The sequence below is a fragment of the Pipra filicauda genome, unplaced genomic scaffold (assembly GCF_003945595.2).
Source record: "Pipra filicauda isolate LSUMZ 115617 unplaced genomic scaffold, ASM394559v2 scaffold542_size332237_pilon, whole genome shotgun sequence".
Classification (NCBI taxonomy): domain Eukaryota; kingdom Metazoa; phylum Chordata; class Aves; order Passeriformes; family Pipridae; genus Pipra; species Pipra filicauda.
In genome coordinates, this window is record NW_024104690.1 from 1,283 (window position 1) to 145,461 (window position 144,179).

The following is a 144,179-nucleotide window of genomic DNA, read 5'->3' on the forward strand; positions in this document are numbered from 1 at the left end:
GACTGAAGATATTGTTCAGTGTTAGAAATACAGAAATCTCAATCTCTTCATGACATAGTTCTTGTTTTCTTCTCCCTTTATCTCTACTCATTATTGTGTTCTTTGTCCTAGTGCATTCTGACTGACAGTAAGTAAAATTCAACACAAGAGCAGCTTGGATAACTGGTTTGCTTGGTGTTTGATAGATCTACCCTTACAAGTGGATAGAACATCATAAGCTTGAGGGAGGAAGAATAGAGAAGGACTTGCCTCTAAGCTGTCTTGAGATCTGAAAACAGAATCTCACAACTTCAGACACAGAAGAACAAGGTGATTGCAGAGAAATAGAACAATAAGCACTGTCTTGGAATTTCTTGCCATGCTTCGTGGCAATGGTACCTTCAGAAAGCAGACTGTCAAGGAAGCTGGTGTTAACCACTGCAGCTTGGACATAGGAAAGGGAGAGAGGCTAAAATTCATGGATGCCTTCATAAAGCGTTGGGCACTGATTCAAGATGAGAGGTGTTTTGGAGAAACTGAAGAGAGGAGGAGTAAGGCAGGGTTGGAGGATTTTACTGCAGAGCTGGTAAATTTTACTGGATCTTGCAGTTGAGAAGTAGTGGCGTTTTTGACTGAGCTGAAACCGGTCTGTGCTGGGTAAACAACATAAAATATATGACAGTTGTGAATACTCAGAGTTCTGTCTTGGAGCCATCAGAACTTCTAGTTGCATTCTGATTCAATGTAATTCGTACAGCCTGCAAAACTTCCTCAGGACTCATGATCCTTGATTCCCCAATGCTTGTCCTGCTCAGAGCAGTTGTTTGCTGGGCAGATCTCCTGCCAGTTTTTTGCATTCTGCTGAGCTCCCATGGTTCTCTTAAAGCTACAGCTGATTTGCAGCCGTGCTCCTCATCTTGCAGTGTTCTTAAGTACGTGATAAAGAAGCCTTTTGCTGCATCTGTTGCAGGGGCCTCCCTGATTTTTCCCTTACGACATTCAATACCTCCCTACACTGTTGGAAATATGATATATTCACATAACTGCCCTAATGCATTTTTAGTTACATTTTTAAGAAAAATAGTTCTTAAGTTATGCTTGTTTCACTACAAATCAGTGGTGAAAAGATCTTCATACTGTGTGTCCTGAATAGAAAAACAAATAAATAAACAAGAAGCTGTGATGCTAAAACCCAGAGATGTAGAGAGAGGTGGTTTTGTAAGTCGTGCACAGGACAGAGTTGAAATGCACGTGCACTTAAATTCATATGACTAAAACATAAATCTGGAGCTGTTGGCATAGCAATGGGTCTGCAGAATGGAATTGGTCTCTCCTGTCACCAGTCTGTCAGAGATGCCTCATCCAGCAGCTGTATATTCCACGCTGCTGTGACAACAGGAGGAGAATTCAGTCCCACTGATGGCAGTCTGGAACTTGAAAATGCTGTTAGCTTTCTGGTGGCGTGGATCATAGGGATCACAACGTTTTAAGGAGCCCAAACTTTGAAATGTCTGAACCTTAAGCTGTCTTCTGCTGTAACAATCATTCTGCAACACGTAGGGCAGAGTCTCAGATGCAAAGCTGAACTTAGCTGAGAAGCTAATGTGTAGGAAACTGCTTTCCTGGGGGTAATGAAACAAACTGTGAATGAAGTGAGAGTCAATGTTTTGCTTTCTAGTTGAAACTAATGGTGGAGGATTTTGTCGAGGTGTAAATAATCCTATAGAGAAAGTACAAAGGAGAGTGAGAATGAATATCCTTTTGCTTATCACCAGGATCTTGAATATCCTTGAAGGTAAGGAGGTAGCAGCTTTTCAGTTAATTCAGATTATACTTCAGAGAGGGTCTGTGAGTTTTAATTCCTTTTCCCTGGATCATTATGTAAGGCTAGGCTCCTTATAATTAGCTTAATTCCTGATTAGGCTTGTGTGCACCAGATCATATATTTCCCAAGGCAAAGAATATAAAACTTGTTTGCCCAAATGTCTGTTTTAAAAAATCCATAGATTGCTTAAGTCTAAAAATACTTTGAATTTCTTTATAATACAGCAGACTACAATTTAAAAACCTGAATTTTGTGGGATGCAGAAATCATTCTATAACTTGCAGGTACTGTGGTGCTTGATAAGGGAGTTTCCTTGTTAGGATACTGTAATCCTTAGCAGTAAATATTTGTCAAGATTAAGGATATTTTAGAGAATTTAGTTTCCCATTTTCTGGGAAAAACCTGCCAAACGTGATGCTGTTTAGTTTTGGTGTTTATTGATGGCATTATATTTCAACAAAACAAATGTAACCCAAATTTGAAAAAGTGGCACAGTAGTTACAGTTAAATAGCTAATAAGATACAGACAGTATTGTTTGTCTTTTAATTTAATTATCTGAAGTGTTTTAAGCAGTCAGTAGAGTTTTCTTGAAGGTAATGTGCTGTCTTTGCCTAATCAAGGATAAATGAGTAAGCACCCTTCCTAGAGAACTGAAAAGTCTCCTTTTCAAGTTTAATGTGCAGCACTTGGTGGAGGATTAAAGTAATCTAATTAAATGGCCTCATTTAAATTTTGCAGTCACCTAAGAGATGGTAGACAGATGTGAAAAGGGAATTATCCATAAAGCATGAAAGTTAAATTAGCAGCTTTCTAATTTAACTTTTTTAATTTGGAAGATTTCTTTACAAGACTTGCCTTTTCTTTAGAGTTGGGTTATCTTCTGAGGGATCTGAGGATTCTGATGCTTGCTGGGAGTCAATTCATCCGGATGCTAAAGGCCATTTTTTTTGTTCATGGAGTTATTTTAAAAAAAAAGGTGTACTTTATTGCCTTTACTGTATATTGTTGACATAAAGTAAATATCTTTGACATTTGCTCTTAAAGCATAATGATATTTTCCTTTGCAAAGTGTGCGGGTACAATGCAGGCAAAAATCTAACATTAGACACCTAAATCCACATAGAGGCAGGTGTCATACATGATAAATTAAATATTCTGCTGTTTCTGGGGAGGAAACACTTATATACTTCTTCGTAAACCTGGGTGAGGGTTCTGTCTCCGAAGTGCAAGAATTCCCTGAGTATTTGAAAGCTCGGGATTTGTGTATTTCAGAATGGAAAAGCCCTGCCAGTTGTAGGATGTGGATTCTGATGTCTTCACAAGTTAGGAGCCCCTAAAAGCCATGTCTCCAGTACATTTCTCTTTCTATCTTTGTAATGGAAATCTCCTTCCAGAAGTGATACTCCGGGGCATCGTATTCACTGATAAAATCCTAAAGGCACTTCAGTTTGCATGAATTTAACGCCACTTTGATTTTATCTAAAGTGTTTCTTAGTGAGGTCTTGCAGCTTGGGGAATGACTCACTTTAAGGTGATGCTTGCTGTGGTTACACACACAATAATTTCTGTAGTTTGAATAAGTATAATGTTACTTGCTATGTGTTGGTTCTCATTGTGATTGCCATGGTTTAAAGATTTTCATTTTTTTTGCAGTCTGCTAGATGTGTATAGGTCTGGAAAAAGAAAAATATGGGTAATGGTTTAAGGGAATGACATAAGAATGACTGAAATTCTGTCTTTACACCATTGTAAGACCAATGGGTGGAACTGATAAAAACAAAATTCAGGCTAGCAAAGACAAGATATCCTTTTACAACTGTCCTGAAAAAAACCCCAGAAACCTGGTCTTGCAAATACAGAATTTAACACAAGGCTAAAACGTGTCTTAAGATGCAACATTGAAACTTGGAGACTTCTCAAGGTGGTGGTGTCGGAATTACAAGTCTTTAATAATAGCATTTAGACAAGATTGTATTGTCTAGCCAGGCACACCAGCAGACTGGTGCTGTACGAAAGGGTGATGGAGGCATAGTTAGTTATCCAAACCATGGGGCTGGAAATGGTCATGAGTGGGAAAGAAACAGAAAGTACATCAAAGCAAGGAATCACAATTCTCAAGGCAAAAGTTTTTGAGGCAAAGATATGTGTGTAAAGCAGAAATGGTTTTATAAAATAAGTTTGATATAAAATAGACCAAAATGATGTGACTGTAAGTTGAGATATAACAAATCTTCAATTAAAGAGTGTGGTCGAGTCCCTGTATTCCAAATCAGGTGGATGGAAGCAAAATTCAAGATACGAGGGAATGCATGAATTCTACAAAGGTCTTTTTATCTCACACTTTGTTAGCTGGGATTTTGTGTCAGTGCATTGCTGCACGGAAGTAAAACTCTAGAATACACTCACTAACACTGACCTTATGCAACTGTTGCCCTGTACTTCAAGTCTTGTACATGAATAAGTAGATTTCCAAAACAGTTTCCATACAAAGAGGGGAAAAAAAATGGCTAGGAATGGTAATCTTGTTTTGGGGATATCAGTAAGGTCTGGGAAAAAAGTTTTGTGGTGAGAGTATATGATAAGTAATTATTTCCTATGTTATAGCATAGACATTGGGGAAACAGAAAATAATCTCAAAAAATTAGCTTTCAGTCCAATTTTATTTTTGCAGGTTTACATTGCTGACCACGGGTTGGTGCTATGTATATTTGTGGCTTTTTTAAAAAAAATACTAAATATCAAAGTTTGTAATTTAATAATTGTAACACAGTTGAAAAGTGCAGTTTGCTGGTCAGAATGGGTAAATGGAAAAAAAAAAAAACAAACCAAAAAACCCAGGCCAACCCCTTTTTAAGTTTATTTTATAGATTTCAAAAGGAGGGAAAAGAAAAGGCAGTTTATGTAGAGAAGGAAAGCTGGGGGAGGGAGCTGTGACCTGAAGAACATATTACTGCCAAATATGTTCTGGTGGCAGATATTTCTCTGAAGTTCATAAAATGTGTACAGGTTACTTTTTATCCCCAGGGTACAGTTAGGCACAGGAATGTAGGAAGCACACAGATGCAAATGTATATAAAACTATGTTGTTTCATGTGTGGGTACTCCAGGTTTAATGTTTGTTTGGTTTTTTTTTTTTTTATTTCTTAGATTCAAGCACCCTTTAAGGACCAATGTACCCAAATAGCTCATGGAAGAAAAAAATCAAACCAGAACATCCTTGGTTTCCAGGCTACCGAAATATGGAACGAAAACTTTAGGGAGTGTCTTACAACCTGTGCCCAACGGGACGGCCCTTAACTTAGCAGGGAGTCATGGGGGCAAAAATTTCGCCAAGCACAATGGCACTGGCCATGTGTCTTCCTTCTCTTTCAACTGGAAAAAATCTAACAGATATCAGCTTAACGATCAAAATGAGAGAGAGGCCAACTCTAAACGCAACTGCAATGAAAAATTAATCGATTCTGAGAAGTATCCTCAATCTCAAGGAGCATTGGGCAACGATGAGCTCAGGGTGGGTTTGAACAGTCCCGCTTCGGTTGCGTCGAAAGCAGCAAAGCAAACCAATATGTTTGTATCTTCTACCGAGGACTTAAACCCAAAGTCTTTACCTGGACTCTCTGGTTCAGCTAAATTCACCAAAGGTACCCTGCCAGGAAGGACCTCATATTCTGGACTCAATGCTCCAAGATCAAATTTAAATGGATTTTATGGAAATAGGCCAGTGGTAGGTTTGCAGAGACCTAGAGCTAATTCCAGTGCCACAAGGACAAGTTCAGGAGAAAGCCTAGCACAATCTACAGACAATAGCAAGGCTTTTTCCTGTGAAAAAATGGTAAGATCACAAAGTTTTTCACATTCCATTCAGAATTCTTTCCTTCCCACTGCATCTCTAACCAGGTCACATTCCTTTAATAAAGCTGTGGATCTTACAAGGCCTTATCATAGTCAAAATCTGGCTGCCAGGACGTCTCAGAGGTCTACTTTGCTGTCAAGAAACGCGTGTCAGTTGGATGTACCCAATGGAAATGAACCGATGAAGTATGGGTTTACCAGACCGTACTCTGGTGTGGCAGCTCCTTGTTCCAAGAAACCCCCACTGTCAAATGGATCTGGGTCAGCACCTTCCTTTGGATACAGATTAAGTCGTCCTTCTCTGCTCAAGCCTACCAGGCAGCGCTTTGCTGGGAATACTGCTGTGGATGGCAGCAAAAGTACCTCTCCTGACACACATGCCGTGGAGAGCTCTGAAATTTCAACAAATATTAACAGAGCAGTTGAGAAAAACAGTATTATAGAGAGCAGTGCTCAAAGAACAGGATCTGATGAGGGCCTGCATGAAAGTCTGGGAAAACATGGGTCAAAAGTCATGTGTATGAGTGATGATGGAGATGAAATATCTATATCTTCTTTGTCGTCCTCTGAGAAGAATGATTTGAGTGAAGATTTCAGTGATGACTTCATAGATATAGAAGATGCAAACAGAACTATACAAATACAGCAGAAGGAGAGCTGCCTGCAGGAATTAGAGCACGGGAGCATCACGTCCATTGAGCCGTTCACGTCCCTCAAGGAAAGTGGAGGATCTCGCTGTAATGCTGATGAGTGGCTTGATATAAATGTGTCTGGTAAATACTTGTTTTTTATGTTCTGTTTGAAATTTTAGGTACTAAATCAAAATTCTCTGACAGTAGTTATTTAATGTAATTGCCCATTGCTTGTGAATTGTTTCAGAATACAACTTGGCTCTCTGCTGGCATATTTGTTTTCTTATGCCTTTTCTGCATAATAGTTCTTTCCCAATCATTAGAGCTCTTTGTGATAAGAATGAAGGTTACCTCCTTTAAACACATTTGTGATATGGTTGTATCCTTGCTTTGCCATTCATTTTTCTGGGATGGTGATATTTTGAGAAAATTCCAACTCCTCCTCCTTCCACCTCTGTAGGCAGAGAACAGCTGTAACTGCTTCTAAGTGGTGTAAATAAGTGTAGGATGTCTAATTAAATAAGTTAAATTATAAATAGGAATGTTGCTGGTTTTTTGTTTTTCCTGATATTAATTCTTCAAACATCAGCTGAAGACACCAGAATATGCCTTTGAAAGCTACATTTTCAAGTCTTTGATGGGCTGCTCATGATAAAAGCTTGTTTTGAAAGATATTGCAATTGAAAGACTAGATCCAAAGCATATATTTTTGAACCCACCTTCTAATATGTTAAAGAGATACAGAATTCTAGAAAGTAGCTTTCACTGTGGGTGAATTGGGGCAGCATAAAAGGTTAGCAAAGATATAGGTTGGAAGAATACTTAGTTGTAGCTACCAAACCAGCTTGAGCATTTTTCCTCTCTGGGATAAGGGAACAATACTGTAGAATGCTTTCAGATATTCTGTTACAGTATAGTTTCAGAAAAGTTAACACCCCAGTAATACACATCGTAACATTTATTTTTTGAATATTGGATTGTTTTTGGAACCTTAACTGTTCCTGTTCTCTTGAAGCAGTGGATGACAACAGCGAAAGCACAAAACATACTACCGAGAATGTCATTTCTTCAGAGATGAACTATAGAGCTGGGTCCTCTTTTGAGCTTTCTCCATCTGACAGTTCTGATGGCACATATATGTGGGATGAAGAAGGGTTGGAACCTATAGGAAGCGTCCATCCATGTGGAAGTTACGACTCTTCGGAGATGAACAGCATAGTATGTATTTATACACAGAACTTGAATGATTATATTGGGTTAAATTTATTGCTTATTAAGTGTATTTTTAAAATATCGATGCATTTTTTTATTTGATAATTGTTTCCTCTTTTTTCTGTAGTTGATAGCTTTTTGAAATTTTTTGTTTAGAAACTCCTGTTTCTGGACCGGAGTTAACATACATTTTTTTTTTTTCTCTAAAGTAAGGACAAAGCAGGTCACTCCTTATGCAATCTCATAGTAGTGCTCACAAATAAAAGAATTTAATTTCTGCAAATGATAGGTTAAATAATCTCTAAACATAGGAGTGAAAAGGCAAGAAAGTAGCTATTGCCTCTCTAACTTCTTACATATGTTGTTTCTTTACTACGTGCCTAGAGGGTCCCTGTGAACTGAAGATGACTTTTGATTTCTCAGTTTGTTCAGGCATAGAATCTTTCAGGTAGATACCTGGCTGTGGCAGGACTATGTGCATCTCAGCTGTGATGCATAAGGTGCATCACAACCTTTTTCTTGTTGCTAAACTTGAAGCTGAACTGCAGGAAGCATCATTCAGTCTGAGGGATGGAGGGAGAGTTGCTGTGCTGTGATCCTCCAGCTGAGGTCGGGGAGCCAACCTTGGGATTTTGGTGGGCCTGAGGAAAATACTGTCTGTCCTGTTCATATTCCCTTATCTTTGAATTAAGACTTTTGAATTAAGCAACTTGGATTTTATTAACATGATAAAACATTATTAACAATCTGAACATCGAACAAAACCTATTTGGTATAGTCAGTGTGTGTTACAGATACTGTGTCACCACTGCCAATTTAGTAATGTAGATACCCCTTTCAGACTTGGACAGAGTTTGTGGCATCTACTTAGGCTTTGATTTGTAATTTTAGTAAGGTTCTTTGCTGCAGCCCAAGAGCAGAACAGCAGAGATTGCTCCTGAAAATTGGAAATAGATATGTAATTATCTTTTTTATGTATAACTACATACGAATTCCTGATATATTTTTAGCTGCTTGTGGTATTGTTTGCTCAGTCTTAAATTATGATGTTGGGATGTAAGGCTTGAAAGAATTTAGCAATGGTTATTAACTTTTTGTGGCAATTGTGGCCAACTTGGAAAAGCAGTTTGAGACTTTTGTACTATCAGTTTTGTAGCTTTATTGGTGTTTATAGGGAAAAAACCAAGTTTAATATAGGCCACTGCAAAAACAAGCACCCTTATCCACAGATACATCTGCATATGTCAGGAAAAGAGAGAAGTTTTTAAACTTTGTTCCTTGGTAAGTTATAAATATAGATATTTTGATACATACTGTGTAATTTAACAAACAAGTGGAAGATGCTTCTTTTACCATGCTTTTGGACTATATGTCTGTTTTTTGACACATGTGACCTCCATGCATTAATTTGTGCATGTGTATGAATTGATAGTGGATCAATGTTCTGATTGACAGAAGCTGTTGTAAGCCATGTGGAGCAGAGGTACGTTAGAAGCCTTTGTTTGCTATTTTGGTTTCTTTCTTTCTTTATTGAAATTAAATGTTTTTTAGAGAGGGCTTAAAAATGGAAGAATGTATTTAGTAGGTTTTGAGGAGGTGGAGAAAGGAAGAAGTTGTAAGGCTTGATGTTGAATCTAGAAAGTCATGTGTTGTTTCCACCCATTTTGATTTTGATCCTGTTAGTGCTTCAGAATTTCAGTGCTTACTGTGCTGTGAATTTTTATCTGAGAAAAACATCAATAATACTTGTTTTATTTTTACAAGGCAGACATGTATTTTCAGTCAGCTTGGATTTTGAGGGGGGAAAATGTAACTCTGAAGTGTTGTGTTGCCTTTTAGTGGTGTTTTATGGTGTTTTTTTTTTTCCTATGCTTTTTGATTTTGGCAGAAATCATGATATATTCAATTTATTTAGCCTAAAGATTAAACAATTGTCGTTTGTAATCTGAAGATGCAGATGAATTTCTGATGTGATTATTCATTATTTCTGAAGAATTAGGTTCTTGGATAGGTTACTGTAAGCTTTTGTTCCATCTTTTTCCTTTTCTCTGCAAGCAAGGAGTATAAGGACAGGTTAGAAAAAAAAAAAGAATAATTATTGTGATTAGTCAACACATCTCACGTTGTGTTTGCTGGGAGATACGTGATCAAATTATGCAGTTTCTCCTGTGGTGAGGTAAAAGCAGTTCATATCTGTGTGTCAAAATCCAGTTGATGAGAGTCAGATTTAAGAGTTTGGAGTGCTGGAGCTAATGCCAGCCGGACTGCCCCTTGGATTTAGTGTTTCCAGGGCAATCACCAGAGCAGACCGTTGGTTCTGGAGTTTCCGTGGCACAGGCTGGGGTGAGTAGAAGCAATGAGGCTGAGTAGCAATTCAGGGAACTAGATGGGGACTAGTTGGTCGTGTAATTTGCCTTTTTTTTTTTTTTCATTTCCATCCTGCTGTTGTATCATTTGTCCTTTAAACTGTATCCTCCTTGGTATCAACAAAGTGCTAAATGCTTTTCCTAAACTTTTCCATAGATGGCAGTGCAACTCCTATTGGGTGATCTTAGATTCGGAGTGTTTGGACTATCTTTGAAAAAAAGGCAGCTCTTGCACAGGGGGTTTTAACTGGGCTTCTGGAATGACAACCAGCATAGGAAGGCAGTGGAAGGAGCTTACTTGCCCCTCAAGCTTATTGCTCCATTTTTGCAGGAAGAAAAGCAGATAACTTTGCTCTTCCCAGTACATCTTGGTTTTAAGGACACAGTGGGGAAAGAAGAAAATAAATTTGGTCTCTTTTAGGGCAGTCCTTCTGTTCTTCACTGAGTGAACAGCTATGAAGAAAACGTGCAATCCAGTGTTAGAGGTTTAAAAGTTATACAAATCTAAATAATATCATAAGGTGATGCTGTGGGGACTTACAGCTTGGAGGGAAATGTGTGGATATTTTGTGAGGATGAAAACATTTTTATTATTTCTAATTATGTAACAGAAAATAACTTATTCCACTATCCCTGCTTTTGTTCCATTTTCAGTTTTGAGGGCAACAAGTGGATTGGTTAACTTTCTAACTGCTGGACTCCTTTCAGGTTTCTAAGCATTGATTTCGTTGGTATTCTTTATACTGTTTTCATCAGCTGGTCTTTGCTGCTGAGCACCAAATCACTGATGCTATTCCTGCTCAGTTCTGTGTGAGAGGACTGATGATTAGCAGAGCAGTTGATGACTCTGTAAATTAGCAACATAAACAATATTTGTCTGTATGTACTCTCACTCGTGTTTAGCTGTGCTGTTTGCTCCTGTCCTGTGTTTCAGCCACTGCTTGTAACACCCAGCTGCTTCACTGTTGTGTGGCAGAAAGCTGCTTAGCAATGTGAGCTTCATTTCACAGCCACTGAATGGGTAGTCAGAAGTGAAGCTTACATCATAATTAAAAGCAAAAAAGCCTTGAAACAAAATAAGGAGTTACATGGCAGAAAGGAAGGGGAAAAAACCAACGAAGCAACCAACCTTAATGGAGATTTACACATTTGCTGTGTCTCTAAGTTTGGATTTTGCTCATGATTGTAATGATTGCAAACAACAAAACTTTGCAGTTTACAGAGCCAAACTGAAAACAGTGATTGAGATCTGTAGTTCCTATAGATGAGTTCTCTTTCACTGAAGGAGGGGACTGTTAGTATTTTGCTTGCCAGTGCCTATTCAGCAGCTGAGAGGGCTGGCAGTCCCTCAGTAAATGTCTGGTAGTTACACATCTGCAGGACTGTGTCTGATTTCTACTGTGATCTTGGAAATAGCTGCTTAGGATTGAAGTCATTTTACTTTGGAGTGCAGGAAACATAAACGTGTTTTTTCCTGTTTCTTGGAATGGGGACTTGGGCTGTAGTCTAATATATCAACCTTGCTGGACTGTTGTTTTCCTTAGTTTCTGGAAATACAGTTTACCATACATGTGAGCAATGTAGCCCAAAACATGCATCCTGGCTGGAGTCTTGTGGCTCCTTTGCTTAACCAGAATGAAATGCTCTCTTGTTGTAGTGAGGTTTGAGCTGTTGTGTTTGCTCCTGTCCATTGCATTAAGTAGACACATGAGAAACATAAGCTTTAATAAGTGTTTGCTCAGTGTAAGGCTTTGAATATTTTTGGAAAGTGCAAGTCCTTATTTACATTTAGAGTAGGATAGATAATAGAGCTGTTATTCTTCTGAAGTATGTGCTTGTTTTTAAACTATTCTAGTGCTTAATAGTCTGCAGGAAGTAAAAATTTAAACTGAAAATATTTCACTAGTACTTTCTTTAATATTCTCTAAAGAACAAGTTGTTCTGATGTGATTTGGTTTTTCTTCTTTTCTCTTAAAGCAATTTCATTTGGGCAAATAGGTTTAGATGGGAAGCTTTTACGAGTGTTCCTTGTATTATCAGATCATATTAAGACCCTGTCTTACAAAAAGACAAAAGAGATGGAGTCCTCTGACCCCTTTTTACTGTAGGCTCCAGGAAAGTCTGAATTTTTGTGCTGTGTGAGTTCTTACTGAAATAAAAAAGCCAGTATTTTGCGTATATGCAGAGTGAGCATCAATGTAATTATAAGGACATAGGATTACTGAATAATAATTGAAATCTGGCTTGAAGAGACAGATGGGTTTTAACTGCTTTGCTGAGAATTTAATTGCTCTTGGGATGAAATGTGGATCTCGGAATGAATCTGTTTTGACACGTGGCCAGACTTTTAGCTGGAGTATGAAATAGTTACATTTTTCTCTTCTTCTGGGCCATGTTTGAAATCTTGTAAGTTTTGTTTTGTTATATTTTTCCATTTTGTGATTAGAACTTGGGAAAGGGCAGTTCTTTTTAGATGGGTCAAAGTGCTTTCTGGTTCCTGAAGCACTGGTACTCACAGTGAAATGTGCTCTACTTCCTAGAGAAAGAGAAAATGAATTGCTAAGATAGAATTGTTTAGTTCAGTCACTATTTCTTTCTGTAATTAAGTTATTTACAAGTAATTTAGTGTTAATTACCTTAATTTTCTTTAATAATTCACTTCTCAAAATGGCTTTATAGTAAGCTTTAAATTGCTGGTTTGATTTCTCAAATGAGTAATTTATTACCTGAATTCAGACTTGTAGCATTTGTAGTTCTAGTACATTTATTTTCTTAGAGTGAAGTGTTCTAGGTATTGTCTTCTACCCATCTTCCTTCCTTTAGTTGAACTTTCTCTTCAGGAGGTTAGTGCCAAAGCCTTAGTTCTTGTTCTGTGAGAAGCCAGGCTTTTAAAATTATGGGCTGTTGGATTGCAGCTGTAATAAACATAAAAGTGCAAGTAAGCTTAACATAATGTAAAAGTGTGGAATAAAGCAGCTATCCAGATCCATGAGGACTGTTTTTAAACTATTATTTGGGAGGTTTTTATCAGTTGTGATCCCTTAGAGATTACCACCTGAGATAAGATATCCCTTGCCCCGTGATTTTTTTCATGGAACTGTGTAATAATATGATAGAAGTGCTGAAGTTAATTTGGAAATGGTACAATTCCAGTTGCAAATAGGGTAAACACTGAGTCTCCATTCTGTGCTAGCAGCACTATATAACAGCCATTAGAAGCATTTTCAGCACAATTGTTTTCTGAATTAGAAGTAATGTTTACAGAGTTGAACACAATCTAAGTGGTATACTGAAAATGAGTTGCACTGTTAGGAAATTTTTCAGAAGAAGCAGTGGCTGATTTATTGGGGCATTCAGTAGAGTATTCAGAAGATCTTGTGCTTCATTTTCATTCATTAACAGGGTGTAGTGAAACTATGTATCTCTTCTCTACACAGACTTTTCTTTTTTTGCTATAACTTTCTGAAAGAGCAGTTGTGAAATGAATCCTTTGGGTGCAAACTAGTTACAAGAAGCACACATAAAAAGCAGTTTTCATCAATGAGGTAGTTAAAATTTGACTCTTTTTTCTGCTTTTCATCTTGCAAGGAGCAATAAAGATCTTTCTCAAAGCTGAGAACAGCAAAAAATGTCTTTTTATAATGACAGTCTGCTGAGATGCACAGTGTTAACTAATTGCATTTCCTCCTTTCTTAGAATACATGTTTTTGGCTGGCAAAAGGTTAATGCAGAGAATTAATTGCAAGTTGTGCTCCCGTGATGCTTCCTAAAAGTAATTTGTACACTGCAATTGGGCACTTCCTTAAGAAGGGTCTGAATTTGTTCTGTGACTGAAAGCAAAGGATAGTTTCACCTCAGTCAGTGCCATTTTGACTAAAATTCATTATGACACTAATAAATACACAGTTCTAATTTTGTTTGTTGTTAGTTTATTTTTTTTTTTTTTGATAGTGATTTTGGTACAGTGACAACTGATGACATGCTCAGCATGTTAGTGAGGGTGTGAGGTTGAAAGGAAGGATAAGGCATTGTTCTTGTGGTATAACTATTTAGTTAAGTATACTTGTTCTAGTTTTGGGGAATCTTGTACCTGTATTGGGGTAATTTGGATTTTGCAGTACCTGTTGCCTTTTTGGCACCTGAAGATGCTGCCTAACAAGTTTGTAAGACCTCAGAGGTTTTAGTCTTTATTGCTGCTGCTAAGTTTATCTGGTCACTGTTGTAACAGAACTGGTCCACAGAGGAGGAAACTGGGCAATCTCTCCCTGTAGGTGAGTGAATGGATAACAGGATTCATTAGTGTGTCAGATAATGGGACCGACTGTGAGAATGTAGTGCCAGTACAGGGGGAGGTAATTTTATCTGCCTGTTACTCAGAAAGCATTCAAGCAAACCAATGGTAAAGGCACTTCAGAAATCAGGAGGTGTGTATGGGCAGTAAGGGAAAGTCTCGATGGCAGGAATGTCTGATGGGGTGTGGAGACACTGCAGTGTACAAAGTATCTGTGGACCTGCCAGGCAGTGACTAAGAGCAAACCCAGAGGGTGTCAGATACTTTGCATTTGTGTTGTACCTCCTTCAGCATTTCCCTCTGTGCCCAACAAACTGGAGAACATGTTTTCTGATAGAGCTGTATAGCACACAGCATCAGTAATGTGGAAGGGCAGTGTGGAGGTGGTTCTGTCCTGTAGGACAGATTGAATAATTCACTGGTCCTTCACACTCCTTTACCCGAAAGCCTGGCTTTTGGGTTAGGCCAATATTTTTCTTGGCAAGAGATAGCACAGCAAGTCTTCAGTGAGATTTTAGCTTTTACTGATGCATTCTAGAAAATGGCAAGCGCCATGTCTGAATTTTTACTTCTGATACAGAAGGATTCCTTGGAAATACATAATCTGGTAAGCTGCCGTTTCTGTTTAGGTTATCCACGTGAAAATGCTTTCTCTTACTCAGTTTTCCAAAATTTATAAAGTGGTCAAACTCCCTGCTCAGATATATAGTGATTCTGGGATTGGAATCTAATACAGGTGTCAGCCTTAAAGGTGTTTTTCATTCCCATGCAGCTTACCAGCAGCTGCTCTTGTTGGTAACCTCTGTTTAAGCTCATAACTTCATGTCCAAGTTCCACAACTCTTTGTCTCAACAGCTCAATGCCATGTTCCCAAATCTGACGAAAATGATTCTTACTTAAATTGTATTGTTCGGACCTCATAGTTTTCATTAGGTCAGTGTAATTGTTTTCATTTTTCCAGTATTACAAGTATAGAAATCTGTGGCATTTTTTTTTTCATATTCTCGCTTTCTGAGAATCTTTGGCATGCCTAAAAATTTGTATTTGGAAGACCACTGGACTGCTCCTTTCTGACTTCAAAGCCTCAAAAATCAATATCAACTTTTTGCATTTAGTCTTCATTATGAACAGATAATATTTGTGAGCTTACTGAATTAATGGGAGAGCATCTTTTGATTAACATGTCCACAGTTAAGCTTTTAGTAGAAAACAGCAACTGCTACGGAAAACTCAGTCTGTATTGTTTGTCAGTACAGAGCTGAGAGTATGAACTGGTTTCAGATGTGTTAGCAGGGCTCCTGAGCCATCCCTTTAGCTCAGTTTGCTGGCAGGCACTTTTCTGCTCATGGCAGAGAAAGGAAATGTCATGAAAACAGAGACTATGATTTCAGAGGCACTGCCTTCAGAGTGAAAACAGCCACCATCTACCCTCCCACCTCTGCTCTGGTCTTCAATTTCAGAGTTTAACAGCAAGGGGAGGTAGTGAGACACCAAACTGCTTAATGAGATGGCTCTTCTGTCTGTGTCTTGTGTGCTGTAGGTGTCCCTGCTGTCAAACATGATTAGGAGGTTGTATGAGTGAATTATAGTGTGCAAACCTCTTGTGATGTTGGTTTGAGATGTCAGATTTCAGATGTTTGTGAACAACCTTTTATGGCAAATGACCTTTTTCCCTTAGGGCTGAGGAGGCCTTGGAGAGCTGCTTGATTCAGAACTGACATAGTTCTGAATGTTCTTTGGACTGGTAAAACCAAATAAGGCAGCTTCACTTATACTCCTGTGTTTTGTTTGTGGTAGCTGTTAATGACACTTTTGGATTTGTATGCTGGAGAGAGGGAGAAAGCAACAGCTGATGTGAAATATCAGAATAAGAACTGGTAGAAGTTAGCACTGGTTTTACTTCATAAGCTTGTAAGGAACATTTCCTGTACGAGTTGGTAACTGCATATCCACTGTTGTGTTTTAATGTGAGTTTGTGCTATTCTTTCCAATTTTTTTATTTATTCCACCAAGTAGCATAATTTTACAATGGCAGAAAGACTTCAGGTTTATTCTACTGTACTTCATCAAACTGTATTGCTGATTTTTTTTGAAGTCTCACATGTTGTTTTCCTTACTCCTAGGAACTCTTCAAAACAGTGAGCAGGTGCTCAAATTACAGTATTCTTCAAGTTGGAGTGTTTTTCAAAGTTATCTATCTAGTACAAACAAGAAAGCATTTTTTTAAAAGATATGTAAAACAAACTGAGACATATATCTAACCCATTTAAATGGTTTTCTGAACATTTTAGAGATAACTTGATTAAAAACACCTGGGCTGACACACAGTTTCCTTTTATTCTTCCTTTTTATCTCCAATGATGTTCTGATAAGTTATTGGAACGTTGCTGTTGAATCTTTCTGTATTATTTTCTCTTGTGAGGCATCAAAAATTTAGGGGAGAGGCATTGTCTTGTACATGTTGGGGTGAATTGTTTTTGCAATGCACACAGCTTTGGTCCCTCTGAATGAAGTGTGTACACCCAATTTCAGTCTTAGTACCCCCCCAGTTCTAAACACAGGGTTTTCTTGTTTTTTGAAGAACACTTGACGTTGCATTCAGGCCATGTTGATACCAACTGAAGTCTGATATCACCTTATAACTCTTATTTGTCATCCTTCTTGAAACTAGAAAGTCAGCAAAGCACCACTTTCCCCCATGTGAGGTGGATCTGAGTAAAGAGCATTTTGGTGTTTTTGTGTCCTTGGCTCACACTGTAGAAATGTATCAGGGTAAGTGTGGTGAGAATACACTTTTGCAGCAGGATGATTCCTGAGTTGTTAACAGTTCATTCAGAGATGGGTCAAAATAGAATGGCTCCAAGGTAGTTAGGAGGTATTTGAGGATTGTTTTGGTTTTAAATAGAAACAAGTATATTAAGCCGACTGTGTAAGAATAGTCCAGAAGTCTCTCAAGGGTGGAGTTAAAGCTTACTGCACAAGGAAACTTAACTGAGGTCCTGGTAGCAGCTTGTGCCCCAGATCCTCTGAATTTTGAGGTTATTGTTTTGTTCCTTTCTCAGCTGGGAATTATTTGAAGCCTCCCTGTTTTCCTCTAAGCCAAACCTCGCTCTTCTGGTCCAAATGCAAGTCAGTGGAGTGAGAATCATTGACAATTAACTCTGCCAGTTAAGAGTAGCTATAGCAATTACATACTGCTTTATAGTGTAAAAAAACCTCCATTGTTGGTTGGGTAAACTGTAAAAGCAATGCTGAACTTCTGGTATTGTTAGTTTTTGTGCAAACAGACTGAAAGCAGTGAGTAGGAGGGACTGCTTTTCCTCTGCCTCTGCTGTTCCTCACTGCTCGTGGCTTTCTATGATCATGTTTAATAGTGAACAGGAAATTCACTGATTAAAAGCATCTGCCTGTTTAAAAAAAAATTAGAAAATAATCTTAATTTTTACTGTAGTTCTGCAGAAAGATGGTTAAAGTGCTGTCTCCCGTTCAGTTTTCCTTGTGGGCTCATTACTGGAGGCTAGATGGCAGTCAAGGAATGCTGCTTGTGGTGGAGCTTGGGCTGTATGTTTGAAAGTGCTCTTGTTTATGAATTAGTGAAGTCTCAAGAGAATAGTTAATATTTCTGGTTTTCTTCTTTCTCTTCCTTCATCGTGCTTTTGAATTTCAGATTCCTTACACAGTCTGACATCTGATTTTATAATTAAAAAAAATAAAATTATAAGAGCAGCAAGCATAACAGCTTAAGATACAGTGGGTAATACCTTCGACTGATAATTAATTCCTGTATATTTACAGTAAACCTAGGTGGAACATACAATGCCTCTATAAAAATGTTTTCAGGAATAGTAAATATTTATTTAAAACCGTTGAATTTAACAGTTGAACATGAACTTTGTTCTGAGAATCCAAAACATTTTATGTTAGATGGTTACTGTGACAACAAAAGTGTTACAGAGCATGGACAAAATTACAAAATACTTCTTTGGATGTTTTGCTTCACTGTCTTTAATGTGACTTGTAATGTAAAGCATTTAAAATAACTTCTTATCCTAGTTTTGGTATCCTACAGAGTTCTGTCCTGTCTCCTCTGGGTGTTTTTCTCTTTTTTTAAGGACTTTGTTTACAGTGGGTTTTTTTCTTCAGCCCTATAGTACTGTATGTGCTTTCCTCTGTTTATATCTTCTGTCTCTGTTTTCTGCCTTCACTTAACAGTTCTGTTCAGTTCTTATAAAACATTGCCTTTTTCAACACTTGTATTGAATTCCTGTTTCTTTTTTTCTCTTTGTCTCTATCGGGGGTGTTGTCAAATGCTGAAAATAGCATTGAAAAAGACCCTGAAGGTCTCCTTCTTCTGTCAGCCTTGAATTGTGTTTGACTTTGGCAGTTATCCTTTAGCTACCCTGCAGATGACTTATCTACCCGGTCTGTTTAGAGTTTGTTTTTAAAAGCTACTTCTGTTTTTCATTCTTCAAGAACCTGAAATGATGCTTTGTTGGTTTCTGTGCTACTCTCAAATGCTTCACTTCTCTTGAGTTTTTTGGCCAGATTCTTCTGTTATTCTCTCCTTTTACTCATGCTTATCTTCTGCTGTGGACATTTTCATCATCATTGGAAGCAACACCTAAGTCAGTAAATCAGTAACAAAACTAATTGGTTATTTTCCTTTAACTGCTTATTTCTTAAAGGTAGAACAAACAAATGAGGTCTGAGCTCATGAATTGTGGAAACAGGTAAAAATACTGTTCCTAATATTCACCACCAGTTTGTGACTACCTCAAAGCAAATTGCTTTTCAAGCAAAATATCATAACTTGGCATTGGTAGTTGGAGCTCAGGCTCTTCTCAATTCTATGAACACTCTCTGAAATTATTTGAGGGCTGTTTATCTGGAACTGCTTTGTATTTTTGCACTAGCCCAAATTCCTGACTTCTTCCTTTTTCCCCTTAATTCCAGTGTAATATACATTGTGTTGTAAACTTTCACTGTTCCACGTTTTCTATGTTTAATAGGGAGAAAATGTAAATATATCTCTCTCTCTTCTAACTTGGGCATTTTATGCTTTATTTTTGGCTGTGTTATAACCTCACAGTACTTAGCTTGAGAAATAGGAAAGCTGAGAATCAGGCCTCTTGCCTAGGCTGTTAAGCAAAATGGAACTCAAATTGGTGGACTGAAAAACATTGCTCTTCAGTGGAAGAAAAAGCTTATGATGCATGTTGCATGAGGAATTTTTAGAAACTGAGCTTTATGAGAAGAATATTTTGCTATTCCAGTTTATTATGGTTGACATTGTTTTACATTGAATTTAAAGTTGTTCAGCTTCAGCAAAAGTACCTGCTCTACAGTACCCCAGTCTTCAAAACATTGGTCTTAACTTATTATTGATATGTCTCTTGAGGAAGAGGCGCTGAGCTCCACACATCCAACAAATTGGGCTAAAACCCTGAGCAGTTGTTGGGTGCTTGTTGAACCTGTGGTAAGACATAGCACCTGAGGACAATCACTGTGGAAAGAATTTGCAGAACATGGAAGTAAACTTGCTGGATGTGGTGTAATTACACACGTGGTGTGCCTTATTCTCACCTCTTTTAGTCTTTTTCCATCTCTTTATGCAATATGAGGGTTTCCTGCTGTTGGGGTTCTTGGGTTACTCAGTTCTTATACCAGTATTCACAGATCTGTGTTTCACCTAAACCTTTCCCTGTTCTATTACAGGAAGCAAGCAAAGCACTACTGCCTGCGGACAGTGGAAAAGCTTTGTGGAGAGAGAGGTCAAGGGACAGCATTGTAGTTTGATTTGGGATTTTGCAGTCCCAAACTTAATCTCTGACTAGGTTGTACCATCTTGAAAATCTAATGCTAAATCAGCCTTGTGAAAAACACACTCCTTTCAATATGCATCATTCTTTTCAACTATAGAAATAAAATGGAATTCTCCTTTTTCTGTAACTTGTAATAATTGCTGAAACATTCTGTAGGGTTGGAGTTGATGCACTTTTAAAAAAATGTTTTATTTCCTGTTCTGTTTGAGCTCATTGCCCAAAATCACTTGATGATGCCAATTGCTGTGAAGCACATATTATTAACTGTGTTAGTGCCAAGTAGTTAACTGCAGTTCCTTTTGCAGTAGAAAGAATAACAGTGGAAGACTTTAAATATAGGGGGGTTTATGTACTAATGTGCTGATGAAACCTCCTCTTTATCTTATGGCTATTTCAAGATGACATCTACTTGGATATTATGTTTCCCAAGTCACCAGCACTGGGAAATGCTCCAAGTGCTTTCACACATGGTCCAGTGATTACAAAGACTTGGTATTCGCAGTTTGTGTTTTCCAGCATGGAGTTTCCTTTCCCGGAGTTTCCTCGGTGTGGTGAGGAATGTATAATTACAGAAGCATAATGAAATGTGCTGTTGACAGAAAAGTATGCTTGGAATCTCAAGTGCTGTCCTTCTCTGACACCATTACAGTTCCAAAGTTCTGATACGAAGATAGTAAAGTGACTTATCCAGGTTTATTGGTTAACACTCTGACATACTATGTTTTTATACTGTGCATTTTTCAATGCGATGGTAAAAGTTTTCTACTTTTATGTGTTTGTGGCAACGGTTTCCACTTTATTTGTCATGCTCATTGAAATTCCTGCAGTAGAGGAAAATAATGCTTGTTCATACTAATTTTGAAGATCAAAGCATGGCATAGAAACAATTTATCAACTAACAAACCAAAGCTGCCTCTCAAACACACAGAATTGTTTAAAAAATATGGGTTAGTTAAAAATCTGTTAGTTCTGGGAAAAAACATAAATAAATGGAAAAAAAAAAAGAAGTAAATTTCTACAGGCAGTTTGTTCTCTCAAATATTAAATCCATGTTTCTTTTAAATGGATTCCATTTCTTTGTGAAGCTTGTCCATAGTTGGATTTATTATTATTCACAATTCCTTGATATGTAGGTTTCCTGTTTTTTCCAGTAGATACACAGAATACTATGTGTAAACAAAACAATTCCAGTAGGACTTTGAAATATAACAAAAACAGATGGTTCTGTCTCAAGTGTTCCATCTTTCCTTTATATTGCTCATGTTTTCCGAAGTGCATATCAACTATTTTAATCTCCCACTCTCCCTCCTAAGTCAATAAATTACTTGCCCGGCAGAAATGCAAAATGTTTCATGTTCTATATCACAAAAACCCCCAAAATCTTAAAATATACTTAACTCTTGTCACCATTTCTAATAAAATACTGTAGTCCTTTGTGAGCACTGTAGGAAGGCTGCTGAAGAAAAGCTGGAACAGCAGTTCAGACAAATGCCTGTTAATACTGTTCCTTTACATCTTCCATACATCTGTGATACAGTAAACATCATAAATGATAGCCAGCAAAGGGATAACTTTCCAAGGGAATATTGTTTTGTAGTGTGCTCATAGTCTGTGTTCTGTAAAGTATTTAATGATCATGTTTTGATAAATAATTATAAAGCACTTGTTTCACTTGATATTTGGTAAATTTTTCAATATTGGTCCTCTGAATCACCTTTAGGGGTAGCAGATAAACCCAAGAAAAATCTGCATTTCTGTTATTAGAAAAAAGGCAGATGTCAAGTGCCCAAGTCTGACCTTGGGCTTTAAAGCTATGACTTTACTTGTGAGATCAAGAGTTAGAGCTCTATATCCATTAGCAGTTTCCTCAGACCTACTTTGTGTTATAATAATTTGGTATTAGTAAGTTTAGTTTTCTTTGAATAATGAAGTAAAACACTGTCTGGGTTCTCTGGTCAGGTGCTGCACTTCATTTGCTGCTGTGACTTTTCAGCTGTGTGGTGCTGGCAGTGTCTGACTGTGCCATGAGCTGGGGTTCTACAACCTTGATCTTGAGTTTTTCCTGCTCTTGGTGTTCTTAAAGGAAGAGGGGTTAGTCTGTCTTTTTAACACAGACTAGACTTGCCCACACTACAGTCCTTATTCTTTAATATACCTGACTGACTATATTGAATATGTATAATTCCATTTCGTACTAACTCTATATTGCATTTTTTTCGTGCTGTTAGCACACCCATGCAATATGACTGTTAGCCCTTATAGGAACAGCTTTGTATGAGCCACAGTGTTAAAGACAAAAGGAAGCAGAGCTTAATGCTGATAATGGCATATTTGAAGTTTTATTGGCCCAAAAAGTCAAGATAACATAGGTCCCCCCCACTTCCTTTCAATGATGTCATGATAGTATGAGAGCTGAAATAAGGAGATTCAACATCTTCTTTTCACAAAGCTGTTTTTTAATTCTAAGTAAGCAAAGTAATTTAGTTTTAACATGCTTCCAACTGGGGAGAAGGCAGGATATTAATGAATAGAAAAATACCTGGAGTATTCCATTGGTGTCAGGCAGAAAAAAAGTTTTAATCCATCTTTGTTTTGTCTCTCACTGTTATTGTTTCATATCACTGGAGGTGTGATGACTGTTGTTTGTATAGATGGTCTCAGGTAAGATGCCTCTCTGAAGAGGAGGTTGCTGGTAACATCGTGTGTACAATACAAACGTAACAAAACACTGAAATAATCCTTTTATGACAGAATGGTAAATGAAATATCATAGCACAGTTGTATCTCACTTTTTCTTTCCTGCAGGATATCTTGAATAATCTTGATTCATGTGATCTTGAAGATGATGACCTTATGCTTGATGTGGACCTGCCTGAGGACCCACCTCGTGACAAAGGTTGGTAAATCAGCCAAGCCATCTTACACAGTGAAACTGCTTCGTGGTCTTAAGAGGTTTTTGAGTTGCTTTGCTCTGACTCTTGATTTAATAAGTCAATGCACTCTTCACATTGTGTTGTTTGGTTTTTTTAAAGTAACAACTGTTTCTTATCTGAAATATAGGAAGGGTGATATTTCTGTTTCCCCAAATACAACTCATATTTGAAGAATTCTAAAGTTAGAAACTTACTGCCTTTTTAATAAAGGTGCAACCTTGTTTCATACTGGTTTTTTTTCTTAAAATTATTTCAGTAGAATCAGTTACAAAGTTTTAAGTTAGTCTTTCAGTCTCATGCTTCAGATATATTTGAAAATGTTGGGACTTTTTTTTTTTTTTGCTTTGGTGAATGACAGTGTCATTCTTTGAGATAAGTCTTTGTTTTCTTCTACACAATATCATATATATTGTATACAAATTCAGGGTAACAGAAACTTTTAAGGTGTGATTTTTTCAAGTTGTCTTTTATGCACTCTTACTTTCAGTGAGGGTGCTGGCCAGCTTCACCAAGAGAATAGTGGTACCTAGATGCTATTGAAGAAATACAAATCCAGAGCAGAATGAAATTGGTAAAGGAAATTATGGCTACACTTTCTCAAATCCTAGACTGGAAAACTTTGAGGCATTTGCTTTTAGTTATTGCTGACCTACTCATAGGAATTGTTGTTGTCATGTGAATATGGGTATTAGCTTTACCTCCAAGTTCAGTGGAGGTCAATATATTTTCAAATGAACAGAAACACTGAACATGGAACACTGTTAATGCCCTACCCTGTGCAAACAGGCACTGAGAGAAAGAAGGCTTTCCTTATTGTGTGTAATGTTCAGCTGCCTGCTAAAGTTGGAGGAAATTTGGCTTGTTTTGAGAGCACTTCTGAGTTCTTTGAGTGAAGACTCCTGTATGTATGTTAGATATGAAGCCAAAATAACAGTAAATACATACATAGTTTTCCATCTACCACAATGGTGGCACATCATGTTTTAACAGTGTGCACATATGAAATGCAGTATTTAATCTTGTAAGTCTCAGAATGAGTCTTCTAAAGGACTTGTGTGAAAGGCAATTATTGCCAACATTGCCAGTATGAAACTTTTCAGCCCTGACAGGTGTGAAATTTTTATTCTTTACATAACTAATTTTCCAGAATGGGTAACAATCCCAACCTAGGGCATATTCTTTCAATAAGGGTAATTCTACTTCTGTTGGGAAAAACTAAGAAACGATTTTAAAGGGTAGATCAATTTCTCATAAGCTTCCTTGTTTATAAAACATGCACTGCACTTGCATCAGTAATTCCGTTACAAATTATTTAAAAACTGCTAGGAAGGCATGTGTTTTAAAGGTGAATGTTTACCACAAAAACATTAAAAGGTAATTACTGTTAATTTTGGCATGTTTTTAGAGGTTCGGTTTCCTTATAAAATTAATGTGGCATAAACTGGGTATCTCTGCTTCTTCTCTTGAAATCACTCTATTTTTAGCAAAGAGGGTCTGAAAAGCAGAATTCCAAAGCCACTTCCAGGCTTTCCCTTATGTGAACCTGACCACCTGAAAAAGCAAAACTTCTTGGTTAATATCCATGTGTCTTTACTCAGTATCTCAATTTAATTTTCCAGAGGTTACTTATAAACTTAAGGAGGGCTTATTTTGCTGTTAATTTTCATGTGTTGTGACCTGTAGAAGGATATTGCTAAAGGAAAATAAACCTTCTGTTACTTAAGGTGAATAAGTTTATTTTCTTATGTAATTTTTTGGTTATTGAGCTATGTGATAAAAACTGTGTAGCTCTGTGTATTTGTTATAATGATGTGTAAAATCCTTTTTGCCAGCACTTTTTCCACAATTCTGTGTGACCTCACTGACGTCAGCCTGTTAAGGCTTTCCAGGTCCTCAGAAACTTTCCTAGTTTCACTTTGGAGTCTGGGATGCCGCTTGGCCACTATTTATAGAAACAGTTCTAGCTCAACAAGTATGCAGGGAGCGAGGACGGCAGTTTTAAATCACAGGGTAAGGCTGGGCTCCCTTCCCAGCCACACGCAGGCTGGGAGCTGAGCAGGAAGGAAGGCCTGTTTGTGAGCGGCTTGTGCGCAACTTGTCTGAGTAGGCAGCCGAGTAAACAATGTTCTCTTGTGTGGAGTTTCTCCCAGCAAAGGACTGCCAATGTGAGGAAAAACTCCTTGGGTAAGTGAAGGAGAAAGTGTGGTGGCAAAATAGCAATTCCTGAGTGTTTTTGCCCTGTCTGACTGCCTGGTTTTGCTGTTTTGACTTTCTCTCTAGTTGTTTGCAGGCTGTTGCCAAATTTAGCATTTGTTCCCTTAAGAAGTTTGTGGAATCTGTGGGACTTTGTAGAAGTTAGTATTTTGAAGAGATTATGTGGTTTCCTTGTTTTAAATCATACTGGTTGACCAGGTAAATAAAGATTAAGTGCCTCTGAAACTGAAAAACAAGCATGAATAGGGTGAGCTATATCTGTATTCTAAGTAATGAAACTGGTCTCTTTTGGAGTGCAGTACTCTTCTCTTTTTACAGTGTTGTCTTGCTGTGTTTGTGGGTTGTTAGAACTATTTAAAGGCTTGACAATACAGTCCTTAAGAAAGACAGGAAACAGTTACTTCTGGATTTCTTTTCTTCCCAATAGCTCTGCCTCCTCCTCATGATTTTCTACTTGAACTGGAAATACTATTAAGGCTGGATTCTGTAGTTTCTGCTACAGGTTACTCTTATTCTCGGAACAAGTTTATATGTTGGTAAAAATGTGACATCGTTATATGTCTGCTTGACACTTCTAAAATACAGTTTTGTATCAGTTAAACAAACAAACCAACCAGATTTTACACTGCATTTGTTACTAGCACATAGTAAATATTTTATTTGCAAGGTCCTGGGAACAAAGTTTATAATTTTTTTTTTAACTCTATGCTCTCTGTAGAGGAATGTGAAAATATGAGCCGTTATGATAGACAAGACAGAAATGCTAGACAACATCAGGAAGGATTCTGGAAAAGAGCACCACAGCAGCGATGGAATGCACAGGATCACTATCATCTCGGCCATACTGATCATTATATCCATGGTAAAAATGATTTGAACAGGTAAAGGACTTGTCTTTATTCTCCCAAACAATGCAACAAACACTAATGAGAAATTCTTTTTGGCACTGAAGGGTCACTGAAGGGTCTCAAGCGATACTGAGTACCAGGACATTTTCTGAATAGTTGTATGTCTGAGTGGGAGCATCACTGAGGGTTGTAACAATTTCTTTACAAAACTTATGCTTCTGTTTTTATTCCAAATACTTGTTACTTGTGTTGATGTGATACTATAAAAGCTTGATTAAAATACCTTATGTGTTCCATGGAAAACCATTACAATGTCTTACTACTTGCATGTTGTAAGTTTGGACAGTTTGTTACTTTTTAATTTGTTGGTAAATTCAATGTAATCCTATAGTCCTAATAGGATTGAATGACAGTTTGTATAAATCCTGATGACCAAGCTGGTTAGAGGGTACTGTAGTTGTTAGTCTGCAAGAGGCCTCCACAAGTAGGAAGGAAAGCTCTGCGTTTGAGTGAAATGGCATTGACATGTTCTGATGTATTTATTTTCTGCCACAGCATGTAAGTATAGCCCACGTTACATAATGCCCTCCTTTTTTTACTAAATGCTTTCTAACTCTAGTTTGTCACTGCCGTTGTTTTTAAGTTTTGATTTCTCTTTCAGGGGATCAAACTACCGGGAATCTCCTGTTGGTCACTTGGAAAGCTACGGAGCACCCAATTTGTACCAGGCTCCCCGCCAGCTGGGGGGTTTACCGGAGAATACTGTGATGCTGGATGAAATGACCCTGCGGCACATGGTCCAGGACTGCACAGCTGTCAAAACTCAGCTCTTGAAGCTCAAGAGGTTACTGCACCAGGTGAGCTGCTTAAATGGAAGAAAAGCGGTAAAGTACATTGGAGAGTGAGCCTAGGTGGGCTTATGTTTGTTTTTCTTTTTTGGTCTTATTAGGCTATTGGCATTTCGTTTATACATTGAATTACAGTGTTCAAGAAAGTGGACCTTTTTATTGCTATTTCAGATAGTACTTTTTCTGCTTCTTGAGTGCTATACTGACTGCAAAAAGTATTAAATACTGTTATCTTACTTCCCTGAGGAAATGTCAAATTAAAAAAGAATATCCGTGGATGTGAAGACCCGCTTTTATTCAGTAAGATCCAAAAAAACTGGGAGTTAAGAAAAAATTAAAAAATATTAAAATTGATCCCATTGATCAAACTTGCATTTAGCAAGTCAATGCTAAGAGCTTTTTCTTAAGGCTTTGTTTTGCTCATTCTTTTCATCCTTTCTGTGTGTTTTGACAAGAAGCTTAGCAAATCCTACTGGGTCATCTCTATTGGAAGTGTTCAAATTTAACCTTCCTATTTTATGAACTGTCATAAGCTTTTAAGGAGCTTTTTCATTTCGCCTCAAAATGTAGCAAGTTGTGGGAGTAAACTGCTAAATGACTCAGCAGAAGTATGACATTTCAGCTACAAAAATTCCTTTGTTTACATGAAAATAATGAACAGTCCATGAGACCTTCTTTGGAGGCATATACGGATTAGCACTGGGAAGTATTTGTATGATGTTCTCTTTTAAGAGTAGATTTATTGCTCTTCTTTTCTAATAGGATAATGTAATGAAAAGAAGTTCGTACCTTAAAAGTAAGACACTAAAACAAAACATAGCAAAACAAAAAGCAAATCAACCTTGAGGCTAATTCAGGGGTGTGACTGTGCCTTTTAGAAATGGGAGCATTTGCATCCTGTGGTAACTGAGATGTATTTCTATGTATTTCTGCTTCTGTCAGTGGAAAAACAATTGTAACAAAAATAATGTATTGTCAGAGTGGGAAGGTGTGTTCTTAGAACCCAGTGTTGGTGGACTGCATAAACTTTGTCCCCAACAGCCCCAAGCACGCAGTTAATACAGAGATAGCAGGGGAATTTTTATCCAGAGCTTTTAATGCCTTTAACGCAAGGACAATTAGGCAACTTGATAGAAGATCTCTGTGTGTGTGTGTAGTTCATTGTGTAAAGGCATACATATTATAGCCAAAAGTGTGTGGCCCTGCAGAATGTCATATTTAAAATCTTGATCTAGTTTATAATAGCCAGACTTTCCAAAGAGGTTGTAGAACAAAACCTTGCCTTCAAAAGCTCAGATAAAGCTTTTTGAAAGAACTTAAATGCACAAAATGAAACAGTTACTCCTAATAAGTACATTTTTCAAAATTTGCTCCTTCTCGTGTCAAAAGCTTGATCTTCTCCCCCTCTGTCCCTTTAACAGTGAGTTATTAGTAATAACAGGTATCACTCTTCCCTTCAAACTTTGTCACTCATACTTCTATTTTCCTGACCTAACCTAACCCTATTTTGACTCACTGCTTCCAAACCTCATCACTGGACTTCTGAATGTTTATTCTACTCCCCTGTGTATTATCCAGTCTTTTAATCAAACAATATGAATAGTAATGTAAAGGTAAATTAGCCTGCTGCAGAGTGGAAAACTTTAGACCTTTACTACCTTCATTTACTAAACAATTAGGGCAAAACTTGTATGAAATATCTTTTCATTGCATAAAGTGTTAAATTCTTACTGTAAACATCAAACTCCATGCTAACAGGAGTGAGTAAAAATATTGCAACTTTTTTAACTTCTTGTAAAGAATAGAAATACATTTTTGAAAGCAATTAGTTGAACTTCAGCATTCTGAACTCTGAACTAGGACTTGATCTCAGCCTGGGTCATATGACAGATCTCTTCTTGCAAAAAATATAAAAAAGCAAGGTACAAAGTCGACTGCTTTCAAACTCTGGCTCTAATAAGGAAGCAGAAGTTCTTCTGTTAGCTTCACCAGCATTATACATTTAAGTGTATATCTTGCCTTTCTCCAGTTATGACATTCAGCAGTAATATTTAGTTTGAATAGGTAGAAATAGAGCTGTAGTCAGGACTTAGGCATGAGGTCTCACAGGAACAGTTATAGTGAAATAGGAAGAGTTAGTAATTAAATTCAGTTTTATACAATTATCTAATCATCTGTAGTGTGACTTACTGTAGAGCACAGCATGTAATGAATGTGTACCTAGCAGAGTCCTAGGGAGACTTAATGTGCTGTACTGGATTCATTGCTGTGACTGTAGCTCACATAACTGTATATAAATTACCTTGAGTATTACCAGCAGCATGGGCTTGGTGTTGCATTCCCGGTTCTGCTTGGAAAAATAAATAGGTATTTGAGTAATACAGCCTTTTCTGAACTCCATGTGGCCAGGATAACAATGCCAGCAGTACACGTGCTGTCTGCTTACTCCTCAAATCCCTGTATCTTCAAACAGTGAAATCAGGAATAGGACTCTCTCTCATGCAGAGTTTTTAAAAATTTTCACAGTAGTAAAACCTTCTCTGACTTCGCAGTAATGTTATGCTACTTATATGGAGTGAAAAATGTAGATTCTTCTTACACTAAGTGCAGTTGTAATTATTTACAGGGAGATGTACTACAGGTGAATGTTCTCTCTTTAATCCTTAACTGGAGTGCTACCTTTGTGTTGTAAGAAAGAAAATGCTTTGGAAGTCTAATTCTGGTAATAATTGACATGTAAATGTTAATACCTCTTAAACATGGACTAAGGTACTTCATCTGCATGCTTAATAGTAAATAAGTTTTCTTCTGATCTTAAAAGTTTCTTCCTCCTCCTCCTCAATTAATTTCATAAACTTGCTGCTCTGGGTTGAGGCTACAGAGCTAATGTGTAAATACAATTTTAAGTAGGATGTTCTTTTTCTAATGCCCTGGAGCCTTTGATCTAGGCAAGGATTGACCATCCTCTGTAATAACTTCCTTCAAGACTGGCAGCAATGCCTTGCAACCACCCTGTGTTATCTCAGATCAGCCCTGACTGCTGTTTTAGGGAGGACTGAAATGAAGCGGTTCACAGAACTGTGAGATCTGTGAAGCCCTTTTTAATGTGAGAAGCATGTTTTATAAAAAAATGTTTCTTTTCATCTTACCTTTCATGAATGGAAATGACATTCTATTTTTCAACCACAGATCTTCATTGTAACTTATCAGATATGAGCAGCACATTTGTATGAAGAGGTGTGAATGAAAAGGTGAACCATGGAGTGCAAAATTGTTAAATGCATCAGTACATTTAGATTAGTGAGTCACTTGTGTACCTTTGAAATACATATTCATTGTGTTCTTTTCTTTTTGCATCTGGCGAGATCTGTAAGAGAGATTTATCTTTGTTTATAAGAAGCCTGATGATAAGGAAGAAACAGGTTTATGAAATACAAAGACTTTTTGTGTCATGTATTAAGTTGTATAAATTACCCCTACAATTATTATTATTTTTTCTTAGCCACAGAGTAGTTCACCTCAGTGACTTAACTGTGCTTGAAAGAAACAGAACCGAAAGAAATCAACAAACAGTAGCAAAATCAAACTGAAAAACTGTAGGTTTCAGCAGCTGGTTAACTTTTGGACTGTCACAATAACAGCATTCCACAGTGGGCAATGGAAACTACATGGCAGTGGTTGGTAGTGATACCTGAATGGAACTATACTTGAAGGGCCTAGAAGTCAGCAGGTGAATAACACCCTCTGCTTGATGGACACTTAACACATCTTCACTGTTCAAATGAGTAATTCATACTGAAGGAAACTTTGCATTGAGAATTGAAAGCTAGACCTTGATAAAAATTTAATAAACCTCAGTAAACTTCAGCAGCATTTTTCAGCATTTTTCAACTTCCTATTACACTGTAGATAGTGTAATAAGTATATAGATAGTCTAATGTTGAAAGAATTCTTAAGATGAAATTATCTGTATAATCTTAGTAGTGTATTTTAAAATCCTGTGTATTAAAAGGCAACATATGCTGTTAGGGAACCACAAGATAATTGCTGAAAGTGCAAATGGGTTGATTTTTGCAACAGAAGAACTTAAAATATGTTAGTGCAATGAGAGCAACTTTTGTCTTTCAGCTTTAAGCTTTATATCTTCCTCTCAGGCAATATGGGAGATTTCTTCTGAGAGAGGATACCATTTATCTTGTTTCTTTTATTCTTTTAGAAGTTCTGTAGTTTTTCGTTATTTTACATGTGCTTTTAACTAAAGCCTGCAAGTAATATGACCCAAAGAAAGCAAGGGGAAAAGGGAAGCTGGAGAGGACAGGCAGTGAGAACAGCTGTATGCTGTATAGAGGTGCATGTTTATGATATTCAGATATGTTCCCAGGACTATTATGGTGTATTGAGTCACAGAGCTTGATTTTTGGTGTTAATCTTTAATTTTTGAAATAAACAACATAAAATGAGAACATGTAGCTGTTGAGAGGATAGAAGAAAATACAAGCAAATGTGGCATTTTTGAGCTGCTGAACTGCTCAGAAAAACTGCAGTGCTCAAAGCCCCACAATCCATAGGAGGTAAACTGCTGGTGGGAATAATCAGCACAGTAGGTTGGAAAGGTAGTGAGGATTTTTTAGTCTGTTCTTTACTAAATACTTGTATCTGATACTCTTCTTCATAAATAGTAATCTGTCACTAAGGAAAAATCAACGTTTAATGTTCAGTTTACAAAAAAGCTATAAGTGAGTTCTTTGGAAATTTGTAAGGTGAAGCAAGCACAGGTGTGTCATTGATACTGAAGATTTCACACTTGTAAAATATTGACATGAGAGCATGGTAAGTACAGCCACTCACAGGTACAGGTTCAATTTGTGACTGTCTTTGGATGAGTTGCAGTGTCCCTGTGACAGCCATGGTGAAGAGTTATTCCAATGAATATTAGCTCATGTTTCTTGAGATGGATTAAAAATGACAGATGAAGACTTGAGACTGTAATCAAGAGCTTCAGTTAGACTGTAACATTTGGGAGCAGGTTTGTAAAAATGTTTGACGTGTAGAAAATTATTTGTCCAGAGAAATACAGTGCTTGACAGTGGGGAAGAAATAATTGTTACATAATTTGCCTATGTGTACACTTAAATTGTATCTGTAACTCTCACTGAGTTTGTCTTAAAACAGTAAGATCAATTGCTTTGTAGAAAATTGAGATGGTAATTATTTTCTCAGCAGATAACTTTTGCAAAGGAGTATGAAGCTTAAGTAATATTCAGCATTAAACGAAATTACTCTGATAGCCACGACTGAAAAACTTTAGACATTTCTCTGGATTTGTTGTGTAGGCACTATGCTGATAAATACTAAAATGTTGTTGTTGGGGGGGAAATTACATCATTTCATACTTGTCTTCAAAAGTTAGCATAAAGGTTTTCTCAGAGCAAGCTTTTAGTCTTGGAGTATTCCAAAAGTGAAGAGAATGTGTGTGTGTGTGGATTTTTCTGCACCACAACCACCTGCTCCCTTTATGCAGGTATTAGTAAATTTAGGATGGTTTTTTAAGTCTTGCTTGAGTATTTTCTAATGGTTTCTGACTTCAGGTTTGCTGTAATTTTATAAGCCTCTTGAAGACATGTCTTGAGGTGTGTGGTTACCTCAGGGTAACCACATCGGGACCCCCCAAAACTAGCCAAAAGCTGAAATGTGTTCTGTTGACTTGAGTCCAGCAAAAACTTTCCAGTGAATGTGATGGAGTTGAAAATCACTCTAGAAGGTAGTGGTTGAAATAAATTTCTGTAACGAGCAACAATTTCTGTGAAACGATCAGTCACTACTCAATTACTTGATTGTTTCTTAAAGGAGTATGTTATATTCTTGGATTAAACATTGCATGTGAATATATATATATACACACACACACGTACATATATATATGTATATAAATTTATATCAAATTAAAATAATCTCTAACTGAAGACTATCCCTACATAGCTCATTAAGTGTGGAAGTCTACAATGTTAATCCTCCATCAGTTTACATATTTCAGGCTATGTACCTCAAGCCAAGTTTCATAGATTAATCCTAGCATGTGTTCAAATGGGAGGCTTGAGTTTCCATTGACAGTGTTAGAGCTGGTTTTTTTTTCTGTTGCCCTGTGTTCTTTACATGTGTATTGAGATAATTAAGGCAGCAGTAAGGGAATTGATGCAAATGAACTTAGCTCCTGCTTTGTCAGTGAATGAGTCAGGTATAGTATAGGGCTGATTTAAATCACCAGAGACTATGTGACATACTAACCTTCTTTGTAATTAGGCCTTAATCTGCTGTTGTGGAATGTTTTATTGCTCCACTTACATGCTTTTTAATGGCAATAAAAAGTATACCAGAGGTATAGAGCTTTTAAAAGCCATGCAAGGTACTTTTGCATGACATGGTTGGTCTTGTTTTGTGGGTTTTTTCCATTCCCATGATTACTTCTTCCCAATTGTAGTAATTGTGACCATCTGTGGCTTTACTTCGAGTGTGTGACAGAGCTGCAGCTATTCCTGCAGATCTGTGAGGAGAGGAAGACTGTTCATGGCCCTTATTTGGGCACTGTACATATGCACAAGGAAGGCTTTCCTATCAGGGAAGAAAAGGGGAAATTAGGGGTAAGGGAGGTCAGGCATTGTTAACAGGTTTTGCAGAGAGCTGATGTGTCTCCGTCCTTGAAAGCAAGTTTGCAATGGAGCTGTTTCAGCAAGTAATTCAAGCTTGTGTTCTTGTTTTGTTCTCTGGTAGAATGATGACAATGTGTCGCTCCAGGACGTCAACCTCTCAGTTCCATCAAGTCCAGAACCACAAGAACCTGAGTCCACTTTTAAGGTAATTGACACTGACTGACTCCACAGAATTGGAAATACAAACTTGTTTGTATTTAAAAAACACACCAAAAGTGTGTGTCACTCTGAAGTACTGCTTGTTGCTTCTTTCTTCTGTTTAAATGCAAACCTAATGAATGTTTATACACTTCCTTTTTTCAGTTTTGTTAAAATAGAAGGGTTTATTTGACCTTTGAAAATACATACTTACAAATGGTAGCACAGATTAAATAATTAAAATAACTTGTTACAGTCGTGTGGGAATTAAGAGCTGTAGAGTAACTTTTTCCAAAAAACTTTTACCTGCTTGCTAAGTACTAGAATTTGAACAGACAATTTTTGCTTTGAAGTGTAATCATACCATACTTATTCAATTACTTGCTCTGTTTCACTACTTTTTACTGTTGGCTTTAGTTTAAAATATCTTTCATGTAAGTTAAGTTTTCCCCAAGATGATGCAGGTATGACAGATGTAACAAAAAACAATGTGAACCCCACAAAGGGAGTTGCGAGGTTATTGTTTTACAATGGATATTAAAGGTGGAAGAAATCACAATGGATATTCCAAACAGGATCATCTTTTATGGTCACAGACTTGTAACGTTGTGCTTTCTGTGGTGGTAAGGTTTTATAGCATGGCCTTTTATTGTAAAATTAGTAGAGAAAGATACTAATTCTCTACTTATGGGAGGGGAATAGTATTTACTGAAGGTATAATGAAGTTATAAATACTTCTTGAAGAGGAAGAACACTTAAAATCTAATTCCTGTTTAGGACTCATCTGTCCAAATCCTGGTTTCAGGGCATTAGAGGTTTGTTAAAGCTGTGGATCCGTATGCATCATCCTTTAGCAACCCTGGTTTCTACTTTGATAGCATTTAGTTGTTGTATGATATGTAGTTGTTGTGCTTGTCCTTCCACAGTCACCTCCCTCAAAATCTTAGAATTTTAGTCTTGGAGAAAAAAACACTGCTTTTTAACTTAACAAAAACCTGTGAGATTTAACTGACATTTTGAATTGTCACTTTTTAATTGATACTAGCATATGGTTTGAAAAATTGCACAACAAATCAGGTGTCATCCTGAAGCAATAACTATTAACATCTTTAGTGAAACTGAATAGTAAATGCATGCTGCTAAATGGAAGTATTCCCCTTAATTTATGGCCTAGCTGTAATGGGCTGGTTATAAAATATATGCAAACTATCATGTGATGAAAAATGAGTTTTTAAAAAATTCATTCTTGCATATTTACCATTTTTTTAGTCTCTGAACTTTGCATAATTATAATGTCTTCATTATAATGGCCTCTTAAAGAGACTTCCAGTCAAGCCTCTTCACTCTGTAGTCTGTCTGCCTACAGCCCATCTCTCCATGGGAATGGGAGGAGGAAAGCATGTGCTGTTACTGCCAGTCCTCCATGCACATCTGATGTAGTATGTCCTGTAGGGGTGTGGATTTAGACTATGTAGTCCTTATAGAAAACCTCATAGTGCTCACTGTTCTGTTGCAGATGGATGATCTGCTGAATGAGATCAGGCAGCTCAAAGATGAACTGAAGAAAAAGGATGAAACAATCAGCCAATTAGAGCATCAGCTTGTAAGTATAATGCTAAAAGTTTAGCAAAATCCCAAGAGTGCACTGCAGAGTGGAACTAGGCAATTCTGGTGAAGGCTTTAAGGCAGCTAGACAGCTAGGTTTTTTTCCTGCACTTTCATTATAACAAAGGAAGGTTTGGATTCTACTTGAAGCCACCTGGCTCTTGGGTTGAGAACCTCTTGTAGAGGTTCAGTTACAGCAGACTGATTCTACATGTCCCAGCGTGTTTGCAGTTGTGCTCCTGAAATCTTTAATTCTGTAGACTAGTCATGATTTGTATGTGTGGCACTAAGCAAGGATGTTTATACCACTGTTGAAAGTATTTAATTTCCAAAACTGTTTTGAACATAAAGTTCTAGAAGCTGCTAAAAACTATCTATGGGCAAAGATAAGGCTACGTTTAAAGTGTTTTAAAAATTAACAAGTATTGGGCTTACCATTCTTGAAGCTTTTGTTGGTGGTTTTTTTATCCCTCTCCGTTCCTCTGCTGTCTGTTGGTTTAATAGAGAATTACACCATAGAATTTAAAGCTGAGCAAGTTAGTATTCAAACTTGATTCTTTTTTTTTTGAAAAAGCAATAAAAAGCATGTTGAATAGTCAGATTAAATTGGCCAAATAAGGACAAGTTATGGGGGCACTTTTGTAATAAAAGGTTCAGGAAGACACCTCAAGCAAAAGTCACGTGTGCCTTTTACCTCTTTGCTCTTGTTCTGAGTTTGGATTTTGCAATGTGTATCTCTGCTTTTGATTCTGGTAAATTCACCTGCTGTGACGATTCTTGTAAAATAGCCCCATGTATTCAAGCCATTTCAAACCGCAGCAAGATCTTACAGATAGGGTAGATGAGATGCCAACAGGTTCACACCATATTTATCATAGTTGGAGGCAGTGTTGTGTGTGATAAATAATGAAATGTCTAGCATGTGCTTTTGTACATACGTGCAGTGGAGCTGACCTGTGCTCTTCTTCTCCCTGTCTCGTTTTCATCATTCCCCCTGAAACAAAAATGAAAGGTTAAGATTGAGCTTTCTTCTCTGCTGTTTAAACAACAGAATTCCAGATCACTTTTTCCAAAAGTCAACATTTGTTCTGGTTTACTTGTAAATACACTTTGGGAAAAGCAGCAGTTGTGCAGCACTTTAAAGAGTATTTCTACAGTTTAATCATATTGTGCTCTACAGTCACTTAATGCATGATGTTTGAATGCTGGGCCTTGACTGTACTTTTCAAGAGGCTCAGTTGGTTAACCTCTAACCGATTCCTGTTTCTTTTTTCTCTCTTTGGGGGTGATGAAGGCCACTAGATGTAACTGCCAGAAAGACAGTCAAAAACCTGCAGGGGCATCGCGCACGCACGCCGATAAATTCACACAAACCTCGTGGAGGAGGAGTTCTGTGAGTACTCTGTGCCCTTCCTTCCCGGTTACCACCACCTGCAGTTCATTCTCCACTTCTAGTACTTTTGCTGCCACACAAATTGGCCTTCTTTAAGAGATTCTGTGCTGTATGTGGGAGTAGTATCCTTCCTGCAGTGCATCACTTGCATTCTTTTGCAGCCCTTTTCTTTGTTGCAAACATTTCTTTTAAATTAAGTAATTAAATTTTAGAAGTTGTCTCTTTAAATAATCACCCTTTGTGCTATTTAAGTTACAGTCAGTCCAAGCTGTGTCATACTTAAAGTCATACTTAAAGTATTTTCTTATATCCTGACTTTAAAGTCATAGGTATATCTTTGGGGTTTTTCCTGATCAGATTTTCATTGTTGACATTCTCATATTTATTGAAGAAAAGCAACTAAGTTTCAGTGCATAGATGTAAAAGCAAAAGTTAATATTATTTAATATTTCTTCTTATTATTTTGATAATTAATTTTAATAATTTGACTCATTAAAAAGATTATTGGGTGAAAATCACTTTGACAAAAGACATCTTCATTCCCATATGTTGTTGCGTGGTTCCCATTTGCTTCCATTATATAAAACTTATATTCTTCATGGAACACTAATAGAACACTTAAGATGGGGAGAGACAACATATTTGATATTATGTAATAATAGGAAATTACCTTTGAATCTTTGTCAGTCACCAGCAAATAGCATTTGGATCTTGAAGCTACTGCTCTAGCTAGAAAACCCAAGAGGTTTTATTAAAAGGCTAAAAATGGGTTTGATTTTTTTGTTTCTTAGTTTTTACCCTATGTTGAATTACCTGATTTAAGATTGTAGTGAAGACAAATCACCTCTGCTATCCTTCTAAAATTACTCTTTTAAATATATAGTGCTAGGGTAGAAATACCACCACACTTTATGTTCAGCATGTGCTGGCAAACAGCTTTATGCAAGCTTTCCAACCTCCTCCTGTCTGATAAGAACTCAATGTAAAAAAATCGTAACCTTAAGTAGCTTTTGGTTTGCTTTGACACCTCTGCTCCAGAATGTACATGTCATGTCTTTGTTTACCCCATTTATTTCTTTTACTTTGGAGCTTTTGAGCTCTTGCATTGTTTCTTTTTCCTATGATTTAATTTCATGTGTGTGATGTTCATGTCATGTTTTTGTGCACTGATACTGTTATAGTGGCTGTTGTTTTCATGTTCCTATTTTTCTATCTCATTTTTCACATGAATTCAGAAACAGATTAGTAATCATAGAAAGTTAGTTGCTGACTACACAAGTTTTAGTTTGAGTATCTTGTGGTATTAATTGATAAGACAAAAATACTGGAGAAGATGTGGAATTTGAGTTGCTGTCTCAAGCAGAAGGAATCCCTCAGCACAAGTGTCTGTTTTGGTCAGGTTGGTCGATATATTTCTTTTGAGCTATTTAGTAGTTTTGTTCAAAAAGACACATTTTTTTGTCAGGAGGAAGTTTGGGTTAAGGGGCAGTATCTTTAAAAAAATAAAAACTACTGTGTTTATGGTTGTGTGTGTGGATATATGTCATGATACACATATGTAGTTGTGGGCCTATGATCATTAGATGCACATTCCAAACATCTCAGTATTTTTATCTACGTGCAGAATTTCTCATGAAGTTGATAAAGAACGTAGGAAAATTCATGAAGTATTGACAAATTTCAAAATACACTGCTTCTCAGGAGCTTTTATTTGTAAGTGCGAAGTTTTGGGCAGAATGTGTTGGGTGTGTTTTGGGGGTTTTTTTCAATGTCTTCACTGGCATGTTTGTAAGTCACAGGGTTTCTATAAGCCAACAGAAACTGGTGGGAGCTCCTTAATGTGGAATTTCTTCAAGGAGGACCATAGCTTGTTGAAGCCAAGTTTTGATGATGACCAGACCTCAACTGTCTGGGTTAATGCTTCCTCTACTAACATGCATTTGGATGTTTCCTTGCATGGCTTAATAGAAGTATAAATGTATGGAACCAGTTTTGATCTAGAACCCAACATCAGAAAATGTCTCTTGTAATGGAAAGGAGACACAATCAACTCTTACTTTCTTGAGGTAAGAGTACAATAAATAGAAACAAGGAGACACCTGAGTAAAATGTATTCTCACTAGTAAAAAAAAACAACCCAAAAACGCTCTTAAAGAAATTGTTTTGCTTTATTAGCATTCCTGTTCAGTTTATTTTAGTGGTCTTGACTTAGGAGTATAAGGTTTATTGGTCCTAAATGTGGTATAAATCATGAAACATTCTTAATGTTTATGAAATTATGAAGTTTTTATAGAGACTACTTTTTTTTTAAACTGAATTGTAATGAAGTCTTGGCAATGAGAAAATAGCTCCTTTGAGGCATATAAGCTTTTTGCTTCTTTAAGTTTAGTAATAGTTTTCAGTGTTGATGAATATTTAACTGTTTTATTTTTTCCTATTAGTACTGACCTGCCAGTCACTTTAAATGATTGTGGATATCAAGGAGTTACTTCAGCTGAGTTATCAAAACTTTCAAGATTAATGTGGCAGTTTATAAATTCCTTGTATTCAATATTTTCTATACAAATCAGAACTGATACAATGTGTTTATTCCTGAAGTGTAAATAGCAGTCTGGGATCACAGTAGTTTAACATTTCAAGGAATACTTTAAATGCTTACTGAATATTGTTTCATAAAGAATAGATGCTAGAATAAACTAGGAAACAGTGAGAGTGGAAATCAGCTGTTATAAGACTTCAGTTAGAAATTTAAGACCATATGAGTTGCAGCAATTTGTTGCTATTCAACTGGCCATTTGAAATAACTAATTTTTCTGCTCACTTCATGGTTCTACCAGTAAACAGTCAAGAGAATATCATTAAACATACTCTTTTTTAAAAGTCATGTTTGTATCTGTTTCTTTGTTACTAGACATTTCTAGAAAATGGCCTGTTCTGATGTGATGCTCAACTTTGTCTCGTGGTTTTGTCTTTAGGGACCAGAGCTTTTTAAAGTACTTTTAGGGGTTTTTTTAGTATTTAAACTTAAATATGTACATAAATGGAAGCTACATAACTTTAGATTAATTTTTGGAACTTAGTGCTCATGTAGTAAAACCTAGTGGCTGAAAAAGAATGTGTTGGAAATTGGGCACCTTACAAATTAATTGGTAACTACCTGTTGCCCAGCTGCTGTGTCTGTGACGTGGCATTTCTTGTAAGCAGTGTCCTGAAAGGATGCTCAAAACTTAGGTAAATTCTAACTATGTATTAGTTTTAACTATGCTCTGGATAAAGTATTCCCTGACAGGAGAGACCATGACATTCCTAAAAGGATTTCTTACAGATCTCTTATACAGAATTCATTGCAATTAGTTTATGTCTATCATTTAATTATCATGAAAGAAAATAACTGAAACCTGGAAGAAGATAAAAAATACCTGAAGAAATTAATGTTCATGGACAGCTTGCAAGGAAGAAAAAGTGAGCATCCATTGCCACAATTGTCTTGCAGGCTTTGCAGCATTGTTTCTGTAGTACTAAATACTGGTATTTACTTTGAGAGTAAAGGGATTAGATGTCAAGTTTTTGTTGATAAGTGATTTCGTTTCTTGAACTGAAAAGGCTGTTTGCAGATGCTGAGAAATAAAAGACAAGCAAGCAAATTACAAAGCCCTGAATCTGGTTGAAGATACCTGCAAAGGATTCTGACCCCTGGGGTCCAGTTCCTTAGCATAACACAACTCCTAGTTCATGTTTACTTTTCCATTCCCTGTACAGTGTGTACAGTAAAAGTATTTCCCCCTGGTATCAGAGCAGCTCACAGTGATGAGAATAACCTTTGCTTCCCAAATGTGGGTACAAGGTCATTCTTGTCTCTGGTGAAATGACAACAGAACCTGTCAGTGTTCATGGGAACATGCATGTTCTTGTTCTTATCTACATCTTTTTTCTCCTTTTACCTTGAGATATTCTCTGCCTTCCATTTGAAATTTGTTACACTTCATAATTCCAAAGCCTTTCCTGTCAATTGTTTTGATGAACCTTTGTAATACCTTGGCTGTCTTTGTGTACTTCTGTCTTTTAGGTCTTATTACCTCCTTCCATCTTAGCCTTAAACCTCCTGTATGTGTCAACTCCCCAACTATGAATTTAAACTTCCAGGTTTTGAAGCCTAGTCCCTGTATATTAGTGTTCATCTTCACATCCAGCCTTGGTTGCTGTTTGCTTGATGGTCCATTCTTACACACCTTCTTGGTGAGCTGGAGCCATAGCTCAACCAGGTGGTCATGTTGTGCACCTGTGTCTTGTGCTGTGACTGTGCATGACAGGTAGGCACATCCACAGAAGAGAGGTCCCTTGAACCCTTCGCAAGCAGTTCTTGTTGGTTGAGTGTAAACCAGCACATAAGACTGGGTTGTTTTTTTTTTTTTATCTGAATACATTAAAAAAGACTACTGAATGTCAGAACTGCTAATTTATAATCTTTCTGGGTGCTAGGCTAGCAAGAGGAGTCTGCTGCAAAACCATTTTGTCTGCACTGACACTGAAGTGTGTCACTCTAGGTTTGTTCATGATGTGGAACTCTGAGTTTGTGTGAGACAGCTGGCAGTGCTAGGTGAGACACAACCAGAATCATCTCTTCTTCAGAGTTCTCAAAGGCTCCAGTTGTATGGACAAAAACGGATCTTTGTGTTTCTGCAGCAAAAAAATGTTGGGGTATCCCTGGGAAAAGAGCTGGAATATTTGTCTGTTGGACTAAAATTACTGTGCAGCACTAGCTTAGAAATATTTCTCTTTTCCTTTTCTGCTAGGAACAATTGCTTTTGTTCATGTGATTGCTTGTTCTAAGGTTGAGGTTTGTTCATAGCAATGGAAAACTCTGGCCTTAAAGTCTTCCTAGTAGCATTTAAAAAAACAAACGACAGCCAACAGGTTTTCCCAGTGCAGTTGGAGTCAGAACTTCCTAAAGCATTTGGCAGCAATAGTACATTTCATCCGGATCTCTGAAGAACGTTCATCATTTTTGCTGGTTTGGAGGCTGCTTTATTTCAGCTGCTCTTATTTTTCAACTCCTGAGTCTCCTGGGTTTTTTTAAATTGTGATTCGCTTCCCTTTGGGGATACTTTTGCTGTTTCACAATTCCAGTATCTGGGAAATGAGAGGAATGGGATTTAAGTTAAGTAGCTGGATGCACATAGCAGCTGAGGGGAGGAACTGTTCTGACTACTGTCTAACATTAAAGTGTAAGTGGAAGGAGTTTCTTCAGAACCCAGAGGAATCCCATCACATGTGGTTTTTTTTTTTTTTTTTAATAGAAGCTGAGGTAAGTTCAAAATTCAAAAATTCAAAATTTTGAAGACGCACCATTGTCTGAGGATATGTGTTTATTAGTCTGTTTCTTTTTTCCTCTTCTTTGGATTTCTTGGGAACCTCAGTAAACATTTGACTAATATAAGGAGATGAATGTGAATTGTTGTTTAAAGGAGAAACCTTGATACATTTGCTGGAGTTTTGTGCAATAAATACTATTAAAGGAAAAGTAGTCTTTTCATAAACCAGGCTTATTTGCAGATAGTACTCTTAGTGTGCTGTATCAATGGGATCAGTACATCCATTATAATTTGTAAAATCAATGTAGGCCATAACACTCAGTAAATTCTCAGTGCTGTATTTCCTGGTTCTTACTTCGTTCAATTGATGTTGATTTTAATTACCTTATTTGATGTACAACTGAACAGTCCTTGTTTGGTTGTTTTTTGGGTTTTTTTTGGTGGTTTTTTTTGCTGAGTTTTTGTTTCACAAAAAAACCCCCTGGCATTTATTTGACATCTGCCTATATGGAGCAGTGTAAACTGTAGTATTTGGAAGAAGGGAATTGCACCATGCCTGGAGAGCAGTTCAGCTTAGCAGGCAAAAGACTCAAGGAGGTTACTTGTGCTTTCTTCATTTACTTCTTCAGTCAGAGTGATGATAAAATACCATGAAGAATTATTGAGAAGACTGTACTTAGTGCTGTGCTTTGAAGTGCTAATATGGATGTTTAAAAATTTCCTGAATGTATCAAGACATGTAAATATTTCATTGCTTTTACAACAGTATCATAACTGTTATGTAGCTCAACTGGCTTGTGCTTATCTTAATCTCTCTTTTCAGAGAGTGGAAGGGAAAGGATATAAAATTTTCACCTCCCTTCTTAATGTGTTAAAAATTTCAAAGAAATCTGAAAAAAGCCCATTGCCAACTCAGATAAGTCTGTGCAAAACCAGACTTGTTCTTGATGATAATGTGGAGATTCAGTTATCTTTTGAGAATGGAAAGAATTTTTTGTTCTACCGTCCTGACACAATTTAGGATGAAATGTGAACAAGCCTGCAAAATATAGTGTTCTTTGGTACGGTGCTGTGCAAATTCAAAGCTTTTGATCATTTTCTCATCAATCACTGATTGATTAATCTTGTTCCCGGGAATATTTCTATATTTAATACCTATTCAGCTGATGCAACACATTATAATATTTTGTCATATTGCTTGACTGAAACTAGTACTGTTTTAGCAGTCTAAATACTGTGATGTTAAAAACTGTGTTGTCCTCCACTGATGGAGGACTGGAAGAAGACATTAGGTAATCAATATTTCCATCTAGAGATAATCAAATTGAAGAACTTGTTTCAGTTTTTTTCCCTTAGATTTTGCTCCAATAACTGGTTTTTCTCAGGTTCTGAAGAAGAATAAAGCAATCTTGTCAGTTTTTTTCCTTTATTTCCTGTTTTAGATTAAGTATTCTGGCTAGCTGATTCTAAAACTTGACTAAATGAATGTGTGAAGTTACATTTTAGCAGTGCTGAAGCTTGGAATAGTGGTGGATTATACCTAACTAGATTAGGAGAACTGGAAGATCAGGGACATGTTTAAAGTTCGCTAAGATAAATAAAAGCAGAATATTTATTTATAGAAGTAATGTGATCTTTAACATTATTTTAAAAGAAGCATGGAGAGAAAATACTTTATTGTTTTTGCAGCCCTGGCAGTATGATCTGCAGCTGATATGCAGCAGAGAAACTGGAGAGAAGGGGCAAAGTGGCTTCCTGTTTCCTTTTATACAGGTGTTCATTCGAGTATCTTAAGCCACCTGGCTGAAACAGTAGCCACAACTGGTTGCTGTTGGCCAGGAGACAATGGCAGTTGTCACTGTCAGTACCAGTATTCCAGAACTTATAAAAGCAGTTTTCAGCTGCTTAAACAGTAAAGGAGTTGTAAAGTCTGTCCTGCTGAAATGGGAAATCAAGATGGTTATTTAAGAGTGAAGTTGCAGCTTTGGTAGATTTTTCAAAGGTAAGGGTAGGGAGAAAAGGATACACTGCATAAAGTGACTTTTTCTTGTTTTGAGAGTGCAGCAACCACAGTGTGTCACACTTGTGGTGATCCGAGACATCTGACAGGCAAGCCCTGCATGCCACAGATGTGCACAGTTCTCTGATCCTGTAATGGAAGACTAACGCTCCAAGAGCAAAGTGCAAGGAGAACAGTTTTATGTCACCTCTCCTCTTCCACGTTCAATAATAATGTCAAAATAGGGGTGGACTCTAAAGCACCACGACTTGCTAGAAAATTTGTTTCTATGTATTAGAATTTTTTTGTTGTAAACTAAAGCGGATTGGTTTTCCAGTAGATTAGAACTAAGCAAGGTACTGCTTGGTGAGGCATTTCTAAAATATTTTTGAAAGCTGTATAAATACATTTTTATCATGTATTTTTAACATGAAAAACTCAGCTTCTATACTCTTCCCATAAAACCATCTTTGACAGAAATGTGTGCCTATGTATTGAATAAAAATGGAGGGGTTCTTGTAAGATTTATGACTAGTTTAAGACATCATGATGTCATTTTTCCTCTGGGCTTCAGTAACATGCAGCATTTGCATTTACAAAGCTGAACAACTGGGAAATATAATGATACCTTTCTGTGGGGAAAAATAAAAAAATGGTGTGGCTTTTTGGTGTCTTGTTTTTTTTCCCTGTTCTCTTTTTTATTATACTTCTCCCCCTCTCTCTTTCTGCACAGGGTGGGTATTCTGCTCCCTCCTTCTCTCCCTGGCAGGGCTCATTCCAGGGCATCCCTCGGACTGTTCCACCGCACCGCAGACAGAGTGAGTCTGTACCTCTCACTCATCTCCCTCACCGTGTTCCAGTAGAAGCTTCCCCTTTGCACGCACTGTTCATCTCGTAGTATCCTCCTCTCTCAGGCAGATTTCCAGGCACACACGATAGTCTGTGGCTAACCAACATGCTTCAATCCTTCAGCCAGCGTAAAGCAGCTCCAACTTATAGCTTTATAACAGTTATTAAATGCTGATAGACCTCAGCAGTTTTTCAGGCAAACCCGAGTAGGCCCTTGTTTCCGGTCTTGTCTTAACATAAAAATCTTGCTTGCTGCATTTTCCCTGTTTTCCATGGCTGTAATACACTCTCCTGTTTGTGTGTGTTCTGTTTGCTCATCCGTCTGCACGCCTGCATTTGTGGATGTATTTACGTAAATACCTTGTGGCTGTATGTAAAAATATCGGTGAGAAAGTGTCATTGTCTCTCACAAGAAGTTTTCTTAACTTTTCAGAATGGCTTCACTCAAACTAATTTTTTTTTTTTATTCCTCTCTTGGTATTTGTTGTAAAAAGGCTTTTAATACATTGAAGTGGCTGTTGCACAACTTGCATGATTTATTAACATTCCTTATGTGCTAGCTACAATGTGGGCTGATGTAAAGATGCATTTGTTCTCTTGGCTTGGATCTGCAAAACAAAAGACAATTGCTGATTTTAAAACTATATGCTTACGTAGACATAGAGAAATGGTAAGTCTTATTTTGTGCTTTGGTATTGCATTATAAACAGATAAGTGTCTGAAGAAATATAACTACTTCATAATGCTAAAGTTATATTTTTTGAATGTACTGTAATTTGAGAATTACAGTGTTTGCCTAGCAAAGCCCAAGAGTGTATTTGGACAAGAAATAAAGGAAAAAGTAAAATTATGAAAACAAGGTAAGATTTCCAGGGCCAGTGGAGATCTGAAGAGTAAACTGCACCTTGGAAAACAAAGCTTACACGTATTTCAGATTGCAATAATCCTTAGTTAATTCGATTACAAGAAAAAAAAATCTTACGTTTTGTAAATCGTGTTTCAAATACTCTCTTGGCATTTCTGTGACAATGTCATTTAAACAACTCATCAGGAATGCACAGTCTATTTCATGGGCTTTTCTCTGTGCAATAAGGGGTGTGCTTCATTTTCCTGTGGTGTCTGATGTGAGACTCTGTGTGTGTAAAGAATGTAAAACCCCTAAAACTGATGATCCTCTCACCTGTTGCTGAGTGGAGGGCCAGCAGTAGCACAGCCTGGCTGATTTGCTGTCCTATCAGCAGAGACTGAGTTTAAAGAGGTAGTTTTAGACCTGAAGAGCATATACATGTTATGGTTTTGGGGCTTAGTGGTTGGAGAGTCAGACCAGAGGATGGTGTCTGAGCTGCCCGGTGGGAGCCTCTGGTGTCACATCGTTCACAGGGGCTTCACTGAAGGAGAAAACTTTTTGCTGATCTCTTACCCTGAGCCCCAGCCTCATTCCTCAACCAACGACAGTGGCTTCTTATTCAGTATTCCACAGCAAATTTTTATTACTAAAGCAGGTTGGATTTTTTTTAGTATACATCTTATATATTCAATTCTATGAATTACTAGTAAAGAAAATAAAGTAGGTGAAAGTGAGCCCTTGATTAATTAATCCAAACTGTAATTAACATATTGTTTAGGAAAATAAGTTTCCTTTAGTAGAATGTTCATAGCTTTTTTTTCATTAAGTCTTAGGTTTAATCAAAAGATAAGTACTGGGAATAAAAATACAGTGTAAATTATGAGGTTTCTTGGACATTTTTAACAACATTCTTGTGAAATCAATGATTTATCACTGTGTGAAGAGTTCTATATAGTAGAACATTACTGGGATTCTCACTAGTATCCTTCTTTCCCACTTGTTTCAGTGGTTTTAGGTGGCAGGTTTTCGAGCTGGTAAGAAATGCCAACTGTGGGGTTTCGAGGCGAGTGGTGAGCTGGGTATCACAGCCTTAAACACTGACACTGTCAGTGTTCTTTTGCAGTAATATAGAGAAGGCGAGGGGAACGTGAAGTAGTCTCAGCTTATGTCCAGTTGTGTTTTCTGTCTGGAGAACTTGGAATTCAAGCACTTCCTTTATAATTTCTGGATCCCGAACATAAATATCATCTGTGTCTGTGAATACTGCAGGTTTCTGATAGCTGATGAACACATAGATCACTTACAAGCACTGTAGATTATAGGGGTATAAATGGGTAAACTGTTCATATTACAGTACATAACTAAATATAATTTCACTCCTGCCGTACAGGACAGGTCATATATCCCTGCTAGGTAATATTATAATAATACTGTAGGCTTATGGTTCTTGTCTATTAGCACCATTTACAATGTCAGCATATACCTGCTGCTGAACTGCCCTAGGGACTTACCATGTCACTGCATTTCAACACACTTCAGAATTGGATGTATTTTTTTCAATTTTAGTGACAATTAATTTTTAATACTTTCACATTTATTAACTTCATGTTGTTTCACTAGCCTTGGAAGCAATTCAGCACTTTTCATTTCATAACACTTTGATAATAGTACATGATTTTTGTCATTTCAGGAATAAAAACCATATAATTTTGGTCCTGTAATTCCCATGTGTCTTGAACTAAACTCCTGGGTAATGGTCCTTTATTTGTCTCTTGGTTATAGGATATATCAAACTTTGTTCAATATAATTAAAAACTTTTCCATTTGTATTCTGGAGCTTTAATGATGCAGCTCTAGAAACACAACACTTAGAGTACACATTGGTAAGGAACCAGTCATGAGCTCATGTTGTAATGCAAGAATATTGTACCAATTTCTCCAGGCCCCTTGTCCCAAGTGCTTCTCCACACAGAAACGCTGATGAAAACGGTTCTGTTACTCAAGCACTGCAGTTGTTCACATCTCTGCTTACTGTGCACTTCATGAAAAAAGCATTTAGACTTTTTGTGTGTAAGCATTACAAATAAAGGTAATCTAAGCAATTCTAGCAGGTGACACATAGCTTGTTGTCACCAGAAAGAAAGCTACTGTATGCATGGTGACTAGAAATCAGGTCCAGGCTGTGCTTTTTCATGCATTTTCTTTTAAAAAAGGTTTCCCAACACTGAAATGTTTCCAAACCTTTATTAACCAATTCAGGTTCTTTGTAGGGTGTACGAAGTGTTTGTGTTAGCAGAACAAAGCTGCTTCAGAGCATTAGCAAGGAAGTTACATGACTCATGTTAAGAAAGTGACATATTATTAAAATGTCCTGAAATCATTACATTACTGTCTTTTGTATGTAATTACTTTTGCTCCAAGAGTTAAGTGTTCACCTTTATGAAGAAATGTCTTTTAGGTAAAACTCCCTTCTACCAAATTAGGTATTTGTAGATTCAACTGCAAGAGAAATGTCTCTTGTACCTAATGAAGTATGTTTGCAAACAAAACTTAATTTTGCATATGGTCGTATTTGTCTGCCTGTTGCAAATGTGTCTGTAATTATGGATGAAATACTTGCCTTGATGGAGTTATATATTACTTGGAGTAATTTTTCTTTGTGAAAGTCTTTCTAAGTTGGGATTTCTATACAGACTACGCAGAAAAAAAATATGCTTTGACATAATACTGATTATTTTACTAATCTCATGCTGTGATGAGTGGTGATTTAAAAAAAAAATTAGGGTTGTTTTGTATCATTCTTTGAAGCTGTACTCCTTACTGCAGAATCCTATTTTACAGTGTTGAACTACACATATAATGTAGCTACATAAAAGAGAGAGGAAAAACAAAATTGAAAATTAAGGTATTGGCAAATGCTACAGATTTAAGGTGTGAAATCTTGACGTTTTCCAAAGGTAGAAAATGAGAGCTTTCCAATGCAGCCCTACAGTAGGGCTGTGTCTGCACAGGCCTTTGAAATGACAGCTTATCCTGTGCCAAAACAGTGAGATGAGGGATGTCAGAACTGATGAGGAAATGAAAAAATTATGTAGCTCTGTTTGTGTCCCTTTTGCCCTGCCCCTCTCCAAAAAGAAACCATGGGAACTGGGAGTCTCTTCCAACTTGTGAGTTGGTAGAAAGAGGAGTTATTGACAGTATGGGCAACATGATCCAAGGATGTAATGCAGTGTTTTTATGACATTGTTGTTCATTGTTAGGTATCTAACATGTATGTGCATGGATGCAAATATTTCTGATGTGTACAGTTGTAAGGATACACACAAGTTCTAGTTACAGTATTTGGAGTGTAAGAGATTAACTGTGTTAAAGAACTTGAAGTTATAAGAGCAAAGATATTCCATGCAGGTCTTGCTATAAGTATTATTTGTACTGCATTACTTAAACACTATTGCTACCTTTGTTTCTTGAAGGAGGATTAAAAACCGAGGGGGGACCTGGTAATTGCAATTGAAATGGTGAAAAGTTGCAGTTCTGTCATGGCAATTGCTCATTGTTTTGTCTTGGTCCTCTGACATCATTGTCCTTGTCTTTTTCTTGTCTCTGCTTTCCCATTATGCCATTGGCAAGGAGTTGAGAAGTTAGTCCATTACTTCTGTGATAAAGCGTGGTACAGTACAACTTTAGATTTATTCCCATCTCCTCCCCATGCGTTTTCACTGTTGGGTTTTTCCTTTGCCCTGTGCATGATGCATGTCTGTGAGAGATGTGCATGCAGTTCTCAGATTTTTCATTGCATCACTTCCCTTGTTCCTCATGATACTGCAAGGAGAAAATGCCTTTATTTCATTCTACAGAGGTATTGCACAGGGAACTGAGTTGCAGATCGAGAGAAGCAAAGCAAAACTGAAGGGAATTTTCAAGTATTGATATTAAATGAATACCACTGTCATGACCACGTTGATTTAACTTCTTTATCAGTACAATACCTGTTTCAGTTTTCCAACACAAAGCTAATACAGTCTCAGTAGTTTGATAACTGAGCAGTAATGGTAATCTTCATCATGGATGTCATTGTTCTCTGGATGGTGTAACAGCCAGTTTTACTTGATAGAAATAATAGAAAAATCTCTTAAGCTACTGAGGTAGGGACTGTAATTGAGTAATTTTGATTAGTGTGTCAATATTTGCAAGGCTTTGAAGCTCTTGCCAGTACAGAAAAATCTGTTTCTTTGTGCAGAAAGGAGTATGTGCAAAAAGCATTTTGTCTAATCCTAGAATATGCTGACTTGGAAAGGACCCACGAGGATCAACCCTTAGCCCTGCACAGGACCATCCTCAAGAGTCACACCCTGTGCCTGAGAGTGCCATCCAAATGCTTCTTGAACTCTGTCAGCCTTGGGGCTGTGACCACTGCCCTGGGGAGCCTGTTCCAGTAATGTTCTTTCAGGCTGGGGAAAACTCCTTTTCTTCAGTTCAATTGTACTTGAAATGTTTAAGTCCAAATTTGCATAGTAGGAGCATCCCAGAGGAATGCAGGTGTTTGTCCACCTGCACGTTTTCTTTGTGGGACACAAAAAGAAGTCAGGTTAGCACGGCAGTTGTGGGGTCTGTCCCAACCCAAAAATATTGCCAGAAGTGCACTCAAAGCAATGCAGATGGCAACCTTTTTTTAAGACTTCCATGAAATAAAATACGATACCTGGAAGGTAGAATGCTTCTTTATCTTTTCTCCTCCTTCTTGTGATGGAATTCATCAAGTACTAATCCTTCAACTGACTTGGTTTGTTTGTTGTTTTTGGTTTTTTTACTAGAAACATAATTTCTAAGACTTCCTTAATAAAAGGAAAACTTGTGTATAAGACAAAGCTGTGAGCTGTGGGTGACAGTAGTGCAGTTGTCAGTGTGAGATACCTCATGAACTGTTACTTGCATATTGTGCAAGTGGCATGTTGCTGCTTTCAGTGTCATCTTGAATGTTAATGTATGTAGCAATTTGAAAAGATTAAAATCTCTAATGATAATTGGACAGAGCTAGAGTAGAAATACAAAATTAAAAAACAGTGTTTCTAAAACAACTTCACAAAGGTGATAGCAGAGCTTTAGTGTCATAATTCAGAGCATGTAGCTGTTTTCTACCTTTGGATTGCTAACTTTCTGCATATTAAGCTGCTTAGACTTTTTTAGGTTATGAAGGATAACGAGTAAAACATGTATTTGGCTGTTTTTATATGTAAAATGCAAAGTTACCCAGAGGGAAAAGCTCAAATACTACTTAGTCTTGTCAAAAGAACTCGAAATAGCATTACTGAAAGCTTGCTGCTTTGTTCTATTTCAGATGTGTTTGTGTTTAACTCAACTTTCCATACAAGTTTAGTTTCTTCTGTAACTTACACATTCTTTCATTTTGTTGATCAGTATAACTAGGATTATTTGATATAAAATTAGGATTCGTAATGCTCAGATTAGATATTTGTCTGTGTTTTTGAAGACTGGCATTTAGAAACCCTTTCTAGGTGAGGGGAAAAGGGTTTCTGACAATTATATTTCCATATTTGGCACTTATGTGTTTGTTATAAGTATCTTAATTTTTTACTTCAAGTAGGATTAGAAAATTTGATTTATTTGTTGAAGTATTTGTATGGGAATCAGGTATATATTCCTTTGGTTTCTGCGCTCATTATTAGCAGTTTGGTTTTTACAGATGAGATCTCAAATCAGTAAATAATTTTGGCTAACATCTGCCTGTTAGCTCCTAGGCTGGAAGCATAATAACTCCTGTAACCCATTACATAAACACTGGAAAATGACAAAAATATCTGGAGGATTAATTTTATTTAAGCTGTAACTCAATATATTGAATATTCCTTGTGCTTAGTACTTCCTTCATTTAGGATCACGTATGGTTAAGAAGGATTCATAAAGCTAAGCTAGTTTTGGGTCATGTAAGGAATGATGTTTTGATACTCATCTGGCACCATTTTGGAGGCTGCTTTGCTTTATTTTTTTTTTTAAATCTTCTTCATGTTTCCAAAACAATTGTGTTCAGACAGTCCAGGATGTTTGCACTTATGTGCCTGTCACTGGTTCAGCTTAGATTTTGCCTTTGCTTACAGGTAGAACCAGTATATTCTAAAGGGAAAAACTTTGACTAAATAAAAAGTAGATTGAGAAACCTTGATTTTTCTCACATTACTGTTAAACTTTTTGATGAGGAATTTTGAGGATTCAGTTGTCAGTAATCCTACCACGGAAAAGATGAAAAGTTTAAAGAACCCTGAGACATATTATGACCCTAGAAATGTAACAGGAGTCTGGCATGCACAGCTATCTTTGCATTCCTCCTGCTGATTCTAAGAAGAGCTGAAAGGACCAGACAAATAATTGGTTTTCTCATTTGGAAATTGTGAACAATTCAGGAAAGTGACTGAAGTGACGCTGTTAGTCAAATCTCTCAGACGCAAACATTGCTTCTTTTTTGTTGGCTGTATTTCTCTAGTAAACAATCAGAATAAGCCTGTTTGCTGTGTACATGCAATCTGTCAATTGCTAAGAATTCAAGTAGTTGAGTGATAACAATTTGTAGTAATTCTGTTCCTCTCCTTTTAAAGAAAATGAGAAAATCATCCAAATCTGCTTAAACTGTAGTTTAAGTTTTAATAGGTGTTGGGTTTTGCCATGAATTGCAGAAGTTTTAATAATGCTTCCAAGATCTGTATCCAAGTTTGAGGTCTAGGATGTGGCTGTGAAGTTAGTGCACACATTAATCTTTTAAGTCTTTTTACAGGGAAGAGCAAAGAGAATAGAAATGACCCAGAAGAGGTACCGGCAGTTCTCTTGTCTGATGCGTGTCTGATCAGATTGTATCTTCTGATCAAATGTAAAAACTTTTCATTCAGTTATCTTTATCCCTTGGTTATCAGTGTAGTAGTATGTGATCTCTAGTTTCACATGTACTCTGTTCCTTTATCAGCCCATTTTAAATCAATTCAAGATAAAACAGTTCCCTAAGCCTAGTCAGTAGCCTGATTACCACACAGTTGCATCAAATTTTCTGGCCTCACTAAGGCAAGAAAAGTGCCCTATAAATTCATGTGGTCCATTAAACACCTTTCCTGCCTGTGCAGTAAAAGGGTTGGGATAGTTAACTTCAGTGTGCCCCGAATAAAAATTAAAAGATGGATACAGCCTGATAGCTGTAGTGTTGGTTTGAGCACTCCAGTGAGAATTGATCTGCACCAGCGGTCTGTCCTGCAGACTTAGGTGAAACCATCAACCATGCCTTTTCATGTTTCCTTTTTAAGGTTATTGGTTTCTTTTTTGTCTTTTATGTTGTTGTTTATTTCAGTGCTGATATATTTTTTTTCCCCTTAAGTTACAAGTCCCATTTGTATGCGTCCCATGAACCATCCTGTTTTGCCGAAGTCAAAGTTTTGATTTAAAAAGACCAGATGTACAGCCCTTATCAAACATCCAGCCAGCACACGTTGGATTCAGAATGTTATCTGGTGTCTTCTTGGTCTAATATATTCTTGTATTATTTTCTCTTTAACAGCCTCAAGTACTACAGCCTTCCAGCAGCCTTCCCAGTTCCACAGACCTCGCCCAGGGAAAACTAGTAAAAATGCCACATATCGAGGCCCACAGTGAATATCCTACACATGATCTGCATGAAAGTAGCAATCATCCGAATCCAAATGCTGCAAATGTCTCTCTCCCAGATAGCCTGAATGATGTAAACTCTTTAACAAGCCTACAGTTAAACATAAAAGATGAAAATGCATCATATTTGGACAATTTGAAAAACAAAAACACTGAAAACCCTGGAGAGGTGATGAGTAATAAAGAAGGTACATTGCCATCTCGTTCCCGTTTTCAGACCTCTACACGAGCTGATGCCAGAGAGGTGCAGACTGAACTACCTGTGAAAGGTCAGCCCTCGTTCACAAACCAGGCTTCTCGGCCAAAGACTTTAAGAATCGCAAAGCCCCCAAATGCTTTAGTGCCTCCTACAATGGCCGTTCTCATACGATCTGCAAATCATTCCGCTGCTTCCAAGGAACGTGAGCTTCTACCACTAAGTAGTTCAACTCAGCTACAGCCAACATCTGGTCAGGATAACCTAAAGGGTAAACAGAGTCAGAAAGTGTCTAAACTTCGCCCACCAACTATGTCCTTTGTTAGAGCTAAGCAAGTGAGCGGTCAGAAATCCACACCACTATCTCCAGAGCCTCAGAACACCTCTTTGAAGTCTAACATCCCAAAGCCACTGGTACAGAGAAAGGAAAATGTGCAAACGCACCCCACCAGTTTGCATTCTGGGGACAGTGTGCCCTCCAGCCGGCATTCCCGCCTCCCTAAACCAAAGACACACTGAGGACGTACCTACATCTCACCCAACGATGCCACACAACAAACCACTTCCTGTGTCGCGACTGCCTTCGAGCCTGCCAGACCCACAGCCTGCAAATCCCGAGTCCACATTCAAAACAGCAACTTCTTTTGAGGATTTGCACACTCCACCCTGCGACGTTCTGAGGCTGATGTTGTGAGCTGTGCAGTTTCTCTTGAGAGTGTTCTATCTTCTCGTAAGTCTGTAATAAAGATTGTACTGCGGTCTTAGTAATTAAGCAAATGCTGAAGTCTGTGGTGACCACAAATGCCAGAATGCTGCACTACCTATTTCAGGATGGCAGAAGTTATTTCTTACCTCTGTTTCTTTGAGTTATTAGACAATGAAATTGCTGTTCTGTTTAACTTCTTGGTTCTGAGTACTCGTTAGGTCAGAGTGGTGGAAAGTTAGACTTACTAGCAGATGTTTTATTGGCCATAATTCTGACTCTGTATTCCAGAGGCCTATGCAAAAATCCTTGTATTTATCATTATCTCAAGACTGACATATTTAATGTTATTTAATCTGATGGGTTGGGTGGGTTGTGTTGTTTTCGTTTTGCTGTAATCTGAAGTTGCTCTGTTCTTTATTTATCCCATTTTCACTGTTCACTGACATTAAGCAGATTTCACAGGGTGAAACAAGTCTTCTCGCTTAAACATCATCATTTGTTAAAAGATTGTGGTATGTTTTTATTGTGTTGAATGGACACATTACCGGGTAGATTCTTAAAACGCAGTGCAAAGGATACTTGTGCAAAACCTTCCAATGCAGGCTCTTATGAATTGATAAGTAGGGAGCCTCTGGGAATATGGGGTCCATAACACCTATGTTGAGGTTGCACAACATGCATTTTAATTAATATTTTAAACTTTTATTGTATTACTTGTATTTATTGAGTTCTGTTTAATATCGAAAGGCTCTGAAGTACCTGACTTGAAATTTTGCACAAACTTTGCCATATGTGTAAGAATTTGAAACTATTTTACAGAATAAAACTTGTATTAAAAATGCAACTATTTTTAAGAAAGGAAAAAAAAAATTAATTAACCCCACTTATTTGCTTTGAGCAATCCTATTATGTCCTAATCCAGAGCTGGTACTCTTAAGAGTTTTTCAGAGATGTGTATTTTGGTTTTGGGTTTTTGTAATTTTTTTTTTTTTTTTTTTTGTAATTTCTGAAGAAGTGCATGATAACTGGGAAGGAGCTTTTTGGGGAAATAAAGCAAAAAAAAAAAAAATAATTTTGTGCTCTTTAGGAGAAGTATTTTTTCTGAAAGTAGTGTGGAAGTATATGCCCATCATGGTGCACTATGGGACCATGACATGTCATGGGAGTTAAACATATACATATCCAGTGAAGCTTTCCAGAAATTTGATGTTATGTCCCATCTACAATTCTTCCCTTCTTTCCTATGACTCTCTTTGATGTTACTGGTTGGGTGGGGGGGTTTTTTTCCTGTCCTTTAACCAGGGGTATCCTGATGGAAACCTCAGTTTGGTGAAGGAAAAAAAACACTCATCTGAGCTTTCAATGCATAGCTAATATTCAAGAAAGTTTTTGAATTTGTCACACTAATTTTTTTTTTAACTGACAATGAAGTGGAAAAATTAAAAGGCTGGGGGGAAAATGGGGTAGGGGGGAAGTTCCATTTCAGAACTACTTATATCAATCTGAAATAAGGGACCTGCAGGACCTTCTGGGAACTGTGACGAAGACAATGTAATCAAGACGTAAGGAGCGTAATGTTAATTGTTACGGTTGGTATAGGATCAAAATAACTACAGTTTGAGATTGCAGTAACAATTATTCTCCTGGAATAATTTATTTCCTTGAAAAGCATTGAACTGGATGTCCTTTAGTGTAAGTATTTGCTTCCAATAAGAAAATAAAACTGACTTATATTCCCCAAAACTAGCTCCTGGCAGCTAACTGTGTTTCTCAGGAGTTTAAAGACTGCTGAGGGAATGATCAGATTCCTGGTTTGTTTTCTGGTCCATGTAGATTTCTATGGATGGAAGGTGTTTTTTTTAAGTTTACTTTTCTTGAAGACAACCCGATTTTACTGTTACATGTATATGATTTTGTGTAAAAATATGATTTTCATTTAATGGTATTGACAGAGATATTTCATCCTGAATTCTTTTGCATCTTATTCTGGAGGTATCGCCAGCTTGATCTAGTGATGTTAAAATTTTTATGTTTACATTAAAAGTATAGATATCTTATCTATCTGCACCTTTACTGAAAATTAAGGAGAGTGTGATCAAAGCAAATTAAGCAAAGAAAATTGAGATGATCAAGGTTTTCATAAAAAAGGTAGTTCTTAATTTTTCTTTCCAGAAGAAAAAGGTTATATTTATACAAGGGTGGGGGTGTCTATGTTAAAGGAACATAAGTAGATTATAGTGGGTTTTTTATAGCATTTCCCCATTTTGTTCTGACAGATTAGTGAGATGATGAGCTGGAGACAGCAGGATTTGCTCATGGATGAGACAGATGCTAGCCTGACTTGTATTTGTGTTCAGCTGCTAACCTCGCATCCCTCTAAAGACAACTCCATGTTTTGGCTCTTCAGACTTTCCCAGGGAAGGCTCTGTTGCATGTATAGTAAGTCCAGAGTATGAGCAAAGCCTGTCAGGAGATGGGCAGCTGGAAGAGTAGTGGTGAAGTGAAGTTTGGAGCTTCACTTGGGTTTGGGGGGTGATGGGTGAGAGGGTGCTGAGTAGAGCTTCTCAGACGGGATTAAGTGTTTTCAGGTAACGTATCTACCTTATGGAAGGTGCAGATATATCATCAGTACTGGTGCAGTTATCCAAAAGGCATAAATTTAAGTGTTTGATATCTTCAGGGTTTTTTTTTTTTTTAGGTTTGTGAAACTGATGTATTGCCATTTTTCTTTGTTTTTGATTTCTCATTCTTTTGTGCAATATTCACAAAAGTATTAAACTACTGTTCAGTATGTGTGTACAGAGGCAATTACGCGTTTTAACAAGTGAATAAACACAAAAGAAAAGAACAGAATTGCACTTTAAATGAGCTTTATTGCTTGGAGTTGTGCCTAAAATAATCTAGATGCCTCCTGCTGTGTGTGGCTTTTGTTTGAAACCAATTTCCCCGGTAGTGTTGCTGTTTCCAAGGTATTTTCACATCACTTTCACAGAATCGATACGCACTCTAGCATGTTAAAAAATATTCATATAGTGTACTGAGTTTTTGTTGTGCAATGACTTTAATTTAACCGTGGAATTTTAACACTGAAGATGCAGCCAGATTATTATTACCTTCCCCTTCCTTGAAGCCAGCACTTCCTACTGCCAATCAAAGGCCATGGCTAAAATTCCCCAGGACTAGCATAGCTCTGAAAGAATAACGGCCCCAGCCCATGTTTTTGTTTGAGAAAAGAAGTGCAATATTATCTCAGACTTTCTCTAAATAATCACAAAGGCCCTGAAAATCCAAAACAACGCTGAATTTCGATACAGTTCCAAAAAAAGTGTATTCCTCAACTTTACATCTTGTAACAGTGAGACTGCACATAGCAAGTAGACTGCATCATTGCTCAGTAAACTTCATTTCATCCTTGATCTAAATGCCAATTTGTTGTAATGATGCTGGAAAGCTGAGTACCATTTGCGTGATTTCCTTTGTCTGCATGTCACAACCATATGCACATTCTAAAGTGTCATACTTGGGTAGGTTGCATGTTGGGGGGGAAGTGTTTCTGGTTTTGCACAGCACATAATCCTCTTAATATGGACGTTTTCTTGCTGTACAAATGGAAATCAGTTCTTGAATTGGGCTTCCGTAGCTATTCCTTATCTCGTTACAGAGGCTTTTTCTGAGCAGAGTGGATTTAATACATGATCCTGGTGGTAGGTCTCAGTATAGTCATCTTACAATGATGCTATCAAGGAAAATCAGTCACTGTTGTGGTAAAGCTGCTCACTGCCTACTTAATTGTAAAAGCACCACCGTAAAACAAATATAATTCCAGTGTAACCAAATCTTAAATTCAATAATAGCTAAAACAAGAGGTACTCTTCCTATCTGCTTTGTTTTTGGTTTTTTAACCCAGGCCAGAGTAAATACTGTATATTGGAATTTGCTTGTAAAGTTGATTCGAAAACCTGTATGTAAAAATTCTTTCCTCAATGTTGCTCTAGTGAATAAAAATAAAAGTCATAATTCTAATAAGTATCTCTTTCTCCTGACTCTTCACTTGTGTGTTATTTTAAGTCATTGCTCAGAATGTAGACAGAAAATTTGGGGAGAGAAGGAGATTATGCTTATGCTTACAATGTTTTCATGGAATTGTCTTTCTCCCACAGACTTTGTGGGTTTTAGCATGAGACTTTATTTATTAAAGACAAAAGAAAAGGAGAAAAAAAAAGACTAAACATTTTTAATATGTTGATTCCAGACAAGCATGGACTGATGTGGCTAGTTCTTAAAGTATGTCATGTCACCTGTAGTGCACAGTTGAGAAGAGTATTTAATAGTTCTTTTATGTAATTAACTAGTTAAAGTCATTATTATAAGAGGTTACTTTGAGAATGTTATTTCCCCGCACAAGTCCAAATCAGTACAATTTATGCATACATGTAAGCTCCTAATTGTCTGTCAGTATTCTGTCCATGGTTTGAATGGTTTACTCTTCTTGAGATGAAAGGAAATCTGCTCTGTTAATTAATCAGGCAAGTTTCAGTGGATGGAAGCTCAAGTTTTGAAATTACAATCAAAATTTGGGAGTTTGTAAAGGGAGGATAATCCTGTAGTTTGAAGTAAGAATATTTTAAATATGATGCAGGCAGACACTTGTAATCCTTAACCTGAGATTTTATTTTGAGCTTCAAGATGACTTTTGAAAATTTTCATGGGTTTTGGGAGTGGGGAGATCTCCTGCATAGAGTTTCCAAGCCCAAACACATTTTAGGTGCCTTCCTCAAGGCCCCGAAAGGTAGGTAGATACTTTAGATCCTCCTGCCTTGTTCTGCTGGGTTAGTGTGCTCTTTGTTACTTGGTGGACAAGACTGTGTTACAGTGATGTCTAATCCTGTCAGTGTGATCATCAGCTCTTAAACAGCTGGTGCAATGACTATGTAAGTAATGTCCCTAAAAGCTGTGATTGACAGCTTCCCTGTCTTCCCTGCACACTCTCATCCAGGGAAAGGCTTCCTGGCAGCAGTGAACAATCTTCTGCTGACGGGACTGAGAGGAGTGGTCTCCTGACCCTGGAGCAGACCTGCATTATTGCCACTGGGCAGACTGTTAGATGTGAGGAGAAAGTGATAGAGGGTGAGAAATTTCAGACGTTTCCCTTCTTTTGCAAGTCAGAATCCACACCCTCGGCACCTTTCCTTCTATAGAAGTGTTTTGGGGTTTTACGAGCACAATTGAAGGCAGCTGAACCACAAGACAAGTTAATATTGAAGCACAGGTAGCATCAACCAGATTTCTGCAGTTCTGCTTTCGCTGGGTTATGGATATTAGCTGCTGTTTCAAGCAAGAATTGGCTTTTAGCAGAGGGCACTAAACATAAATGCTACATCTCTAAAAATGAGTTACTCAAGTATTTAGTGCTGATCACTCAATCTGAAAGCTCAAAGGGTGAGTTTTTGTTAGGATTTCTAGTTGTTTTCTCTGAAACCACAGGCAGTAAGAGCCCTCTGGTCTAGTACAATACATGCTTACTCCAAATCCTCACTGAATACAGTGGGAGTTCTTAGTAAGATGCTGAAGGCAGAAGTAATTGACCAGAAACTCTGTTTTAAGAATGATTTTGAATTTGGTTATGCCAAAGCAGAGCACAGTCTGAAAACTTCTAAGCTGTTTAAAATACTTCACCATCACAGCCTCTGAGAATCCCTTCATTTACTGAGAGCATTTAATGACAGAGGTAGGCTTTTAAAGCCCATTACAGTGCAAAGCCCCTGAAATAGCTCAAGATGGCAGGCATTCAAAAACAGTTGTAGACGTGGGACACTCCAACAGTTACTTTAGGTGTTCTTATAATTTTTTTTCCAGAAAATTCCATAGAAATGTGGCAATTTGCGAGAAACATTTAGATTTCAGTGGAGCTTCACATTCTGACGGAATGTGGTTCTCAACACCTCTCCAGTCAAAACAATTACTTATATTTTATTCTGAAGAGACCTGATAACGTTGTTGTCTTGGGTGCTAAGTTAGAGAGAGGCATCCTTCAAAATAAGCCTGTCCAAATTTCTCTCATCTCCCTGTATTCATCAGTGTAGAACACCTTTTGTGTATACAGTGATCAGCCTAGGAATGGTAAATACCACTAATTCAGCTATGTCACAAATGTATGTATATAAAATCTATGAGCCTTTAAAGGCTTGGACCATCTGGTTTGATAGATTTCAATGCTCAATAATATAAAAGTCCAACTCTTATTCCCACAATTCTTTACTCCATTTTAATTGCTACTCAGTATGACAAACTGCAATAATTATCCCATGCTACCTTTAATCTCTCTGCCTTAGTTTCCTCTTGTATAAAATGAGTATAATACCAGTGTTAGCAAAGTCAAGACTTGCAAGATTCTATGCTGACAGCATGAAAACAATTCCCTGGGGAAATGAATCCTCCCTTATTTTCTTGAACATTATATTAATCTTCCTGCATTTGCCTGTTCAGTCTTTAAATAAAATGTTGTAAGTAATCCCTTGCATGCAACTTTTGTGGACCTCGCTGAGGCTATTTTATTACTACAAGATCCAGTGAATTTCCACCTTAAAAGGGTTCCACAGCAGTTATTTGCAGGAATCCATTAAGTGTAAATGAGAGGGAATGGTTTCTTTATGTGAGTTACGTGCAGCACAGCGGACAAGTTCTCTGAAGCCCTGTAAAGAATTTCTCATGGAAATCCGTATCCCAAACAGTACACTGGCAGTCTTGTGGGGTGATGGGAACCTGTGTCCCCATCTTCTGGGAGAATCCTTAAGATCTACTTCACATTTATGCAGAGGTGTACATTACTTTATACAAACAAATTGGATTTGTGGGATACTTTTTTTAATTCCCCTCACCTTTGACCAAGTGATTCCATGTCACTCAGACTGCTCAGGCAACTCTGAGCTCGGTCCTGGTTTATAATTCTCTCAAGTTCTGCTCTGCAATTTCTGTGGGCTGTTGCTGTGTTGTTTTCCTGTACCAGAGTGGAGAGTGAGATGGTTTATATCATACAGGGGTAGGGAAGAAGTTATTGCTTCAAGACACACAGCAGAAGGTTGTCAGGCTGAGCTGATCTGCCAGGATCTGAACTTCTGTTTCTAGAAAGTCTGATGTTCAAACCATATGCTTATAATCTGTTGCAGGTTTGGCATTACCATGCAGGGAAGCCTAATGATACACAAGCTCTCTGCTAATAATTCTCCTGTGCTTTTTATGCTGGCATTCAATTTCTGACTTCAAAAGAATTAGTTAAGGTCTCTGTGTGTGCATTATATTAACAGCTGTTGAAAGCTCTGTGTGTGGCATTTCTGGGATATTCAGGGCACTGAAAAAATACTGTGTATTTGTAGTTTGTATTTATGCATGAAAAATATGTACTTCCTTTAAAATGTGTTTCTAATAACACTTTTTTTGAGCTGCTTTGAGGGTTTTAATTTTCTCAAGGTATTATCTTTGAAAGTAATATTGTTTGATTTCATACAAATTTATTTCTTTTAAAGGAGAAAAAGGGTGATGGAAGTAATTTTCAGTGCTGTATTACGTTTCTTAACGTTGCTGACACAGAACACTACATCACCTGTGTTTTGTGTGTTTTCTTCAGTCATATCCTGGAATGTGCTAGAGTAGGAACTAAGAAATTTGAGGAGGGGTGTTAGAAATACACTAATGGCCGCAGGATAAATGTTACAGAGGGGCTTTTCAGCTGTTACTGTAAGTTGGAGCATTGTGCTAAGTGCTCTAAGCTGAGTAGCACTTGCTTAGGCCTCAGCAAACATGTTTTAGTCACTGTCTGTAGGGTAAATAACGAAGTCTAATAGTGTGCAATTTCCCGGTAAAGCACCTGGAGCTCTACTGACAGAAAAAGACAGGAATGAAGTTTATTAATGTTAAGTGCATTTAATTGTAAGTGCATAGCAGGCGGGTGGATAAGAACGAGCCAGATGACATGCTTTGTCTGGGAAAAATCCCATGGAGAAACACTTCGATCTACTCCCTTTCGCTCTTCAGGTCAGATTAAAAGCGCGGTCGTGTTTCCATCGGTTTGGATGGCGAAAACTTGCGCTCTCGCCCTTCCTCGCCCGGTTTCGGTGCAGGCGGAGCGGCTGCTGTGACAGCAGAGGGCAGTGCAAGACAAGCAGCCGGACACGGCGCTCCCAGCCAGCCCCGTTCCCTGCCTGCCGAACACCTTCCCATAGCCATAGGTGGGGCTGTGACTTTTTGCCTGGCACAGACCATCCATCTCCTCGCTCCCTGCTCCGGTGGGCCAGCCCCAAATTAAACAGCACTGATTTATTTTCGGTGGGCAGGAGCAACGTTTCAGTGGAAAGAAGCAGTGATCTGTTAGGAGGTGGAGGAGGTAAAACACACATTGATAACCTCAGCTGAAGAATCTGTGTAATTTGAACTGGAATAAATTAGTTGTTTTCCCTGCTCGGTCTTTGTGACAGGCTTGTCTTGTTCCAGCCAACTCTATTTATTATTCAAGCTCACTGATTGCTCAGGTTGGAAATCCACAAGGGATGTGGGAGATAAAGACTAAATGTGCAAATATGTTGGCAACTCCAAGCCCTTGCAGAAATCTTTGAACCACTCTTTCAGTGCACATACCCTGCAGAGAAAATCCTTCCTGCCTGGGAAGAGGTGGTCTTTTCACTATCTTGACACAATTTGTTTTCCTAGTGGTCACTTTCAGAAAATAACTCAGGGAGAACCTGTGTGTATTTACTTTCCCTTTTAATTGTAAGTAAACTTCACTATACATGACATAGATGAAATAATCACAAATCAGTATCGCTAATGGGTCCTGTTTTCGGTGTGCTTTAAATGAGCCTGATTTCTTGAGCATATTTCTGTTACATCTTTAAACGGAAGCCATCACTTGTGTTGCCTGCCTATACTGCTGCATTTCATTTCCCAGTTGTGTTGGGTGCCTGTTGATCTGTTAGGATTTGTTAGGATTTGCAGTTTGGTGTGCAGGGGTCACAACAGTGAGTTGCACTGAGCCTTCTGTTCTGCAGAGGAGGAGGTTTCTACATACGAGCACGTTTGAGAACTTGGTTTAAGTTGCTTACCACTGAGGATGCACTGAAATCTGGTAAGGATATTTAACATGGAACAAACTCGGGATCAAAACTTAATTATTTGGATTTTATTCATATTAAGCCTGAGTCCTGTTGTGATCATATTAATTTAAAGATAACATTTCTGTCAGTAGAGTGAGTATGAACTAAGGTTAGAAGAACATATGAATTACACGTTGCTGCCCTGAATTAGGATAGATATAAGCAAGCAATTTTTCAGGGAATTAAATTAGTGTTGTATTAGACCTGGGGCTTTACACTGGGACTTGCTTGTTAGTTTGACTTGGAGCTCTGGGAAACCCTGGACTCAACCATTTTTTTTTTTGTAGCAGTTCTATTCCAATACACAACAAAAAGACTCTTAATAACTCCTAAAATGCAACTGTGAAAATATCCCTTTAAAGTAAATGAAATCCATGTTAGCCTGTCCCCACATTCTCATACAACTTTACCCATATAGTGCTTATTTAGAAAATTTTTCCTGGCTTCTGTTCTCTGATGGTGTTCTTATTTGAACCGATAGCAAACAAATCACTCATCATAAATGACAATTTATGTGAATTTTAACAGTGAGCAACCAGGGCTTTATACCTTGACTGTTAACTCTGTAGAAATACAACATAGTACTCAGCAAACATGTTCTTGCTCGATCTGTGTGATCTCTCAGGACAGTGGTGCTTTGTACTATTCTGTAGAAAAATTCATTTTTTTTTCAGACTGAATCCAGCAAAGGGAGTTTTTCGATCTTTTTTTTTTTAATAATGATGGCTTTTTCTCCTGTGTCCCACAGATGCTTCAGTGAGAGTTATTGTTGGAACCCAACACTTAAGCCTAAAGGACAGGAAGGTGCTGCTGACTCATGTCATTATAAAAGGTTTGCCAGGAGCTGTTGTGGGCAGGAAGGGTGCTGGGTTACTGAAACTGTATGAGAAAGCTGTAACACCAAATCTTGTAAAATCTCTTGGATGAAGGAATGAGCATAAAATCAGCAGGTTTGCTGTGTAGCAGAATACTGAGCAGACTTACCTGAGACTGCAGTAACTTCAAGACAAGTAGCAGAACAACAATGTTAATAACTCTGCCTGTCCCAACTAAATGAAAATGCTCAGTAGCTGAAAAAATAAATCAGCTCAGGTAGGCACCAGTTAACTCCATCATGTTTGGGCATACACGTGCCTCTTGTTTCTCTCTGTTTCCCTTTTCCAACCTTACAAAATGAATCACAGCCAACAGGGCTCACAAAGCTCCTTTTTGAACTTCCAAAGGAAGCATAAGGATGCAGGAGGTACCTCACCAAGCTGGAACAGCACTGTATCTGTGGAGGTATTTTTTAACAAAAAAGGAGTAATCAAAGGTTAATTTTGATGTCTTCTGTCTTGCCAGCTGTATCACACTCAAACTGATACCTGTGGCGGGTGTGGGATATTTTCATACATCTACTCACTCCCACCTGCCATGCATCAACAGTACTCTTAGTCATTTAAATACATGGATTCCTTTTATTTGTAGTTATAAATAAATGTATCGGCCCGTAACTTAAAGAATTCTAAATCTTTTGTCTTCCTCTCTTTTTTTAAGGCCATCTGCAGATTGTTTACTCAGCCCAACTTTCGATCACTTTGCCTGCTTTTCCTGTCAGAGGTTACATTTGGTCTTGGCAATTAGTTATTTGGTTATTGGTAACTACTTCCTTGTTGCTCTCTTCCACAGTGAGCCATGGGCATTACTGAGTTTGTCTTTTCATTGCCTAACTACAAAGGACACGAGCCTTTCAACAGCAGAGTGCAAACTGACAGTGAATTAACCTCTGAGTAGTGGAACCAAGGAAATGGCCTTTCAGTCCCAAGTCTGCTCCTCAGGGATGTCTCCTTGATGTCTAAAGCTCCACTGTCACCCTCTGTGCTATCAAAGGTATAAGAATAATTAATTTTCCTCAGCTCGGGGGTTTGGGTTGTTTTGTGGAGAAACAAAGAACACACTGTCTGAATTCATTTCAAGTCAGCTATTTGCAAGTCTCTTGAAAGCTGCAGCTTCGATAAGGGTTCCACCTCTGTTTTCTCCCTTTAATTTACTCCATTAAAACATGTATGACCTCTCAGCACACCTTTGGCACTTGCCTGTGTTATGACTCCCTACAGCTGAGCCTGCTGCCACGGCAGGAGACCTGGTGAGATCTGATGGAAAGGCACAGCCCTGACCCCAAAAGCAGCTGGCCCAGCTGCTGACAGGTCTATGCAGAGCTGTGCCTTGCTTTGTTCTTGTGTTTTGGAAGCTAATGGCCAAGGGTCAAACAGATCATTTCCCAGAGTGGCCTGTTTATTCAGACATGGTCTTTTTGGTTGATTTTTTTTTTTTTTTTTTTGGTTCCTTGAGTTCTTTTGTTTTGTTTGGGTTTTTACCTGCACAATGCTAAGGTGCCTTGCTGCCATGATGGGAGGTACGTGGAAATCTCTGGCCGTTTGCCCAAGTGTTGGATGTCCTGCAGATTTTATTTGCCTGTTCGGCAGTTGTTAGGTTCAGGTTGGATGCACTCTAGTGCTTTGGCTCTGTGTTGGTCACAGTGACCACCTGTCCTGACTGACCTGACAGATCTCGTGATGCTCAATGTGACCTGCAGTGCCAGTGCCAGTGCCAGGCATTAAGGAAACTCACTCCCTCAACCCAGAGTCCCTCTTGATTTTTATGCTTCTCTGACACTTTTTGTGCTGATGTTGTGCAGAGGCTGTGGTTTTGCTGAAGGCAACCATGAGACTTCTGTGATCCTCAGGAGCATGTCAGAGCAGTAGGGAACTTCACATTGGAGTGAGATCAAGGCTGGTGCAAATATCCACATCTCTGGAGATTTCGGAAGGGGAATTGCCATTGGTAGGCATTATGTTGGTAGGTGAGAGGCCCCAACTACTCCCCTTTGGCCATTTTGTGTGTGCACCATTGGCCACTGGTGACAATGGCTGCAGGACAGTGGGATGGCACAGAGGGCACTCCTGGGGGCAGGAGCCAGGAGACTTGGGATGCTTGGGAGAGCAGGGGGAACCCCCTGCTCTGCAGAAAGGGCTGTGAATAACCAGCTGCTGGTGGACCTGGGAGTTCCTGGGGGAGCTGCCTGTGGTCTCAAGGTACACAGTGCTCTGTGCAGAGGTTTTTATCTAAAAGGTGCAGCTGCAGCACCTGACCAGGCTGGGCCATCCAGGTTCTTGGAAAGGATTAGTGATGTTTGTTGCTATATGTGGGTGTGATTCATGCAGGGTCTGAAAGGTACAGAAGGTTTCTTGGCACCTGTAAATGCCTGTTACTTTTCCCCTGCAAATGAAGGAAATAGGAAAAAAAAAAGGTGTCTCAGTTTTGAAAAACAAAATGGTTCTGATTTTCTTGTCCTAGTGCCTCAGATGCTTCATGGAAGCCAGTTCAGCTTCCGTTTACTTTTAATGGCATTGGTAATTCAGGTGACCTTTTATTTCTTTCACAAACAGCTAAACAGCACCTTATGTACTTTTGAAGAGCTTACCAACATAAGTGTCCTGACCAAAAGATGCTGCTTTTCCCCATTTGGGTGCCAGCACTTTGCTTGAGCCAAGCAGACTACTGAATGTCAGATTCAGTGACAGACTTCAGAGTTTTTGGTGGTGTATCCCTGCGGATGAAGCTGGAGACAAAATTCTGACCTGCCATCAGCCACTTCTGCTTTAGTGGATTTAATTCTGCAAACAAGTGACCTGCTCTATGCAATATAGATGATGGTGGGTGTCCTAAGTTAGAAGGCAGAATGATTCCTGCCTAATGTGGGCATTTAGTGGACTTTCATTCTGTATTTGTGTGTAAATGCTTTTACATCCTGTTATTTGGTCATTCAAAGGCCTCATTTTTTCCTCCTTTCCAGAAGAATCTGCTACAGAAAAACCAGTGTGTTTTATTTCTCAGGAACGGTGAGCTTGCTCGCTACTCTCTGATAGCTTATTAACAATTTGGCTGTTAAACTTATGGATGCAGCCCCTTCTAGGTAGGTTCATCAGCTGTGGTGCTTTGCTAAAAACTAAAAAGAGGTTATTCTTGGCAGTGGTAGAGACACTATGAAAAAACATCAAAGATCACTAATGCATCTTTTGTAAACACTGTCTCTTACTAATATCTTTGTGCCTCTGCTTCTGACTGACTAGAAGTTGCCTGCTGAGATTCCTGCTTCAGCCGGTGCCCCTTTGGGGTCCCATAAGTGTGAGGCTCCTGAGCTTGTGCTCATTATTATTAATTAAGGAGCAGCTCTGTTCTTGGCAACCTCAGGCACAGTTTCAGGAATCAAATGCAAGCTGTGCTGAGCTGATCAATGAGGGTCTGTTGCTTTCTAAAACCGGAACCACTGCTTTATAATACAGTGACTTTTGATTTATTTTATGTGTAAGTTAATTGCTATTTGATCAGCCATAAAAGGTGGTCCAGAAAGATCCACTTTCTCTTGACAATCTTTGCCCTATGATTGTCCTTCACTTTCCATTTGACTTATTTGGAGGCAGGTGTGCAGTTTTTAATTGGCTTTTAATTCTCCTCTGTGAGGCAGTGACTGAACAGATCTGCAATTTATTTATTGATCCATGTTCACAGCTCTGAATTATTCTTTTATCAGCTTTTACTGCTGGTTCTTTTCCTCTCTTATGCAGGAGGCTAACACTTTTTTTTTTTAATGGAAGAATTACTAGAAAACAGTAAGTAAAACAGCAACCAAGTGTTTTGAGCTGGTGCTCAGCTGAGTTCCCATCTGTCTTTTCTAAAAGCCACACTCAGGAATGAGCACAGCTTGTATAAAGAAGCCAAGGGCGAGTCACTTATGGAGCCAAGAACTGAAGGATCAGATCATAAATTCAGGCTGACTAAGCTTTTGCTGAAGTTCCTTTACCAGAAGGTCTTAATATCCTTCCTGATAGACTGTGGTGGCTTCTGTACATGCTGTTTATCATGCTGCAATTTGAAACCCATAAAGCTGCTACCTGAAGTTCTTTTTGAGAAGGATTTTCTCAACAGAACTGCAGTTGGACTGGATGCACTGTTCAGAGGGGCTGAGCAGTGTTGACTTGTTTCAATCCATACTATTCCCTGCCTTTTTTTGGGGGGGAAGCGGGCGGGGGGGGGTGTGGTATTGCTGACAGGTCTTGCAGAGTGCAGGGTGTGCATGTGCATGCTGTAAAGAGGAAAATGAAATTATTTGCATTGTTTCTGTTTTCTGGATACCTTGATATGTTTGACGTGGACTGAGCTGGTCTCCCTGTTCCACTATTTTAAAGTTATAGGCTGTGTTGAGTCAGAGCAGCTGGACCCACCAGGGCTACTTATTCCTCTCCAGGGCTCTGGACCTGATGACCTTTAGGGAAATGGCTGGCCTGGAGATGGTGTGGGTTCCATCTGTCCCCCTCTCAAGTACAGCTGCCTCCAGTGTGCTGAGCTGCCATCAGTGCCTCTCTTCTTGCCCAGGTCTGCTTTAGACACCAGCCATGGTGCATGTCAGGAGGGGAAAAGCATGCTGATGGAAGTCAGGGTCATACAGGAGCCACCTGAATGTTGTACCCTGCCTTCTGGGGATTTAGAAGAAGAGAATCTGAGAAGTTGTGGGGAGAGAATCAGCATGGATATTGCCCATCCAGAAAGTTGCAAAGTTTTTCCTTGCCATCAGCTGTGCTCTAGCTTTGTGGGTGACCAGCTGTGCCAACCTCCTGCTTCAATGGGAAGAGGAACAGCCATGGAGGAGATCTCCCCACTTACACCAGTGACTGCTTGCCTGGGTTGAGTGCCACAGGATGCTGCTGCTGTGCTGGACAGCAGCTGTGTTAGTGAACAGCATTTGTGAGAGTGAACAGCTCCTGCTGCACGGGGCCAAGCTGGGTCACTGTTGGTGTGAGCTTGGTAATTAAATCTCAAAGGAGCAGCAGAGTTGTTTCCAACCCTAGCACGCATGTAGCAATTAAAAGAGCTTGTAATTAATGGAGACTGGGGAGGGAAATCAACTGGAACCTGTCAGTTTGAGCTCTGTTTTGGTGATGAAGATTTACTCAGCAAAGTAGCCAGTTTTCTTTTACAGCTTCCATAGGTCAGAGCTGTACATGACCCTGTGAACAGCCAGTGAAGCTTTGCAGCTGCATTAGACACACTCTCCCTGCCTAACCAGGGGAAAAAACCTGAACTCATTAAGTATTTTAACTATCTCAGATATTTCATTTTACCTGTAGGCATCTGAGACTGCCACTCTAGTGATACAAGAACATGTGTGTTTATGGAGGGAATCCTTGATTTAAATACATGGATATTTCCTTGGCCATGAGAGAAGCCCACTAAAAGAATAATTAAAATAAACTCGTGAAGACTGCAATGCAGAGCACTCAGAATCAGGAAGGTGCCACAGTTGGTTACCTCTTTAGTCTGTTATTTGATCTCAGGCATTTTTTTCTCTGCTGCAAGGCCTGTCTCACTGCTTTAATATGGAGAGTTCAGGTGTTGCCTGACTCATGGTTTTCAACCCCTGTGCAGAATGTGAAAGTATGGCTGCCTCCTGGGCTTTATATGGGTCTCGTCTTGGAACATATTTGGGGAGCTTCAGTATCAAGTGTAAGGACTGTTGCAGAGCCATTGCTACTGTCATTTTTCTGTACAGTCTGGCAAATGCCAGTGGTAATATTATGTTATCCTTTCTCTCCTGTAGATTGTCTTAAGTGTACCTGCCCTGAGAGAACTACACCTGGAGCTGAACCCAAGTCCCCTTTTTTCACTGCTAGATTGCAGTGAGTGAGTAAATTGAGAGAAGTCAGGGAAAGTGAAGCAAGTTGAACCTTGAAAGACAAAACCAGATCCTGCAAGCATTTCTAGGAAGTGACTTTATATCTGCATGAGAACGGATTAAATGGATTTAAGGGGACAGAAGTGAAGTGTGTGCAAGTGTGCATGTGTGTTCTCAGAGAGGTGTACAGATGTGACACTGAATGGAGCCAAGAGTAAACTCATACAGATATGTCACTTTTCTGAAGTGACATAAGGATGCTGAAATGAAGAAAACTAGCAGGAACATAAAGCAAGATATTGATTTGACTGTGAATTGGAATAATATGCAAAGTGAAATTCCCTTAGGAACACCCGTTTCTACCTGTATCTTTAGCAAAAGCTTAACTGCCAGGTGACCAGGTATTTTTTGATCGACCTCTACTGGTTGCCATTAGAAGTTTTGTGCTGAAAGCTGGTAATATGCTAACAAGCACCTACACCTGCTGTCTTTTACCCCCTGGCCAAGTCCCCTGGTCAGAACTGGTGCCTGTGCATTAGGCAAAAGCTCAAGATGGTGCAGAACATTGTCTTGTGTCTTACAATATCTGCAGGAGTTATGAACTGGGAGGAGCAGTTCCCGTGGTTAGTCATTACTGGGGAGAGACATTCTAGACCCTGCTCCTTGCTGACTCTCACAGAAAAAGCTGTGTAGTAGTAAATTTGGAGAGATATTAAATGTATTTACAAGTGCTCTACACTTCCCATTTCTTTGTGAGTAGTCCACTGCAAAGGATAGTGCTGCAAAGGAAAATTACTGTCATCTGATACCTGGAGAAGTGATGGAGAGACTCATCCCTTACCTGCAGCCTGTCAGCAGTGCTGAGCCAGGCTCCCTTAATGAGGTACAGCAGCAAATCCTCAGACTGCCTCTTAAACTGGCCTGCTCTGGTCACTGTGTATGTTGTACTGGCTGATAATTGTGTGGGAGCAGGGTGTGATTTCTGTTTATTGCTGTTCAAACAGGGATTTGCTTTCAGTTGCACAGTTTGTGTTTAACAAAAACGTGTATAAACTGTTTCTGATCAGTGGCATCTGCACCAGCACTGCTAGAGCAAAAGTAGTGCTTTGTGTATTTATTGAGGCAGTTCTGTTTAGACCTTAGATCGCTAATTCTCTCCTCTTTGGTTGGATTTCCTTTATCTGTAGTCTGGGCAAAGTTCTAGGACTGTACTTCCTTTGGCTTGTATAGCCATTATGTCAACAGTTATGAGTTTCTTTACTTCAGGTAAATCTGTACTTTCACAGGGACAGTATTTGCACTGACCAGAGATCCTCCTTCTTTTTATAAAGCCCACACACATTTTCTTTTTTTTTTAATTTCTTTTAATTTCTTTTTTTTTTTTAATTTCTTTTTTTTGTGATAAAAGCATTGAAATAAACATGCTTTTTGACATTACTAATCATAATCTATGTGTGTCTCTTACAGACACACATTCTCTGTTGCATGGCTGGGAGAATGTGTTCCATCAGGCCTTTCTCTGTGTGTGGCTTCAAAAGTCTCTTCCTTTCCACTTCTTTTCAACCACAGTGGAGTAGTTTGAACTAGTCTTTCAGAGGAGGCCAGAGTTGTCACCATCAGCAGTCTGTGTTGATTACTGTCCCACAGACCTTCACTTAGACAGATGCCACGGTCCGAAGGGGGGACGGGACACGAGGAAGGGTGCAAGCAGAGTTCTTTATTCAGGCGTGCCCACTCTCTTTTTATCCGCTCGGGAGCCGAACGGGCCAGAACATAGGGCGGAGCATGAGACTGACAAGCAGAGGGACAAACCGGCATAGGGACACCGGCAAGAGGTGGAGGAGTGGGGACAAACTCATGTCAAGCCTGGGCTTGTCCAGGCTGTGCACTGTGCAGTGTGAATACAATGAAATCACATAATAACAGCAAAGTCCACATGACAAAGTCCCGCCAATCGCTGCACGCTTCTCTCCACGCCTGGAACTGTTCCCATCCTGAATCGTGTTCCCTCACGGACAGAAAGCTCACCCATTGATACAGAAATGCAGATGGATTTTAAACTGTTGCTGCCCTGAATAAATTACCTCTGCAAGTCTATCTGTAGTGTCTGTCATACCTCTGGGTGGTTATTTGCTTTCACACATCTGTAACCCTGCTAACAAGGTTGACAGAAAAACTGTGAACTGGGTGGACTCCTTTTCCCAGTACTTCTTTTTCATTGGAGACATCTGTCTCCTTCCACTCATGGTTGAACAAGACTTTAGAAATCACTGTAAATAGAAGAACACTCAAAGAATTTTCTGCTATAAAATAATGAAACTTGTGCCTAATTCTGCATATTTTGGCGATTTTCTTCCCTTCTTGCAACAGAGGCAAGCAAATTCCTCATGTTTGTAGGACCTATAGCTTGGAGGTTCAAATTGCTACTGTGTTGGGAATCTTTACTGGCCTTCTCAGCAGGTCCTTGAACAACTAACTGAGAGGGTGACCAACCATCTCAGCAGGAGTGGCCATGGTGGGGTCTCTGCTGTGATCTTTCCAGGAACCTGATTCTGTAACAACGACCTCATTTTGTCCTTCAATGCAAATTTCACAAGTTTCTTCCCAGCATCCAGAAGTCTACATCAATCAGGAGAATCAATCTACAAATAGGATAAGTAAATAATTGAGCTGTACTGACCAGAGACAAATCTGGCTCCAAGGCAGTGAGAAGGAGAATTGTAGGTATTGCCTGGCAGTGTATAGCCTTCTCTATGTCTGAGATAACAGCCTTGTTGAAACGACACGTCACCTCTCTGGGATTTAATAAGTGTTATGTTGGAAGGCATCCCTCCCTGCTCTTGACTGACCCCGACAAGCAACACACAGAATGGCCTTAGCCGAGAAATGCATTGCAGGACTTCCAGCTGCTGATTTGCTGCCAGGGATGTTTGGAGGATCCATTCTGCCACTGAAGCTGAAGAGGCAGTTTTACAGCTTGAGTGTCAAAATGCATGATGCAGGGGGTAAAAAGCCCAAATCAAACTGTCTTTGAAGAACAGAATGAACTGCTGCTTCAGAAGCTCCAGTACCTTCTCCCACATCTGGGAAGCTTAGCAGAAGAATAGTGCCCTGTGTAATGAAGCATGAAGGGGGAGCTACCAGACTCTTCCTCAAGATCTTTTTTGAGCTGCTGGTTTTGTAACAGCGAAACTTTGCTCATATATTCCTCCTGTACCCTTTCCCACTCTACCTGCTCCCCCATTCCTCAGCCTCTCCTCCCTCCTGCCAGTTGCAGAGAGACACCTGAACATTTAGCAAGTAACTTTCAAAGCCTTTTTATGGGTTTTAACTGCTCACTTCCTGCTGTTCCTAATGGAGTCAAGCAGTTAAATCCTGAGCTTGAAAACCTGAAAAGGTCAAAGGAAGTTAAATTCCAGGTGTGTGGTTTTCTGGGATCGCCCCTGTGCACAGTAGGAGCAACTGTGACAGTGTATTTAGTACACAAGCTGCCTGTCTGCTGGGTCTTTCCTTGAGCCCCTGTGGTACTCCTGGATTAGCATGGCCATCTCTCATCCTGCTACTCCAAACAGCAAACCTGCAGGGCCAGCCTTGGTGTGATTGCTGTGGGAAGATAATGCATGACACCAGTTTATCCAGGTGGGCATGGCCCTTGCAAGTACTTCTTGGGCAATCTTTGACACCCACTTTGGAAAACAGCTGGGCATGGACTCGCTCTCAGCTTGGCTTTCTAACTGAAAAGTGTCTTAGCCAAAATATGAAGTGAGCAGGAGAGACCTCGGCTACTGGATGAATGGCAGAGAAACTGTTTTGTGGTATAAGGTGGGAAAGAAGTTTTCTATGGCTAGAATATTTACAGGCCAAATCCATATCTACAATCCAAATCCAAACCTCATTAGCATGGAATAACTTAGTTGCAGAAGCACTTAAATAAATTCATAGGAATTTATGTGAAAAAGTCAAGTCAGATAGATGGCTTTAGTGAAGAACTTTTTTCTTTAAGTATTTTAATTTGCTAACTGTTTTTTAGAAGAACTGCCTTTAAATTTCACTCTTCCTATAGATTTTTTCTCCAAGTTTTTTAAAAATTGTAGTGTTATCTCACTTTCAGCCAGCTCCTGCTTTTAGCTGGCTGAAACCTATATTACTTGGTGATGTGTTTCTTGTTTTGTAATCCTAATTAGACTATTGAAAGAGTTAATAGATGTCCATTTCAGAGGCTGTTTTCGACATCTTAATTGCAATATAACTAATTTAAACCTGTGAGGTGTACTTATCAGTGTAAGGTAATAAAAGCAGCCTGCAAAGTGCCAGTAAATATTTATAGGATTTTCTCTCTCACTGATATTGGGAATCTTTTCAGTTTGTGTGTGATTCATTAGTGGTCAATTCCATACTGGCAGTTCAAATCTTGGGATTGACACTTCTCATCTCTGAAAGCTACTCACTGATTTGCTTTTGGAGTGTGAATACTCAGGCAGTTCCAGTGATGTCTGTCTTTAATATGTTATTATTCTCAATCCTGGAATGAAAACAAGGGCTAGAAGCTTATTCCATCTCATTTGGTGATGTATTTTTACATGTATACAGTTTGTTCTGTTCATGGACTTTATCAATGGAATTAAGATGTTATGTCCTCTCAAAGATGGGGATATTCAGAAGAGGAAGATGCCAAAGCACTTCAGTTGCTACCAGTAATTCAGACACTTTCAGAAATTTTATCAGTGGATTGCATTGTGTATTTTTTGCCATTTCGAAATCATAAACAGAATTTTATAACAAATGATAAGACAGAGATAGCACCTTTTTTTAAACTTTCAATCATGCATATTTCTTAAAAGAAAAAAAATGTGTTGTTGCTGGTTTTAGGTTTCACAAGCTTGATTATGGGTACAAATAAGATAGGGATTTAATACTGTGTCATCACGATATACCTGAATAAGATCAAAGGGTCAAAAGGAGAAATGTTCATTTTCAGTTTTCAATTAATCAACCCTTACAAGCAAGCTGCTTCTGATATGCTCTTTCATTCACAAGAAGAAATTGTTATTCACCTCCATGGGAGGGAGTTGGGACACTTGGAGCTGAACATCCAACCCAACAAGAGGGCAGGGCTTTACAACTCTGCCATTATCACTACATCACCCTGTGGAACAACAAGGTGTACCTTACTCTGTGTGACCTGTGTACGTATGCTTCTCATTTGCCTCTGCTTTTTAGTCCTGGATTTGGTTCCAGGTACTGACTGTGGCATAAAGTGGTTGCTCTCCAGTCTGGGAAGTACCTGTTACTGTTGTCATGGCTGAACCATGTCTCCAGGCTGACAGCGTTGTCAGACACAGCTCTGCAATGGCTTCAGATGGGTCTGCTTTCCCTTGTCCAGCTGTGTTTCATCAGTCCTCCACCAGTGTTCTCTATTTTCCCTGAGTTTTGTTTCTGTAAACTAAATTGACCAAATTATGCTCAGGGATCCAGGCTTGCTGATGAGTTTTAGATTGTGAAAGGCTGCCAACTGAATAAAAGCCTTAACAGCATTTTGGACCATTCCCCTGAATGTAAATCTTAACTGTGGATTAGCTGCCTTAGAGGATTAGGACTGTGATACACCAAACTTGCCACCCTTTGATTACTGCCTTAAGTGGTTAAGAACTGAGCCTGGGTCAGTCATGAATCTGTTTTGCTGGATGAGAGCTGGGTCCTTATGCTGCTTTGATCTATGACCTGTGCTGATCCTTTCGTGGACAGTTGTTTGCAGTATAAACCTGTCTTTCTCATCAGTGAAATTGCTGCCTAATGCACGATCTCTCTCAGCCTTTAGTGTTTATGCTGCTGTGATGAACAACATCCTGAATTCCAAGTTAATGAATCGATGTTAATTAGTACTCATTGTCCACAGATGCCCACAATCCTACTGAGGGTGGAGAGAACAGTCTCTTAACAACCCAGTGGCCACAGGAGGCACGAGAGAGTTCTTGTCTACAGCTTTTTGTTGGAAGCGTCCCAAAATATTCTCTCTCCTTGCCTTAAGCTGGCTCTTCAGCATTTCTTTGTTGTGTCTTTTTTTGAAGCGCCTTCCATCTCACATGTGCTGTTAAAACACGTGGGCATCCAACACACATTCTGTGCTTTGGGAGTTTCTTTTGGCTGGGAAGCTGCTCTGTGCCTGAGGTTGGCTTTCTGTCTCTGACCATAGTCTGATGAGTGCAGTGGGGAACTGCTGCAAGGGAATTCTGGCTTTGCTGGAGCGTGTGTGGGAGCTTAATGCTGCTTTCATAGCTTTGGTACTGAGTGGGAGGTACTGCCAAAGGAAATGAGAAATCTGCACCCAGAGCTATGTCTGAAGGATTAGAGAAAGTGCCCCAAGAAGACATGGGCCAGTGGGACTGAAGGTTTAGGTGCAGTGTGAGACCGTATGGAATGGAGTGATCCTTAGCATGTTTGAAACAACATTATTAGCCTAATAGGTTATATAGGAAAGCACTTTAGAGAAGTTAGAAGCACGGTATATAAAAATAGAGAACACTCCATTTCTGGGTAGTATGAAACAGCATTCACAAATCTTGTCTTATGCTTGGCATGAAGGTTTAGTGCACATGTCTTAATCTGTGATGCTACGACTGGTGGTGCTAACAGTGTTTTAAACACTTGTATCTCCTTGCTTTGGCAGTGAACACTTCCTGGAGTAAGGGGTCATTTTCCTTTAGAGAAACAACACCTTCTCCAACAATGCAAAACAAAAGATTTCTGGATGCCTGTTTATAAAAGGTAAATCTCTCTGGATTTCATTTTGAATTTGATTTCAGTTTGTGTGCTTTTCCGTCCTAATATCCTGAACTGGGCTTGAAGAATGAACGTTCATGATTCAGTCACACTGACTTGCAAAAAAAGAACTCTTCCCTAGACCAATTTACCAGGTTTATAAAAAATAGAGCTCTGAAGCTTTTTCTCTCCTTACCGAGTTATGTTAGCAATTATCTGAGTAATTCTGCAGGTTTTGCCCCATTTTCTGTACCCCCAGATCTTTGCAAGTCAGCTTAGAGGAGACTTCAGAGAGGCAAGGGTAAGAACTGCCTTGTAAGTGAAAGTGTGTAGTCAAAGGCTGCCTCAGTCTGTTCACTCTTCCTTCCCTTTTGGGGAAAGAGAATGAAGCCGAGCTCCAGCAGTGATGGAAATGAACACTTCTAAATGAGGAGCCATTATGAACATCAGTGTTTAAAGGAAGATGGACAGTGAGACTTGACTGACTGCCTCTTATAGACCACAATTTTGTAGGTTATTCAGAGTGTATTGATTGCCAGGAAGTAGTCTCTGAGCTGAGTGGATTTTCTCTTTCTCATTTTCAGGTTTGTATTCGTTATTGCAGTAGCAAAGATTGTGAGAGCAGCTAACACATGTGTCACTCCACCAGAGTGAAGCCAGAAGGGGTCTTTTATTACTCTGTTTTTCTACATGTCAGTGTGGCAGGGAGGCTGTTTCAAGCAGGGCATATCCATGTCTGTGTATTTTCTCAATGTTTAGTGCAGTTATTTATTGTGAAGTCACGATGTTTTTCCAATGTAAGGTGGGTAATGTGCTGTTGTAGCTCTTGATCTACTGCTTAGACCTGAGGTTGTCTGAGCTGTCAAGAGTACAAGGCCTTGCCTATGTATGCTATGGAAAAGAGATGGATTAGAGGCAAGATGGTGGTGGAATGGCAATTGTACCCTAAAGGTGGAAGTGGAAATGTGGGGTGTTTCAGTCTGTCTTGCTATGAACTCAACTATGAACTCGCTATTTTGCAGTGTAATGGCAGGGAGAGTGTACAAAGGATAGAGCCAACATCTTCCTGGAGGTGTTTAATGACAGGATGAAAGGCATCAGAGGCAACAAGGGAAATCCTCATTAGTTATTAGGAAAGAAAATTTGATCATGGGGGTAGTGAAATATTGAAATAGATTGCCCTGACAGTAAAGCTCAGCTGACTAACCTGACCTTAGCGGACCTTGCATTGAAGGGCAGGTTGCACTAGAAGAGCTCTAGATTCCTGCTGTACTTACTTTTTCTCTGTTTGTTGCTTCTAAGCTTCCCATGACTGTGCTGTACAACCCAATCACACACTGAGAGTTTCTGTGCCTTTTGGAGAAGCAGTGTGAAAGCCCGTTTGGTGAAAAATGCCAATATCTTTAATGAAACCTGCCTGTGCCTTCTGAGCAATCCTGAGGGAACAGCTGCGACAGAGGGGGAGGAATGCTGCTAAATCTAGTGTGAATCCCTGTCCTGCCTGTGCCTCAATGTCACTGCACACTGTGAGTCCAGGAGGAGTTGTTTTTTCTGATATTTGCAGATATGCAGTAAAATATGTCGGGACCATCATGGAAACCACTCAAAAAGGAAATCACAGCAGGGAAACAATCCCTCTCACATCCTGTCTGGATATCCTAAAAGTAACTCAGGCTGGCTACGCCAAGCAGTGCAGGATGGTGTGGGTTAGTTCACCATGATGTTCCATAGCACTGCCTTGGGCATTCCCATCTGGAAAGTTAGTTTCACGTGACTGTTTCCTTTGTTCCCACAGATAAGGTAACGTGGAAGCTGTCCTAAGAATTAAGTTCCTCGGTGGCACATGACAGTCACACTCATGAGGCTGGAAGGAGATGTGCTGCATCTGTGTGAGAGAGCAGCAAGAGTTAAGGCAAAGATGTGGAAACAAAAGAAGCAGGGGAAAAAAATGAAACCTAGTAATTCCAAACTGGAGCCTAAATCAGAGAAAACAAAGGGTATATCTGTTGTGGATGAGTTCTGGTCTGATGGAATTTCTTTTTGAACCTGCTGGTGTGGGTGGGACAATGAATCATAAGGCAGAAACCATAACTTTGATAGGGTTTCTATGCCACTGATTCTGAATTTAAATCACAGAGCACTTAATCATTGTCAGCTATAGAGGACTGTTGACTTCCAGGCCATTAACAAAATGATACAATGTCCCAGACAGGAAATAAAACATCCTTTCGGACTTGTCAGGTTGGGTTAAACAGCTGAGGCTGGGTCTCCTGAAGGCTCCCTGCAGTTGTGCAGTAGCTGGGACTGGACCCTGTGTCCTCAGCTTCTAAATTAGCCATGGACCAAGGGAGCTGGAGGACTGGCCCTGTCACTGTGTGCCTGTGTGCTCTGCCTGCACAGAGGGCTGACAGCAGGGACACAGCAGCCAAAAGCAGAGTTCCCTGGGCTGTCATTCTTGTCTACTGGCAAACACAGAGTAGCCAGAGCAGTCTTTTCCTAAATGCTGCATTTCCAGTGTTCTCCAGGATGTTTATTTACTTGTTTTGGCCTACAGAGCACAGGAAACGGTATTATCTTCCAGAAAGAAATGCATCTGTCCTGGTTTCAGCTGAAATGGAGTTAATTTCTTCTCAGTAACTGCTACCATTCTGTGCTTTGGATAATTTGTATTTTAGAGTTTATCCAACTGTAATTTTTTGCTTACTGTGGGAAGTGGAATGAGAACCAACCATCAAAACTTTTGTTGACACTTTTTAACCACAGTTGCAGTTTATCATCAGGCAATGGTAAATAAATAGCTCTGTTAGTATGGGGCAGCAAGGTGGCTGTGTAGCACTGTGGTTTTCATCTGTTTTTCAGGTTTCTCAGCACTCAGTCACACTCAGTGTCTTGGGATGTTGCTCAGTATTGTTATTGTTTTTTTTCCCCATGGTTTTAATAATGACACCTAGCATTTGTCTTCAAGCACGCTGTGTTTGTCCCATCATTGTGCTGATAGGCTCAACTCATGTTTAGGAATCTTCTGCTAATATTAATGGCAGGTTCCAGTTCTGAAGAACAGCTCTGGGTGCTGGAACAATATAAGGGTGGAAAATGGCAAAATTCATCTTCCCAGCTACATTTTGCTGAGATGTGCTCAAGTTGCTTTTGTAGCACTTGGAACCAGGACTCTGTAGAAGAGAAAAAGAGCAGGAAGAGGTGTATACATATGTAGGTATGAAGGTGGGCCAGATCCTGAGGATGTCTGAAGTCAATAAAAAATATATTTGCAGAGTGAGCGTGGTCAGTTTTTGCTTCCAGATATTCCTGTTTTGCTGCCTGTTTTGGCATTTGCCTCAGGGAGAGATGGAAGACAGAAAACCTTTTACTTGAAAGGATGAATTTTTTGTCTTAATTTTATCATTTAACATAAGAATAACATGCAGCTAAAGAAAGTAGAGGTGATACAGCCTTTCTGGGAATGAATAAATAATTAGCAGAAGTACGTACATGGGCTGTGCCCCTACAAAGCTCATTTGTATTTCAGACCAGGATAGGAGCAAGTTCACAATTGTCTCCCTGTCAACAAAACTCCCATGTCTTTGTTTGGCCCTTTCTCTACTGTGTCTTTGCAAATGTTCCTCTCCTGGGGAAAAGAGAAACCTTGGACTTGTGTTTGCATTAAGAGTTTTGTTTTTACATTTGCACTGGTTTTCTGCATGGAATTCTTTACTCCCTCTGCTCTAAAATGCCAGCATTTCCCTTTCCTTGAAATAGTTTCTTCTGAGGAGTGTTTTGCAATACTACATAGAAGAATGCTACATAAAATTAAATGGTATTGTATTGCCTCAGTGTATTGCTTCTCTTGCAGCTCAGGCCAGGTTATATTCTGGCTAGGAACAAGGCAATTACATGAGAATCTAGTGCTGCCTGTACAGTGTTATTTTATATTATAGACAGAATAATAGGCTCAACCTTCTGCCAAATGCCCTTTCTTTGCCACACCCTTCTCACCTTCTTCTGTTTGTACAAGATTAGTGAAGTATAGAGAATGTTTAATTAAGTTTAATTGCATGACAGCTTAAAAGTGGGAAGGTAATTACTCATTTAATTATTGTGCTGCTTCGTGCTTTAAGTGTGTGTATAATTGCTCTTTTTATAAGGACACTCAACTTTGCAAGCTTGCATGAAGTCATAACAGCCTCATACCTTTTAGCTCCTCTTTAAAGTAAAACTAAGCAAGTAGCATCTGTAAAACAAGAGAAGTGCATTCTGTTACCCAGGCACTCTCCCTTTTCCATTCAATTTTGAGGGTGTCATCCTCCCTCCATGACATTTCTGCACTGGGATGGACTGTAACATTAATCACATAACACACAACCCATGGTCTTCTACGTATTTTTCATTAACAGCTGTAGAATGTGTTGAGAACTTGGGATTGCAGACATGCCAGTGTAAATTATTATTTCCTCTACTGTCTTCCTTAATTATTTCTACAGTGGCGACCCAATATATCATGGAATTTGGTTGTGTTAAGTAGTGAAAGGTTAAGTGACTCCTGGTAACCAGTGCTGATAGAAGGAGACTTATCCAACGTGCTTAAGGGCTCAAAGGTATCTAAACTGCCCTTCTTTGCAACAGTTCATTTCTCCTCTGCCCTGACTAGTACTAGCAGTAAGGCTGGGATACTGAGGTTTGGCCAATCCAATAATGCCTGGAGCAGCAGTTAACCGTGATGCCCAAAAGATGATTTCCCTTCATCTTTTCCCTTCATCTTTTCCCTTCATGGAGAGAGAAGCAGAGCAGTGAAGGAGAAAGCCAGCTATTCAAACACAATCACTTTTGTAATTGCAAGGGGACTCAGTCCGAGATAGTTGCAGGCTCTACAAGATTATTTTTTGTTTAAATAGCAAACAGTTAGATTACGTGAAATCCCGGTGCAAAAGGTCCCTCTGTGGCCATTAGGCAAGGAAAAGAATTTCCTGAACTCTCTCAAGGTTACTGGTCAAATTAATTTCTGTATTGATGAGTTCTCTTACCTTTCCCAAGTGAGTGGTAATAGGGGCTTTGTGTGTGTGGCAGGGGGTCATTTGGTGAGTTAGTGCTTTTCTTTGGTGACCCTGATGTGCCACAGCAGAATCAAAGCATCGTGATTACTCCCTACCAGAGAACCAAAGGGCTCAAGCTGCTGAGGACCCAAGAGCTGTGAATGTCTGGACTGGGGCCCCTCTCCAGTCTGCAGCTCTCCTGGTTACTGCCTGTGTGCCTCCAGGCATTTTTCCTCCCTTTGAGGGCAAGGTGGTCTAGAGTAATGCAGGCTTGTCCCCTTGGTGCAGTCCACATCCCCCATGGGATCTCTTCTGTGCAAGGTGCTATTCCTTGTCGCTGATAGCGGCTTTCAGCCTTCCCTTCCTGTCAGTCTATATTCCTGTTACATCTCCACATGTCCTGTCATCCTTTGACACCCCCAGAGCTTCTTCACTGTTTCAGCATTCCTCCTGCAGCTCAGGCTTTTGATTCAGAGTCAGTAAGTGAAGGAGATGATTTGGCCCTTCGGTAACTCTTTAGGAGCTGCTGCCATTCAGACCATGTACTTCCCATTGTGTATCCTATGGCTATTATGGAAACAATTGTCAGCAAGATAAGGTTTAATGATAAGGCAGTAAGCACACTGTGCCATGAGCACTGGGGTAAGAAAATTTTAGTTAAAATACATGACACCCTTCCTTGCCTAGTCTTTTTACTACTATGAGTGGGGAAAAATATGTGCTGAATGACATGTGAAGGTGTTGCCATTAATGCTGAACAATTAACCTTGTATGGACTGTTTGGGTAATAACAAACAGGTGATCTCGATTTTCTTCTAACTGTCACCTGAACTTCATCTGTTGATTTGGAAAACCTGGTAATGAAGAGCTGATTTTATCAGCTGTGTGGCCTGGGCATTCATAGTCTCTGGAAAGTTCTGCCGACCATTCAGAGGCTGTAGTTCTCCAAATCTGGATGTTTTATTGATATTTTAGTGCTCTCTCCTGTATTTAAAAGGACCTTCTCTTTCAAGGTAAATCCCTTTACGGGGAAATAGCTATTGCCTGATATGGGTGGATATTTGCATTACTGCAAAAACAATTACAGGTAAAGAACAGTGGCTGGAAATGTGCTTGAATGCTTTGCTTGAATCCTCAATTTGACTTGTTTGAACAAGTGGGGTTAATTTTTTTCAGAGGAAAAATTATTAAAATGTTTCTTGGTGGGTGTTTTGCAGATAATAATAGTGCTACAGTGTCAATAAAGTTAATAAGGCTGTTTTACTCCTGAGATGCTTTTTGATCAGAAACTGGAAATTGTGGTTTTAGAAAAACTGAGCTACTCTCACAGGCTTTTTCTCCCCATTTGTTTTTTTTCATCTTTTTATATTTTGCAAAGAACAAATCCTCACCTCAGTCCAAGTAACAACAGGACAGCTAAGATTTTTATTTCTTTTTTGTTTTCTTGTTTGTTCTTCTTCATGAAATGAAAATTTTCTCTTATGCTTCATGTTGAAAACACAAAAAGAAGTTGATAAATGCAATGCCAGAAATTTGTTTTCTTGGAAATGTCACACAGCCTTACAAAAAAATATTGAGTTGAAAGACCTACAGAAGTAAGTATTAACAGATAATTTTATCATGATTATACATGGCTTCTCAAAAAATGTACAAATAACATGCTGGAAAAGGAAAGGTCAAGGTGGTTCCATGCAATTTAGGTCTTGGAAAGCATGAAACATAACTGATATTTCTGGCTGTTGTTTATGGCTCTAAAAGAGCATAAGAGGCAGGATGTATATGATGACAGGCTTACTTTCCTGGGGAATAGATTAGTCTTGCACAATTATTTCAGAGAAGTGAATTAACTTTATAATTTTTGTTCTTATTTTACTTATTCTGAAGGATTTCAGGGGCACCTGAAGCTCTGAAATTTTCTGTTGAAGAACTCTTCAGTATGGGAGAATCACATAAGTATAAAAGTTGAAAAAAAACCAATTTATACTAAAATTTATTGGATACAGTAGGTTGGCAAAACTGAATGTGAAGAGGTATTAGCTGTCTCAGATGTTGGCAGCCTGAAGGATAAACATTGTTCCACTGTGGCCATGGTGCTTGCCACCCAATTAATTACAGGTTTGTTAAACTGACGTGGTGCTAACTTTGCCTTTATCTGGGAACAAAGTAGCTCTAGACCTCCTCAAGCAGCTTTTGTGCTTCTAGGCTGGCCAGTGTGTTGTTTTGATCTCAACAGCTCTTCAGGCACTTGACTTTGTCTTTAATGACAGCTGTACCATTCTGCTGGGCAAAATCAAGTTGTTTTCCAGATACTAGGAGTGTGTCCATGGATGCCCTGGGCTCCCAGGGTGCTTATTTGCCAGGGTAAAGCTGATAGCCCCTTCCAAGAAGGAAAGACTACAAAGAGGGTGAGGGTTTAGGAAGAAGAGCTCCCCATCTCTCTCTGTGGGGGAACAGTCAGGGAGGGGCTGACAGAAACTGCTGTGAAGCGTGAGCAGAGGAGGTGAGAGAAAGACGACGGAAAGCGAGGCTTTCAAAGGGCAAGTACTTACAAAGATTAAATGTTACAGAGCTTGATCTGCAGCTGGTAAACAGGAAAATGCCAGGGTGATATTTCTGATGTGAATGTCTCTGCAGATTAACAGTAATTAAAGCTGCTCTTAGTCTGCGTGGGGCTTTCTTTTCCCTCAGTGTCCACATGCTTAGCCATTAATGTTAAGAATCAAGTGTACTAATATCATTTAAAATTATCTATTTTTCTTTTTTTCACATAAAACCTCTACTAGATTATGGACCAAGTCTGTGCTGTGTAACCCCAATTGCTACAGAGTAACACAATTCCTCTGTCTGTTATCATACTTCTTTTTAAGTGCATCTCTCATTTATAATCCCATGTATTTATGTTATATCATGTTTAAACTTCTACATACAAACCACTCTAAAGTTAATAGCATCAGATAGACCGGTAATGTGAGTTGCGGACACGTTGGGTATCAAAATTCTCCTTTGCTGTAGACAGGCTTAGGAGCAGATTTTTCTGTTTTGTTGTTTGTTTGGGGTTTTTTCCCCTCCCTTCTCCTGCTCTCACTGCTTCTTTTTTTTTTTTTTTATTTCTTCTTCTTCCAAGAATATTTGCATTGAGGAAGAACACAATGGTGTCTGAAAGATGCTCTTTTTATGCAGGATGGCTTGTGCTTGGGAGTATAGAATCCATACAGCTGCCTGCTTGTTATGTGTGTGAATTGTGACCAGCATGTTCTCACCAAGCAGGGTATGGATCAGTTAATCTCCTTGACCTGGGCCCTGATGTGATCACAGCTGAGTGTTTCTCTACATTCACCCCCCTGCAGAGAAAATAAGGCTCTGCCATCCTGGACACAGCTTTCTGTCTTATATACAACAAGCAATCACAAGGCAATTGCATCAAAGACTAATTCTGGGGAGAAGGACTGTAGTTTAAACTACTGTAGTAGCATAGTATTGAATATGTATATATTCTAGCACCATCTAGCAGTTTTCCAAGGTAATGTCTATAATAATAAAACATAAAATAATAAAACAATGCTTGATCAAAACTCCACTGAATTATCTTTCATGCCAAATCTTACGTGCAAATGTGATCTTACTGTTAGACTGGGACTGTTAGATTCCATTTATTTCCCATTCCTGCTAGTAGAGGTGGCATTTGGAATCAAGCAGTTACAATCTGCCTATGCAGTTCTACAGATAAGCAAGGTCATACCACCAAAGTGTTTGTCCTTCTCAGGGTATCTCTTTAGCCACTTTGCTATCTTCCCTGTGATGGCTGTGAACACATCAAATGAAAGGAAGGTACTGTTCTGAGCCACAGTGCAGTGTGAAGCTGGACTTTCAATGGCTGGGTCCCTTCAGGAGGTGCAGTGGAGTCTTCCTGACACCCTGTGCCTGAGTAAAGCTGTTGGGAGAGGCGCAGGTTGATGACACAACCTGGTCTAATGTATTTCCTCCTCCTTCCCTCAGGTGATATTCTGTCCTGGGTGTGCTGGGTTCTGGGAGTTAAACTGGCAGGAAGGTAACCTCACAGAAACCATTTTTCCTTGCGAGGAATGCCAGTGTGCTGAGCAGACACGCTCTGTGTATCAGACCCATTAGACTGAAATTATCTGGTGGTGGGGAGGAACATCAGTGGATCGACTTGGGGCAGTTTGGAATCAAAAAATAAGAAATGCACAAATCATTGCACATGACATGAGATGTGAAATGAGACCCATGACAAATCAAATATTGTGATTTTTATTTTTTTTTTACTGAGCATATAATACCCCTGGGATCCACCCTGTTCTCACTGAATGTAATAAAGTCAAGTAAAGGGCAGAGAGATAACTTAACAGTTGTTGGTATAAAAGGTTAGGATATAAATGTTATAAATATTAGGTTGCAAGGCAAGGCTGCGTAAAGCATAAGGTATAGCTGTCTGTTTTTTGGAGGCAAGAGATAAACCCAATCAAAGACACAGACAAAAAAACCCCAGTCACACAGTATCAGATTTAAAAAAAAGGAGCCCTGAAATGTTATTTAATCATAGCTAATAAAACTAAATTCTTACTATCTTAAAACAAACAACCCAAAGCCAAACAAAGAAAAATAGCAAATCACCAAAACAATAAAACAAAGCCTGAACAGGCAAATCTTGGAATCTCTGTAAATCACAGCTTCCTCAACTTATTTCCAAACAAGCAATTCAAGATCTCAGCAGTTGTCCTTCTGATGAGCCTTTAAATCACTAAGCCCTTATCAGCAAGGAGTAGAACAACTTTTCTTCCAGCAGATTTATCCTGCCATTTCATTTGAATTCAGCAAAACCCATTAGCACGGTGTCACTTCCCCCAGAGTTAGTGTAGCCATTGTATATATTCTCTCTCTCTCTCTCTCTCTCTCTCTCTCTCTCTCTCTCTCTCCCCCTCCCTCCCTCCCCCCTTGTTGTGGGGAAGGCTTTGCTGTGGGGCAGTTTTCCATAAACTGAACTGAATTCATAAAATCATAGAATAGATTGAGTTGGAAAAGACCTCCAAGATCATCCAGTCCAACCCCTGATCCAACTCCAATTACTATATCATGGCACTAAGGGCCACGTCCAATCTCTTTTTAAAAACCTCCAGGGATGGTGAATCCACCACTTCTCTGGGTAGGCCGTTCCAATGCCTGATAACCCTCTCTGTAAAGAACTTCTTCCTAACATCTAACCTAAACCTCCCCTGGCAGAGCTTGAGCCCATGTCCCCTTGTCCTATTGTTGGTTGCCTGGGAGAAGAGACCAACCCCCACCTGGCTACAACCTCCCTTCAGGTAGTCGAAGAGAGTGATGAGGTCGCCTCTAAGCCTTCTCTTCTCCAGACTAAACAACCCCAGCTCCCTCAGCCTCTCCTCATAGGACTTGTGCTCCAGTCCCTTCACCAGCCTCGTTGCTCTTCTCTGGACCCGCTCCAGCACCTCAATATCCTTCCTGAATTGAGGGGCCCAGAGCTGGACATAATACTCCAGGTGTGGCCTCACCAATGCAGAGTACGGAGGAAGGATCACTTCCCTGCTCCTGCTGGCCACACTGTTCCTGATGCAGGCCAGGATGCCATTGGCCTTCTTGGCCACCTGGGCACACTGCTGGCTCATGTTCAGCCTCCTGTCGATCAGCACTCCCAGGTCCCTTCCTGCCTGGCTGCTCTCCAGCCACTCTGTCCCCAGCCTGTGGTGCTGCAGGGGGTTGTTGTGGCCAAAGTGCAGGACCCGGCACTTGGCCTTGTTGAACTTCATCCCATTGGAGTCAGCCCATCTCTCAAGTCTATCCAGATCCCTCTGCAGAGCCCTCCTGCCTTCCAGCAGGTTGACACTCCCTCCCAACTTGGTGTCATCTGCAAATTTGCTGATGATGGACTCAATCTCCTCATCTAAATCATCGATAAAGATGTTAAAAAGGACTGGGCCCAGCACTGACCCCTGGGGAACGCCACTGGTGACCGGCTGCCAACTGGTTGCAGCCCCGTTCACCATCACTCTCTGGGCCCGGCCCTCGAGCCAGTTCCTGACCCAGCACAGAGGGCCCCTGTCCAAGCCGTGGGCAGCCAGCTTTTCCAGGAGTGTGCTATGGGAGACAGTGTCAAAGGCTTTGCTGGAGTCCAGATAGACCACATCCACAGCCTTCCCCTCATCCACCAGGTGGGTCACCTGATCGTAAAAGGAGATCAGGTTGGTCAAACAGGATCTGCCCCTCCTAAACCCGTGCTGGCTGGGTCTGATCCCTTGTCCATCCTGTATCTGCTGTGTGATTTCACACAAGATAATCTGCTCCATAAGTCTGCCAGGCACCGAGGTCAGGCTGACAGGCCTGTAGTTACCAGGGTCAGCCTTGCAGCCTTTTTTATGGATTGGGGTGATATTTGCCAACTTCCAGTCATATGGGACCTCCCCAGTGAGCCAGGATTGTTGGTAGATGATGGAGAGTGGCTTGGCAAGCTCTTCTGCCAGCTCCCTCATTACCCTAGGATGGATCCCGTCTGGTCCCATAGACTTGTGAGGATCCAGATGACTCAGTAAGTCACTAACTATTTCCTCCTGGAATACAAGGGGACTATTTGGTTTCCTATCTGTCTACCAGCTCCAGAGGCCAGTTGCCTTGAGGGCCACCTGTCCTACTGCCAAAAACTGAGGCAAAGTAGGTGTCAAGTACCTCAGCCTTCTCCTCATCTCTATTAACTATGTTACTTGTGCTATTGGCCAGGGCCCAGCACTCTGCTTTTAATGATCTTGTCTGTGATGTTGCCCTCATTCTTATGGGCTGATTCAGGAGAGCACCTGATACAGGTCCTGTGCTCTGATTTGGGTTGTCTGTTGGCCATTCTGCATGAGTGCTAATGGGATTTTTGGTTTTGAAGGAAGCTATCAGTTTAGGTGTTTTTCTTTGTTCTCCCAATCAGTGTCTTGGATGAGCTTCCAAGATCAGATAAGATATGGCAATGTGTGTTTTTGCAAAAGGTGGGTGTTAGGTAGAGAACACTGAGCTTATCTGTGTATTTTTATGCTTCTCGCTAGTTTGGGGCAGCTGGTCATTCTGTAGTGATCAATCTGCAGCGATTCCTGTTGTTTCTCTAAGTGAGCACAGATAGGACATGTCCTTTCCTTGCAAAGTGCTAGAAATGGTAGCAGCAGAAAAAGGACATTGTTCAGATTTGTCCTTTGGGCCAACGTAGGAGCACCTGAGTGATATCTCCGAACTTCCTCTCGGGCTGAATTGTGGTTGAGTTTTGAGAAATGAACTTAAGACCTTGAGCCTATCCCAAAACAAGGGCTGTGATCCCATTCATAATCCAGAAGGGAGAGAACTTCTCACACGAAACCTGATTATGCTACTCTCTGTGTCCCTGTAGTCCCTACAGGGATCTAAGAGTTGCCTTTCCTAACAGATTGTCTCTCATAAAGCAGTATCTTGTCAACAGTAGGGAGTGAAATTCAAAATCTTCAGCTTCAAAAACATGAACACTGTTTAGGCTTCTAGACTCTCATGACTGACCCAAGTCCAAAGATCTCCTTACCTACTACTACATCTTCCAAAATTGCTCCAACACACTAGATGTTACCATTTGCACTTCTCTTAGTGCAAATGAAGATGTGGCAGGCTTCCAATTCCTAAATTCTGATAGAGTGCAAGAGATTTTTTTTTCCCTGTGGCATCTTACATGGAAAAATTAAAAATATGTGTCTTAGATCTGAACAAGAACTGCACTGAGATTCATCTACAGAGGGAATTCTTGGAATCCTTTGAAAGAAAGATTCCTGAGATGGTCAAGAGAGATCCCTCTGGCAGGGGAGTGCAGGAAGACCTGTCTAAAGAGACTGGTTGCAAAAGGAACTGTTTCTTCAGCTACCTGGATGTGTTGTTCTTACCTGGAACAAGTAGTTGCCATTAAGCTGTTGGCAGATGAGTACTAGGCAGTACTTGGAGTTCTCTGTGGCTGCCAGTACTGTCTAAGCTCTTACCTTATGTATCTGCCTTTCACACTCTGCTCTAGCATATGGTCCTTCCTCTCTGCCCTGAAAATTACCTCTGTTCTTGGAGCTGTGACTGTTCCTAAGTGCCATGATGTGTTGGCAAACACCATGTAAATGAGGTAAATGCTCCCTGGAGGTTTTCCACATGCTGCTGAGTCTCCAAACTTGCTATTCCTCATGCTCCTCTAGCCCAATTTTCTTGCTTTTGCTGCCTGACTCCTTTGAAACATTCCTCTGGAGCCTCTACTGCCTTTCTAGATAAAGAAGAAACTCTGAAGCTAGACATAACATCCTTTTGCTGCTGCTTAAACTGCAGATCTCAAGTATTCAGATAGATAACCCATTTATCTCTAGTTGCACAAACAATGTACTGTTTTCTCACCTTCTGCTCCACTGTTAAAAGGAAAACCAGAGAGGCAGAGAAAGCTCTGAGGTTCAGAGTAAGTAGGAACAGTAAGTGGAGTGAAAATGAATGAATAAAATATTTCCCAGCTCTTTTTGCTCTCCATAGTTTCTGGTTTAGTTGCTGCTTGGTTTACCTCTGCTCTCCTCCAGCTTTAGCAGTCTCTCGGGTGAGTTTATAACAATCAGCTCAATGAAGGGGAGGAGTAGGAGAGCCACTGACCTGTATCCCTGGAATAACTTTGATAGGCTGGAAATTGGCATCATTACCCTTGCATTAACCACTTAGATAGACACACAATTACATGCAATAGGAAGATAAGTATGTAAATGAGAATAAAATTGTTCAGGCAATATCAGGAGAGAACAGAGATATCAGTTAGTGAAGCAGTGACTTCCTGTGAGAGCTTTCTTTTTTGGATAGCATGTCAACAAAGTCAGCTTGGGAAGCTTGGAGGGACAGAGAGAAAGGGGGAAGAGGAGGTGGCAGGGAACAGTACAGGCATCTTCCAATGCATACAGAAAATTCACTCATAAAATAAGCAAAGTGACCTGGAGGTTTTCTGAGGTTTATGAACGACTCTGTAGTAGCTCAGTGTCAGGAAGTGACTAGAAGGAACCACACAGAAAATTCCATGGTAACTAACAGATGAGTGAGCTGATGCATTGCAATGAGGAGCATTTATTAATTGTCACTGTAAAATGAAAACAAAATAGAAGTAATGTATTTACTGTCCAATACATCTGGGCCACAGCTTGGGGTAAAATGCTCTCTTATCACCTACTGAGCAGAAGTGAAAAGGCTCATCAGTGCTGCGTTTTGAAGACATTTAGATGAACAGTTGCTGCGAGACTGCACAGATGGTTTCACAGTATCCGAGTGTTACAGCTGCATCTTCAGCCCGTGCCTTCAGACACTTGGGCTCCAGGGGAATCTGAGGGCTGTTGATGCAGGATGAGCACCAATCCAGACAGACAAGACTGATGGTTAGAAGCTTAGAAAGTCGGGCTGATTGGACACAGGGGCAACTGGAAGATCCATCAGAGGATCACCATGTGCCACAGGACTGTTACAATAGTGTCCTCCAGTAGGGTTTGGACAGATTGATTTCTCTTTCACTAAAAAATTGATCTTTGCATTTAGAATTTTTTTTCTGGGCTCATGCTTCTCATTCAGTAAATACATTTTCAAGGTATGAATATTTGACAAACTCTGCTCTCTAGCTTTGCAAAAAGAAGAGGATCTGAAGACATCTTGGTACTTCTGTTTTAATGTCACACAAAATACATGATTGCTTCCTCTGGTTTCTAACAGATTTTATTAATGGAAGAGTTTAAGAAAGGCTGTATTGTTAATAGAGAGCAGCTGCCATAAGTTTGGTTGGTTATTGAAACTTGTGACTAAAACAATAATCGCTTTCCATTGGTTTCCTGGAGATGTGAGGCTGGAAGGGAAGACCACAAGGGTGTGGTCAGACCTCCTCACAGCACAGACCAAAGGATCTCTCCTAATAATCTCTGCAGAAAATCCTAATTTCTGTTTTGACTAGGGCATTTCTTCTAAAAAGATAGTGTTTTGAGTATGCTGGTTATAATACAAGATACGAATAGTGTTCCCTGGAGTGGAACACTTAAATACAGAACATCCTTACTCTGATTTCTCTGAATACTAATGTAAAAGTTTGTGTGCCAAAGGGAAAAGTATGCAAATAAGCATAAGGTCCAATTTAGTTAATTTAGAGGTGAACTCCTTTAAGCACAGAGGTGGGCTTCTTGGAGTTGATGGAATTATTTGTATTTCTAAACCACGTATTCTTAAAAGTCCAGCTGAATGGGGGTGGGGGGTTGATTTATAAACAGCTTCTTCATTTGGTGAGGACAAAAATAAAAGGACAAAATCTGAATTACTTTCTTGAGTGGAATAGTTACTTCACATTAATCCTTTTGCTGATGCTCCCAAACTTAACCAGCTGAAATTTAGTTCAGTTTGTGTCTGTTCACTTCCAAAGCCAGTTAAACTAAGCTGGGGACAAACTTTTACCAATGACTGCAGCTCAAATACCTTTGTTTAGCAAACGCCTGTTCGGTGCTGTTGCCAAAGGCTTCCCTTCCTGTCCAGTTCAGAGAAGAGAAGTGCCTTGCACTGTGTCAGCCCAGCAGCTCAGTCTGTAAGATGGGGTGATTTGACCAACCTGGTAAAGTGTGCTGAGCCCTCAGCCCAGACTCCAAGCCATCGAGATAAGACCATTATCAGTGGCTCACTTGCCCTCCAGCATCTATTTTACAAATACTCTTCTGCAACAGTTTATGTGGATATTTCAGTTGGTGTTGTTAAAAAGATGACTAATTCATTTTAAGCATCGAGTTCAGAATTGGAAAAAAAAAAGGAGGCAACATTTAAAGGAATTTGGAAAAATTTATTGGTACATCAGATGTTCTCTCTGGTATTTGGGGAAAAGAACAATAATCAGTTTTTCAAAGACTTCCTTCTGTGGCTGCTATTGTACCCCAGAAAAAACCCAAACCCCATATCTCTGATCTGGGACCACCTAACTCTCTGAATTTTGATATGCTGGCATGACTTATGTATTTATTTTAAAATCTAAGCAGTAATCAAATGGAGACACAAAAAATCTGTGCATTTTCTGTTGCATCTTAAAGTAGATACTTCTGATTTTATTTAATCTTTAACTGGAGTTGTACTGCTTGGGAGAGATAATGTGCATCATTCTTAACCAGTTAAATAATTCAAAACTAATGGCAAAATAAATAACATTACCTAAATACACAATTCCACTTCCATGCTACTACAGTAGTTAAGAGAATATTAACATCTCTAAATATTCTTTGAACAACTGTTCCTCAAAGACTGATGAGCAAGTAGTAGCAGACTGAAGCTACTGAATCATGTCATAAAAATATAGAGATAATTTCTGAATGTTTTGGAGAAGCATACATTTGCAGATAAATACATAATTTTAACTATGGTCATTAAAGTATCAGTGTGGGAGGAGTAAATTTCTCCAATCTCTTGTTCCTGTGAAATTGTCCAGAATGATTTTCATGTTCAGATATTTTGCAAATATTGATTTTTGATAACATACATTGTAACTGTGTGAGATACTCTTTGCAAGTATTATTGCTGTTGGCTCAGTTTCTGCGGGAATAGAGGGACAAGTGTCTTCACCACTACTACAGGAAAGCCAACTGGATCCTTTATATACTTTGCTGGTCTGCCTTTGTCTATTGGTTGAGAACAAAGATTTGTCATGACTAATGAATGTGTTGTACACAGAAGTGGAACTGGGTATAAGTTATAGTACAAAGAGAAAACATTATTAATTTACCTTTCTTTTTTTTCCTTTCATTTTATCACATTTGAAAGACTCTGTAATTGCTGTTTGGTTTTGGTTTGGTTTGGGTTTTTTTTCCCCTTTAAGTGCTTGCAGTGTTTTCTCTTTCCTAGTTTTGTGGCTCTTTAGCTGGGGTCTCATGGGCAAACAGAGCCTGTACCAGTGCATATCAACCATTGACCCTGTGACCAGGAGACCACTGAAAAGGCTCTACAGGAGATCTCTCTGCAGAAATGGGTTCAATAGGAGGCAGAAATAGCATCATTTTTGTGAAGGGCAGTTATGTCTCACAGATTTATCAATTTTTTTTTGAGCAGCTGGAAAACAAGTGGATAAGGGCAATCCCAGTGATGCAGATTACCTTAGTATTGAAGAGGTGCTTGACAGTTAGCCTTCCCTAAAGGAACTTCAAGAATGAACATGCCCATTGAGTTGCCATAAGTTGCATATCCTTGTCATTGCATGGAAAAAAAATAACATAGAAATGATGGGTTCTGAGCTGTCTCTTTCAATTAGCAATCAGATTTTAGCACTCTGACGGATGGTGTGGTGAAAATATTAACTCAATTCTCAGTAGTCTCCTAAAAAGCAAATAATATGCTGGGCATATTGTGGAAGAAATAGAGCGAATCAAAACTATCCAGAGTCCTGTGCCTGTCCCTGGTTCTCCCTGCTCAGTAGGCTTCTGGGTATAACTTGAAATAACTTGCATAAGAAGGTGTTAAGGAGGAACTGAAAGTTCTGCACAGTCAGTGATACAGAGGAAGATTCTTTAGGTCAGAAAACAGGTGTCTGAGAGAGAATATAATGGAGAGACAGAGACAGGGAAAAGTTTGTTAATTTTTTTTTCCTCCTCCAATAGAAAAATTAAGGGATATCAAATGAAATCAGCAGGTGGTCAGTTCAGCACTGGTAAAAAGCAGCAGTAGATTGCACAGCTTGCAGAATATTCTGTGTGCTGTGAGCTTACAAGAGCTCAGAAAACCAGGGAGACAATTCCTCTGAGGACTTCGAAATATCAAGACATTGCTTCTGGCTCCAGAAATCTCCAAGCTGCAATTTGCTGGAGACTGAAAGGGTACTTCAGGGAAATAACACTACATTTGTTCTGCCTGTATAGTTCCTTTGTGATATATCAGGCAGGCTGGGCTGGGCTGCTGGACATGGGAGCTCTTTGGTCTGGTCTATGGTTACCTCTGCCTGTACATTAAAAAAAAAAGAAAAGAAGCAGTGTCTTGACTTCTGCTTTGCCTCTTCCCTTTGCAAAAAGTCCCTATATATCAAAGAATACGAAAGAAAAGCAAAATCTTTGGCTTGTTTAAGGAGAACAGATTGTACAGCTTCATACGCCAATTCCTTTTTGAAGTGTTGCCAAAGAGGGAAGTATGTGAACAATGGAAAAGGCTGACTCCAGTGTTTTTTCTCCTTTAAAAATATGCTTCTGAAAGCTTGTAAGCGTTCCTGCTTTGCTGGCTGTACTGGTAAATTCTATCTTTAATGGATCGTGGATTAGCGTTTCATAAATTTAAGCTTAAAATTAAAAACCTGAAAAGGTAATTTCTCCTCTCTAACCCACAAGGGAATGGTGTTTTGTTCAGCCTGCTGGAGCAGTCTTTTTGTGAAAGCATAGCTAATCTGAAATACAATAGGCTGTGTTATTCCCCATTCCCTCTGCTAACCATTTTGTTAGGATGTCCATCCTTTTACATTTATTAGCATGCTAAGAAAAAAAAAGTTTAATTGTACAGGGGAGATCATTTGCACACAATTGCTTCCCCTAAGAAAATAAATTGTTTCTATTCTTACTGATAATTTCTTCAAATCCCTTTCTCTTTTGTGTAACAAGTCTTGTGTATGTGTTGGGTTTGAATGCTGCACATCAGTATTAAGCAGGGCAGTTTTTGCTAACATGGTAGAATGGTTCTTCTTCCACCTCAGACAAGAAGGCCATTTGGGGTAAAACTGGGGAAAAGTCTCACCTTAGATGGACATTGGGTGAACAGAAGTTTTGCAGTGGTAGGAGAAGCCTGGTTTTCCATTAGATTTCAATAGTCCATACCAAGTTCTCTGTGCTGTTGGCATTTCTGTGAGACAATGATGTTCACTGTCTCCTCCGTTTATATTTTGTGATTTGGTTGGAGGAATCATTGCAAATGAATTAATGAAGAGCTAAGCGTTTGTCTTCAGTATTTCTAAGTTTGCAGAGCAGAAGAATAAACCCAAGAAAACCTGGGAATGACTGTAATTTATTGCTATGACTTATCATTGCTTTCCAGACTCTGCAAACATTTGTCCTACCACAGGGACAGTGTGTCCCTGTCTTCTCTGAACTGCTCTGTGGGATTTATGAATTTCATTACAGTTGATCCCACATTTAGGGGAGTTTCTCATATCTGTGGACAACCAGGATTGCTTTCCAAGCTACCCAGAAATTTTATAGAAAGTGCAGTGGAGAGGCTTTTGTCAGAAGACTTTACTCTTTCAATCTTCCTCCATTTTCTCTATTTTTTTTTCTATCTTCCTTTTGTGTTTACCTCTCTCTGACTCACAGAATACACAGAGAGGTAGCTTTTAAAATGCCTGTATGTCCTTAAAAAGCCTTGCTTCTTCACGGAAATTTTAGCCATATTTTAGCAAAGAATGAATAAAATGAAAGAGAGGGAGAGAGAGAAAAGGTTGTCAAGTTTCGTTGCTAAAGTTGACTATATCTTAAGTTTGGGTAATTTATTGCAGTCTGAGTAGGTTGAAATGGACATTTTTCTTTCTAGTTGTTTTTTTCATTGTGTGCACATAGTTGATTCCAGTGACTGCAAGGGTAATTATTTCTTTGTTTGCCAGGAACATTAAAATTGCTATGGTTTCTAAAGAGAATGTGCTCAGACTCCTTGAAGGTAAGTACACAATAGGCTATTACAGCTGCCTTTTCTAGTGAAATTATTTTAAGTAAAAGTGATACACAGTAATTAACCCTTAGTGCTTGAGGATGCACATCATAGTCTCAATCAATGGGCACTTACAGAACAAAGGGACAGGATGGGAAATTTCAAGATTCACTTCTGAAAAGGCTCTAGTTGAACTGCTGCGATCTTCAATAATAGTCATCTTTCAATAGCATATTGGATTTCTCAGATGGTTATCTCATGTGTTACATCAATAAAATACTCACTTTCTTTTTACTCACTTTGAAAAATGTGAGGGGAAGTTATAACTTGGAAAAGTGAGATACCACACCTGCTGCTGTAGACAACTGTAAGTGTAGACTTTCCTGATTGACAGCCTTGCCTGAAACCTGACAAAACCCCAGGCCTCCACCTAACTCTGGTAACGTCACCCCCCTTCTTCATTGGCTACAGATAATGTCTGTTCCCCCAAGAAAAGGGAACCACTTGGGCAAATACATTTCAGTTGTTATTTTTTACTTGAAAAAAAACGAGACCAAAATGTTTCAGTTCAAAGCTGAAAATGGGTTTGAAATTTTCCCAGTGAGTGTATTAACTTCCTTCAGCAGCCCTGAATTGGAAAGCATGCCAAACTGATGCTGAAACGCTCATCTTCAGGCTTTTGAGATAGGCAGAGAATTTTGTGCTCTACACAGAAATGCATCCAACATTGGTTAAGTTTTAAACCCAAGTTAACTGAGGTCAATGGAGAGACTTCATTGATTGGTTTCACAGAGATGTGTGCAATGGTTTATGTGTTTCTCGTTCTGGTAAATAAGTAATTACCTAAGGCAACACAGACTTCTGGAAAATTAATCCATCTTCAGTGCAAATATATGAGTTCCTTATTTAAAAGTACTGAGGTATTTAAAAAAGATGCTTTCCATTGCAATTTAATCAAACTCATAAACCCAGGTACTCTTCTGTGGGTTTTTTTTCAGTCATTATATACGATGCAAATATCTGTGAACAGACCTGCCTGTGACTGCACCTAATCTGTTAGGAATAAAATGGATTTCTTCTTATTTGGTTAATTCTGCTGGATGCAAATGTGAAGAGAACCTCTCATTTTTGCTATTTATCGTAAATCACTAGTGGTGTTGGTAACTGCACGTTCTCATTTGCACTTCAATTTTCTAGAGCACAATTTTTTTCAGAGAAAGAATGAGTAAAGAAATACAAAGCCTGGTGGCTTGGCTGGAGTTTCTTAGTGAATTGTGTACACACATGTTTAATATATTGATGAGATATTTTCACAACTGGTAACTGTAGACTTTAGGACTACGTTTGCAATGACAGAATTTCTATTTTGACAAAATGAGGGCAGTAAGTTTAATGAATAGGGGAGAAACAATGGGCAGGAAATGCAGTTGCTTTTGAGAAACATTTATCTTTTTAAGCTGAGCATGTTTTCCTCTGTGCATCTCAGTGCTTCAGAAAGCTCTGCAGTGAAATCTGGCACTACTTTGACTGGCAAAGGAGAGAATGGGAACCGTTCATTCATGGGCCCTGTCAAAATTAAACTATTAAATGACTTGATTGAATTTAGTGCAAGGAAAAAACTCTTTGAAAAGCCTTCTGTGCTATTAAGAGGCAGGAAAATAGTTAGGGTTCTATGCATTCCCTCCTCTGCAAGTTTAACTAAGTTGTTGGCAAAATGTTTACTTAAGATCTGAGATTCTTGTGTATTGGGATTTAAATTGTCAGCCTGTTCCTGCCGATGCTATTCTCTTAAAGGCTTGAAATTCTGCTGGATAAATAAATTCCTTTAACAGATCAGATACCTCTTGCACTTGACTGCATCAGTGGTTCAAATAATTACTTTGATAGGGGATTTTATTGTGTTTTAATGTTATTTGCAATTGGGGATTTTTTTCCCTTTGTTGAGTAACTTATGCTGTGTAGTTCTGGTAACTAATGTTGATTATGAGACAGGCTCTTCAGTGGTGCTGGTTAGAGTGGGTTGGGAGAATGTGTTATCTGTAAAAATGTGGTGGATTTCATGGACCTTTCAGCAGGTTCCTTGAGTTTGATTCACTTTGTAAGAGGGTTTGCTTGTGTTGGGGGAAAAGGTCAGACAGAATGACCAGAACTCCTGTGATCAGGGTAGTAAGAGATCCAAAAGGTCAAAAGTCTGTGGTAAGGACTGGAGAGACTTGAAACTGGATAATACTGTCTGTTCTTAGCTGTTCCTAAATAATACTGTCTGTTCTTAGCTGTTCCTAAATAATACTGTCTGTTCTTAGCTCTTCTAGGGTGTATATGGTTCTCTAATTATGAAGCTCTAGAAAAGATCTTGGCTTTAAATAGCAAATTCGGTTTACACAGAAAAGCTTTGAAAATATTAAACCTTTCCCCTCAGATCTGACACTTAGGACTCTGAAAATTGACTTAAATTTTAAACAGTCATAACCCCCATGAAAATCCTGGGAACAGTTACTTCCACTTTCGTTATGTGCTGGGAGCTGAGCAGCTGGAAAAGAGGCAAAGAGGACTAAGGGTGTCCTGGGCTGCATTTGGAGTAGTGGTGTCAGCAGGTGTAGGAAGGTGGTCCTTTTTTTCTGCTCAGCACTGGTGAGGCCACACCTGAAGTACTGTGTCCACTGCAGGGCTCCCCAGTGCCAGGGAGACAGAAGTCCTGGAGAGAGTGCCAGCAAAGGGCAACAAAGGCAAGGAAGGGACTGGAGCACCGCTTCTACGAGGAAAGGCTGAGGGAGCTGGGACTGTTCTTCTGGAGAAGAGGTGGCTCGGTGGATCTCATAAATGTGTGTAAAAGATGGAGCCAGGCCACCTGTGCCTGGAAGGATGAAGACCAGAGCCAAGTAAAAAAGAAAAGCGTTCAAGAAACTCCATGTCCTGCTTATCAATGTAACTAAACTTGAGCCAGTAAGGAAACCTGGGCTGTGTGAGTGGGGTGTGCAGAGAGGCAAGTGGGGACCCCTTGGGCCACTAGAGCCGCTGCTGTGAAGAGGCTTCAGTCCCAGTAGTGAAAGTCTCTGTTCTTGGGAGTGTGGCTGCCAGGGAGTCTCCTGAGTGGTCAGACTGGGAATTTTCCTTAGCAGTAGCCAGAAGCCCTGTCATTGCTCCCGTGCTTTTTCAAGTGCTCTGGCACTGCACTTGAATCAAAGCCAGAATAAATTCAAAATTAAGATTCAGAAGTGAATGTAATGGAAAGCCCCCTAAAGGCTCATATTGCAGTGATAAAATATTCAAACAGGATCATTCCTATATTTGTATCAGGTTTCTACCTGGGGTGCAGCAGATCAAAATATAACGTATTGGTTTAGTACACAGGTAGGGTAGTTCATGTGTTTGATGAGCAGGAGTTAGATCACTCAGCTTTTCTTTTGTAATATAGTGTATGTTTTATCAGACAGTTAGTATGTTGCATACGTATTTACCTTAATTTCTACATTTTGATTCATTTGCATTTTATCTTCATGAACTGATGACAGAAATGAACCCTTTCTGAATATTTTACTACCTCTGAATTACCCATCTCTTTGCCAACTTTCCTTTGTTATATTCCTCTTTTCCATTCTCTTTAGATTATTTTTTAATTGTTTAGCCATTATATTGCTATTTCATCTTCTAATTTTTATTTCTCATTAGATTCTCTCTAGTTTTCTGTTACGACTTTTATCATATAACCTTTTCCCTTTTAGGCCCCTTCCTTTCTTTTGAAAGCAGCCCTAAAAACAGTACCATGTAACTGGGAGAATCTCAAAATGCATCACTATTCACTCAGTGCTCTCAAAGTAGTGGCTGCTCTTCTCCAAGGCAAAAGGCTGCTCTAAAGCAGCACTGGTGCATGTTGGTGAGTACTCTTTTTCCTTCTTGCAACTCGTCAGAGGTTTGCATCTTGCTGTCTGTCACTGTTAGGTAGGAGAAAGACACCTGTAGCAGTGCAGCTGAGCATGGCTATTTGCAGGAAAGTTAGTATCCTGAAGATTACAGTCATCCTCCAGTAACATAACAGCTAAAACAGGCTCATGAGACCTGAATATTCTGAACTAGCTCTGCAAGCACTATGTTTTGTTTAATTTCTGCTATAAAGCCCTAGGATAGTATTAAACTACTGATTCATTCTGTCTGGGACTGACACTTGCCAGCATGAGAATGTGAATAATCTCTCTCATTAGGCTTGCAAAATCTAGTTGATAGTTGTTGTAGCCTTAATAATCTAAAGATATAAAGGAGAAGCAGTACAGAAAGAGTGTCCCTTATTAATCAAATTGGCAGAGTGGTAGTGGTTGTGCTGCCTGTGTCTAAGGCTGTTGTTTGGTTTAGTTCAGCAGGAGTTTAGAGTATGTTACATAGTGTTTGGATTCAGCTTTGGGCCTTGTGATTGTATTTGGCTTTAATTCAGTAGGTAGGTTGAGGACAGAAATTCTCAACTCTTCTGAAATTCTGCAACACTGTGCAGTGTCCTTCAAGTTCTGTGATAGCTCACAGGGGGTTAGAGCTGTTAAGTGTCCAGGGGACTGTGGTGTTTCATGCATGTGGAGCAGATGTGGCTTTTCAGTTTGGCTTTTTTTTCCCCCTATTTTTATGTTATACTATCTCCAAACAAGAAATTTAGATATTTTCTGTAAAAGTAACCATTGTGGGCAAAGGATAAAACAATGGCAAATTTGTAGGGAAAATTATCTGTACATATATCTGTGTATACATGTATACATTTTAAGGCTGTCTAGCAATGGTTATATAAATCTTCCCTGGACTGTCTTCTGATATTTGGAAAAAAATAGGTGACTTACAGAAATGTTGAAAAAATAGTACTTTGAAATCTGTAATTACTTCTATGTTTGGTTTTCAGTGCTGGGTACCACTGGTGTGTTTTTATCTTTCCTTGTTCATCATCTTTGCAATTGTAAGTAAAATCCATTGTTCATTGGACTGTAGAGACGAGGGAGGTAGAGTGAGTCATATTTTACCCCCCAAAAGGCAGTTGGGATATGAAACCTCAGCTATCCAGGTAGCCTGACAAGTACAGTTTGTTTCCACAGTGCAAAGTGAGGTGCTATGTCTTGCTGTTACAGAGCAGTGGTAGATACTGGTGATGCAAGTGGGAGGACAGTAAACCAGCCACAGGGTTCTTTGGTAACTACAAAACTAAAGTCTCTGAAACTACCTGAGTTTGGATTTTAATAGTAGCAAATTAGTGCAGAGTTCAGAAGAAACTTCCAGGCCCTTCTGGTTGTAAAAGAGGTACAGGTGCATTTTCATAGTGACGTTGTGACCACGGAGTAGTCCCTTTAATACTTTGAGTATTAATTGAGGGCTGAGAATACCCTGTCATTGCACTCTTTGGAGCCATTGAGAAGAGACTTTCCATGTGTGCTCAAAAACATGACCATGGAGGAAGTCCCCCCCATCATCCTAAAAAACAGTGGTTAGCTTTGAATAGTGTTTCTTGCCAGTTTGAAAGAGAAAATTCAGAAGACCATGCTAAAAGTGCTGATAAAAGACATGTGGCCAAGTCAGTCTCTGTAGCTGACATCAGCACTCTTTTTAAGGAGCTACCTCAAATACATGTCCCTGTGCTGGAAGCAAGACTTTCTGGATCACGACCTTTTTCCCCCCCCCCTGTATCTGGTTTTCACAGCTTTGTGGTGGTTTATCCTTACTCTGCTATAATTTTGCCTTCTTTTCTTCCATAAGCTTTGATTCAGCATGAGGCACTTTGTTTTAATTACTTCTGCTGTGCTTGTATCTCTGTAGTAAATAATCTCTCCCTGTTTTTGCTGGTTTGCTGGAACAGGCACCAAACCTCCCAGCCTAATGGATTTGGTTACAGAAGAACAATTCCATACAGCCCTGCAAACCTTCCTGGTATTTGTGTGTCTGTCTTGCAGGGATCTATTGCAGGATAAAAAGCTGTCTAGAGCAATAGCTCTAGACAGGGTTTGAATTTAACAATATATAAAAAAAAAAGATGTAGAGTTTTGATCCCCTGAATCAGCACTATCATGCAAGAGCAGCCTTGTAGACAATGAACAGTGAATGAGCATAACCAGCAAAAACAGAGAAGCCACTAATGGTTGCATTTAATCTTTGATTCTGCAAATATGGCTCCAGTTAATGCCAATGAAAACTGTTGATATATGCAAAACCCAGATTGCATGCCTAATTAGAGCTTGAGGCTGCAGCAAGTTACCAAAGAAAGTGAGAACACTGACTATAAAGACACCTAGAAAAGGCAGATTAAGGTTTGTGATTTGTTTAGGGCTCGATAAACCAACTTAAAGGAGATTCTAAAACGAACAACAAACACAACCAACAACAAACAAACACAACCCAACTGACAACAAACACAAACCAACCACCCAAACAAAACAACAGCAACAAAAAAACCCTCAAACAAAAGCCCAAAACAAACACCACAAAAAACCCCCGCAGCAAAACAAGAAAGCAAACAACCATGCCTAAAACAGATGGAACTGACCGTGAGTGACTTGTGAACTTTGTAAAAGTTCAGTTTCTCATCCATCATTTATGTAGCTGTCTGCCCAGAATGGAATGGGAGCGATCAAACAGACTGACCCAGCGGAGAGAAAGAAAGAGTTGTACTTGGGTTTGAGAGCTGGAGAGCAAAGGGCTTTTCTGACAAATGAAATTCAGTGAAGTACCTGAAGGTATTGAAAGACCAGAGAGATGCCCCAATAATGTCATCTTAGTGCTCCTGCTCATCAGAGACCTATTTTGTTTCTGTGATTGATGTCTTTTGCTAGGAGGGTCATTGCTGTTAGATACCTTTCTTTCTATGCATGGCTTTTTGCAAAGCAGCCACTTAAGCATCTTGGGGAGAAATGATAGGTAGCTACAGAGAAGCCACTTTAAATGAACTGCTCTGTGCCTGAGACGTGAAAATAACTCACAGCATCTCACAAGTAGATGCATTCAGTTTGTAAGTGATATGAAACTAATTATGGACTGGCAGGAAGGTTAACTTTCATTTCCCTTCTGTATGGATTAATCTCTGTGTGAAGATTTACCTGCTTCTCTAAGTGTTTTTTTGGGGGATCTGGAACTTCCTGTGCAAAATGCTCTAATTGTATTTTATTAAATAATAAGTTTTTACCTTGAAACCAACAAATGCAGAAAAACCAGCCCAAGTGTATGTTTTGAATTGACAAGATAGCTGATTGTTTAATCTCCCTGGAGTCCAAGTGCTATTAAAGAACTTGTGTTTTGGTGTTCTTCTTTCAATTACAGAAATAATTCTTTCTCCCAGGCACAGAGTTTGAATCTTTTCCAAAGAATTTTAATGACTTGAACACTGACAGATATTATTTAACATTTTAAAGGCTCTTTCCAAAGCCAAAAGGGATTTTTAGGAGCCTGTGATAATTTTTATGGTCATGCTATATTGCCTCTTAATTGAAAAATACTCTAGAAATAGAAGGTGTAGGAAAGAAAGATGTAGGTAGCAAAGAAGACTTAATTTTTCCTATTTTCCTTGATTCTAGAAGGATTTTTATACTTTGGCACCTGGATAATTGAAAGATAGTGGAATTGTGGGGAGGAGGAAGATCAGGACAAAACCAACTGCAGCAGCCTGAATGTCAGTGAATATAAACTGTTCTTTCCTTGCTTGCTCAGTGTTCTTACTTTCTATATTTATATTGACATATAAGCTGGAACTTGGCCCTTACAAAATGTATTGTGATATATGTAGCTTCTTGTTCTTTTTTTTTTTTTTTTTTTTGCAGGGATTTTGTGCCTTTTTTGGCACATCTGCGCAGAGGTTTTAGAACAAGAAAGGGTCCATATGTTCAAGTTCTGATCACTGTGAGACACCAAGGAAAGAGGACATAAAGTACTAGCGTAAGGTGGACTGTCTGCCAGAGGAAGTCAGGATTGTATCAAGTAAAGGAGACCTTTTCTCTTGAGATTTGATGGTGTGAGCTTTCTTGGGTATCTCAAACTCGTCTGCACTCAGCATCAGTCTTGGCTGGTTGACCTGTCTTGATGGCACCACACTCCCGTGACTTTTCCTACTGCCTTTTGTTCCAGAGGTCCCAGTTTGTCCCTATAGCCAGGTTGTCTGGGGTGGGAGTTGTGCTTGTACCTTTTCTGATCCACTTCACACCTGGACATTGAAAAGCTGCCCTTCTTGGCCATTTCAGGCAACAGCCTGGATTAGAAATGAAACCCTTTCCAATGGAGTGGTGCTACAGAGAAGCTCTCAATCTCCCTCTGACTACAGACCCTTGAACCTGAGGGGCCTGGGGTTGAGGAAGTGTCCTTTACTAGGCTAGGTGGCATTTTTGTACCTCCAAAGCTGTCTGCCGAAGGGAGCAGATTTTTTGAACGTTTCTGTGTCTTGTAATATTTTATAATCTCACTGAAGTGTGGGGAGAAATAACTTTGGATGGTAATCTCTGCTGAATGATATTTAAATATGTAGATACTTTGTTGATATGGGGATTTATTCGATAGAACAGTGTTCTGTGTGGATATTTTTCTGATGATAGGAGTGGCAGAATACTGAGTGCTTAATCTGCTTTTTTACTAGAATGTAAGTTGCATTCTGAGATATCAAGAAATGTTACCCCTAAAGTGTAAAATTCTGGATCTGGCGTTTGCAATATGGAGATATTTTTCATGACTGATTCTTTGTGTGCTCAAGAAAATGCTGGAAACAAAAAATCTTGCTGTGAGAGAAAAGTGTCAGTGGCTTTTTGTATGCTTATAGAGTATTTCTTTTTCTATTTGCTTTGCCTACTTACTTTGTAAGTAATTTTTTTCACTTTGATATCAGGGAATTATGTCAACCCTTTAGCTACCCAAAGGAAAAAAAAAAAGAATCTGAGCTCTAACATTTTAAAAGTGTTGTCAGAGGAATGGTTTTATTTTGTTACCTCTGTGAATATCATAGTATTTTACTTTTCCTTTATGGTCTCTCTGATGCTTAGAATAATAACTAACAATGATGCTTTGCTCTTACATTGTGCTTTTGTCCATTGATCTCAGAGAGGGTTATAAGGAAAAGGTCAGTATTATTGCCCTGTTTCAAAATGGAGAAACACAGAGGTGAATCGAGTTTCTGAAGGTTATCCAATGTGAGAGAGCTGGCAGAGAAATTTCTGTCAGTGTCATTTTTCATCAGAAAAAGCTGATTCACTGAAACCGAAACCTTTCATGGAAATTCATTAGTGTCCAAGAAATTATGCATCTCCAGAAGCAAATGGAAATGTCACAGGCTGTAGCAAAAGAGCAGCTAGAAGCCTGGTGTCAGGGGTACGTGGTGTGGACAGGGAGGACCCAGGTTTCACTTTTGGAACTGAAGTGAAAAGGAGTTTGAATCTGTCTCTCTCAAAGGAGTATCCCTGTCCATAGACATAATCTGCTGCTTAGTCATACCCAGCTGTCAGACATAGCCTGGCCTTTCTCAGACAGACAGCTCAATGAACAGTGTATACAGTGAAGGGGTTTAGTCTGCTAAAATCTGATTCCATGGTTGATCCTTGGTGTGGATTGGATTTTTGTGTGCTTAGGAGTGAGTAGATTTAATAGCTTGCATATCTTTAGTATGTGGGGAATAAAAAAGCTCATCGGGATCTAAGGCTTTACAGCTAAGAAAGCTGTCTTCTTTGGGGCTGCCTTTTTCATCCAACTTTTTGGAAGTGCTTAGATTTCAAACTTGTTAATGGATTAAAAGTATACTTTGAGAAAATGAAGGAATGAGAGTGGGAGGATAGATGGGTACAAACATACTATGAGGTCATGTGTGGTATTTTCCTCAAGAACCCCAGGCAGAGTCATCACAAGGGCATTGACTTTTATCGTGACCTGTCTAGGAAACTTTGGAAGCAGCAAGTGTTTCACTTTTCCATCCACCAACCCTAGCTGATGATTTTGGACAAGGGATCACGTTTACATGCAGAGAGGGTGGTGGCTTTTTGCCAAGGAAAACCTGAAAACAAAAATCCAGAAGAAACCTCTCAGGTTGAGTATTTCACATGACAAATTCTTTCAGACTTGAAAATACAAAGTTCAGACTGAGTGTGAAGTTCCTGTTACATTTCATGTATGTAAGGATGAAGACAAGAAAACCTGTTTTGCTCAGAGGCTGGAGCAGCCATTGGGATAGACAGCTGGAGGCAGCTTGACTCTGCAAAGAACAACAGGATAAATAAAAAATAGCAATTTATTTTCAATAATTCAGATTGAAATACTGAAGAAGGGCTTTGTTGTTGTGCAAGTCTTTTGAAGAAATGTTGGCAGTCTCACATAAGAGAGCACTGTGAGCTTGTTCAAGGGAACAGTCGAGGAGGCAGCCTTCATACACCTTTCTGTGCTAAGCCTGAGTCAGACAGGCAAAAGAAAAAAGGGAGAAAAGATCTTCAGCAGGGAGGGAAAGGAGGAACAACCCTGATCAGGGTGTGAGTTGTAGCATGACTGCAGTGGGTAGGTCAGTGGTTTTCCTCCCACTTTGCCATTGAAGGGGAAGCAGTAGGACAAAATGGGGTGTGAATATACAGCTCATAAAGACATGGTTTGTATGGCAGTGAAGTTTGGTTTAGAGAGAGCTGGGGTCATTTTTGAAGACCTAGTTTAACTATCAGAAAGAGAGGGACCTCTGGTCTTACAGGACCCCAGCATTTGGTAGGGGTGGGAGAGAAGAAGATGGGAGGGGGAAAAACATGGCAGTACACAGGAGGGGAAAGGGAGTAAGGATGCATTAGGGGAATGCTGATTTGTGATCCTGAGGCATTCTGTGCAGCACTGTCTGCTGCTTTCTGCCTGTCTTAGTTCCTACAGGGGATCTGCCATACCAGTTACTATCTTCTCATAGTCCAACTAATAAGAATTGCTGCATGTGGCCTGCCACAAATGAAATGCTCCTCCTGTTCTCTGAGAATTTTTAGCAACAGGTCCCCATCACAGGAAATTACTGCTGACCCCCTCTGCCTTTTAAGAGATCCTTGCTATTACCTAAGTCTACCCAAGATTCACAGTCAGTATAACAACCTCCCTGACTGTGACTGTGAACCTCATTATAACTTTTTTTCCCCATGCTGAAAGTCCACCTCTTCTTAATCTTTGTCTTATATTTGTAAATCAGTTCCTGTCATGGGAGAGTATTATACAAATTAAAAAAAAAATAATTGTGGAGCTGCATTAATCAAAGGAATGGTGTGCTGAAGGAAATGTCAGGCCTATTAGCTTGTCAGTGATCAGTGGCAGAAAAGCTACTTTCAGCTAGTTTGCATTGTTTCCTCAACACTAATTAACAGACTTGGTACCTTCTACAATATGATAAAAGGGTGAGGCAGGGGAAGGCCCCAAGATGTGTGTTGCTGTTAGTGGAACACAGGTCTGACACACGTGAGGATCCTTAATTCTAAGCACCCCTGTCTTTAAGGTGGCTGTCCTGTGTCTTTTTTTGTTTGTAGGAGATTCCTAGAAACTCAAAATGCTAAGCAAGTTATCAGACAGTAGTCACTTTATTTTCAAAGAGGAGTTTTTGGTTACCTGGACAGATGGGGACAGCAGCAAGGGTCCTGAACCTGTTATGACTACCTGCAAGATCAAACCATGTGGTAGCACGTGACTGTGCCACTCTGGACCTGATTTATGACTCATTAGAATCTACACAAGTCTGATTCTGTTTGCAATTGTAAATATCATTTCTGAATAATGGCTTCAGAGTGCTGGTGGGGCTGCCCCTGCTCACTGTTGTCACTGGGTCAGAGGCAGCATGGTTGGCTACCCAGCTGCACCAGGGAGGAGTCTTGTGCTGCAGAGCACAAGGTATGGGCTTTGCAGGCACGCAGATGTTGTTACTGTGCACTCCAAGTGGACACTGTGCTATAGGCCTGACCTTGGCTGTGCACAAACAGCAGGGAAAAGAATGGCCTTTGATTGTCTCTGTTGTCACCAACCCTGACTGCCTGGGTGAATGCTCTGCTAAGTGCATACAAAATGCTGCCTGTAATCATCTCATATAAGCAGATTAGAAACCTTTCTGTCATCCTGGGTATTCTCTACACTTGCTATTATCAGAACACTCCTGTGAGAGAAATGCAAACTTTCCACTCTTTATCAGCCCCCCAGTGGTTCATTCTCAAAGTAACTGAAAGACAGAATTATGGTTGGTTTTCTGGGCTCTGTGAGGAAAAAAAAATCATGAGCTGTTTGGGTTTAGTGAGTTATTAGGGAACCTAGTCCACTGAGCACATCATCCATTATGGGGCTCTTCCCTCAACCATTGTTTAAATGAGATGTCCACACAACTGTGTCCCCAGTACTTCATCCAGTAATTCTATCACAGAAAAGCACAAGAGATGCTTGGTGTTTAACTTGGCTGTGTTCTGAGAAAAGGTTGTAGCAAACCACAGCTGAACAGGATCATATACAACAAAACAACTGTCTCTCAGAAGAGGTGATATATGAGAAATATCCAAGGGTATCAGAGGGTGGACTTTAAGGACCTTAAGGTCACTTAGAATCAGAATTAGGATAATTCTGATAATTGCAAAATATTTTTTTTTACCACTCATTTTGTTGCCATTCAGAGGTCTCTTGTAATCCACGCTTCACTTTCCAGAAACTCTGGTGTTTCCAACATGTAAGCAAATGGGTTCCAAATGAAAACAAGGTATTTTTTTTTGTCCTCTTTCACACAGATACATACAAACACACACTTAAACTAATACCTCAGAGTTTTGGTAAATAATTTCAAGAGTGAGAAATTCACCATGCAATTCTTCTTTTGCCTCAGTTAGGACATTCAGTTATATAAATATTCTTTCAGAATGAGGAGTAACATTTTGCTTCATGATTACTGCTTACTTTTTAGATGTTGTAGATTCCAGTGGGATTACTTAAAGTTAAGCATGTATTTAATTGCTTTTGCTAGATGAGGATATTCTCAACTCTGAAACTGCACCTGGGCTATTGTCATGTACATAATGGCTGTTATATTTTCCCACTAAGCTACTGCATTTATTCTTTATTCTGACAACTCGTAAACCCACCGTGAATCACAAGAAGTTTCTGCCATTAAGTTCCCCATTTTTCTGGTTCATTTCAGGGTGGAAATAGATGGAAGTTGCATTACACATTACACACCTTGTGATCTTCATAAAGCTAATTATCAGTTAAAATTCAATGGGAAATGAATCAAAATATTTTTAAGAGTTCCTAATAAAGGACAGTGCATGTTGATACACACTTAAAGCTATTTAGAATTTTTAGCAAAGATTGTACAATTTCAAAGGGTTTTGAGAACAATCCTTCCCTACCATCACTTTTGGTGGTCTTTATGTGCTAGGTATCTATGAAGGGTACTGAAAGTGATTGTGCTGAGAGATTTCCCTAGCCTCTGCTCATGAGAACTCCGTACTGCTCATAAAAAATGTTTCACCTCCAGGGCTGGCAATTTGGCACTTCTAGCTAGTTATTTCCAAATGGGCTTTTTATGCAAATAGGCTGGATTTGATTGAATTCAAGTACAAAAAAAATCAGGAAAAGCTTCAAAACCCAAAACGTTCCATTTCAGCCATGAGAAAATACTGAAATTGCCTGATTTAAGCGACATGATTTAAGAAGTCAGCCTTTCTCCTCTCTCTGGTTCCTCAGTGGGGGTAAAGAGCTTTATCAGAAGTGATACTCTGAGGGCCTAGTTAGAGGTCTTGCTGTGAACTACCCTCCAGGAGAACATATTTCTCTCCTATATCTGAATGGAAATTAATCTCTTCACAGAACCTACCTTTTGGCATCCTAAAACCATGGCAGCAGGAATACCTCCCAAGGGTGGTGAATAAAGTTAGACAGATAGGCCTGCTTGCCTGAAAATAAAAAGAAAATGGATGTCCACATCTGCTTCTGACTTGCACCTGGGCTTAGAAGGATTCCATGCAAAAGTAATCAGTGCTGGTTTAGTGTCCTAGTTAGGACAACTGAGACCAGTTCATCAGGGTATGGGTGTAACCCAAAACTGTGTATTCTATAGCCTTCCATGCCATTTCCCAGAAACTGTTATCAATGAACCATTTACACCATCTGCCCATAGAGCCTGACTCCTCAGGCTATAAACTAGGTGTTAAGAGGCCTGTGAGATAGGAGGATGCTCCTGTCCTCACACCCTTTGTGGAACTCCCCGCCCTGAGGGAAGTGCTGAGCATTCCTGCCTGAACTGCAGGATATATAATCTTGGAGTCTTGGAACATTTTTAACCACTCTGTGGGATCCAGAGAAGGACTGCGGCTCATCGCTCTCAAACAGACGTGGACCACCACCCTATACTGGACTGCAATCACCACTTTGACCAGACTGCAACAGCTCTCCCACCAGCAGGTTCTTCCCCTCTCCCTTTACTTTGGACTCAAGCGGGGCCCAAGGAACACCATGTTGTTCATGCCCCAGGGTACTGGGTTATACATTTGGGTTTTGTGGGTTAAGACCAATTGTTTGTTTGGATGATTGTACTTACTGTATTATTTTAGTAAATTGTTATTCTGACTTATAATCTCTCCTTTGAGTTGAGTTCATTTCCCCTGCTGGTTAACTCTTAAACCAGCACATTTAGTTAGCTAATTTTCATAGCCTTCTATAAAGTTGTGCAGATAGTTGGTTACATTAAAAAAAAAAAGGTGTGTGTGGACTTGGTTCTAGATACCAAAACGAAAAAAAAAAATAGAGCTGACATATCTTGTTTTGCTCCATATGGTGCATTCTATGTGACCTTTCATTTCAGATATTTGCAAAAAAAAAAAAAAGTTAAAAGAATAGATCTATGCAGCACATGGAAATGTAGTGTGTTCCCTGTTGAGTAGGCTGGTTTAAAGATAACCAGTCTCAGAAAGCACCATAGGCCATTGATACAAACACCAGTTTGGAATCAGGCAAGGGTTGTATTTGAATGTGGAAGAGTAAATGTGTGAGAAAGAAACATGCATCTTCTCAGGAATACCTAAAGGAGTCTTGTATAGAAGAAGGTGGAATAAGCATTGCCATATTTATCTCCTAAAATTAACAGAGTTTTCTCAGCTTAATGGTTACTACAGCTTCAATTTCCACTCAGCAGCAAACTTTTCTAGTGTCTGTCTCTAAACTGTGAAGGGAAGCTTGTCTTCTGCTGCAAAGAGCGGCATAGGACAAAAGTAGGTAAGGGATGTGATGGAAGATACAGTCTTGTGACTTCTGATGTGTAGGCAGGAAATGGCTGTAATTTAGAGATGTTTCATTCTGGGCAATGGCTGCTACCATTGTCCAGCAAGGGCTGAGTCAGGTGCTGCAAGTTGTCCTGCAAGCACTGCTGGCAATTGCTAACAGTGTCTGGGAGTGCAATCCAACGAGTGCTGAACCTCCAAGTTGGCAGTTTCAGCCAAGTCCTATCAGGGCCAGTTTGTGATGGCCGAAGCTTTGAGCCTCAGTGGCAGAAAAGCAGTTTGACAACTCTGCTTCTTCTCCTGTCTCAATAGGAGATTAACTAGTGACCCAGTGCCCTGCTCTAACTCTGTTTTCTTAGGTGGAAGAATGCTTGTTCTTGGTGATCCTTTGTGAGCCTGCTGGGAATGTAGGTTAGTCTTTTGCTCTGGAGAGGAATTTAAGATTTTCCTCAAGAACAGGGAGTCAAATCCATGAGCAATGACTGAAGCCAACTGCTTGGGATCATGTTGGAACTCCATTAAAATAAAACCAATCAGCCTCACATCCCAGGGAGGACTTTTTGAGCTGCTGCCCATGCTAACATATATCTGCTATAAAGGGTGCCATTTCAGAAAAAAGGCAGAGAAAACCTTTGGTTTACTGCTCTATGAAATTAAGGTGTAGATCAGCCACTTTCTTGCAGAGCAGCTCTGAAGCATTTGTGTGTTATGAATTATGACATCGTTTTGGAGACAAAAATAAACTTTTATTGCTTTTTTATTGTGAGCCTTGCAGATTCAGCACAGCTGTGAATGAGTGAGCTGGAGTCCATCCTACTTGCAGGTAGCTCCCAGGATCATTAACTATTTGGTCTCTTCATTGAGAACCATTAACTATTTCCCTATATTTATTGTTTCTGCTGATGCACAAGCTTGAAGGACTCAGATGGAGTCTCAGAAAACTGAGTTTTCAGGGCTGGCAATTAGGAAAACCATTGTTTCTTCATTTCTAAATTGAGTAAGGTTGATTTGGAAGGCAGAGAAAGTAAACACATGAATGTTATTTCACAAGGTCACCTTAGAGAGTTGAATCATCTTAATTTGGAGCAGTGCCTTTGGAGGGCAGCAGACAGCACTTTATAGTACAGTAAAGGGTGATACCCTTTCATCAGTAGTTTTTGCTTTAAAAAAAATCAATGAATTAATGCTTTTGTTAAGTCAAGAAATGAAAGAACAGTAAACAGTAAAAATTCTTGATACCAATAATTTGTATTCTCTTCAGGGTAGGGAAAAATGCTTGTAAAAGTAGCATTTGCTCTCACTCATAGGTGTTGTGTTGCTGAACTGAACATTAGTAGCTTTCTGAAAGTCTCTGTTCTGTTCCAGAGGGCTTAAATGGTTGGCAAAGGATGAATCAATGACAGGTTCTCATATACAACTTGCATAAATGTATCCAGCATTTAAACAGTTTATCTGCAATTCTAATGTGTTGCATTACTGGTGAATTAAACCTTGGCCTCTGCCAAGATTTCAGTGGCGACTTTGGCTCTCTGAGTACCAACGAGACCAGTGGAAGTAGGAAATCAAATTCAGATATAGTCTTTTATTGAAAACACTGCAAAGCAGAAGTGGGGCAAGGAGCAGATGCACACTATCATTCCTATTATAAACAGTATTTTCTAGAAATCTCCTATTAGTTAGACATATCAGAATATGAATAAGTCTCATGAAATGTCATGCCTCCTTTAGATAAAGCTGGGATAAACAGTTAATTTTTGAAATGCTGAAGAGGAGATATAAAGGAGGTAAGAGATTTGCTGATATGCTTTGGCTTTGTCCTGCAGACTGTGTGGCATTTTAATGTTTTTAGGGTAAAGCACAGCAGTTTTGGGTTTCAGAGGAAACTAATAATGTGAGTTTCCTTTAGCTCAGAGTGCCAATTCTGAGTGCTCTCATGGAGCCTGTCCTTGAGGCATTCAAAACATGATTCCCTTTTAAAGCATATCACGTTTACAATTTGCCTTGTTTCCTATTTCTGCTAATAAGGAAAATAAAGTCTGTCTGCTTTTCAGTCCTTATCCCCAAGTTCTCAGCAGATCTGTGAGGCAAGTAGTGATTTGGTATCATCTCTTTGCTTACGCTGGAAAACTGTTTTCATTAAGTTTTATTGAAATCTCAGTCCAAGAGAAGGTGCAGAAGTTCAGTTGCTCCAGTTCTTTTTCATGGCAGGAGACACATTACTTGGGATAGTTGCTCAGATGATCTCCAGGTAGGGTTGGCCACCTCATGTGCCTGTCTTAGCGAGCCTGAACCATCTATCATAACAAGCAACTCACAATTCACAGCCAGAGCTGGCTGATGTGCTGGGAAAGGCTCTTCCCTATTACCATGTGTGTGCACACACTGGAGCACTCTCTCAGCTGAACAGCAATAACCTGCATATTGCCATTAATAAAGTCTCTGTCACACATGGACATGATCCTCTGTGTCCTCAAACAAGGTTTTTTTCCTTCTGTATGTTGCCAAGCTCATGCTCTCATCTTTTTCTGGCACTGAAAAGGTTTCAAAAGACTTTTCAACTCCAACTTCTTACGAAATAGAGAAAGTACTGTACATGTGAAAATCCATACGAACAACTGGGGCCAGGAAATGAATACCTGTGAGATTGTGAGTCTTTGAGAAAGATAACAATTGGCTTACGGTGTAATATTGCAAAGAAATGTGTTTTTCAGTAAATATAAAGACTACTACCGTGTTGCAGAGCATTTCTCTCTGTCCTGAATTGTGCCAGTGCTGTGCTATTACCCTGTGCTTTTTGTTTGAACCTAACACTGAACCCATTCTGATATTTTGCTTATCATCAGGGCATGCTTGGGGTTTTGTTTCAAAAGTAGATGTGAGTTGTGGGCCTTCACAGCAAAGCGTTTTGACTCAGAGGAAGTAACAGTAATACCTCTCTAATGGAGATACAAGTCTTTCTTTTTTTTGATTTCAATTATGATTTTCATGGTTTTGTCTCAATTTTTTTATTCCACAACTTTGATTTGGCAAGTAGAGACAGTTAACAGATAATATCGAAAACTGTTAGAGAATAAATATATTTGCTTTCCTTGCCAAATTTGTTTTACAATTGAAAAGAAGGGCCATGTGTGTAAGGAAAAGAAATGGCTAGGGTTAAACCTCAGGATCACAGTTTTGAACAAGTTTTTACTGATTTTCAAAGTCAATCAAGTCCTTTTATGTCTTTACAGACATTTTCTATGGTGGACATCTTCAGTGAGTGTATTCTTTTTGAAGTTATCAAGCATTCTAATTGTCAGATGTCTTTTCTGAAATGTCTAGTGAGTATTTCTGAAGATCCATGTTTTTTATTTTTTGAACAGTGTCCTAGACCTTGGATGCCTTTCCTTATGTAAAGCAACCTGAAGCACTGATCCTGAAGGAACAATCTATATAGATAAATGGATTTCCTGAGTACCTACATGGTATTCAATTATAGATTAACATTAGCTGATGAACACATTGAAGTGTTATGTTGTGATTTGGGCAGTTTTGTATGGTTCTGTATTTTCCCCTGTCAATAGAAATGCCAATAACAGTAATTTAAAAAAAAAAGGCACATTTTTTCTTCTGGAGATCACGTAAACATTTCCGCAGGTAATGAGCTCCCCTAACATAAAATAAGTAAGTATTAATTTAGCAACCTGTCACTTACATGAGTGCAGACTGTGATGTTATAATTTATTCATTTCTTGGCTCACAGTTCAAGTAACTTAAAGTATCATTGATGGACTTTCTACTAGAGCTCCTGCCCTTCATCCTGTTAGCTCTGGGCTCCTGTCTGAGATGATACCAGCAGAGATGTGCCCTTGGCACAGGTGCAAAGGTTTTTCAGGAATTCTCTTGGCTGCCAAGTTTTTATCTTGTTCCTTTTCTGCAGTACCTTCACTTTCACTAAAATGATAGTAGTTCAGGCTGCCAAGCCCACTGGTAGGTGCAGCTGGTACTGCAGGATCCTTTGTTTATCCACTGTCAGAACATGTCCTGCTAAACTGTGGAGCACTCTGGTCCCTCAGACACACACCGGAAAATCCCAGTGACACAAAAGCACTTTCCCCCTAATCTCTAATTTGAGAAATACCTGGAAGTCTTTGAATTTTCTTCGATTGATCTTTTCATTAGCCCTAAGTTTCTTTCCATTACGTTGGTCAAGAGAATTGATCTTCATTCAAGGAATATATCTGTAATGTTGTTCCTTTGTTTGAAAATCCAGTAGTGCCATGTTCATTGAGTGCTGCATGATTTCTACATTCTATTATAAATAATCGTGCTGCTCTGTGCACTCCTGGAGGTTTAAATGGGTAGGATTATGAGCTGCATATTTTTAAAATTTATATTTAAAAAATACTCAGTGAAGGAAACTTGGATGTGTAGCTGTATGGAAATCTACCTTTCATCCATTTTTTGTGAAAAGACAGTAGTGATCATATTATAAAGCACATGTAACACCCAGTGACTTCATCAGGAACTGTGGATGCTTAGCACTTTGTAGTAATCAGCCCCACGTTTCCTGATATTCATGCCCTTGAGGCTTTCTCATCTCAATTTTTCTGTACCTAACATAATCTAAACTATATTATCCTATTAGGAGGCTCATTTTTTTCCTCCAACAAGCAGCATGCACCTGTCTGCTTACCATGAAGGAAGCAGTGGCAGTGTTCTCCCTCTATTGTCTGTGTTAAAGGAGAAAATTTAGGCTGTAAATAGGGAAGATTGAACTTGTTGAGTTAAAATGAGCACATTAATTCTTGAACGGAGCTCTGCTTTATGTTTTTGTTCCTTCATTACATATCTTGGCTATCTCTGTAGTGGATGGGGAGAGAGTATAATTTAGAGCACCAATCTCAGCTGCCTGTTTGGAATAAACAGGCTGTTCCTCTGCACCAGCTGGGGAATGCAACCCCAGAGCTCAATGGTGACATTCCACTTAGGCACGTCAGCTACTCGGCATGCTCAGGGTAGAGAGGAAAGATAACATTCAAGAGGAACTGCTATGGTTTAAAAAGTGCTTCTACACTACAGTAAGTAATGAATTGCCAGTCAGGCACAATGCCAGGTTTGAGCTGATGGGAACTCTCATCACAAGGAGATATAAATGCAGCTGTGTTGTCAAAACTTTGAGCTGTCGCAGAGCCCTTTGAACAAGGAGCAGTGTGTTAAAACAAAGCATTTCTTTTTCTCTCCTTTCCCACCTCCGAGATTACATCCTTTCTGTTCCTTCGAGCCAGGCAGCTTGAAACACTCTGCACTGCTTCCACCTACATTAAACCAGGTTAAAATTGCAAACAGAAGTGATGCTTGGAAAGTCAGAATTCAGCCAGTTGAAAAAGTTGAAAGGCAAAAGTGTTAATTTTAGCTAACATGATGTGCAGTACAGAGCAAATGGTGTTCAGGTTTTCACAAAAGGACTGTGAAAACAGGTCTTTTTCAGGTGTTTGAATAGCCAGAGAAGCCATTGGAAGTATTTTCTTTCCAGCTGGGAAGTACTCCTCAGATGAACCTCCTTTTTTTGTTTGTTAAATATCAATCTCTGTTTATGGAACTGAAACTTTTGGCAAATCTTGTGTGCCACTTGTAAAAAGGTACATACCTGCTGTTTGTGTGCTGTGTTCACAGAGATGTTCAGTATTATGAATGGGGGCTGTCATTTGGAGGGAAATTGGCTCAGCCTTCAAGCTCAAAACTTCCCTTTCCCTTCTTTTATTATCCCTCTTCCCCCTTCCTTACTGTTTAAGCTTAGTAGAAATACAGGTTGATGGACAGGAAGAAAAGGCAAATCTAGCAATCATGGATGTCTTTGAAAAGCATTATTGCCATGAGCAGATGTCAGATAGCCCTGAGCAGAGGATGGTTTGTATTTATTTACTCTGCGTGGTATTCTTCAGTGTAAGGGAAAGCTGATTACAGCTGAGGTCTCCTGTGTTCCTGCCTGTCACTGTGATAGTGATGGCAGCCAAGCCCTGATAAGCTGCCTTTTGCATAATAAAACATCTGTGGTGAGTCCCTTCATTATAGTCTTGCCTAGACTGACAGCTTTCTGAAATTATTCCCCTGTTCAGCTACCCCTGGTGCTGTGAATGCTGAGAGTTACGATGCAAGGGCTTACACTTCCTCTCTTACCCTCACTGTGTGTGCTAACACTGCAGAACTCCAGACAAAGAGAGAACCTGCTGTGCTGGTTTTAAGAGGGAGAGCCCTTGGTGGCAGTAGCCTTTTGGTGATGAAACACATCACAGACTACATGATTGCTGCCACACAGTCTCTGCTGTGAAGGGAAAGGGGCAGTGGACTGTTTGAAAGTAAGTCCTGAAAGTTTAAATACTTTGGGTTTATTTCATGGGGCACTAAACGCCAGCCACCTCCTGCTGTCATTTAGATCCAGCACCTGATGTGCAGATTTTTGTTGCTTTCCAGTGGGCAGCCCAGCGGCAGGTTGACAGATGACTTGCCAGTTAACAGCATCATTCAATGAGCTACTATATTGTCTGTATTTCTTCCTCATCTTTTTTATGTGAAATGGTTAAGCAATCCTGATCTTTGGGCTTTGGATGTTTCTGTTGAACAGGGCACATGCTGCTCACACAAACCTATGACTGAGAGACCTTTACTGAAAACTCTCTACTCACGCTGGACATCTGCTCTCTAGCTCTGTGTATGAAAACTTAATGTAGAGATAGACCTGCTGCCTGAGGCAAAGAACTTTTGAAACAGGTTTGGATTTTTTCTCTTTGCAAATTGTTCACAGAAATCTTTTAAATACCTTCTTGAAAACCATTTGAAGCATGGATGGCATTTGAGTTTGTTCTGTGTATAATTTAAACACACATTTCAGCTGCAGGTTAAAGCCAACATTACAGAGCTTATTTGTTTCGTCAACAAGGACAAGGTTTGTCAAAGATTTCATGTTCGCAAGCAGGACTAAGGCTTAAAAGAGCACTGATACTCTTTTACCTGGTTACTGGGGTGGTAAAGTTACAACCAGGCTTTTACCTTGTGAACCGGGCACCTGGTCCTGTGGATAGGCACCTGAAAATCTGTTTTTCTGCACAATCTTAAGAAGTGGTCTTGAATTCTTCCCCCCACTCCTGCCCCCTTCCCACAGGTCAGTGTCCCAGCATTTCAGAGAAAGGTACCCTGGATCATGCCTGTTGGCCAAGTTTGTTATCTAGACTTGATTTTACAAACCAGAGTTGTGTTTTCCTGCAATATACTTTACAAGACCTTCTAGGTGAGTGTTCCTTGGGGCTTGAGAATAATTCTGAATTATCTAATGAGCATTCAGATAAAAAAAAACCTCCTGAGTGGAATAGTTGGTTTTGAAGTTAGCTGTTTTTTAATAGACTTCATCTTCCTCGAATTTACCTCTAAATTGTGTCTAGCAAAAGCATGTGCACCACTGAAAGTTTCAAACTAAGACTAATGAGAGCCTCATAAAAACTTATGCATCAGCTCCTGAACAGATAATTTCACCTTCAGAGTCCAGGATCAAAAGCGCCATAGAAATCATTGCTCTGATGTCTCTATTGAAAAGACAGTATCATTAGTACATTTTTCTAAGTGCTATTTCTCTCTGGTGTGCATTACCATTAAAAGTTCCAGCACTAAAATCTCTATTACTTTCCGTTCAAAATGAGGTTTCATTCAGCGCCATCCCTGGTTGCTTGAACTGTGAGTGATTGGCTCTGCATGGAGCATTTTGTAACCCTCCTCACGGAGGGAGCCCTATAAAAATAAATGTTACCATCAAGTCTACTCTGCATACAGTAGCTGTGTGTAATTACTGAGCCTGGGATTCACTGTTCTGCTGACCCTGACTTCCTCAGTGTGCTCTGGGCAGATTTTGTGACAGTTTAAACAAACCTAGTTTCAAAGGATTACAAAGATTGCAGTTGTTATTTCTGTTATGCAAGATAGAAGAATGGGCACCTAGTATATAATATATACAGTGTTATTAAAGTGTGTCCTTCTTTGAAGGGCAATCACTTGAGGGCCTGTCCTTACGAGGTTATTAACTCATCATTTTCAGATTATTCTCTATGGATCCCTGGAGGTATATTAGCTACTTCTTAGAGATCTGAGAAAGGTAATTAAGAAAGGCAAGAATATTATTTTTATGCTGACATTGGGGGATCTAGAGGGAAATGCTTAAGGATCTGCAAATCAGCAGAGAGGGAAAAAAAAGCTGAAACCTACTGAACGAGAATTTCTGGGGAACATATGGGTATACCCTGTATTTTTCAGGTCATTCTAATAGGAAATATTTGATCTGCCTCAGCAGATTTCAAATTTTGTAATCCCATCGTATCTTGGAGGCATCTTAAGGGTAGATGCTGTAAAAGGTCATATTAACTTGTATATTCTTGTCAAAAAATAACACTGAAAGACTGAAATACCAGCCTGGTAACTTATGTAGTCTTTTGTGAATAATGAAGACTGTTTTTTTGGCAATGTTCTTTATAATTGTTACACAAAGCACCAGTTTCTCAAAAAGGTACTTGGTACGTCTGTGGTAAGGAGGCATAAGGGGAGGAAAGAAGCTATCAGATGCTCATCTGACATAAATCTACCTTGCTTTAATGGAGCTTTTTAGTGAAGTATGCAGATATACTCTAGCAAGTTAAATCTTGAGGATTTAACCTCAAGGACTCAAATAGCAACTGGAAATTTTTGATTTCTGATTGTGTCTTGAGAATGTCAGGAAACAATAGATCTTATGGGAACTTTAGTTACTTCTGTGTGCTGAAGTAAGAAACGGGAAAGTATTAAAACATTGCTGACCTTGGTTGTGATCCACAGTGTTGTCTGGGCCCAAAGCAGTTCACACTGTGAAGGTGTATAACTCTGGCAGTGTGATTCCTAATGATCCCTGAGAATGACCTTGTTATTTCCGTAGATGACATATAAGGGTCTGTGGGCTGTGTGTTGTGTGTGCACTCCCATGTGCAGCTGCAAACAGCAGGGCTGGGGTTGCTGCCCTGCTCAGCCCTGCCCCTGTTAACAACTGGCAGAAATGGTCTGGACTTCTCCAAATCAGCATCTGCCTGGGCTCCTCTGTGGCCTTGGGAAACCATAGAGGAAAGTACGGTCCACATAGGAACCTTCTGTTCCCAGATTTATAAAAGAGTTCCTCCTCATCAAATTTAAACTCTTTTTGTTCTAGTGAGGCTGAGGAGTTTGTGTAGCCTCAGATTGTGCTTTACTGTTGCAGCTGAACAATCCTCAGCTTTGTCCTCTCTGTATTTGCTGTCCTGCATAGGACAAATTTACTAAGAAGCTCAGCCGGGGCTAAGAGTAGCTCCTCTGACTTGGAAAATGCCTCTGAATAAATTATCTACTGTGAAAGAACAATGCATATTCTACCCAAGAGGTTGAAAAGTGAAACAATAGAGGATGTTCTTAGAATACTTCTGAAGAACCTGGGCTCACTGAAGGAAAATAAGGCTTCTGGAGGGTAATACAGAGAACCCCTTTTAGGAACCTGTCTCCCTTCATAACTGTATATAGAGGTGAGGTATTAAACTGGGAATGCCTAAAGTTAAATGGTGTGAATGCCCAACAGTGAGCAGCTTTCAGAGTGTTGAGCAGCACAGTTACAGCACGGTAGCTGAGTCAGGAGCTGTGCTGGTGCAGAGAGGAACTGGACACGCAGATGTTGCTGCCTGCAATTCCAGACAGGAGCTAGTGTTTCCCACCGTAGGCTTTCTAGCCAGCAGTTAAAAGGATAGTTATTTACTTTATTTGATAATTTTTGCAGGATTATCATCTCTTGTTTTCTGAGAACAAGAGCATTCCCACAAGCTCAACACTTCTTGCACTGCATGGGCAATGTGAAAGGGTTGTACCATTTCATTTGTTTCCCTCTGTTGTTGTTACAACATATGTGTAGCTGGATTCAAACTTGTTTCCATGCTGAATGTGTGTGTGTGATTCTATTCAGAAATCAAGAAATGTTCTGAGGAATACAAGAATTTGTGGACACGTGATGAAATTCATATCACTTTTATACAGGAAACAAGATTAAATATTCACAGGAGCATCTTTAGGTCCTGGAGCCAACAGGTGCATAGGATTCTCAACATGTCCCTGCAAATAAATTGTTTGTTTTGAGACAAACAAGACCCATTGATACTGAAAACTCTAAATAGAGATACTGAAAAGAAGGTCTTAATTTTGAGCTGATTAGAAGCCTGTCTCAGAGAAAGCTGGCTATTGCCAAATGTCATGGGGATGAAGGACTTAAACATGTCACTGAAGTATGCACTGCAAGTTCCTTCATGATGAAGTCTCAGATAAATTGAAAACACCTCAAACCTACATCTTGGGAAAGCCAAACAAATTTCAGACGGAAATGAATGGAAATTAATTCAGGGTGTAGACTTAAATCCAGCCTCTAGGGACACAGTAATTGTGCCCTTTAGAAAATGGCCTCCTGCTCTTTCCATTTTAACTGTCTGTAATTACTTTTGTGGTTTGTTGGTTGTTGAGGAGCTTGACAAGCTGGGAATTGGCAGATTCAGTGTTGCCTTTATTTACAGTGCTTTTGCCAAGTCATTAAGTCAGCAATAGGAGGTTTTGTTCTGACAAAACTAATCCCTCAGTATGGTGAGACACCACATTTTCCTTTTAACTTTGTGCTACCATTTAAAACTATTTTGGCCAAGATTTTTGGGTTGACATGAATTGTCAGAACACCACCAAAATCAGCATAGATAAGCCAGGTTTTCTTTCCTTCATTCCTGTCATATTTTGTCTTCTCTCACAATGAGCTGTGTCCAAAGCTGATTAGGACTGGGGTTATTCTGTGGCCCTGGGTGACTTAAGTTGCTCCAACAGGGATATTCTTGTACTGCCAAAGGGACAGGGGTTAGGAAGTCGCTCCTACAGGAGGCATGGAGAAAGGCAGATAGCCGCAGGAGCTCTCAGAACTGTTGGATTTGTTTGCTCCATAAATGCAGCAATATTGCCCTCTGACCACTCAGTCTGATCTGCCTTTGAAGGAGGATGAAGGCCTGGTGCATAAAGCAGTTGTGCTGCTGAGCTCCAGGACTGCTGGATAAGCACCGCGGGGCAGAGCCCAGGGATGTGCTTTGTAAAGCACTCGGGGACACTTTGACACTAAGTGTGATACAAATGCTAATCGTTGTTATAATTCTTTCTTAAGAAATCGAGGCATGTTTTTATCATTATCCTGCAGGTCTGTATCATTATCCTGCGTCCTTGTATAGTTAGGGCCTGACCTCATCAGAATAACATTTGAATTGGAAACGAGCAAATATCTAACATCTTTACACTGAAATTCATTCAATTAACCATGGATGTATTAAAAATTGACATTAATGGTGATTCTCTGGCACCAGCAGAGTTTTGAAGTGCTTTACACTTTCTGCAAAGTGACTTATAAACTCTGGGATAAAATCTGTACTGGTTGCTGCAACTGTGCCTCTTGTCCTTTTTGCCATTTACCATAGAATCGTTTAAGCTGGAAAAGACCCTTAAGATTGAATCCAAGTTGAGTTAGGGAGAGGAGAAACTTGCTGAGAAACTGAGACAGATTTGCTGGTTTTATTTCTATTAATTATTTGGTTGAATAAGATAAAACTGGACTGCCATGACTTCTCAAATATGATGGATTGTGGTTTAGCCATTTCATCCTCTAACTCCCTCGGGACCTGCAGATTCATCTGATCAGATTCCAGAAAAAATTTCCATGATGCAGCTCCCATTAGCTTGCCTTAAATCTCTGTGGTAGTGTTTAAGAACAGCTTTAATTTGATTGATATTTGAATAAACCTACAGTTTCATCTGTGACTTGAGGATCTTGCACTGTAGGGTGGATTCCTTCTGTGAATATTCAATCCACGTTTTCTCAGTGAAATAAAGCTCTGTTCATGCAGCTATGAGGCATTATTAGATTGTAATCGCACACAGAGCGGTTTTCATTATAGAGCACTGTTAATTACAAATACACTGCAATTTGCAGGCCATCTATTCTGACTGTAATTATGATGTTGCTTGCACACCTGTGTCTGAGAGTATTTTCCTCTCTAACTAGGGCTCATTCTTTTGACTCAGCAAGGAGCCTCTCTTGACTGTGGAAATAGCTTGTTTGTTGTCTCCATGGGTATAGAATAAGACAGAAGGGAGGGAATAGTTGGGAAACAGCCAGTAATTGAAGCTGTAAGTCCTAAGTGACTGTGTGGGCCTACACAACAGAGGGAGCATGTCTTGAATGTAATACGATTTAAAAATAGGCTTAAAAAAGGACTGTTTGCTGGTGTGGTTTTTGCTTAATGCTATACCTGTTAATTGGAGTTTTAGCACAGCTTCTCAGAAAACAGCATTTCCCCTCAAAGATAGAAAAACAAGAAGAGGGAGAATTTTGATGCTGAGAATAAGGTACTATGAATAAGAATCAGCAACAATGGATTTTAGTTCAAGCTGGACTGGAATTTATTGCAGTTTTATGTTTTTACAAAGGAAACTTGTGTGTCAGCTTCTAGTAGTGACAGGGATGCTGAGAATTGGCATGTGAGGATAATGTGATAATATAGAGACACCAGGGAGTATGTGTACACAAAAATGCATCTCAGTCAGCCAGAAGGCCACGCTGTGATTTCAGTAGAAAGGTACGACAGAAAATCAATAGCTTTGAGAAAGGCCCACGGTAAAGCAACAGCATTGTCTGCACTTTCTTCATTCTGCTTCTCCCTTCCCTCCCTTTATAAAGACAGAGCCGCATGAGCTCACGTTTGGGTTTTGTTAACTCTGCGCTCGAGTAGCTCAAGCAGTGAGGCAATTCAGGGAATACAAAGTATCTGCAAAGCAGACCGTGGGGATGGAGAATAGGGATGAGTCGGGCAGGGCACCGGGTTTATTGACAGGCTCTGATTATCCTGTAGGCAGGCTGTGTAGACTGTGGTCTCCTACTCAGAGCTTCCATCACAACTGTGCTCTCATCTTTAGAAAAACCTCTCACTGTATCTCAAAGCAGCTTCATTCAGGTCTGTAATTTGATGTGTGGACCAGCAGTAAATCCCTCTTCCAGGTTCCCACATAGGCCAGGACATTCTGGCAGGATGATCTAGCCAGGTAGTCCCAGATTATGGAGTTTACATTAGGCACCGACTTTGCAGATCTTCAAAGACTTTAAATAACTTTTTCCAGGATGCTCTTTTTTTCTCCAATTTCTTTTTGCCTAAAAAGGTAGAGTACGAATTTTTAATGAAAAATAGAGCAAAGGGTGGACTGTTCAGCATTAGCTGATACATAGTCTGTAATCATGTTATTTTATTTCAATTTGTGATGTTACCTCTGTATTTTATGCATAGGCATGCAGTATCTTCAGAGGGGAGGTTGCATATGCATGGTTACACATTTGACTATTTCCTGATATTTGGATGATTAATCATCCTGCACTAGGATGCATGTCATCTTACAGACCCTGAAACATGGGAGGGGGAAAGACTGGTAAGACTATTCCTTATTGCCCTATCCTGTTAAGGAGCAAGTTGAGTATCTGTGAATCTGTATTATGTTACACAAGCACTTTCATTGCACAATGGACAGTGAAATGGGAAAAAGGGAGGACTGCAAACATTCCCCATTAATCCCTTGTTGTGTCCGTATGCAGGTTTCAGTACTTATATGTATATGGCTTGATTCTATGAAAAAAAGGTTAGACCATCTAGAAAATAATAGTTTTAGGTCAGATGTGCCCTTTAGGCACAAAATCCACCAATAAAATTCAGAGGGAGGAGACTTTTGTTTAAGTATATGGAAGACATCATGTAAAGGAAGTCTGCAGGAAAAGAGAGGGTGAGTGAAAGAGGTGAATCTATTATCTGATTAGTGAACAGGGTATTATTTGGATTGATTTTTCTTCTCTTTTATTGAAGATGATACAATATCTCACTTGTAGATGATGATATAAAGCCAGGAACTCTCTAGGGTTTCATTGTTCTTGAATACTTCCATGTGCTTGGGTGTATAAGCATTTTGGCACTGGGAGATCTTTTCCATGTTGGCATACAGAGGTGATGTTAGCAATTCAGTGACTGTAAGTAATAATTCAGTTGGTTTCTTTTCCTGAGAGTACTGAGAAATGTATGATTTTCTAGCATAGAATTAGACTGACACAGCAGATAGGAGAAAGTGTGTTCTTTTTGCTGACACTTCTGATTGCTTCTCACCTTATCCAAGAACTCAGTTCTTTCACTATGGAAAACTACGAGAAACAGCCATAGACTTGGCTCATTAAAAAGAGGTGATTCTAATTTGAGTTTTTCCATGAAGCCTTCTTTTTGTCAGAGCTTAATATTTCAATACCCCAGTGCATAAAAGATTATTCAAAAAGTTATTCAGTGAAAAACTTGGAACAAGGAGAGTGCATTCTCTAGCACCTAGGAAAATCTTCCATAAATAAATACAATTTAATGACTGCTTTTTTTCCAGGCTGTGAACACTGAAGTTTGAGCAGGCATTGGTGAGCTGGAAAACATGCTTATAAGGGAAACTCTTTTAGGGTTTTGTCCTTGGCAGCAGCTGAGCTGCATAAAATACATGAAAGTAAGAACATACTATATATTTAATCATTAAACTTTCAGGGGTGCTGGGGCTAGCTGGTATCTCAGTTGACCCTCAGTCATAGTTGTACCATACTGTGAGTCACAAAGAATTGGAGAATTGTTTGAGAAACAGAAACACCTTTACAGTACCAATAAGGTAGGGCTGGGTCTCGGTAACTATAAATTAGTGATCAACACCACATTCAGTTTTTCCTGGGCACTAACTGAGCAACTATTTCCAGTCTCCTCAATGCACTGAAGTGCCACTGCATTCAAGGTGGGAGACTGGAGCCTGTTAGATTGATCATTTCCTTCCTTAGCCTCTAAACTTCATAACTCGCTGCGTTTGAGCTGTAGTGACATGAGGAAAATTAAGACCCTCCTTTGGGAAATGGAAAACTCAGGATTAAATGCACAAACAGCATACAAATCTTTGACTTAACTGGCATGAAAGCCTGAGGGCATTGGAGCATGGCATGCCAGGCAGGATTTAGAGGTCAGGAGGTGCTGTGATGGGACATTGTTCCCTGAGGATTCCCATAGTTCCCTTGAAGATCTCTTGAATTTGTTTTCCTGATCTGTGCTTTCTATCCATGTTAATGGCTGAAAGCAGGGACAACTTATACTGTATGAAATTAATCACATCTTCTGTAAGTTGTCCTAAAACTTAATATTTTACTACTTCTTTCTTATTTCTCCTCTTTCTGGATTCCTAAAAATCCTACAATTCTCGTAATTGTTCCTGGTATCTTGCTGCTTCAGCCCTAAACTATCCTGAGGTTAATATATGATGTGTATATATACATATCTATATATACACTCAGGCTGTGTTACATTGTTATTCACTTAAATAATACTCTCTTTTACATTTCAAGGCAAATGGTTTAAACCCAAGGGAAGTCAAGCTGAAATCTGAGGCTGGTGCTTTAATAGCGGCCCGACACTTTAGGAATCAGTGGCAGTTCTGAAACACTTGCTATTTTTTTCGAAGTAGGAAATGTGTCAAAGTGGATTGTGCCCTTGGGGGAAAATTATTTTGGCAGTTTGGTTTTTGCCAGCTCACCAGAAAGCTCTCAGTCAGTGAGCACTTCCTAGAACAGAGATAATTGGCACTGGTAGGAGTTGCAAAATCTTGTACTAACTGGCTTGCCAAGGCCCCATCTAACTCAAGAGAGGAGACTTGCATTCATTAGGTGGGCAGAGCACTTCATTAATACTTAAAAGGTGAGTCTGTTCATAGGCTGCAGAGTGGAAGAGAAAGGCTGTCATTTCTGCAGCTGCAGAACTCATGAAGACATCTGTGCTCTGTGAGGTGATGTACACGGGGGCTGAATACCAGCGTTGTCTGAGCTGCCACTGTCCTTCCTTTGTAATGGTCACACAAACAGAAGGAGCTGTTGAAATTCCTCATCATTAGTATTTTTTAAGCTGTATCAGGAAGGTGGAGGCAGACCCATGCCCTTACTGATTACTGACTTTTAAAAATGGAGGTCAAGAGGTGCGTGGGCATTTCCAGCACCTTACTTTGAAGTGCCACCCTATTTAACTCGACATAAGAACAGGCCCAACACAACCAGGTGGATCTGTCCCATCATGGCCCCACCTCAGTTATGTGGCAGCCAGGGAGAGTCATGCCTGTTAATCACTCTTGTTCTTTTCCTGATGTAAAGGTTGCTCAGGAGGAGGTGAAATCTTCAGGTCACTTAAGCCAACTTCACTTGCTGAAGTTAACTGCTGAGCTGCAGTTTTCTAGAACTGTGCTGTCTTTGTTAATTTGGTACTCTGCCTCTTACAGGAGCCATAGATTTCCTGTCAAAGTTGGTGTTATATATTCAGCAGAACTCACCTTTCTTCTTGATGATTCACAAATTCCTCAGTGCAAAATCATCTCTTCAAGGATGTCGTCATCTAGTGCTATAATTGGGATATTTTGGGTGAAATATGTTTTAGGGGAAAAGAAATACAGTCTGTCCCATGCTTTAACAGTTTGAGAAAGCAGAAGATCCCAACCAGAAATGTACAGGCAACAACAAATGGGTCTGTGCTGTTTGCCTGCTTCCCTACAAATTTTTGGTGTCCATGCAGTCACTGCCTGACCTCAGACAGACCGATGTGCTGTTCAGGTGGAGGACCTGTAGCCACAGCTAAATGATTAAGAGTCCTATAACTGAACACATCCTGGAATGTTCAGCTTGACACTGGATTTGCATTATGACAGTGAAAAATGTTGCTTTAGAAATCTACACTGCAAAGACAAGTCTTTTAACTGTGTGCAATTTACCAAAGGTCACACAGGGTCTGATTGCAAGAAATATCAGCCACTGTCTCACAAACAAGAGTAGACTTACTGAAGCATGTTAATCCACTGGTCTAAGGCAAACCTCTCTCCCTCAGAGTTCAGTGGTGCAGGCCTTAATCCATGCTTTGCAAAAAATGTTAGTTTTAATTGCAGTATAATCTGCTTGTAATGAGCTTTATTTTATGTCAAGCAGTCACAAAATAATAAGCAGAATAGTTTTTATTAGAAAAATCCTGTTGTGTTAAAAAGAATCCCAACCCGTCAGGAGTTGGCTGCTTTTGAAGAAATTGAATTTTGCAAACCAATTATTTGGAATACTAACTGACCTAACTCCAGCTTTCTCATTTCTTCCTTTTTTGCTCTGAAATATTTCATTTTGATTCATTATATTGTACCATAAAATGGAAATTGGGATGACTTTTTTGTACCATAACTTCATTTGCTCTGTCTTTAGTTGTGTTCTTACCTACATGTTCCTATCCCTGTTTGCTTCTGCTTCTTTCTAAATAGCAAAGATCATCACATTTGCTTATATATTTAAAAATTCAGAATGTAGCCTGAGGCTTTTAGATGAAAATACTGTGCTTCCGATATGAGCTTTCTAAATAAATTTTATTTCCTGTCCATGTTGCCATAAAACAATGAACAAATACCTAAAACTGTTCTCTGAGAATATTAAGGACTTGGGTGTAGTTTACATTTCTTGTATGTGTGATGGGTAGTGACTTTTTTACTTGTTTGCTCTGTAATTGCACTGAGTTAAATCCCTTTGAAAAGGAGGTGACCAGACAGCAGAGAAAATATTTGCCTGTTTTTGTTGTTCAACTTTTAGCTCACAGGGGCCTTTGAAAGGAGGAAGTTACTCTTCCTTCATGAACAGCTTTTGGTGGCTGGTGGGAGAAACCTGTGGAGTACAGAGTAGGTCAGGGAGACTCAGACAGAGATCAGGGCCACGGTACAAGAAGCAAAGAGCAAAGCCAGTCTTGGAAGAAATGGAAAAATGTTGACTTCTCCATTGGAACTCACAAGAGAGTGTTAATCATCACCCAACTAAAGGATCAAGCCTGACTGCAAGGACATAAATGACAGGGAGAAGATTCTTGCTTCATCCCTTTCTTTCTTAATGTGACTCATTCTGGGTTCTGCCTCTTAAAATGCCTTTTGTTATTCCTAACTTGTCTGAAATTTTGTAAGCTCTTTTGGAATCTCAGGGAGTGCTTGTTGTAAAGAAGAGGTGTGTAGGTAGTTTCACTTAATTCTTGCCTATTTCTGCCACTGAGCTGTGTTTTGGTGTCTGGATTGCAGTAGTGTCTAATGGGAAAGAAGGGCCCAAGCACTGGTAAAAACACCTGCCCATAGTGTGTGCTGAGGGTCTTGCATGGCAAGAGGCATGTCAGCCCTAGAGCACATCCCATCTACCACCCTCTCCAAACCCCACATACTTGCCAGACGTGTTGGCTTTGGCTAACCGAGCCCTTTTTATCCTGTCTTAAACAAGAAGTGCTCTTCCAAACAGCTCTGCCAGAGAAGTGAGGCCCTCCCAGTTCAGTAACAGCTGGCACAGAGGTGGTGGCAGGCTGAGGGCTGAGAGCACCAGATGAAATATCCTCCTTTGTGGTAGCTGATCCTAGAATACAGATTTGTTGTTAGTAAGTCTATTGCACCATTAAGCATACACATCATGGTACAGACCATGAGAGTGTTCACAAAACATCTGCAAATAAAAAATTGGTACAAAACAAAAGCATGTCTGGATCATAGACTTGTCACATATTTTGGCTGTTCCTGTGTGGATGACAGGACTGGTGCGTGTGACAATCGGTTGTAGGTGAAACAGTTTGAGAAGGGGAGACAATCTACCATGATTTTGCAAGTTTGGTTTGAAGCAAAATGCTGTCCTTTTGCCCTGTGAGTGACTCCTTTGTTTATTGTCAAGCCCTGCGCTTCCACACGCAGTCAACTCACTCAAACTTAAATCAAATATTAAAATGAGTGGTTCATAAGTCATTCGAGTGTTAACTTAGCAAAATCTTTTAACTTGCCCACTTTAACAAACTGTCATGCTGATGTTCCTGGGTTTGACACCTTGATGACAAGTAATTCCAGGAGATAGATGTGTGAGTCCAGAGACTTTGGAGCACTTACGTTTCTACTTTTATAAATATAGAAATTCGAAGTACTAAATAGGTCTAATGTGAAATACTTTTCCTCTTGTGAAGTGGGAGAGGGAGTCTGTGTCAACTTGGGGGCAGGGAGGAGGAAAAACTGGTCCATAGGAAAAGCTGGGCTCTGGGAAACCAAAAAGATTATTTTGTCCTGTTTGCACTTGTAGATCTTTGGAAATCTTTTTTCCTCTTGTGAGCATTTGTGGAGTTCAGTCAGTTCAGGGTATTAAGGAGACAATAACAACGTATATTTCATCAAGCATCTGTGCAGTGTGGAGGGAAAACTGAAGAAAATTAAAGAGCTTTTATATTTATTAGAGAAAGATCTGCACCACAGAATGAAGGTGTGATGGCAGCATGTGTTGGTATCCCCAGACTGGAGTACCTTAGCCAGGGCAGGTAATGGTTATGATTTAAAATGTGTTGGCACGAGTTGTGACACATAATAGCAGCTGAAATGCAAACCTTCCAGACACCAGCCGTGAGTGTAAATTGGAGTAGAAATAATGTTCGTGCCTTCTTTTTTATGGTATAGAAGCATCAGGCAGTGTACCAGGAAGGTTGCCTCCAGTTTCTGTCAATTTGTGTAGAGAAAAATTACTGCCAGACCTTAGAAACTTTGCCTGGATGTAATGTATGATAAAACAAAGTCTGCTCTCTATAAGTTGACTGCCAAAGAAAACTGAACATAAGGGGCACATTTTAATTAACTGCTACAGTGATTTATTGAGCAAAGTGATTTGCTGATCACTACTTACAGTCTTTAAATGAGAATTTGCTTTCTAAGAGGGGTGCTTTTAGTTTAGCCGCATTTCCACATATTCTCAAGCAGATCTGGTTAGGTGGTTGCCAGAGTTCTTCATGCCTTTAAAATTAAAAATTGTTAACATCTTCTGCTCATGTATTTCTGGCTAAAATTAAACGATAAAGGATGACATGTAATGAAGCATTGTATTTTATTTTAAATATTTTTGTCCAAATTTTGTTGGTAAGGCATCTTCCAGCTTAAGGAGTGAGCTGAGCTTCTCAGTTAAAACCAGAACTTTCTACAAGAAAAACAAAACCTGGTAGAACCAATTTTTACGTCTCTGACCTCTTTGGTTCCCCAACACTAAACTCATATTTCCAAAATCTCTTTCCAATGCAACCAGGATAGTGGAAAAAGATGTGGATGTCTAGGAAAGGGAGGCTAATAACTGGCTGATGATGTCACCTAGACTTACCTGGAGCAATCACTGCTGTTCATGCCATTAAAACAGCTGAGATGGTTTCACTAGTATTGTTTTCTTATTCTGTTTCCTGCAGGATGATGCCAGTTATAAGTTAAGTGGCTTGTAGAGATGATGTATTAGTAAGTTATTGAAGAGGGATTGCTGTTGATCAGACTATTTATTTCATATGCGCTGCTTCAATTGTGTTATCACTGTAAGATTTGTTATTGATTAGCTTTGAAGGAGTAATTTCCCAACAGATTATAGAAGCCAGGATGTAATGAATGTTTCTGACATTAAAATCTTATTGATGGAATATATCTCTGTTAGATAGCATCTGGAATAAAATATAGATATTATAGATTATATATATATCTCTTGATCAGCTTGTAATAAATAATGAAGAATATTTTTATCATGTCAAGTCACTTTTATCTGATAAGTTTGCTTAAAATCTATAAAAGTTTGTCTCCATATGCTTTAACAAACTTGTCTTGTTTGAGCTGAACTACTTTTGACTGAGCCAAGACAAAAAAAAAAAGCAATGTTTCTTCAATTTATTCTTATGTGAAATTATTTTTATGTTATTCTGTGAAAAAGATCTGGATTTGGAGGGATTTGAGAAGAGGGAAGAAGCCTGCTGTATATTAGTTACTCTATGAAAGCCGGTAGTTCTAATGCATATGGGTTTTGATAATAGGTAGGCTTGTTTTTTTGGGTCACATAGATTGCCTTTTCATAAGTTCTGGGGTTTTTTTGGGTTGAGTGAGCCTGCAGAGGTTTTAAAAATCTGTGACTGGAAGCTTTTCCCAAACAGTTTTCCTCTCAGCTGGAGAAAATTGTGCGACGTTGTTACAAAGTCTTAGTGGCAAGGCACTGTGGTCGGTTCAGCAGGATTCTCTTCCGCTTCTAACGAGAATTTTCCACCAGATGGGAGCACGCTTGTCTTTTGAATCTTTCTAGCTCTCTCTGAAATCCTGAGGCAGTTAACATACAAACTCAGGGATGCACAGCTCACATGCATTCAGTGAGCTACCAGAGACTTCCATTTTCAGCCTTCTCCGGGCTGGCTCTGTCAGTGTCACCAGGTTATATCTAAACACGACTAGGGGGCAGGTTCGAGCTGTTTGGCTGCCTGGGGTGCCTGGCATGAGCAGGTGGCTGGTGGAGCAGTTTGGCTGCCCAGACACGTGAAGACACAGCAGGTGAAGGCTAATGTGAACGTGACCTGAAGCAGTGAATGCACCTAACAAACTGAAAAGGGGTGATAATGGAAATGTAATTCAATAGCCATTGCCTTGTCTGACCAATGGATACTGCTACGTCTCTGCTGCATGGCTAGAGCCCAAAAATGGACCCAAAATGTCCACTGCAGTTTTGCTCTACTGAAGTGCCCTGTATAGGCACTGTAGCACTAGACCCCCTGGATCTTTTCAGTGGGGTCACTTGCATGAAGCAGAGGTTCACGGGAAATTTTAGTGAGCGTTTCTGAGGCAGGATAGAAAGTGCGGGCATTTTTATTTACCTGTGAAGCACAGCTGTTTTTCTATGTATTTTCAAGACAAAGATGAGGCTGAATGGGTTGGCATTATGCTTAGTACAGTGACAGCTTTCACTTGAAATCTTGAAAATTCACTTTGCCGCGTGTCTCGTGTTGCTCAGTCTCTCTCACTCCCTTACTGCTTAATAACAGTTCTGTTAGTGCATTACCAGACAAATAGGGGGTACTGTTATCTTAATCAAATGAGGAAACTTGTTTTAACTGTTTTATCTATCAAAAATACCTGAATGGATTTTCCTATAACAGTTACCATTTAAAAGAGACAAGAATTAGAATTATGATCCATAAAATTCTACCTTCTTTCCAAATCATTTGGAATAATTCAGTATAGTAGAAATCACTTTAAAGTTATAGTTTCACACACAAAAGAAGATCACATTTTTAATCTAATAGTTCCTGGTGTAGACTGCATTTATTTTAGTAAAAACAAGGGTTGACAACTAAGGAAGAAGTCCTGTGTTGATAATGTGGATGGGTTTTTAAAGTTAACCATCTCAGTTTGCAAATTGGTTTACATATACTACCTACTTCATGAATCTGTTAATGAGCCCAGATAGCTTCAGAAACAGCAACATACATTTTTTATGTGTATTTACATATATATTTTTATATCTATAACTGTGACTCTTTATTTAGCTGTTACTTTATACAATAAAAGCCAAATGTGCTTTGAGTTTATTGAGTGTTATGGGCTGTGTGCATGCCAAATACTGCAGAACCTTTGTAGTGGGCTAGAGAATGACTCTGCTAGAGGGAGAGCATCTGTGAGTTGTTGTTTGGCCACCAAAACATCAATGTGGCAGTGCTTTGCTGCTGACCTGTCCTGGTATTGTGCTGTATTTGTTACTGTTGTCTGGAGAGGTCACTGGCTTGGGGAGAAGCTGGGGCCAGAGCAAATACCATCACTTAGAAAAGAGCTGGTGCTCCTGGGGAGAAATTGATAGGGTAAAAATGTAAAGTCAAAAGGCAGTTTGGATTATGTTGGTGAACATGGGTATGAGATTAAGACCACATGTTGATTCCATGAAGCAAAAGTGCTGCTTCTTACCAGTATACTCTTTCTGGCTTCTGTCTTGAAATAGGTGGATTCCTTTCTGTGTTATGTCATGCCACCATTGTTATCAGAGGCGCTGATTGCAAGGTGAAGGGCTGTATTTGTTGTTTATGCCTCCTAAACTGGCCTGTTAAAATATGCTTTGCTTGAGTTTGCACTGTCTGTGTAAAAGGCTAATATGTGCAAAAGCAAACATGAAATTATGGAATTTTATTCTTTGTGTCTTGGCATTCTAACAAGCAACACATACATGCAATGATGATATGCCTAGGTGTTTACCTGTAAACTTATGTTTATGGGTCACGGTCACTCTCCCATTCTTTTTAGAATGTTCTTTGAGCTTTTATCTCCATCTTTTTTTTTTTTTTTTCTTTTTTCAGTCAGATCTGGAGAAATTGTTCTCCCCTCTGTTGTGGTGATTTAGGTGAAGCAACATTGTTCTGTGTTAATGCAAACTGGGGAACATGGCATCTTTCCTTAATTTCATCTGAGTTGTGTATCTGTCCAGATACACCACTGGCTCCTTCTAGCAATGGCAGGTGATATTTGCAGTAAAAAAATGGGTTTAATGTCCTCTTACAAAGGCCTAGGGATCTGTAAACTCCCCATTTTGCCAGGCATGTGGTGAAGAGTGGACGTGTTGCTGTGCTTTGTGAACACTGGCTCTCGCTTCATAACCTTCACATCTTGTTCATAGGATCCATATTATCCCTGCATCAGAAAGCTAGTAGAGCTTTCAGGAGTTGTAGTTTAATTACAAAACAACCCTTTATACAATAAATCTTACATGAGGCAAGAAATAAATAATCTCCTTGGGCTGCTTGCTAAAGGATCGTGTACTACTTCAAGCATACTTGTAGCTGTTATTAATAATAATCATGATAGTACAGCTGTCAGTGGTTACAGCAATAGCTGCAACCTGGAACTTTTCATCCTTGTGACAAGATGTTGATTCTAATTAGAGAAGCTTTTGTTTTGTTTGTATTTATCTATTGTGAAAAAAGGTAAAGGAATGAGAAGCAGTTTGAATCCATACAGTCCTGGGATGGTGAACAGGAACTTTTCTCCTCTGGACATTCCAGTGGCTTTATTTTGAACTTGGGAGAGCAGCCTTGGGAAACAGGTAAGGACTGACAACTTTGTGCTCTGAGTTAAAGTCCAGTTTGGGCTTCAGGCTGGTTGTTGTAAGCAGCAGCGAGTCAAAGTTCCCAAAAATGGCTTTTTAGCAATTTCAGACTTTTTATTTAGTGTAAAACAGGAGTAGGAGGAGAGTTGGTGCTTATTCATACACAGACTTTTGCTGGTTTTCCACCACTGAGCACTCTTGAGGCTTGAACAGAGCAAATCTGTATGCAATCCCACACCATAATACCAACAAAATTCTTTAGGCCAGTCTGCTAATACAGTTCTCAACAACCATCACCACCTTTCTTGATGATGTTAAAACAGCCTATTCACATGTGGGGCCTTCAGCTGTGAGAAAAACAACAATAAAGTAGGTTAAAAAATGTTTGTTCATTTTTAGTTAGGAAGAAGGTGGAAAGGATGAGAGAGGTTGAAGTATTATGGGTTGTCAGAAACTCAGCAGGAACCTAGGAAGGAAGAGAGGAGGATGTGGATTGAAGAAACTGGAGCCCTGAGGGCAGTCTTCTAAAAATGTATTAGAACAGCACTGTCAGTAATAGTATTCTCAAGACATGCAAGTTGTGCACTCTTAATTGAAAAGTGCCAGGGGTAAGGTGCTCACCTTGAAACTCATTATCTATTTAAAATAATTTCTTTCATTTTCTGTTAAGGACTTGTTTTAAACTGAAGTAAGAGTTGAGTCTGAAATGTCATTTTCTTTTTGTTCTTAGAGGCAGTTCTCTCAAAGGGAATGGTGGAATACAGCTAATAGAGCCTGGCTTTTTAGGATATATGTTTATGATTTAGCAATTATTTAGTGCCTCTGAGTTTAATAATATTCCTCTTCTCATCCCAAAATATTGCAATATGAGAGATTTAATCATAACTCTAGTTTGAAGTACCTGTATGTATGGTATATGTATTTATCATTACCTGTATCTTTGGGCACTACTGCAGTTCAGGGGCTGCTTTAGAGACTTTGTCCTGAAGTGGTTGTAGTCTAACTAATCAAAAGAAGCAGAAAAAAAGAGAAAAATCGTTTCTCAGAACAGACTGAGAGCAGAAGCATAAAAAAATCCAGTGACTTATGCAAAGTCACATGCAGAATCTTATACACACTCAAGGCTTATTGAATATGATTATTGATTACTACGTTTTTTGCTGATCATTATAAAATGAGGGAAGAATTTGTGCTGTGATTAGTGTCTGATATCCTGTCCTTAAAGTTCAGTGCAAATAGTTGAAAAACTAGAAAAAGAACAACCCAGGACAATTTACTCACAGGACAGAGATAAGGTCTTGTCTGTCAGTTGAAAGATGAAGCCCAAGGGAGGTGGTGAGTATTGAGTAATTCATATCAATCTGTTGCAGAGGAGGAGAGAAAGAGGAATTGAAGACAGGGAGGAGGAGTAGGTTGTTACAGCCTTAAGGGTTACTTTACTTATCTCCAGGGCTCACATTTAATCCGGAGTTCGGTTCAGCAGTTTGCAAAATCAATGCCTCTGTTCCTGATTCACCTTCACATCCTTAGGCATCTCTTCTTTAACCCTGTGATTCAGGAATGAGGCAGCCACGTGTGTCTGAGGACAGAAACCCACAGCAGAGTACTGTTCTAATTTCTTCTGGGATCTATTTGCATAGTCATCTTAGTCACAAAAAACAGGAGCTGAACAGGCAATGAGCTAAGTGACCCTTCTCCAGCTCTGTAGCTTCATACTTGCTAGGAGTAGTAGCACTCATCAAACTATGTGCTATTGAGAGTGGCAAAGTAATTGGCCTGCTCAAACCGATAAATACTTCGTGCTTCCTGAGCCATGCAGTAGCAATAGGAATTAGTCTGGCCTTTTCTTGCCTTCCCTTCAGACCTGCCAGAATGCAGAAAGGAAATTGCCCAGCAAAAGCCATGGATGCCGAGGCAAGATGCTCTGTGCTTGGCAGGGGACCAAAACCTGACAGCATTTAGCCATGAGCTCAGCAAGGATGAGGGCTGTGGCAAACCACTGAGCATCTTTGATGGGATTTTTACACCCCTGTTGCTTATGCAGGGAGATGAACAGCAATAGTCAAAACTTGAAGCAAAGGGAGTGTCTCAGTGTTCCTTCTAGCTATTCCCGTGTTTCATTTCAGTATTTAAGTTGCAAATCCAAAAGAGCACTTTTTGTGTTTTCTTCTTGCTCTTCTTTTTCTCTGTGGTGTTGAGTGGTGTGGCAGTGTCTGACTCTGTGAAACAAATGAACAAAAAGAATCCTGACTCATTCTAGGAGGAAGGGGGATGGCGACTGCTTGATTTCACCAGTGGGAGTTCTACTCCAGACTTCATTAATCCTTAGTCCTGTCAGCCTGAGACAGAAGGAATCATGCAGCTCTTTTAGGAACACAGAGGTCATGTAATCCATCATCTGAATACCAGATGCTGGGCTGAGGAAAAAGGTTGATTATTGGTCCAGAACTTACTAAATTCAGTGACAGTTTCTTTCACCTGAGGAGTGCTTGTGTCATGGTCCTCGCTGTATCTGCACTTTTAGAAACAAGCCTGTCCCTGACATTGAACTACAGGTCTCAGACCAACACATTTCTGGAATTCTAAGGTTCATTTCTCCCCAACCCACTACCCTTCTTCATTGCCTTTTTGACCTGTTCATGGCAGGATAATGTTGATGCTTTCATGAGCAACTTCAAGCTAAGCTTTTTAGAGGCTACCGTTCAAGTCTATGTTCTGCTCTATACTTCACAATCAGTCGTTAGTGTGTCCTTTGAAATCTATTTGTGTACAAAATTTTCAATGTATTTGAGAAGTGGCAGCAGCCCTGGGATGTAGACTTGCATCAGGTAAGTGCTGAAAAAAGCTTCAGGCACTTCCTGTATGTCTCCTTAGCTTATATTCACATCGAAATACTTTGTGTGGCTTATTTAGTTTTTCTGAAAAAACAAGACATTCTAATTTACTTAAATATTTAAAAAAGCTTCTACATGCCTGCTTCCGAGGGCTTGAAGGTAAATAAATTTTAGCAGCACTTCCTAGAGCAGAATGGCTTTAGAAAGGACTGTCTTTGTTGTTTTCTGTGCTCTGCAGAGAGCCAGAACTTGTGAGATGCACTGCTCTTCAGCTCATTCAGGGTTCCCACATTGGGAAATGCAATTCCATCCTGTTGCCAAAACACCTCAAGGACACTTAGCTTGATATGGTCAGACATTGCTGTGGAGGTATATGAAAATTTGCCCAAATTAAATGTAAAAAGAGGAATAGTTATCAACTTGGTTTTAGGAGCATGAAGGAAGCCAGAATAATCATTGCTCCTTTAAATAAGCAATTGTGGTCACCATACAGTGAAAATAAAAGTCAGGGCATTGTGAATTTTTGTTTCAAATGAGAGACATGGTTGTCTTCTTTTGTTAAAGAGAAATGTTAAAAGGTTTGACCAGAGGTATTTATAGGAAACCTCACATGTCTTTAGTGGAATAATAGGAATGTGCTTCTCATAATTTTCAAATTATATAGTTTACCTTGGGGCAAGCAGTGTGAGACAGAAAGCAGCAGGGAACTGGCATAGTGAAAACTTATCAATGTTTGTCTTCTGTGATGAAGAGCAAATGTTCATCCAGCCTTACACATTTCTAATTGCTCATCCCAGGTTCTGGGAGCTGGTGGTCTGGGGGGCATCCTATTTGCAGCCTCGTGATAAGCAGCTGTTTCCTTGGCGAATTCATTTCTGAAAGTGAGATAATCCGATTTGAATGGAGCTGCAGACATGCACTCATTCAGCCAAGTGAGGAGAAAAGGGGGGGGGGAAGAAAGATTTCTCTCTGTGTCTTCCTTTGCGCTCTGCCATGATTCAAGGGCAGATAAAAATCTTGGCCTTGTTACTCTCCTCCTTGTTTGCAGCCCTTGGTAGCTTAGTAAGTCTGGTTGTTTCTGCTGGAAATTACCAACTCACTTCAACTTCTCCTTGGCATAATTCTTGAATCTGTAAAGCTGAGACTGTGCCAATACACAGGATTTTCATTCTGATTCAGCAAGGAATGTAAGGAAATGTTTAATTTAAAGCATATTTTAAGCCCACCTGTATTCAGCAGAGCTCTCAAGCTGTTTGTATTGAGGACTTACGGTGCCCAAGAGTGCCCAAAACTCCTCAGAGTATTGGGAATGTGTGGGTGTCTGTGTGCTGTACACCTCCAGGAGTCCATCTCTTGTTTATCAGATGCAAATGTCAGATACAAATATCTTATTTATCAGGTTTATCAACCACAGTTCTTCAGCAATTTCATAGGAAATTTTTGAAAGTTTTTCACCTTCACTTTAGAAGAAAAAAAATGCTTTCGTATTCCACTGTGACTTCCCTCCTAACCCCCATCTCTATTTTTACATTTGCTCAAACTGTTGCAATGTTCTAGAACTTCAGTGACCCTTTCTCTGGGCACAAATGTCTCATACAGAGTGCCTGAGCAGTACAGTGTGCAAGACACACTGCTCTTTTATCAGCTTCCCCCAGCCCTGATCCATCAGAGACTAATCAACAGTCACTGACTGTTTTCTCGCCTCTGCACTTCCCACACTGCTGTGCATGAACCTAAACCTTGTGTGTGAACCTAAACTGAGGAATGAGTCTGAGTCTCAAACAGCATGAACTTGGAAATATGCTGTGAAATGAGGCAAGGCATGGATGTTGTACTAAAGAATGGGCCAGAGGCAGTGGGGCTTTATGGAAGGTAGACAAAAGAAATTATCTTTTTTTTTTAAAAAAGAAAAATGGCTCAGAATGTTGTTGGCTTCCCATAAGGCTGCACAGTAGAGAGAGTGGGAAGCAGAGGTGGCAGCTGGCCAGGGCTCAGGTGCTTTACACTGAGAACAGAAGGAGCACAGGATCAAGGAGCACTGAAAAATATTGAGGCCCAGCCTGGGGAATGCACATCTTGGTAAAGAAAAGTGTTTGAAAAAGTTTATATCCAACGCTTAGTTTACTGCGATTTAGGTTTACTGGGATTTAGGTTAGATATCAGGAAAAGGTTCTTCTCCCAGAGGGTGGCTGGGCACTGGAACAGGCTCCCCAGGGCAGTGGTCACAGCACCAAGCCTGACAGAGTTCAGCTTTTGGATAATGCACATGGTGTCACTCCTGGGGCTGTCCTGTGCAGGGCCGGGAGTTGGACTTTGATGATCCTTGTGGGTCCCTTCCAACTCAGTGTATCCCGTGATTTTATGATTCTTGCTGCAGAGGGCATGTAATCACAGCACAACTCATCTGAGACAGGCTCTGCCAAGTGATCTGCAGAGATTTGCTCCTCCAGAGACCTGTTTTGCAGGGAGATAGGTCATCATGAGGGCACTGTGCTTGTAGTGCTTCCCCGGCTGTGCTGGGAGCCTTGTCAGAGACTTTGTGCCTCTCATTCCTGAATAATTCGTACCTCTCTCTGATTTTAATGTTATAAAATCTCATCTGTCATAGACACATTCTTTTAGATTAAGGAAAATAACATTTCACCCTCTCTGCAGCTCTGTGCAGTATATTTACCATTAGATAACAACATCCCTAAGGCAGGATTCACCCAAGCCTGTATGTCTATAAAATTATATCCCAGCCTTCCCAGAACATGTCTCTGCTACGAAAAAGAAGTTACTTCAGTAATATGAACCCATGCCAGGAGCAGTGAGTGTCTCTACAATAGAAAAATACATTTGTACTGCCTGCTTAGATGAGGAACTGTATGCCTTAGAAAGGTTATGATTTCCATATTTAGAAATACATTTTTTATTATTTGTAAAGTATTTATTAGCTGTAATTGATGAATCCTCTGGGGACTGAGTGGGTCAGACTTCATGGGACCAGAATAGGTCTCTCCCAACTGTAATTTGTACCACTTAGAGGTTTCACATGGATGCTTTTGTAAGCTGTGTAGCAGTGGCAGTTCAAAGGTTAAATGGCTGCCTTTCAGCTTCTGCACAGCACTTATAGGGGATTAGATTTTCTCAGTGGGTCTCTAGGTACTCATGTATCAGAGAGTTGTCTTGCTATGATTTCTTCCTTTTTCTGTAATCTTTCCAAGGAATCAAGTGACCTCTTTTCACTGAGATTGTGCAGATGGCAAGCTTGTAGCAAGCCACAAAACTTTTCTGTTCTGTTCTTAGAAGGTTATTGTTGAGAGGGAAAAATATCCAGGTGCCATCTTATGAGAGAGAGAAGTGGTAACTCACTGTTTTTATGGCAGTCTTTGTTGCTCTCCATATTCTGCTGGCCTACGTGTCCCTTTGATGCCTTTTGCTAACCCTTCATCCCAGCATGACTTCTTTGTTTGCTTCCTGAATTTTCTGCTGGAAATACCAGAATTTCTTTTTGTATAATAAAAGAGATTGGGGAATCTGTGTGTGTATGAGAAGGAACATGGCAAATGGCACTGAACTTTAGCCAGCAGTTGATGTGACTCTGCTGGGTGGTCTGGCTGCAATTCATTTGTTACACTCCCATGTAAATATTAGCAGATTTAATACTTAGTAGTTCATAGTTATGCTTCTTACAGGGCATTTCTCACTATCTCTCAGTGGGTGGTATTAAAGTGGAATCCACTAGATTGAGTCCAGCCAGTTTATAAGAGATTTTTTTAATGTTCACCCCAACCCTTCCTCTCAGAGCATTATTAATCTGGTAATGGTGCTGTCCATGATATTAGAAAGAGATTCTGCAAGAGAGTATTTCTTCCTTGTCAGATATGTCTGGAAGTCAGAACACAGAGCAGAACTAGACTGGAGTTAAGTTTGTGAATTTAGGCTTGAGCCTGAGAAAAGTCTGTAAGGCTCTAGGCTGAGTGGCTCCTAAGGTAATGGAAGAGGTAACATTTAAAATTCAGAGAGTGATGGAAAGAGGATTGCAGCCTGAGAGTTTACCATGGAGGTGGCTGGGAGTGCAGGTGGTTCTGTGACTGGGACATGCAGATTGCTCCTATTTGCCTTAACTTGTCTGGTGTGGCCTGGGACTGTCCCGCATTCGGCAAGCTGGAAATCCTCTGATGAACTGTGTTTTTCCTGGGGAAAAAGCATATTTGTGAAGTCTAACATATATCACAGAAATTTTCTGGTGACAAAACACATAACGGGATTGCTGGAAATAAACTTGGTTTGCTGCCCTTCAAACTGCTGCATGACTCTGGAGTAGGGAATTCTGGAGTTCCTAGGGTTCTGCTGACTCAAGGTGGCTTCTGCTGTTGTGCTTGCTTGAGATCTAGAGGTATTGCTCCAGGGAACGTGCTCCAGGACTTCTATGTCCTCCTTACACTTGGGTGCTGTTTGCTTTGATTTGGGTGCTGGAAGTAGAGTGTGAACTAGAGGGGTCTGTGATATCAAGTTGCAGGAGCGGTGATGGGAAAGCAGTCATGGGTCAGCAAGCTCCTGCCCAAAAAACAGATGGGTGTGACCCACCCAGAAGTCACCAGGGCCAGAAAGGCAGGGACACGAACTGGTGTTTAACACTTGGCAGAGGAATTGCAAGGCACCTTGGCAAAGCATCCAAAGACAGTATGTGTTGTCTGGGAGTATATTCTCCTTTAGAAGGAGAGGAAATAATGGGCATGATGGTAAATCATGCCACGTCTTTCCTGGTTTGAGGCAGCACCAGGTCACTTAACTGCAATAATTGTCAAATATTAAAAATAGTATATGAGAAACAATAGATTGAAGAATTAGTAATATATGCTGAAAACTTCACAGAGGAAAGATCAAAATAACAGATTTCTGAGAAAGATTATTATTTAAGGAACAAAAATTTGCATGAACTGATCTTTTGTTGTAACAGCAACTTTACAAAGAGGTCATAGCCCTCAGTCTTAAGAATTTAGCAGCTCTCAGACCGAAAGCTCTCATAATCCAGAGAATAAGAGAAAGCAGATCATCTTTCTCAAGCTTTAATACAGCAAACTGCTGCCAGGCAAATAAATTGATCTCAGAAAGGAAGAAACAACAGAATTTGGAAGTGCAATAGCAAAAAAGATGTGATCATAAAACACAACATAAAAACATATGTTTAATGCATTTTTAGTTTTTATTTTCCATTTAGCGTGGTGATTATGCCGTAGCTAACATCAGCCGTTACACAAATCAGTGGCAGACAGGCTGAAATACTGTTTCAATTACCCTGCTCACAGCAGCTCACCCCAGTCCAGCTATAAATAACTAGCAGATCCTCCCTTGCTCCCTGGATTAAGATTAAAGTTATACAGATAATTTAAACCCTGAACATACATTCCCCCACTGCAGAATGTATTTTAGAGCCAATTGCTTGTGTCCCCAAAAAGTGAGTATACTGCTGTGAGGCTACTATCAAATGAAGCATTAGGCTAATAGTATTTTTTGACAAGGTAATGATAGACTAAAGCAAAACAATTCATCTCTCTCTCTCTCTGTGTTTCTTTGTGTTAGATAGTTAGGAAATGTGTTTTCCCCTCCTCTAACCTCTTCAGGC

At 39.5% G+C, this 144,179-nt stretch overlaps 1 protein-coding gene and 1 long non-coding RNA gene across 8 annotated transcripts; both read left to right on the top strand.

Moving 5' to 3' along the window:
• The first annotated feature begins 4,956 nt into the window (after positions 1–4,956).
• Positions 4,957–58,266, top strand: CCSER2 (coiled-coil serine rich protein 2). Of its 7 annotated transcripts, none has more exons than XM_027740106.2 (11): positions 4,957–6,430; positions 7,305–7,507; positions 22,786–22,876; positions 25,846–26,008; positions 26,637–26,832; positions 33,592–33,675; positions 35,185–35,271; positions 36,568–36,666; positions 44,711–44,795; positions 49,304–49,343; positions 53,229–53,389. In XM_027740106.2, the coding sequence occupies exons 1-11, from the start codon at positions 4,993–4,995 to the stop codon at positions 53,290–53,292; spliced, it is 2,550 nt and encodes an 849-aa protein (XP_027595907.2). In that variant the 5' UTR covers positions 4,957–4,992; the 3' UTR covers positions 53,293–53,389. The 7 variants fall into 7 exon arrangements, 6 of the variants coding, with proteins under 6 accessions (XP_027595907.2, XP_027595911.2, XP_027595910.2 ...); XM_027740110.2 differs by having other exon boundaries at positions 7,308–7,507; XR_003544273.2 differs by lacking the exons at positions 44,711–44,795; positions 49,304–49,343 and adding an exon at positions 56,514–58,266 and having other exon boundaries at positions 53,229–54,261.
• A 5,882-nt stretch (positions 58,267–64,148) lies between these two features.
• On the top strand, positions 64,149–66,864 carry LOC120324460. The gene is made up of 3 exons (XR_005565798.1): positions 64,149–64,215; positions 65,052–65,252; positions 66,812–66,864. It is a non-coding gene; the product is annotated as an uncharacterized LOC120324460 (long non-coding RNA).
• Positions 66,865–144,179: the final 77,315 nt, after the last annotated feature.

Coding starts and splice junctions, on each gene's coding strand:
- CCSER2 (XM_027740104.2), top strand. CDS start 4,993: ATGGAAGAAAAAAATCAAACCAGAACATCCTTGGTTTCCAGGCTACCG. Junction 7,508..22,785: donor CTTCGGAGATGAACAGCATA/GTATGTATTTAT, acceptor TCTTTCCTGCAG/GATATCTTGAATAATCTTGA. Junction 26,009..26,636: donor GGTAAAAATGATTTGAACAG/GTAAAGGACTTG, acceptor TTTCTCTTTCAG/GGGATCAAACTACCGGGAAT.